The sequence below is a fragment of the Piliocolobus tephrosceles genome, chromosome 16 (assembly GCF_002776525.5).
Source record: "Piliocolobus tephrosceles isolate RC106 chromosome 16, ASM277652v3, whole genome shotgun sequence".
Taxonomy (NCBI): domain Eukaryota; kingdom Metazoa; phylum Chordata; class Mammalia; order Primates; family Cercopithecidae; genus Piliocolobus; species Piliocolobus tephrosceles.
Window position 1 is genome coordinate 3,106,920 of NC_045449.1, and position 144,179 is coordinate 3,251,098.

Genomic DNA, 144,179 nt, shown 5'->3' on the forward strand with positions numbered 1-144,179 from the left:
TTATGAGTATCTGTGGCTGGATGTGGTGACTCAAACTTGTAATCTTAGCACTGGGAGACTGAGGCGGGGATCACTTGAGCCCAGTTCAAAACCAGCCTGGGTAACATGGCAAAACCCCATCTCTACAAAAAATACAAAAATTCGTCAGGCACAGTGGTGTGCGCGTGTACTCCCAGCTACTCTGGAGGCTGAAATGAAAGGACCGTTTGAGCCCAGGAGGTGGAGGCTGCAGTGAGCCGTGATCACACTACTGCACTGCAGCCTGGGCTATAGAGTGAGAATCCATCTCAAAAAAACAACAAAACAAAAACAGACAAACAGAAACCGTTTATGAGTGTTTGTCATGTACATGGTAATGTTCTAAGAACTTAACAAGCCTGAAGTCTATCAGTCTTCACAATTCTATGAAGTAGATTTTTTTTTAATATACTTTAAATTCTGGGGTACATGTGCAGAATGTGCAGGTTTGTTACATAGGTATACACGTGCCATGGTACTTTGCTGCACCCATCAACCCATCATCTACATTAGGTATTTCTCTTAATGCTATCTCTCCCCTCTCCCATCATCGCCCAACAGACCCTGGTGTGTGATCTTCCCCTCCCTGTGTCCATGTGTTCTCATTGCTCAACTCCCACTTATGAGTGAGAACATGCGGTGTTGGTTTTCTGTCCTTGTGTTAATTGCTGAGAATGATGGTTTCCAGCTTCATCCATGTCCCTGCAAAGGAAAGGAACTCATCCTTTTTTATGGCTGCATAGTATTCCATTGTGTGTATGTGCCACATTTTCTTTATCCAGTCTGTCACTGATGGGCATTTGGGTTGGTTCCAAGTCTTTGCCATTGTGAACAGTGCCGTAAGAAACATATGTGTGCATGTGTCTTTATAGTAGAATAATTTATAATCCTTTGGGTATATACCCAGTAATGGGATTGCTGGGTCAAATGGTATTTCTAGTTCTAGATCGTTGAGGAATCACCACACTGTCTTCCACAATGGCTGAACTAATTTACACTCCCACCAACAGTGTAAAAGTGTTCCTGTTTCTCCACATCTTCTCCAGCATCTGTTGTTTCCTGACTTTCTAATGATCACCATTCTAACTAGCATAAGATGGTATCTCCTTGTGGTTTTGATTTATATTTCTCTAATGACCAGTGATGATGAGCTTTTTTTTTTTTTCATATGTTTATTGGCCACACAAATGTCTTCTTTTGAGAACTGTCTGTTCATATCCTTTGCCCACTTTTTGATGGGGTTGGTTTTTTTCTTGTAAATTTGTTTAAGTTATTTGTAGATTTTGGATATTAGCTCTTTGTCAGATGGATAGATTGCAAAACTTTTCTCCCATTCTGTAGGTTGCCTCTTCACTCTGATGATAGTTTCTTTTGCTGTGCAGAAGCTCTTTAATTAGATCCCATTTGTCAATTTTGGCTTTGGTTGCCATTGCTTTTGGTGTTTTAGACATGAAGTCTTTGCCTGGGCCTATGTCCTGGATGGTATTGCCTTGCTTTTCTTCTAGGATTTTCATGGTTTTAGGTCTTACATTTAAGTCTTTAATCCATCTTGTGGTAGGTAGAAGAATGGGCCCCAAAGATACGCCACCTAAACCCTGGAATCTACTTTATATGGTAAAGGAGACTTTAAAGTTTGAGATCTTGGGATGGGGACATCACTCACATAATGTACATTGTACTCGTTAAGTAATTTCTCACCCCCCACCCCCTCCCACCCCCCACCCCCTCACATTTCTGATACATGCATAGAGTGCAGAGCGGTCAAGTCAGGGCGTTTAGGCGTCCCATCACTCAAATAATGCACATTGTACTCATTAAGTAATTTATTCTCATCATCCACCCCCTCCCACCCACTCCCATTTCTGATTTTCCATTGTCTATCCTTCCCCTCTGCACCCATGTGTACACAGTATTGTGTCTGTTTCTCTGCTGAGATTTTCATTCCTTGAAACCATGTTTGTTTTAATTTTTTACCTAATTTGGGGTAATTATAACAGCCATTTAAAATTTCTGCCTGTTAGTGTCAACATCTAGTACATTTCAGAGTTGGACTTGCTGGATTTTCTTTTCTCTGGAGAATGTGTTGCATTTTCTTGATTCTTCATATTTTAGTTCTGGACTGTATCCTGGATATTACGAATACTCTGTTCTGGAGATTCTCGATTAGATTATTTATCATGTGTCATTTCCCATGTTTGATAGGTAATTCTCCTGGCGAGGCTTGAACTGTAAACTTGCTTCGTGGGTGGCAGCATTTGTCTCAGTTAAAATATTTTTACTTTTGCTGAATTTATGTTTTTCTATTATATATATAATACCAATATACTGTATATGTAATCGAACTTATATTTTATTGTATTGAGACAATTATTATCTACTAGGAAAAAATTAGAAGATACACAACAATAAACTCTAAATATATTAAATATTTGACTTAAAAAGAAATGTAAAAATACTAGAAAAACATCAGACACATATTTATACAGCATTTAGATGAAAAAGCTCTTTTTCCTAAGCATGACATAAAACAAAGAAGATAAAGTTCATAAAATATAAAATTAATTTGGGCAGCTGTTACTCTAAACAAAGTTAAAGACAAATGGGAAATTAGGAAATATGTTAGCAACATATATGGCAAAGAATTACCGTTTTAAAACAGAAAGCGTTCCTACCAATCATTTACAAAAAGATAAACTATCACCAAAAGGGCAAAAAAAAAAAAAAAAAAAAAAGAAAAAAAAAAGAAAAAGAAAAAGAAATTTGCAAAGAAGAAATACAAATAACAAATAAATACTGTTATGTGCAGTATAATGATGTTTTGGTCAATAAAGCCTGCATATATGGCAGTGGTCAGAGCAATAGGCTATTAACAGGCTATTTCATATAGCCCAGGTGTTTACTAGGCCATACCGCCAAGGTGTGTGCAAGTACACTCTTACACAGCTGGAAGCGATGTTCGCACAACACAATCACCTAACAATGCATTTCTCAGCATGTATCCCCGTCGTTAAGTGACACATGACTGTACATAAAAATGTATTCAACCACACCCATAATCAAAGAAATTCAAATTTAAAATAATATTTCATCTAATTTTCAAATATAAAAAGATATGTATATATATATAAAACATCCAGTGAGGTCAAAGATGTGAAGTGACAAGCATTCGCATACACTGCCAATCTGGATGTAAAATGCTGTACATTTTTTGGCAAATACAAAGGCAGAATACCTATTAAACTTGACCTTTGCATTTCTATTTCCCATAGTGAACATGTTCTTATACACAAACACACAAACTATGTTCATGAACTTAGCCACTGGAAATACTTTCAGATATTCAGATAGATATATAGATACTAATCTCAGTATTATTGGCAGCTGCAAAAACAGGAACTAAATTACATCAATAGGGGTGTGGTTAAATAGATTACAATTTTATATAAATGAAATATTATGCAGCCTTTAAAATGGATAAGACAGATTTTTAGGCTGACATGTAAGAATTATACTATGTAATATAGACAGAGAAAAGTAAGATTACAACACAGTATGGTTTTGAATGTGTGTGTGTTTTTGTGTGTGTGTGTGTGTGTGTGTGTGTTTGTGTGTGTTCATTTGTCTGGAAAGCTAACATGAAACTATTGACAGTAGTTACTTTTAAAGGTGAGATTAATGTGGGGATGGTGCAGAAGGGTGGTGATGTTCTGTACTGTTTGGACATTTACAACATGATGCATTACATATATAATAGAATTTTTAAGTAGCAAGGAGATTTCCAGTTTGGAATATAAAAGGGGAGAAAAATTCCAAAAGAAATGGAATCTCCCAAATTGATAAAGAAGCTGTATGATCCTGGAGGGTGAACAGGGACCTGGGAATCATGTCCTTGGCCATTCTCCATGATGTTGGACCCAGTTGCTCCAGTCTACCCTAGTGACAAGGCCAAGACAGAAATCTTTCCTTGAGGCTGGAAGTAAATAGCCAGCTGGACGAGATGCCAGAGGCATTTTTGGATCTTTGGAGATAAACAGCAGGCTCAGTTTTGCTGCAGGTGTTACATGTAGCAAAAGAAGTGATGGTGGAAGGTGTGGTAGCTCTCTCAGGGTAAACAGATCCAGTCTTTCTATTCATTCAAACTAAGAGACTCAGAGAACATTCGCAGAGGAAGAACCTTAATATAACCTAGTGCTTTCGGTCAAGAACAGGCCCAAAGGAACTAATCAACGTGTTGAAGATCAAGCACATCGTGAATGAGAGAAGGGATGAGATGGGAACCATATCCCAGGTCTTCCCCAACAGTCTTCTTGACCCTTGAAGGAGACTCACTCTTTGTGTCCCTGAAGTTTGTCTGATGACACAATAAGAATCAGAAAAAGACATCTTTTTCTTTTGTCTACTGACACTGTCAGCCAGCATGACTCAAAAGGTAGGGAGTGTAAGTCGGGCAGTTAGTCACAAATTTTGATGACATTTTAGATATGCAGCTGGAGAAAATACCCAGCACTCTTTTCTTCTGTGTTTTCTCATCTCGTAAACCTTCTTCCTGACATCCTAGGAGCACCTCTGTTTAGAGAAAGAGAAAACGAGTCCTCGGTGCACTTTTTTTGTACATTTAGCATAACTTAAAATATCAATCACTTCCTTCTTAGTAGAGAAGATGGACTACAACGGTGGCATCAGGGCTACTGGAATTGGTTGTTGCTGGACAACACAGAATGGGAAGCCCACATCTCTCATGTGTGACCCACTTATTTTATTCCCCCACTTTCTTCCTCTGATCTTTTAACAGTCTCAAAGCATCTTACCCCATTCCTCCATTCTTTCACATTTCCCATTCTGTGTACCCCATCTGCTCCTCTCTAATACGGCCATGCTTCCCTTTCAACCCCCACCACTTGCAATTCTCTCCCCGTTCTCCCTAATCCTCATCTTTCCATTTCGTTTTCCTACCAGCTCTCCTCCTCCAATCTTGTTTTGCTTCCCTCTTTTGTGTCCGTTCTGTTTATCTCTATCTTACCATGTCTGTTCAATCCCTCACCCCCATAAAATATTACGTAGAAGCCAAGTCACAGGTGCCAGTCAAAGGAAAGTTTTAGGGACATGCATTGGGAGCCAGCAGTGGCACAGGAGAGTTGCCAGGAGTGGGCAATGAGTCCCAAATGGGAGGCTGAAAAGATACAGCGAGATCATGGCTGGTTTAACATCGAGCACGTTGAGATGATGCTGTGGGTCAGAGCCACACTCCCCTACTGAGAAGGGACATTCAGGGCGACTCCTCACCATACAACTTGCATTTATAGTCATGGATTATCTCAGCAAGGAGGTTTGGAGACTAAGAGTAAGAGTTTTGGAGACATTTTCATTTTGAGGAGTCTTGGGTTTTTTGAAATACGTAAATAATGCTTAGATTATAAATTCTTATCTTTTCTAGATTATAAATTCTTATCTTCTCAAAAAATTTGAAACACATGGGGAAAAAAGATGAGCAAAATTCATTTTTGTATCATAAGATATACAATACGTATTGATGGAGTTTTAGCATTTAGAAACAAGTCTGCGAGCTGCACACAGGCATCAGGTGCTCCAGAATTACTAGAGAATACGTAACCATACAGCTTCCCCTCTGTCCCGTCTATGCTATGGGGTCCTTATTTAAAGGGAAGAGAAAGAGCTACTTTTTTGTTTTTGTTTCTTTTTATTTTATTTTTGCTTACAGAGTTCTGATGGGAGAAATCAAACAATCCTCATCTCTAGACCTATGTTTTATAAACAGACCAAGCATATCTGAACTTGAGGAAGAAATGTGACTTCTCGGGGGCAGTTTTCTGGGGTACTTCTGGCAACTCGGGCTGTAACTAACCAAAGAGTTGCTCCCTCTGGGACGTGAACCACGAGCATTCACAGCTTCCTGGGTTTCACCTCTAGCCAGAAAGGAGAGAACACGGTGCCTGAAGTTGAATTTGTGTAAGGGGCTGGTTTGGCAGATCCTATACATTCATTGCCTATAATTGGGCAGGGCTGCTTTAAGAAATGAAAACTATTATTCCCTACAAAAAGTCCTTCTTATGCCCATGGAAACAGAAACAAGTCTGAACCATTTTTTTTCCCTAGTTTCTGGCTCTAGACGATTTTTCCGTTAGTACAAAAGACGCAGGGAGAAAAGGTCAATTGAGACCTCCTCAAGCCAGTAACCGCCTCCCCGTGAGCATCCTCCAGAGGGCGCTCTGCACATCAGGGTTTCTGAGGCTGTAGATGATGGGGTTCAGCATGGGATTGATGACAGTGTTGAAAATTCCAACAGCTTTATCCTTGTCTGAAAGCTTGGTTGAACCTAGTCGCATATAGTTAAAGATACCTGAACCATAGAACATGGCCACCACAGTGAGGTGGGAGCCACACGTGGAGAAGGCTTTCTTCCTGCCCTCTGCAGAGCGAATTCGCAGGACTGCAGTGGCCACGTGGATATAGGAGATGACAATGAGAGCCATGGGGGTGCCTGCCATTATAAAACCCACAGCAAAAAGCAGCAGCTCATTGAGTTGGGTGCTGGAGCAGGAGAGCTGGAAGAGCTGTGGGAGGTCACAGTAGAAGTGATTGATCACATTGGGGCCACAGAAGTTGAGCACGGACATGGCCACAGTGTGGGTCAGTGCATTGGTGAAGGCACAAACCCAGGATGCAGCCACCAACATCCTCTGGACTGTCTCACTCATGCGGGTGCTGTAGGTGAGGGGCCGGCAGATGGCCAGGAATCGGTCATAGGCCATGGCGGTCAGCAGGAAGCAGTCCACTCCAACGAACAGATGGAAGAAGAAGAGTTGGGTAAGGCAGGCCCCATAGGGAACTGCACGCTTGTGGGACAGGAGACGACTCAATACTGAGGGAACAGTGACGCTGATGCACCCAACATCCAGCACTGATAGATTCCCCAGGAAGAAGTACATGGGGGTGTGGAGTTTCGGCTCCACCAAGATGGCTGCCAGGATGCTGAGGTTGCCCCCGACTGTGACCAGGTAGGCCAAGAGGAAGAGCACAAAGACAACTGGCTGCAGCCCTGGCGCCTCCACCAAGCCCAGCAGGATGAACGCAGCAATGGCTGTTCCATTGGCCCCAGATTCTGGCTGCATGAGTCCCTGCAAAGAAACATCCAAGGAGGAAAATAATCACTCCTCCCAATAATTTATTTATTCAGAAAAAAGAAACAGACCCCCTTCTACTTGCCCAGCCCTCTGCCACCTTCCCTCTGTACAAGTAAGGAATTTTGTGCTCCTCAGGCCACACTACACTTGTTTACTCTTTCACTACATTTACCTTTGTTTGCAGGTGTAAGCACAGGTAACATTACCACTCTGGACCTCCCTACTCCAACCCACCCCCCCGCTGCAAGAACCTATTTGTAAAGATTATGCAAGACAAACCCTTGGGAAAAATAAGCAAAAAGTGTACTTCCGGTTTGAACACGGCTGAGTACATCTAAAACGTTCTCTTCTCGGAATTTCTCTCTTTCCAAAACAAACAGAAAAAGAAACATACAGATGCTATCTTCAAAGAAACTAGTAAATGTCCACAACCCCAATCCATAAACTAGATTGGATGGATTCAAGAACAGTAAAGATCAAATAGGAGAGTGCCAAGAAGCAGAGAGAGGGAATCCATGACTGTAGAAGAGTTAAATGAGTATAATCCTCTTTAAAAAAAAAAAAAAGTTGGGTGGAGGGAGGCAGTCAATAAAAACAAAACCAAAGCTCTTGTTTGCAATAATGGGTATACGGTGTAAAGTATGGCACCATAATCCTCTATGATCCTGAATTGAACTCAAGAAGCAGAGAAAAGGCTAAATGAAGAACTAGGTACACAGGCTATAGATAAAGCATAAAACTGGAGGCAAAAGATAGAAAAAAAAACATCAGTTCTCACAGTTCTAGTTACCTGTCTGTATTCATTACATACAAGTAAAAGCTAAAATAATTTACCTCCGATTCTGAATCACAAGGTAGGTTACTGCGAGTCTGAATCATGTCTTAGCCTTGCAAGATACAAGTATCTTGTGAATATATAGTTTGGCAAAAACTCATTTCACTTAAGGATTAAAACAAACCTGCATAGCATATAAACAAGGATTTTACAAGAAAAAAGAGGTAAAGAAACAAGAAAGACAAATGGATGATAAAATTCACTCCATCAAAGAATGTTGCCATTGAACATATGAAAATTGTTACCTAGCAAAGACATGGAATCAACCCAAATGCCCATTAATGACAGACTGGATAAAGAAAATGTGGTATATGTACACCATGGAATACTATGCAACCATGAAAAAGAATGAGATCATGTCTTTTGCAGGGACATGGATGAAGCTGGAAGCCATTATCCTCAGCAAACTAATGCAGGAACAGGAAACCAAACACTGCATGTTCTCACTTATAAGTGGGAGCTGAGCAATGAGAACACATGGACACAGGGAGGGAAACAACACACACTGGGGCCTGTCACAGGAGGGTAGCCGGGGGGAGAGCATTAGGGAAAAGAGCTAATGCATTCTGGGCTTAATTCCTAGGTGATGGGTTGACAGGTGCAGCAAACCACCATGGCACATGTTTACCTATGTAACAAAGCTGCATGTCCTGCACATGTACCCTGGAACTTAAAAAAATTAAATAATAATAAAAAAGAAAATTGTTACCAAACATTTCAGCCTCTCCAAAAATTAAAAAAAAAAAAAAAAAAAAAAAAACTTAAGGAGGCATTTTCCGATATAAAATAAGAAAACAGAGTAAAAATATAAGAGCTGAGGGAAGAGATTTCAAGAAAGATAAGAAATATGAGCTGAAGGAAGAAAGAAAAGATGTTAAAGAAATGCAAAATCACTACACCCCAAAAAAATATTAGAAACAATACAATGAAAAACAATTAGACAGATGCAGAAACAGTATTTTAAAAGATGACAAGATTAAATGAGAAAAGAGAGAAAATAACAGATATGAGTAGAGACAAAGGAGATCCAATCTATGTACAATAGAATTACCAAAGGAGGAAATCAAAAAAGTGAAAAAGAACAATTATTTAAAACTCAATTTTAATTAAAAAATTACAGAAACACTTGAATTTACAATTCAAAAGTGCACACCTTGTCCCAGGAAACATTCATACAGAATGCCAGCATTGTTACATACCACTGGAATATCACTGAATATCAATGATTAGAAAAATGGATAGCCTAGTCAAAAACAAACAAACAAAATCCAGTCAATTCTAAAGGAAAGAAATTAAGATAGTATATCATTTCTCCAAAGTAGCAGTCAAAGCTGGAATGTAATGAAAAACATGCCTGCAGCCTCTGGGGAAAGAAAATATGATCCAAAATTGTTAAAACTATCTAGACCATTATTCAAATATAATATTCATATATAAAGTCAAGTTGGCAATCTGAGAATTCAAGGAAAGTTACAAACATTAGCCATTGTTGAAAAAAGCAGACTTCAGAGCTTTGTTTTGTTTTTTAACAGAAGCTTTTTTAAGAAATAGACTTCAGTCAACAAAAATAAAAATGGGAACTCTGCAGTCTATAAACTGATGGTTAATCTTAAATGTATTTAACTATAGGTCTAAGACTAAAACATTTGTGGAAATTATAAGTATGAAATAAAATGTAAATGTTTTTAAAATCTCAAAAAGTAAAATGTTTGTATTTAGCAGAAAAGGAGATAGGAGGAAGTATGTGTTGCCTTCCTCATCTTCTATAGCGGAATGTTAAAAGATATTATTTAAACCTGATAAATTACGTAATAAATGTAGAAGTACACAAACCAGTATAAAAGAAAGATTAATATAACAATCAAATAAATGACACAGTATAGGAGAAAGAGAAAAGGGAAAAGAAATGGGAATATGCTAATTTCACTGTGCTTATACCAGGGAATTAGTAGACACTGACTAGAAACAGAGTGTTAGAACTCTACACAAAGTTACAGTTATAAAAGTAACCCTAGAAAAAAATCTTCTAAAACATGAGAGGAAGCAAGCACACAAAACAAAGACAAATGTAGCCCTTACAGTGAAAGGGTATTTCAAAACAATAAAAGCAAACTGTATAACATAAAATAATAGAACAAAATTAATACCAAACACACTTACAATGATAAAGTCGAGTGGGCCAAGCTCATCTAGTAAGAGAAAATAATTTCAGGTTGGATCTAAAAAATACAACTGTAAGCTGATGCCAAAATATATAACCAAAACCAAGTTAATTAGAAAGGGCGAAAAGGTAAAGGAATACCAGCCAGATGTAAACAAAAATAAAGCAGGGATCATAATCTTAATATAAAATGTGTTTGAATTTTAAAATGTCAGTAAATGAGGAAAAGAAGAGCATTTTATAAGGGGTGCAAGAAGATGTAATAGGTACGAAAACGAATGTCCCAAGTATATAGCATTGATACGTAAAGCAAAAAGCACAGGATGTTCAAAGAGAAATAGTCAGAAACAGGTTAACAGTGGATTTCAGTGACTTTCCAGTCCATATAAATTTAAGTTGGCAGAATAAAGTAAGGCGATAAAAAACCTCAGTATTTTTCAAGAGGTAGAACCAATTGACATTGCACACCTTCCTTAAGTGCTCATGAAACATTCGCTGCCCAGAAAGAGCATATATAAAACCAGAAATTCAGCAAACTTCAAAAGAACAAATAATACAAACAATAATATATGATCAGAGCCCAACTGAAAGAAACATGATTTTAAAAATAAAATCCATTCTGTCCTTGATGGACATTTGGGTTGGTTCCAAGTCTTTGCTATTGTGAATAGTGCTGCAATAAACATATGTGTGAATGTGTCTTTATAGCAGCATGAATTATAATCCTTTGGGTATATATATATCCAGTAATGGTATCGCTGGGTCAAATGGTATTTCTAGTTCTAGATCCTTGAGGAATCGCCACACTGTCTTCCACAATGGTTGAACTAGTTTACAGTCCCACAAACAGTGTAAAAGTATTCTGTTTCTCCACATCCTCTCTAGCACCTGTTGTTTCCTGACTTTTTAATGACCGCCATTCTAACTGGTGTGAGATGGTATCTCATTGTGGTTTTGATTTGCATTTCTCTGATGGCTAGTGATGATGAGCATTTTTTCATGTGTCTGTTGGCTGCACAAACGTCTTCTTTTGAGAAGTGTCTCTTCATATCCTTTGCCCACTTTTTGCTGGGGTTGTTTTTTTCTTGTAATGTTTGATTAAGAAAATGTGGCACATATACACCATGGAATACTATGCAGCCATAGAAAAATGATGAGTTCATGTCCTTTGTAGGGACATGGATGCAGCTGGAACCCATCATTCTCAGCAAACTATCACAAGAACAGAAAACCAAACATCGCATGTTCTCACTCATAGGTGGGAACTGAACAATGAGAACACGTGGACACAGGAAGGGGAACATCACACACCGGGGCCTGTTGTGGGTGGGGAGACGGGGGAGGGATAGCATTAGGAGATTTACCTAATGGAAATGAGTTAATGGGTGCAGCACACCAACATGGCACATGTATACATATGTAACAAACCTGCACGTTGTACACATGTACCCTAGAACATAAAGTATAATAAATCAGAAAATAAATAAATAAAATAAAATCCAATATTTAAAGAAATCCTTAAGAAACAGTTGGACCAAACAGAAAATGAAAACAAAAACTAAAGACTATCTGAAGGAGAAGAAAAAGGAGATAATGAAAGCAGCACATTTTAAAAAATGGATTAAATCAGTGTTCAGAAAAGAATTCACAGCCTTAAATGAGTATACCAACAACAAAAAAAGAATTAAAGGATCCAATTAAGACATCAGAAAAGGAACCATAAGAAAAGTAATAATAAAAGCAAAATTTGAGTAGAAATACAGAGCTAATAAACAATTTCAATAAATCTTTTATGGATAGGAAAAGGGGTATATAAACTTGTTAAATTTTGTATTAATTCAATCAATAAAAAGAAAGAAAATACAACTATATAAAACAGTAATTTATAAAGGAAAATAACCACAGTTACATTAAAAGATTAAAAATTACTTACAAAGTCACTTTACCCCAATATATATTTTTTGAAAATTGGACATAATTGGTAAAATATGATTAAAAAGTCATGTGAAAAATTGATCAAGCTGAAAAAACTGAAACAAGCTAATTACTATGGGAAAAAGATACAGATAAGTTGTTCAAAAAGGGAATCCATTCCATTACACGACCACCAACATTCCCCCATCCCCACCAAAAAATGGAAAAATTGTGTTAAAATTTCAAGGAATCAGTTTTTCCAATGTTACTTGACTGTACTGGGATACTGAAGAAGGAAAGCTTTTCAAATTACGTTTATAGAAGGGGCATAACATCTATTCCCCAAATCAACAAAAACAGTACCCCCAAAAAAGGAATAAAAAGGCCGGGTGCAGTGGCTCACGCCTGTAATCCCAGCACTCAGGGAGGCTGAGGCAGGCGGATAATGAGGTCAGGAGTTTGAGACCAGCCTGGCCAACATAGTGAATCCCCATCTCTACTAAAACTACAAAAATTAGCTGGGCATGGTTGCAGGCGCCTGTGTTCCCAGCTACTTGGGAGGCTGAGGCAGGAGAATCGCTTGAACTCGGGAGGCAGAGGTTGCAGCAAGCCGAGATCCTGCCACTACACTCCAGCCCAGAGATAGTGCGAGGCTCCGGCTCAAAAACAAAAAAAAAAGGAATAACAAGAGAAAATAAAGAATAATATTGGTCAATCTTATTTATTAATATTAATACATAATACTGAATGAAATATTAGGGCACAGTAGCTGGAAATATGAGACAAAAATCATTCACCATCACCAGCTGGGTTTATTCCAGGAATGCAAAGGTATCTTAAAATTATTTAAAATGTTAGTACATTTAATTACATTAATAGATGAAAAGAAAAAACATTATTCTCTCTGTAGATTTGAAAAGGTGTTGGATAAAACATTTATCCATTATTTATGTTTTAACTTATTTAAAAATAGAAATAAATGATGTCTTCCAGCATTTTTTTTTTTTTTTTTTTTTTTTTGAGACAGAGTCTTACTCTGTCACCCAGGCTGGGGTGCAGTGGTGTCATCTCAACTCACTGCAGCCTCCACCTCCCAAGTTCAAGTGATTCTCCTGTCTCAGCCTCCCGAGTAGCTGGGATTACAGGCATGCACCACCACACCTGGCTAATTTTGTATTTTAGTAGAGACGGGGTTTCACCATGTTGGTCAGGCTGGTCTTGAACTCCTGACCTCGGTGATCCAGCTGCCTCAGCCTCCCAAAGTGCTGGAATGACAGGCATGAGCCACTGTGCCCAGCCCCAACTTTTAAAATATATTATAAAGCCCCAGCAATGTGAACACTTTGATACTGGCTCAAGACCAGCAAGCCAGAACAATGGAATGAATGAAAAGCCCAGGAACAGGCCTAAAATAATACAGGAGCCTAGTACATCATGTAAGTAGCACCTTACATGAATGGGAGATGTATTATTCAATAAATGCTATTGGGGTAATATCGCTATCTGGAAAAGGTAAGTTGTACTCATGCCTCATATATTTCTGCAAAAATAAATTCTAAATAGATCAAAGATTTAAATGTAAAAATTAAAGCATAAAGTTATTAGGAAAGAAATGAAGAATTTTAATAATGTAAGAATGACTAAGAATATAGAAAATACAAATAAAACATCAAAATTGATTAATTTAAAATTCTGGCAATTAATCTAAGCTGGAACTATATTTCCCAAATCCCATTCCCTATAAAGTTCCAGGTTAGGCTTGGCCACCGAGGGAATCTGGATGATAGCTGTAAGGAATAAGTGAAGTTGTTATGCTCTCTGCAGGGTTCCAGTTTATCCCCACTTTTTCTTGCTCTGTTTAGAGCTCCCCTTCCTGACTGCCATGCTGCTCAACAACAGCAACCGGATGCTTTGCTGTAAACTCACAGAAATGGTAGCCATGAAGAGCCAATAACTAACCTTCAGCTTTAAACATCTGCCGCCTTCGCCATTCCACCAGCTGGACTTACCTGCCTTCCTGGGAGCTCTACCTCCTGCACCCGCACCAGAGCTGGTTTGGGATTTTTCTCCGCTGCTTTTCAGATTGTTATTTTCCCAACTCCTTTTGCTTCAAAAGTAGTTTGAAGTTTAATTCCTACAGTAAATTTCAAAATGTTGTGTTGCTTTTTTCTTGGATTGAATTCCAATTAATATACTTAATTGATGTAAGCATAATCAAAAGACAACAAACTCGGAAAAAAATAGTTGCAACTGACACCAGAGACAATGGACCCATATTCCTAATACATAAACAGCTACCTCTCATATATATAAAGACCAACAACTCAATAGAAAAGTGGTAGAATGATTCAACATTTCACAGATAAAATATACAAATATCTCTTAAAACAAGAAATGAAGATTAAATTCAGTAGAGGAATGCAAATCAAACTACAACACAATACCATTTTTCTCCAATCAGATTGAAAAAGACCAAATGCTTTCTGATAAGTAAGGTTTAACTCTGCAGGCTGGCCTTCTGCAAAGTGCTATAGAAATTGTCTACACCAGCGGTCTTAAGTGACTGATCCTGATCCAGTGTTAAAGTAGGGCTCAGGCCATAGGTTCTGCCATGTTGCAGAGCTGCAGCTCCGGGCTTAGATGCAGCCCCCTGATTATGCCGGGTAGGGGCTGGTGTTAAAGATATTTCCCCAATCATGCAGCCCAAAGACAGTGGGGTCCAAAGACAGTGGGGTGATGTCGCAGAATGTGATGGGCATGGAGGACCTGCATTCTTGATACCACTCCTGTCCCCGTAAGTTTTCTCTCAATAAATGCTGTCCCAACATGTTTGGCGAACATATCATCCAACCATTCTCTCTTATTTGATGAGATGTGGGAAAACATGCCCCCTCAGAGATCATCAGTGGAATATAAGTTGCTCTAACTTTATCATATATTTGGCAATATATGATAAATTACAAATGTGTTTTTCCTTTTACCTGGTAATTCCACTTGTAGGGATTTATTCAATAGATAAATGATCACATATAAGAAATTACATATTATGAGGTTGTGGCAGGATGAGCCGCAGACAAAATTCCTCAGACACTGAGTTAAAGATGAAAGGGGTTTATTCGGCCGGGGGCATCGGCAAGACTCCTGTCTCAAGAGCCGAGCTCTCCAAGTAAGCAATTCCTGTCCCTTTAAGAGCTCACAACTCTAAGGGGGTGTGTGTGAGAGGGTCGTGATTGACTGAGCAAGCAGGGGGTACGTGACTGGGGGCTGCATGCACTGGTAATTAGAAAACAGAACAGGATAGGGATTTTCACAGTGCATTTCTACACAATGTCTGTAATCTATAGATAACAGAACTGATTAGGTCAGGGGTCGATCTTTAACTACCAGGCCCAGGGTGCAGCGCCGGGCTGTCTGCCTGTGGATTTCATTTCTGCCTTTTAGTTTTTACTTTTTCTTTCTTTGGAGGCAGAAATTGGGCATAAGACAACATGAGGGGTGGTCTCCTCCCTTCAGGTTATTTGTTGCAGAATTGTTTGTAATAACAAATAATTATAAATAACCTAACTATTCATCAGTCAGAAGTCTGGTTAAATTATTTATGGTACATCCTTAAAAAGGAATACAATGCAGCTATAGAAAAAAAGAAAGGTAGCTTTGTCTATGCTGATTTGAAAGACCTCAAAGCTACATTATTAAAACTAAAATACAACCTATAGAATGAATATCGTATGCTTTGATGTGCATTAGAAAGGAGGGAAAGACACGCACACACATACACGTATATACATGATCCAGCAATCTAATCTCTGGGTATATATCCAAGAGATTGAAGTCAGTAAGCTGAACAGACACTGCACTTCCATGTCCATTGCAGCATTATTCATAAAAATTAAGATACAGAAGCAACCGAGGTTTCCATCGTCAGATGAATGGATAAAGAAAATGTGACATATAGATATACAATGGAATACTGTTCAGCCTTAAAAAAGCAGGAAATTCTGTCATTTGGACAGCACGGATAAACCTGGAGGACATTATAGTAAGTGAAATAAGTCAGGCACAGAAAGACAAATACCACATGACCTCATGTATATGTGGAATGTAAAAAAGTCAAACTCATAGAAACAGAGAGTAGAATAGTGGTGATCAGAGGCCAGAGAAAGAGGATAGATGGGGAAAGGGAGGTGTCAAATGGTACAAAGTTTCAGACAGGAGGAGTAAGCTTCAGTGATCAAGTGTACAGAATGGTGACTGTAATAAATATTAATGCACTATATATTTCAAAATTGCTAAAACAATGTATTTTAAATGTTTTCCCACAAAAAAGTATGTGATAATAATGGATTTGTTAGTTAGCTTGATTTGATCATTCCACAGTATAAACATATATAAAAAATCACATTGTACTCCATAAATAAAATTATTTGTCAATTAAAAATAAAATGAAATGAATAATTATACTAGTAACAATCTCAAGCTCATAAAGCTGTTGAGAAAAGCTTTGTTTAAACTTTAATGACTAGAATGTTCTCATGCTATATAAAATTTCCTAGAGCTTGAGAAAGATATAAAAATCCCAATACTTTTTATGAAGTCAACATACATCTGATGCTAAAATCTCAAAATTTTAGGAAGAAAAAATATCACTAGAGAACAACACTAGTTATGACTATGAAAACAAAATGCTCATATAACTACAGAAAATGTTAACAATTAGAATATTTTTAAAAAATAACTCACCATTATTAACTTAGAGCTTTTGTAAGAAATTAGGGATAATTTAATACATCACTGTATTTACATAATACATCAAATCAATTAAAACATACATTTTATAGGTCACAATCCATTCTTTAAAAAAAACCTCACAGTTGTAGTTATCTAGGAATAGAAGGATACTATAATATCCTTCCAAATGGAGAATAACAGATTATCTTATGAAAGTCAGGCACAAGAGAGGGATTCTCACCAATATGTCTGTTTTTTATACCTGTCCTAGAATCAGTAGTAAAATTAATGTCAAGGAATAGAAAAATAAAGTTTGTATGTTGGAAAGAAAGAGAAAAGGGCTATTCATCTGTAAGAAAAGAGCTATTAAAATAAAAGTCACAAGATGAAAAGCAAATATACAAATATTTCTTTATATATCATCAGTATATAATGATGAAAACACAATAAAAAGTACTTCAAAAACACTTTTTTTTTTTTGAGATGGAGTCTCTCTCTGTTGGTAAGCTAGAGTGCAGTGGCACAATCTCGGCTCACTGCAACCTCCGCCTCCTGGGTTCAAGCCATTCTCCTGCCTCAGCCTCACTGCAACCTCCGCCTCCTGGGTTCCCGCCATTCTCCTGCCTCAGCCTCCGGAGTAGCTGGGACTACACGTGCCCGCCACCACACCCAGCTAATTTTTGTATTTTTAGTAGAGATGGAGTTTCACCATGTTTGCTAGGATGGTCTTGATCTCTTGACCTCGTGATCCACCCACCTCAGCCTCTCAAAGTGCTGGAATTACAGGCAAAAGCCACCGCGCCCAGCCCAAAAACACATTTTTAAAGTGAAATTCTTATGATATAAGGTTATATGATTAAAGCAGGATGCAGAATTATACAATATAATTTTATATTAACAAATGCACGCACATGCGCGCGTGCACACACACACACACACACGACTAGAAGGAAATGCCAAGCATTTATTAGTAGTTTGAGTAGTAATACAGGTGGTTTTTATTTTCCTCCTTCTACTCTTCTCTACTTTCCAAATTGTCTATAATTAATACCGAGGTATTCATCTCATAAGATGTACAGAAAGAACATGAGTCACGTAAAGCACATGTTATAGGCAGGATTTTAACCCAGGGAGTCAGACTCCAGAGCCTCTGCCCTTAACCACCACACATGATACCACCCTAGGTAACCCAAGGCATCTCAAGAATCATAAAGCCATGCCCTTCTCCTTCAATTCCCTCTGAATCTATTTGTGACCACTCCTAAGACTCAAAAACCCACTCCCACAGTCTCTACAGCTGAGGCCCTGTAGATCCCAAAGTCTTGCCTGGCAGCCTGCAGTAGCTCAAGTCCAAGCCAGTGCCTTGGGTGGGCCATGGCCACAGTCACCAGCTGCCCTGATTTCCCTTTTTTTAAACTCATGATTGCAAACGCTGTGACTTCCTACATCTCCATCTTTGCTTATGCTGTTTTCTCTATATAGAGTGTCCTTCCAGTGTCACATGGTTAAAGCCTTTAAGACTCCGGTCTAATGCTACCTTCCCCAGAAATACTTTCCTGATCTATGCCCGTATTAAAGTGAGATTTATGTCATCGGCTTTCCCAATGCCCTTTAATTACATTCTACATGGCACTTACCACTCACTGTACTTCCTAGCACAATCACGTAGCTGTGTAGCCTAGTTCCCCCAGTCCAATTTAAGGACAAGATTCATGTCTGATTCATCTTTAGGAACCATATGCATAAATCCATTTTATGTATGCACTGTTTCATAAATAAATGCATGATTGCTCTAGTTAACAAATAGGATTTCCGACAAATAGGATTTCTGATGCCATTACTACTGCCATCGTTGTGGCCAACAGTAATGAGGAAAGGATTTCTGGACAAGTTGGAATTTGCACTAGACTTTGAAGGACTGATAAAATTCGGAAGATGTTAAAAAGTCGAGGGAAAGGCACAAGGTTACTGCTGTAGGAATGATTCCTCTTTTTGTCTAGATGGGGTGTGCAGTTCTTGCAGCAATCCACACACTGACATACATCTTTTTATATAAACTTCACAAACTTTTTTACAATCAGAAGAAATATTCCTTACAAACAAGTAAGTCATGGCCAGAATGGTATGCTCCCCTAGTAGCTACCGTCTAGACCTCAACCAGCAAGAGAGAAAGCTTATGTAAGATCTCCCAAATCCGGGGTTGTCCACCATACTATCCGTCTAGGATGTCTGTGGCTGATGGGATCACAACAGTGATTGCTGATGAGGAGGCCCTTCTAGATTACCACTCTCAGGCCCATATGAGTCCCAGACTTCCTTCACTATGCTGTGACCCCTTCCTGCTCGAAGCTCCAACGTGTTCTTCACGCACCAGGGCTGATCTTGAGGGTCTGATCAGGCTGTCCTGTAAGGATTGGGTTCTGGGTGAAGAAGTTGAACACTGAATCTCCTTCTACTCATCCCTAATAGAATCTGAAAACAGCCTGTAGTCTCAGCTACTTGGGAGGTTGAGGCAGGAGAATCACTTGAACCCGGGAGGCACAGGTTGCAGTAAGCTAAGATTGCACCACTGCACTCCAGCCTGGGAGAGACAGCAAGACTCTGCATCAAAAAAACAAACAAAAGAAAAGAAGCCTCAACTCCTGGGTTATAGTCTCAGCTCTTCCACTCACTTGACATGTCATCCAAAGCAAGTCTCTTATTTCAGCTTTTGAGACTCTGATGACCACATCTGTAAAACCAGGAGGTTTGGCCCACTGAGTAAGAGCTAAAGTCTCTTCCCTGTTACCAGGGTTCAGAGGGAGGGTTATGACAGAACTCACCTTGTTACAGCACAGAGGCCAGCCAGGTTTTCTGGAAAGAGATGTGGAGGGGAAAAGAGGCCACATAAACTCAGTCAGTGCCTCCAAAAGCAAATAAGGAGCCATATATAAAGGAAATGAGATAAAGAGAGGCTGAGACCATCTCTGCCATGGTGATCTTCCACCACAGTATTATCCTTCGGGGATCCCAAAATGAGTCCCAAGAAAGGAGAGGAGAATGTGGGGAGAGCCAAGGACAGGAAAATAATACATGCCTAATAAGCCCTGCAGGGATGAAGCGGTGGGGCTTCACACCTCCGTGGTGATTTAGAATTTCTCCAATGTTGTCATCTCCATTCCCCATATTAATCTACGGGGATCACTAGGGGAGATATTATAACACCTCCATTTAACAGACAGGGACATAGAGGAGCTGCCCACTTTCCCAGAGTTACCAGGGAACTAGAGGTGGGGCTAGGACTGAATACGGGTCTCCATAAAGAGGGTTTTTTCTCTCCCAGATGTGAGGATTGCTTTGGCTATTCACGCTTTTTTGTTTGTTTGTTTCTGTACGAATTTTAGAATTTTTTTTCTAATTCTGTGAAGAATGGCATGGATAATTTGATAAATAGGGTTGAATCTGTAAATTGCTTTGGGTATTATGGCCTTTTATTTATTTATTTATTTTTTTGAGACACGGTCTCACTCTGTCACCCAGGCTGGAATGCAGTGGTGCCATCATGGCTTACCACAACCTCAATCTCCTGAGATCAAGTGATCCCCAATCAGGACCTGGGTGCAGAGACAGGCCAACTCCTAAACCTGAAGAGGAGGATGAAACTTGCCTTGGATCTGGACAACATAGGGAGACCTGATCTCTACAAAAATTACAAAAATTAGCCAGACATAGTGGCAAGAGCCTGCAGTCCCAGCTACTTGGGAGGCTGAGGTAGCACAATGGTGTGAACCCAGGAGGCGGAGCTTGCAGTGAGCTGAGATCACGCCACTGCACTCAAGCCTGGGTGACAGAGCGAGACTCCATCTCAAAAAAGAGACACAAAAAACCCTCCAAAAAATCAATGAATCCAGGAGCTGGTTTTTTGAACAGATCAACAAAATTGATACACTGCTAGCAAGACTAATAAAGAAGAAAAGAGAGAAGAATCAAATAGATGTAATAAAAAAAGATAAAGAGGATATCACCACTGACACCACAGAAATACAAACTACCATCAGAGAATACTATAAACATCTCTATGCAAATAAAATAGAAAACCTAGAAGAAATGGATAATTTCCTGGACACTTACACTCTCCCAAGACTAAACCAGGAAGAAGTTGAATCCCTAAATAGACCAATAGCAGGCTCTGAAATCGAGGCAATGATTAATAGCCTATCAACCAAAAATAGTCCAGGACCAGACGGATTCACAGCTGAATTCTACCAGAGGTACAAGGAGGAGTTGGTACCATTCCTTCTGAAACTATTCCAATCAATAGAAAAACAGGGAATCCTCCCTAACTCATTTTACAAGGCCAACATCATCCTGATACCAAAGCCTGAGAGAGATACAACAAAAAAAGAGAACTTCAGACCAATATCCCTGATGACCATCGATGCAAAAATCCTCAATAAAATACTGGCAAACCGAATCCAGCAGTACATCAAAAAGCTTATCCACCATGATCAAGTGGGCTTCATCCCTGGGATGCAAGGCTGGTTCAACATACACAAATCAATAAACGTAATCCATCACATAAACAGAACCAAAGACAAAAACCAAACGATTATCTCAATAGATGCAAAAAAGGCCTTTGACAAAATTCAACAGCCCTTCATGCTAAAAACGCTCAATAAATTCAGTATTGATGGAATATATCTCAAAATAATAAGAACTATTTATGACAAACCCAGAGCCAATATCATCCTGAATGGGCAAAAACTGGAAGCATTCCCTTTGAAAACTGGCACAAGACAGGGATGCTCTCTCTCACCACTCCTATTCAACACAGTGTTGGAAGTTCTGGCTGGGGCAATCAGGCAAGAGAAAGAAATAAAGAGTATTCAGTTAGGAAAAGAAGTCAAATTGTCCCTGTTTGCAGATGACATGATTGTATATTTAGAAAACCCCATTGTCTCAGTCCAAAATCTCCTTAAGCTGATAAGCAACTTCAGCAAAGTCTCAGGATACAAAATCAATGTGCAAAAATCACAAGCAGTCTTATACACCCGTAACAGACAAACAGAGAGCCAAGTCATGAATGAACTCCCATTCACAATAGCTTCAAAGAGAATAAAATACCTAGGAATCCAACTTACAAGAGATCTAAAGGACCTCTTCAAGGAGAACTACAAACCACTGCTCAGTGAAATAAAAGAGGACACAAACAAATGGAAGAACATTCCATGCTCATGGATAGGAAGAATCAATATTGTGAAAATGGCCATACTGCCCAAGGTAATTTATAGATTCAATGCCATCCCCATTAAGCTACCAATGACTTTCTTCACAGAATTGGAAAACACTGCGTTAAAGTTCATATGGAACCAAAATAGACCCTCATTACCAAGACAATCCTAAGACAAAAGAACAAAGCTGGAGGCATCATGCTACCTGACTTCAAACTATACTACAAGGCTAAAGTAACCAAAACAGTATGGTATTGGTACCAAAACAGAGATATAGACCAATGAACAGAACAGAGTCCTCAGAAATAATACCACACATCTACAGCCATCTGATCTTTGACAAACCTGACAAAAACAAGAAATGGGGAAAGGATTCCCTATTTAATAAATGGTGCTGGGAAAATTGGCTAGCCATAAGTAGAAAGCTGAAACTGGATCCTTTCCTTACTCCTTATACGAAAATTAATTCAAGATGGATTAGAGACTTAAATGTTAGACCTAAAACCATAAAAACCCTAGAAGAAAACCTAGGTAATACCATTCAGGACATAGGCATGGTCAAGGACTTCATGTGTAAAACACCAAAAGCAATGGCAACAAAAGCCAAAATTGACAAATGGGATCCAATTAAACTAAAGAGCTTCTGCACAGCAAAAGACAAATTTTTTAAAGAGAAATTTTCTTCTGACGAAATAAAGACAACCATTGAATTTGACATAACAGGGAAAAGCTTTCCTGACTTTGTGCATGAACTGCAATACCATTTCTCCTCAAAAAAAAAAAAAAAATTTTAAAAAAGGCTGGACACAGTGGCTCACGCCTGTAATCCCAGCACATTGGGAGGCTGAGGCGGATCATGAGGTCAGGAGATCGAGACCATCCTGGTTAACATGGTGAAACCCCGTCTCTACCAAAAATACAAAAAATTAGCCGGGCATGGTGGCGGGCACCTGTAGTGCCAGGTACTCTGGAGGCTGAGGCAGGAGAATGGCATGAACCTGGGAGGTGGAGCTTGCAGTGAGCCGAGATTGCCCCACTGCACTCCAGCCTGGGTGACAGAGCGAGACTCTGTCTCAAAAACAAACAAACAAACAAACAAACAAAACAAAAACAAAAAAACCCGAAACTAAAACCAAAGAAGTAACTCCTTCTTGCAAAAAAATTAGAAATAGAGCATTTAATTAGCAAAATCTGAGTATAACACTACAGATGGGGAAAGCCTACAATATCTAAAGACTTGGAAGAGCATTACAGAGAGGAGTGTAATAATAAATGAGTGATCACAAGGTGTGTCAAAGTGTTTGTCTCGCCTTAATTCATCTCCCAAAGTGAAGGGTTTTTAACTCTGCTATGCAAATATAAGTAATTCATGTTCTATGTAAATAATTTAAGTAAAAATCATATATTTGTTTAAAAAGAAGAATGAAGGTATTGACAAGAGAAGTTGTATACCACATATTCCTAAATGTAGAAAGTGATGTTGATGTAAACATGCGTGTGGGCTGAAAATCCTGGAGGAAAACCCATAAGCGGCACACGGTGATTCCCTCTGTGGAGGGGAATGGGACTGGGCAGGGCAGTGGAAAACGGGGAATGACTTCCAGTTTTTACTCCATTTACTCTGGTATTATTCAAAGTTTTTACTGAGTTCTGTAATCTTAAAAAATGTATTTTTAAAATTTCCACTTTTACTTTAGATACAGGAGATGTATGTGCAGATTTGTTACTTGGTAATACTGCACGATGCTGAGGTCTGGAGTCCAGATTCCATCACCTTGCTCAGGAGCATGGTACCCAATAGGCAGTTTTTTAATCCACACCTCCTCCCTCCTCTCTTTAGTAGTGCACAGCGTCTCTTGTTCCCATATTTATGTCCATGTGTACTCAACGTTTAGCTGTTACAATTAGAACATGTGGTATTTTATTTTCTGTTTCTGCATTAATTTGCTGAGGATAATGACCTCCAGCTGCATCCATGTTGTGGCAAAGGACATTATTTCATTCCTTTTTATGGCTGCATAGTATTCCATGGTATATATGTGCCATATTTTCCTTATCCAATTCACCATTGATGGGTACCTGGGTTGATTCCATGTCTTTGCTATTGTGAATAGCTCAGTAGTGAACATATAAGTGCTTCGGTCTTTGTGGTGGAATGACTTATTTTCCTTTGGGTATGTACCCAGTAATGGGACTGCTGGGTCAAATAATAGCTCTGTTTTAAGTTCTTTGAGATATCTCCAGACTGCTTTCCACAGTGGCTGCGCAAAGTTACATTCCCACCAACAACGTAGAAGTGTTCTCTTTTCTCTGCAGCCTTACCAGTATCTGTTGCTTGTTGACTTTTTAATAGTAGCCATTCTGACTGGTGTGAAGTGGTGTCTCATTGGGATTTTGATTTGCATTCCTCTGATGATTAGTGATGCTGAGCACTTTTTCATGGGTTGATTTGCATTCCTCTGATGATTAGTGATGCTGAGCACTTTTTCATGGGTTTGTTGGCCACTTGTATGTCTTCTTTTGACAAGTGTCTGTTCATGTCCTTTGCCCATTTTTCAATGAGATTATTTGATTTTTGCTTGTTGATGTGCTGACATTCCCTATAGGTTCTGGATATTAGGCCTTTGTCAGATGCACAGTTTGTGAATATTTTCTCCCAGTCCATAAGTTGTCTGTTTATTCTGCTGATGGTTTCTTTTGCTATGCAGCTCCTTAATTAGGTCCCACTTGTCAATAACTAACTAAATAGAACCTTTAAAGTGCTAATGGTGAAAATGTAGGGGGGTGGTAGTAAGGTAAGTCCACTACAGTGTTTTCTCTCCAGCCTTCAGAGTGTCCCCTGTCATCCTTACCTTTGAGGAAACTAGTGAGTTGGCCCATCTATCCAACACAAGCCCACCCTGTTCACTTGACCAAGATCCAGAGGCAGTCATCTTGTCCATCTCTCCTCATCTATGTGAAAAATCAAACCAAACAGCTCTTATTCTTAAGAGAATAGCCCTGGTGGACCTTCTTACCTCTTTCCATCTCCTGTCCCCGCAGACTGACATTTCACCCTCCACTCCACACCAACCCTCATCCTGCACCACCATCAACAACCCAACAACCTGTCCCCCCAGCACCCACTTCCCTGTTGCATACTTTTGAATCTTTATATGGAATTCCAGTCAAAGGTGGTAACTAATCTTGGTTGGGATGAATGTGTGATCTACGTAGATGTAAGTCCATGGATTCCTGACACTAAAAGAAACTTCTAGCAATATTTTTGCCCAGCCATCCTAACTGATAGCTCATATTCAAAGAAACATGTTTCAGACATTGTGAGTTCTCAAGACATCTGTGAACTATTGAGTACATCCACGATCCACCTGTCAAGCTCAGCAGATGTCATTTTACACACCATGGGCATCTACATATGTCTACTTGGAGATGATCTCACACACATCCCAACAATACCTCCTTCTCCCGCATCCATCCTACTATCTGTGTCCAGCCCAGAGAAAAGCTCTACTAGGACTCAGCAGAATTTTAACAGTAGTATATTTTATCTTATTATTTTATTAGCACATATTTGCAAAGCAACTTTAAAATCTATGTTCCCATTTGAATTTTTCGGTAGCACAGTTGAATGTAACCCACAGTGACAACTAGGGCCAGGATCAGAAAATAGGAAGGCCAGCTTTTATTACCCTCACTTCACAGATGACAGGTTAGGTGACTTGCTAGAGGCCACAGAGTTAGGCCCAGTAACTTTGCCTCCCTACCTGCATCCAGTTAATCACCAAAGAATTCAAAACCAGAGTGATCATGACTGTGGGTGCAATGGGTCTCAGAAATGCAAAAGGCAGTACAGTTGAAGGAAGATCAAAGTTTTAATTCAGTCTCTGCTATTTTTAGCCTACAGATCTGTTCAAGTCTTGATTCTTTATGTGCAAAATCAGTCAGTTCCAAGTATCTCAGGCTTTTTTCATTCACCTACTGCATAATAAATACTCAAGCCCATAGAGGATGCCAAAGACTGCAGGGATTAAGAGACTATGAGCTATTAAACGGACAGGCAATAAGGTTGAGTACAGGTGCATAAACCCAGAAACTATTTATGCACAGTGGATCTGATGGGCAGAAGCTCATTCTTGGGCTTCAGCAACTGGAGAGATGCCAGAATTGGAGGTGGTAACAGCCAGGAAGAGAAATGAAGGCCTGAGAAGTGGCAATAAGTGAAACAGAAGGAAGTGAGATTTAGAAAGAGTCTCGGAACATCAGCCAGAAAACATTTAACCTCTTTTTTAGAGTATGTTTGTAAAATCTTGGAGGGGAAAGATACCAGGGATCTGAAAGGGTTGCCTTTATTTGGTATTCACAGGCAGTTGTCCAGGCCAGAATGTAAGGACAAATAAATAGAAATCCAGCATCTTCTGCATGGCAGGCAGCAAGCTGGGAAGCTCATGCACCTTGTTGCATTAAGTCAACTTTGGTCAAGTGAACACAGCATTGGAGTGAGAAGCTGGGAGGCCTGGGTTCTGGGCTAACACTGCTCCTTGCTAGCTGTGTGACAGGGTAGATCATTTCCTCTCTGTGGGTCCCAGTTTTCCCATCTATACAATAGGAATGGGAATCATACCATGAACTTCAAGTGATTATTTTGGGGACTAAATGGATTGAGGTACAGAATTACTGAGTCAACAAGTATATTGTAGAACATGTTAAAATTTCATTGGGTTTTGAGATGAAGGAGTTATCCTATTTCTAGAGTTCTGCCCTCTCTCTAATAAAAGCCAGAGTAGGACTTTATCTCCCCAGGCCCAAAACTCTACCCCTCCTGGCCAGTGCTACGCCCTTTGTACCACACTAGCCCTCACTTTCCATGAATGAACCAGTGAAGAATTCAGGCCTGTAGAAGCCGCAGTGTCCCCCTGCTCTCTCCACACTGGTAGAGAGCATGATTAATCTCCTAGGATCCACACCACTTCAGTTTATTTTGGCATTTTAGTTAAGCAGCAACTCATTGATAAACTTTGCTAACTTCCCCAGTTCAACAGTGCCTGGGGAGACATCTATCCAGCAAGTCTTCAAAGAAAAGTTCCCACAGAGACAGCCAGGGCTACGATTGGAGAGTTAAGTGCTTACAAGTTCCACAAACAGAATTTCCTAATTAGCTCCCAAATGACAGTTCAGGATAATGCAGCCTAGGCCCTGAGGGAAGACTGGGAATCTCCTGATTGTCTTCTGTGTCTCTGCTAATAAGGCCAGAGGGAAGGGATGCACAGAAAGAGATTTATTTTCTTTTCAGTCCTTAGTCTGAAAGAAACTGGGACCTTGGAGAGTGGAGGAGGTCAATTAGTGATGGGGGAGTTCAGTATTTTCATCAGCAAGACTCATTAGCCAAGTTGTGACTAGCAGGAAGATGAGTTCAAAACGAGAATGCCTGGGCATGAGTCAGCCTCCCTGCAAATGCTAGCCTCCCCTTTATTTGCTTATTGTCTGCTTATTGATACTGCATTCCTCCAGCCTCCTTCACACCCCAGAACTTTCTTGTTCTTCCACTCTTCTTCCTACCCAGCACGGCCTGCTTACTTTTTAGTTCCATGTGAACAAATGCATCTGTTTCATTGTTTGCAAAGGCTACATCATTTGACAACTGCATTATCAACCCTCTATCTTCACCCTTCACCCGTTGTTTCCAGTTTTTCACTATTAAGAACCATAATTTGATGTGTTCTTTCCACAGCTATTTCCCTAAATGGACCACATGTATATTTTCAACACTTTTATGAATATTGACAAACTATCAGCTAGACAGATTGTACTACCAATTCAATGCGAGAGGGCCACTTTCCTAACCCTAACCAACCCTAACTACTGCCATTTTTAAACATCCTTACAATGTGATCAGTGAATCTCAATCTCTATTTCCTATTGTTGTTTTACTTTGCATTATTTTTATCGTGAGGTTGAGATTTTCTTCTTATATAAATGTACGTATTAAGTATTTGTATAGACGCTGCAAATATTTTCCTTATTAAATTTGTCTTACTCATGCTAAAGATGTTTTTGAGGTACAGACTTTTACGCAAACATATGAACATTTTACTTTATGACTTCTGTCTTTGCTGTTACACTTGAAACTATTTCCCCATCTCAAGTTTATATTGTCATCTATACTTTTTTTACTATTTCTATGATTTTATTTTTACATCTTATGTTTTATACTTTCATATTCAAAATTCATTTTAGTACATGTTGTGATAAAGGGATACAACTTTATTTTAACTCTACAGCTTGTGTCCAAAGATCCTTCCAATTTTTTTGAGACAGGGTCTCGCTCTGTCACCCAGGCTGGAGTGCAGTGATGCAATCTCGGCTCACTGCAACCTCCACCTCCCAGGTTCAAGCAATTCTCCTGCCTCAGCCTCCCAAGTAGCTGGGATTACAGGCGGGTGCCATCACACCTGGCTAATTTTTATATTTTTAGTAGCGATGGGGTTTCACCACGTTGGCCAGGCTGGTCTCAAACTCCTGACCTCAGGTGATCCACCCACCTCGGCCTCCCAAAGTGCTGGGATTACAGGAGTGAGCCACCTCACCCTGCCCCTTCTAAATGTTTTAAGTATCTATCAAATTTTAAATGTTTTTATATATATATATACACACATACACACACAGACACGCACCCACACATATATATGCACACTTGTATTTTCTTTTGAACTTTATATTCCATTACAGCAGTCTGTGTCAGTATACCACAATGTTTCAATAACTGTAGCTTTATTTATTTTTTCTGATCAAGCCTCTTTTTAAAAATTGAGGTATCACATCTCAGCCTTTTGGCTAAGATCCAGTGTAAAAATTGAGGTAAGATATACATGTAAAATTTACGATTTTTACTATTTTTTTTCTCTTCAACTTTCACTTTAAGCTCTGGGGTACATGTGCAGGATGTGCAGGTTTATTACATAGGTAGATGTGTGCCGTGGTGGTTTGCTGCACAGATCAACCCATCACCTAGGTATTAAGCCCAGCATCCATTAGCTGTTCTTCCTGATGCTCTCCCTTCCCCTACTCCCCCTGAAGGCTCTGGTGTGTGCTGGGAATTCCCCCAATGTGTCCAGGTGCTCTCATAGTTCATCTCCCACTTGTAAGTGAGAACATGAGGTGTTTGGTTTTTCTGTGCCTGCGTTAGTTTGCTAAGGATAATGGCTTCCAGCTCCATCCATGTCCCTGCAAAGGACAGGATCTCATTCCTTTTTATGCCTGTACAGTATATCATGGTGTATATGTACCACATTTTCTTTATCTAGTCTGCCATTGATGGGCATCTGGGTTGATTCCATGTCTTTGCTATTATGAATAGTGCTGCAATGAACATATGTGTGCATGTATCTTTATAATAGGATGATTTATATTCATTTGGGTATATACCCAGTAATGGGATTGCTGGGTCAAATGTAAAACCCAAAACTATAAACCCATAGAAGAAAATCTAGGCAATACCATTCAGAACATAGGCATTGGCAAAGATTGTTGCAGGAAGTCAAGAACCCCAAATGGAGGGACCAGCTGGAGCTGTGGCAAAGGAATATAAATTGTGAAGATTTAATTTAAATATGGACATTTATCAGTTTCCAAAATTAATACTTTTATAATTTCTTACGCCTGTCTTTACTGCAATCTCCAAACATAAGTTGTGAAGATTTCATGGACATTCATCAGTTCCCAAATAATACTCTTATAATTTCTTATGCCTGTCTTTAATCTATTAATTCTGTTATCTTTGTAAGCTGAAAATGTACATCACATTAGGATCACTATTGTACAAATTGATTGTAAAACATGTGTGTTTGAACTATATGAAATCAGTGCACCTTGAAAAGCACAGAATAACAGTGATTTTAGGGAACAAGGGAAGACAACCATAAGGTCTGACTGCCTCCAAGGTCGGGCAGAATACAGCCATATTTTTCTTCTTGCAGAGAGCCTATAAATGGACGTGCAAGTAGGACAGATATCGCTAAATTCTTCTCCTAGCAAGGAATATTAAATATTAAGACCCTAGGAAAAGAACTGCATTCCTGGGGGTAGGTCTATAAACAGCCGCTCTGGGAGTGTCTGTCTTATGCGGTTGAGATAAGGACTGAACTACGCCCTGGTCTCCTGCAATACCCTCAGGCTTCCTGGGATTGGGAAATTCCAGCCTGGTAATTTTCATCAGACTGGTTCTCTGCTCTCAAACCCTGTTTTCTGTTAAGATGTTTATCAAAACAATATGTGCACAGCTGAACATAGACCCTCATCAGTAATTCTAATTTTGCCTTTGCTTTGTGATCTTTGCTTTGCCCTTTGCCTTGTGATCTTTATTGGCCTCAGAAGCACATGATCTTTGTGACCTATTCCCTGTTTGTACACCTCCTCCCCTTGTGAAATTCTTAATAAAAACTTGCTGGTTTTGCGGCTCAGCTGGACATCACGGACCTACCAATATGTGATGTCATCCCCGGAGGCCCAGCTGTAAAATTCCTTTCTTTGTACTCTTTCTCTTTATTTCTCAGACTGGCCAACACTTAGGGAAAATAGAAGAACCTGTGCTGAAATACTGGGGGCAGGTTCCCCCATAAAAGATTTTATGACAAAAATGCCCAAAGCAATTGCAACAAAAGAAAAAATTGACAAATGGGAGACAATTAAACTAAAGAGCTTCCGCATAGCAAGATAAACTATCATCAGAGTGAATAGACAACCTACAGAATGGGAAAAAATTTAGCAGTCTATCCATCTGAAAAAGGTCTAATATCCAGAGTCTACAAGGAATTCAACAAATTCACACACACAAAAAAAACCCATTCAAAAGTGGGCAAAGGACATGAACAGACACTTCTCAAAATAAGAATTCATGCCACCAAAAACATATGAAAAAAAGCTCAACATCACTGATCATTAGAGAAATGTAAATCAAAACCACAATATGATACCATCTTAACCCAGTCAGAATGGCGATTACTAAAAAGTCAAGAAACAACAGATGCTGGCGAGGTTGCAAAGAAAAAGGAATGCGTTTACATTGTTAGTGGGAGTGTAAATTAGTTCAACCATTGTGGAAGACAGTGTGGCGATTCCTCACAGATCTAGAAGCAGAAATACCATCTTTACTATTGTTAAGTGTACAGTTCAGTGGTAACACTGATATTCTTTTGTTTTCTCTTCATCCCCTCTCTTCTACCTACCCTCCCTGGCCTCTGGTAACCACTATTCTACTATCGTCATGAAGGACACTATTATTAGCTTCCACATATGAATGAGAACATGCAACATTTGTCTTTCTTTGCTTGGCTAATTTCACCTGACATAATGACCCCCAGTTCCATCCATGTTGCTGCAAATGACAGAATTTCGTTCTTCTACATGGCTGAATAATATTCCACTGTAGATTTACAATACATATTCATGTCTCATTCTGGAAAGTGCCCTCATTATTCTCTTTCCTCCCAAATGTTTTTGACTGCTCTCACATGTTTTCTCTTCCAGATTGACTATAGAATTACTTTTGCTGATTGAGTTTTTCTACCATTGGGATTTTAAGCAGAACTGGGTTAAATTTATAGATTGAGTTCAGGAGAATTGACAGCTTTACAATATTAGATCTTTCCATATAGAGGCATACAATCATCTATCCATTTATTCAAGTGTTATTTCTAGAGAAGATGTCATAGGCTTTTAAAAATTAGAGTTTCTGCCTTTTTAATAAGTTTATTTCTAAATATGTAATACAGTTTTTAACTATTCTGAAGTGAATATTTTAATATGAGATGAATATTTTAGAGTTCTTATACAGATTGCTAAACTCTCTACTAATAGGAAGGTGACAGTTTGTCTCCATTAGAAATGACTTGTGTCCATCTCACTGTAACCTCACAAGTATTAACTAGTTTCATTCATTGCTAATTTGAGAGACAAAAGTATAACTTTACTTTGCCTTTTCTGCTTATGAGTGAAGCTATTTTCTCTGATCTGTTAAATATGTTTTCATTTATCTCTTTGTACATTGCCTTTATGTTTTTGGCTTATTTATCCACCAATATCTCAGTGTTTTCATATGCATTTCTTAGATCTTTACATGGTAAAAATATTAACCTTTTCATATTTTCTGCAAATATTTCTCTAAGCTTGTTTTTTGGCTTTTAACTTGGGTAACTTTTCCATAGGTTTTAAAAAATGTTTATGTAGTCAAATCTGTTGATATTTCTTTGTGCCTTCTTCCTTTGCTTGTATGCCTAGAATATTAATCAAGCCTTTATTTTGATACATTTTATAATATATGTATCCAAGAGGAATTTTTCCTATGAATAATCAATTACCTCAACACTATGCATTAAGTATTTTACTCCCTGCCCCACCTCCACTGATTTGTGATATTTAATTTATGCATATATTAAATTATTATAAGTTCAAAAATGTGTTTCTGGTCTGCATTTTCCATTCCATCAATTTTCTATTCCTAAATTAGTATGGCTCATACTGTTACACAATAACAATCACCCCCACATATTTCCAGTCATTTAGAGACCAGCAAGAGACTACACTTTACATACATTATCTCATTTAACTCTTAGAACAAAAGTCCCATGAGGCAAATGTTAGAATTTTCATTTTATAGATGAAAAAAGCCCCAGGAAGAAAAATTCTGACAGAGAACATATTCCAGCTTTGTCTTCATTTTTTTTCCCAGTTTGTTTAAGAGTATACCACCTGGCTTCTCTCAGTCCCAATTTTTCTTACTTAGTGCCCATGCAAACCTACTACCACCTCCTAATTTGGATTCAGCCAAACAGTTAACAAGATGCCAAAACATAACAAGTGCTAAAATGTCACTGCATCATTTCCACTCTGATTTACTCATGCAACTCCTTTCACAACTGGCAAATGCAAACTCACGGACCATTCCTGCCAGAACACACAGAGCCCTCCAGTGGAAGTTTCAGAAACTCTCCTTGCCAATGCTGGCTATCTTCATTCAACGTTTTGTGGCATGCCTGTGGAAATAATGACAGGCCACCAGCCCTGACATCAGCCAAGCATTCATTAGTCATCCAAAAACAACAGGTGATGTAGGCTAAAATTCTAAAACTGAACAACTCACAGTATAGTGCTTTTTAGTGATAACAATTCATTTTTTCCCTACTGTCTACATTTTAATCTGTACTTTGAAAAGTTATCTGGTTTGAAAAATCACAAAAGAAAACTGAAGAGAGGATAAATGGAAAGTGTTTTGCTGATATGAATGCCAAGAAAACAATAATTTTCATACATATTTTGACAAAATTTTAGAACTATATTCACATAAACTTCCTCTATCCGTAAGAAGTGTAACTAATGATAGATACAATAGTGGAAAAAACATTAAATAAAAGAATTTCAAATAAACTTAGATGTTATGTTCAGTGTACCTACTAAATCCATTAATGGTAGCCAACCAAGACAGATGTACAATTATTATTAATTGAAAATCTACTTCATGCTCTACAATAAATATTTGAATAAATATACAAAGAATATCAATTTGAAGATGTATCCAAATCTTACACTGTCAGGATGCCAGACACCATAATTTAGCTACACTCATACCTGAGATGTCCTCTTAAGTCTTTCCCCTCTAGACTAGACAGACTTCTCCACAAAATCAAGAAATTGGGTATCATTTTTTAAAAAAACTTCCCCAGAACCCAGCACACAAGATCACCATTAATGTTTTCTGAGTAAACAAACGCTGCATCCCTCCTCACTCCTATCTAACCTCAATTCACCTCCTCTTCAGAAAGACCAGTTCCTCCACCCCTTTGACTGTGTTCTCCATCTTATGGAAAATAATTATACAGACAACAAAAGATTCACCGTAGGTGACCTATGCACATGGGTTCCGATATCTGTGTCTAATTTCATACCTCTTTCTGCTTCAAACCCCAAATGGACATTTAGGTCCCAGGAAGCAAGGCCCACACTTTCTAATATGAAATTTTTTTTAACTTCATTTTTTTATTTTAGTAAAATATGCATAACATAAAATGTATCCTTTTACCATTTTAAGTGTACAGTTCATTACCATTAAGTACATTCACTTTTTTGTGCAACCTCACCGCTATCCTTCTCCGGAACTTTTTCATCTGCACTTTGTTTTTTTTATACTTACGTTCTAGGGTACATGTGCACAATGTGCAGGTTTGTTACATATGTATACATGTGCCGTGTTGGTTTGCTGCACCCATGAACCCATCATTTACATTAGGTATTTCTCCTAATGGTATCCCTCCCCCATGCCCCCACACTAAGACAGACCCCGGTGTGTGATGTTCCCCACCCTGTGTCCATGTGTTCTCATTGTTCAATTCCCACATGAGTGAGAACATGCAGTATTTGGTTTTCTGTCCTTGCAATATTTTGCTCAGAATGATGGCTTCCAGCTTCATCCATGTCCCTACAAAGAACATGAACTCATCTTTTTTACGGTTGCATAGTATATATGTGCCACATTTTCTATTATTATACTTTATGTTCTAGGGTACATGTGCACAACATGCAGGTTTGTTACATATGTATACATGTGCCATGATGGTGTGCTGCACACATTAACTCATCATTTACATTAGCTATATCTCCTAATACTATCCCTCCCCCCTTCCCCTACCCCAAAACAGGCCCCAGTGTGTGATGTTCCCCTTCCTGTGTCCAAGTGTTCTCATTGTTCAATTCCCACCTATGAGTGAGAACATGCAGTGTTTGGTTTTCTGTTCTTGCGATAGTTTGCTGAGAATGATAGTTTCCAGCTGCATCCATGTCCCTACAAAGGACATGAACTCATCCTTTTTTATGGCTGCATAGTATTCCATGATGTATATGTGCCACATTTTCTTAATCCAGTCTGTCACTGATAGACATTTGGGTTGGTTCCAAGTCTTTGCCATTGTGAATAGTGCCGCAATAAACATACGTGGGCACGTGTCTTTATAATAGCATGATTTATAATCCTTTGAGTATATACTCAGTGATGGGATTGCTGGGTCAAATGGTATTTCTAGTTCTAGATCCTTGAGGAATCACCACACTGTCTTCCACAATGGTTGAACTAGTTTACAGTCCCACCAACAATGTAAAAGTGTTCCTGTTTCTCCATATCCTCTCCAGCACCTGTTGTTTCCTGACTTTTTAATGATCGCCATTCTAACTGGTGTGAGATGGTATCTCACTGTGGTTTTGATTTGCATTTCTCTGATGGCCAGTGATGATGAGCATTTTTTCATGTGTCTGTTGGCTGCATAAATGTCTTCTTTTGAAAAGTGTCTGTTCATATGCTTTGCCCACTTTTTGATGGGGTTGATTTTTTTCTTGTAAATTTGTTTAAGTTCTTTGTAGATTCTGGATATTAGCTCTTTGTCAGATAGGTAGATGGCAAAAATTTTCTCCCATTCTGTAGGTTGCCTGTTCACTCTGATGGTAGTTTCTTTTGCTGTACAGAAGCTCTTGAGTTTAATTAGATCCCATTTGTCTATTTTGGCTTTTGTTGCCATTGCTTTTGGTGTTTTAGTCATGAAGTGCTTGCCCATGCCTATGTCATGAATGGTATTGTCTAGGTTTTCTTCTAGGGCTTTTATGGTTTTAGGCCTAACATTTAAGTCTTTAATCCATCTTGAATTAATTCTTGTATAAGGTGTAAGGAAGGGATCCAGTTTCAGCTTTCTACTTATGGCTAGCCAGTTTTCCCAGCACCATTTATTAAATAGGGAATCCTTTCCCCATTTCTTGTTTTTGTCAGGTTTATCAAAGATCAGATGGTTGTAGATGTGTGATTTCTGGGCCTCTGTTCTGTTCCATTGGTCTACATCTCTGTTTTGGTAACAGTACCGTGCTGTTTCAGTTACTGTAGCCTTGCAGTATAGTTTGAAGTCAGGTAGCATGATGCTTCCTGCTTTGTTCCTTTTGCTTAGGATTGTCATGGCAATGCAGGCTCCTTTTTGGTTCCACATGAACTTTAAAGTAGTTTTTTCCAATTCTGTGAAGAAAGTCATTGGTAGCATGATGGGGATGGCATTGAATCTATAAATTACCTTGGGCACTATGGCCATTTTCACGATATTGATTCTTCCTATCCATGAGCATGGAATGTTCTTACATTTGTTTGTGTCCTCTTTTATTTCATTGAGCAGTAGTTTGTAGTTCTCCTTGAAGAGATCTTTCACATCCCTTGTAAGTTGGATTCCTAAGTATTTTATTCTCTTTGTAGCAATTGTGAATGGGAGTTCACTCAGGATTTGGCTCTCTGTTTGTCTGTTATTGGTGTATAAGAATGCTTGTGATTTTTGCACATTGATTTTGTATCCTGAGACTTTGCTGAAGTTGCTAATCAGCTTAAGGAGCTTTTGGGCTGAGACAAAGGGGTTTTCTAAATATACAATCATGTCATCTGCAAACAGGGACAATTTGACTTCCTCTTTTCCTAACTGAATACCCTTTATTTATTTCTCTTGCCTCATTGCCCTGGCAAAAAACTTCTAACACTCTGTTCAATAGGAGTGGTGAGAGAGGGCATCCCTGTCTTGTGCTAGTTTTCAAAGGGAATGCTTCCAGTTTTTGCCCATTCATGATGATACTGGCTGTGTGTTTGTCATAAACATCTCTTATTATTTTGAGATACGTTCCATCAATAACTAGTTTATTGAGAGTTTTTAGCATTGAAGGGATGTTGAATTTTGTCAAAGGACTTTTCTGCATCTATTGAGATAATTATGTTGTTTCTGTTTTTGGTTCTGTTTATGTGATGGATTACGTTTATTGATTTGTGTATGTTGAACCAGCCTTGCATCCCAGGGATGAAGCCCACTTGATCATGGTGGATAAGCTTTTTGATGTGCTGCTGGATTCAGTTTGCCACTATTTTATTGAGGATTTTTGCATTGCTGTTCATCAGGGATATTGGTCTAAAATTCTCTTTTTTGTGTGTCTCTGCCAGGCTTTGGTATCAGGATGATGTTGGCCTCATAAAATGAGTTAGGGAGGATTCCCTCTTTTTCTATTTACTGGAATAGTTTCAGAAGGAATGGTACCAGCTCCTCTTTGTACCACTGGTAGAATTTCGCTGTGAATCCATCTGGTCCTGGACTTTGTTTTGGTTAGTAGTCTATTAATTATTGCCTTAATTTCAGAGCCTGTTATTGGTCTATTCAGAGATTCAACGTCTTCCTGGTTTAGTCTTGGGAAGGTGTATGTGTCCAGGAATTTACCCATTTCTTCTAGATTTTCTAGTTTATTTGCACAGAGGTGTTTATAGTATTCTCTGATGGTAGTCTGTATTTCTGTGGGATTGGTGGTGATATCCCCTTTATCGTTTTTTTTATTGCATCTATGTGATTCTTCTCTCCTCTTCTTTATTAGCCTTGCTAGCAGTCTATCAATTTTGTTGATCTTTTCAAAAAGCAGCTCCTGGATTCATTGATTTTTGAAGGGTTTTTTGTGTCTCTATCTCCTTCAGTTCTGCTCTGATCTTAGTTGTTTCTTGCCTTCTGCTAGTTTTTGAATTTGTTTGCTCTTGCTTCTCTAGTTCTTTTAATTGTGATGCCAGAGTGTAGATTTTAGATCTTTTTTTGCTTTCTCTTGTGGGCATTTAGTACTATAAATTTCCCTCTACACACTGCTTTAAATGTGTCCCAGAGATTCTGATACATTGTGTCTTTGTTCTCATTGGTTTCAAAGAACATCTTTATTTCTGCCTTAATTTCATGATTTACCCAGTAGTCATTCAGGAGCAGGTTGTTCAGTTTCCATGTAGTTGTGTGGTTTTGAATCAGTTTCTCAATCCTGAGTTCTAATTTGATTGCACTGTGGTCTGAGAGACAGTTTGTTGTGGTTTCTGTTCTTCTACATTTGCTGAGGAGTGCTTTACTTCCAACTATGTGGTCAATTTTGGAATAAGTGCAATGTGGTGCTGAGAAGAATGTATATTCTGTTGATTTGGAGTGGAGAATTCTGTAGATGTCTATTAGGTCTGCTTGGTGCAGGGCTGAGTTCAAGTCCTGGATATCCTTGCTAACCTTCTGTCTAATGTTGACAGTGGAGTGTTAAAGTCTCCCATTATTATTGTGTGGGATTCTAAGTCTCTTTCCATGTCTCTCAGGACTTGCTGTATGAATCTGGGTGCTCCTGTATTAGGTGCATATATATCTAGGACAGTTAGCTCTTCTTGTTGAATTGACTCCTTTACCATTATGTAATGGCCTTCTTTGTCTCTTTTGATCTTTGTTGGTTTAAAGTCTGTTTTATCAGAGACTAGGATTGCAACCCCTGCTTTTTTGTTTTTTTCTTTTCATTTGCTTGGTAGATCTTCTTCCATCCCTTTATTTTGAACCTGTGTGTGTCTCTGCAAGTGAGATGGGTCTCGTGAATACAGCACACTGATGGGTCTTGACTCTTTATCCAATTTGCCAGTCTATGGCTTTTAATTGAGGCATCTATCCCATTTACATTTAAAGTTAATAATGTTATGTGTGAATTTGATCCTGTCATTATGATGTTAGTTGGTTATTTTGCCCATTAGTTGATGCAGTTTCTTCCTAGCATCAATGGTCTTTACAATTTGGCATGTTTTTGCAGTGGCTGGTACCAGTTGTTCCTTTCCACGTTTAGTGCTTCCTTCAGGAAGTCTTGTAGGGCAGACCTGGTGGTGACAAAATCTATCAGCATTCACTTGTCTGGAAAGGATTTTATTTCTCCTTCACTTATGAAGCTTAGTTTGTCTAGATATGAAATTATGCGTTGAAAGTTCTTTTAGGGGCGGAGCAAGATGGCCGAATAGGAACAGCTTCAGTCTCCATCTCCCAGCGCGAGCGACACAGAAGACCGGCGATTTCTGCATTTTCAACTGAGGTACTGGGGTCATCTCACTCGGGAGTGCCGGACAATCGGTGCTGGTCAGCTGCTGCAGCCGGACCAGCGAGAGCTGAAGCAGGGCGAGGCATCGCCTCACCTGGGAAGCGCGAGGGGGAAGGGAGTCCCTTTTCCTAGCCAGGGGAACTGAGACACACAACACCTGGAAAATCGGGTAACTCCCACCCCAATACTGCGCTGTAACACCGGCACACCGGAGATTGTATCCCACACCTGGCCGGGAGGGTCCCACGCCCACGGAGCCTCTCTCCTTGCTAACACAGCAGTCTGCGGCAATCTAACCGCAAGGCAGCAGCGAGGCTGGGGGAGGGGCGCCCGCCATCGCTGAGGCTTAAGTAGGTAACTAAAGCTGCTGGGAAGCTGGAACTGGGTGGAGCTCACAGCAGCTCAAGGAAACCTGCCTGTCTCTGTAGACTGCGCCTCTGGGGACAGGGCTCAGCTAAAGGAGTAGAAGCCTGTGAAACGCGAACGACTCTGTCTGACAGCTTTGAAGAGAGCAGTGGATCTCCCAACACGGAGGTTGAGATCTGAGAAGGGACAGTCTGCCTGCTCAAGTGGGTCACTGACCCCTGAGTAGCCTAACTGGGAGACATCCCCCACTAGGGGCAGTCTGACACCCCACACCTCACAGGGTGGAGTACACCCCTGAGAGGAAGCTTCCAAAGCAAGAATCAGACAGGTGCACTCGCTGTTCAGCAATATTCTATCTTCTGCAACCTCTGCTGCTGATACCCAGGCAAACAGGGTCTGGAGTGGACCTCAAGCAATCTCCAACAGACCTATAGCTGAGGGTCCTGACAGTCAGAAGGAAACCTATCAAACAGGAAGGACACCTATATCAAAACCCCATCAGTACGTCACCATCATCAAAGACCAGTGACAGATAAAACCACAAAGATGGGGAAAAAGCAGGGCAGAAAAGCTGGAAATTCAAAAAATAAGAGCGCATCTCCTCCTGCAAAGGAGCACAGCCCATCGCCAGCAACGGATCAAAGCTGGTCAGAGAATGATTTTGATGAGATGAGAGAAGAAGGCTTCAGTCCATCAAACCTCTCAGAGCTAAAGGAGGAATTACGTACCCAGCGCAAAGAAACTAAAAATCTTGAAAAAAAAGTGGAAGAATTGACAGCTAGACTAATTAATGCAGAGAAGGTCATAAACGAAATGACAGAGGTGAAAACCATGACACGAGAAATACGTGACAAATGCACAAGCTTCAGTAACCGACTCGATCAACTGGAAGAAAGAGTATCAGCGATTGAGGATCAAATGAATGAAATGAAGCGAGAAGAGAAACCAAAAGAAAAAAGAAGAAAAAGAAATGAACAAAGCCTGCAAGAAGTATGGGATTATGTCAAAAGACCAAATCTACGTCTGATTGGGGTGCCTGAAAGTGAGGGGGAAAATGGAACCAAATTGGAAAACACTCTACAGGATATCATCCAGGAGAACTTCCCCAACCTAGCAGGCCAGGCCAACATTCAAATTCAGGAAATACAGAGAACGCCACAAAGATACTCCTCCAGAAGAGCAACTCCAAGACACATAATTGCCAGATTCACCAAAGTTGAAATGAAGGAAAAAATCTTAAGGGCAGCCAGAGAGAAAGGTCGGGTTACCCACAAAGGGAAGCCCATCAGACTGACAGCAGATCTCTCGGCAGAAACTCTACAAGCCAGAAGAGAGTGGGGGCCAATATTCAACGTTCTTAAAGAAAAGAATTTTAAACCCAGAATTTCATATCCAGCCAAACTAAGTTTCATAAGTGAAGGAGAAATAAAATTCTTTACAGATAAGCAAATGCTTAGAGATTTTGTCACCACCAGGCCTGCCTTACAAGAGACCCTGAAGGAAGCCCTAAACATGGAAAGGAACAACCGGTACCAGCCATTGCAAAAACATGCCAAAATGTAAAGACCATCGAGGCTAGGAAGAAACTGCATCAACTAATGAGCAAAATAACCAGTTAATATCATAATGGCAGGATCAAGTTCACACATAACAATATTAACCTTAAATGTAAATGGACTAAATGCTCCAATTAAAAGACACAGACTGGCAAACTGGATAAAGAGTCAAGACCCATCAGTCTGCTGTCTTCAGGAGACCCATCTCACATGCAGAGACATACATAGGCTCAAAATAAAAGGATGGAGGAAGATCTACCAAGCAAATGGAGAACAAAAAAAAGCAGGGGTTGCAATCCTAGTCTCTGATAAAACAGACTTTAAACCATCAAAGATCAAAAGAGACAAAGAAGGCCATTACATAATGGTAAAGGGATCAATCCAACAGGAAGAGCTAACTATCCTAAATATATATGCACCTAATACAGGAGCACCCAGATTCATAAAGCAAGTCCTTAGAGACTTACAAAGAGACTTAGACTCCCATACAATAATAATGGGAGACTTCAACACTCCACTGTCAACATTAGACAGATCAACGAGACAGAAAGTTAACAAGGATATCCAGGAATTGAACTCATCTCTGCACCAAGCGGACCTAATAGACATCTATAGAACTCTCCACCCCAAGTCAACAGAATATACATTCTTCTCAGCACCACATCACACTTATTCCAAAATTGACCACATAATTGGAAGTAAAGCACTCCTCAGCAAATGTAAAAGAACAGAAATTATAACAAACTGTCTCTCTGACCACAGTGCAATCAAACTAGAACTCAGGACTAAGAAATTCAATCAAAACCGCTCAACTACATGGAAACTGAACAACCTGCTCCTGAATGACTACTGGGTACATAACGAAATGAAAGCAGAAATAAAGATGTTCTTTGAATCCAATGAGAACAAAGATACAACATACCAGAATCTCTGGGACACATTTAAAGCAGTATGTAGAGGGAAATTTATAGCACTAAGTGCCCACAAGAGAAAGCAGGAAAGATCTAAAATTGACACTCTAACATCACAATTAAAAGAACTAGAGAGGCAAGAGCAAACACATTCAAAAGCTAGCAGAAGGCAAGAAATAACTAAGATCAGAGCAGAACTGAAGGAGATAGAGACACAAAAAACCCTCCAAAAAATCAATGAATCCAGGAGTTGGTTTTTTGAAAAGATCAACAAAATTGACAGACCGCTAGCAAGATTAATAAAGAAGAAAAGAGAGAGGAATCAAATAGACGCAATAAAAAATGATAAAGGGGATATCACCACCGACCCCACAGAAATACAAACTACCATCAGAGAATACTATAAACACCTCTACGCAAATCAACTAGAAAATCTAGAAGAAATGGATAATTTCCTGGACACGTACACTCTTCCAAGACTAAACCAGGAAGAAGTTGAATCCCTGAATAGACCAATAGCAGCCTCTGAAATTGAGGCAACAATTAATAGCCTACCCACCAAAAAAAGCCCAGGACCAGATGGATTCACAGCTGAATTCTACCAGAGGTACAAGGAGGAGCTGGTACCATTCCTTCTGAAACTATTCCAATCAATAGAAAAAGAGGGAATCCTCCCTAACTCATTTTATGAGGCCAGCATCATCCTGATACCAAAGCCTGGCAGAGACACAACAAAAAAAGAGAATTTTAGACCAATCTCCCTGATGAACATCGATGCAAAAATCCTCAATAAAATACTGGCAAACCGGATTCAGCAGCACATCAAAAAGCTTATCCACCATGATCAAGTGGGCTTCATCCCTGGGATGCAAGGCTGGTTCAACATTCGCAAATCAATCAACGTAATCCAGCATATCAACAGAACCAAAGACAAGAACCACATGATTATCTCAATAGATGCAGAAAAGGCTTTTGACAAAATTCAACAGCCCTTCATGCTAAAAACGCTCAACAAATTCGGTATTGATGGAACGTACCTCAAAATAATAAGAGCTATTTATGACAAACCCACAGCTAATATCATACTGAATGGGCAAAAACTGGAAAAGTTCCCTTTGAAAACTGGCACAAGACAGGGATGCCCTCTCTCACCACTCCTATTCAACATAGTGTTGGAAGTTCTGGCTAGGGCAATCAGGCAAGAGAAAGAAATCAAGGGTATTCAGTTAGGAAAAGAGGAAGTCAAATTGTCCCTGTTTGCAGATGACATGATTGTGTATTTAGAAAACCCCATCGTCTCAGCCCAAAATCTTCTTAAGCTGATAAGCAACTTCAGCAAAGTCTCAGGATACAAAATTAATGTGCAAAAATCACAAGCATTCTTATACACCAGTAACAGACAAGCAGAGAGCCAAATCAGGAATGAACTTCCATTCACAATTGCTTCAAAGAGAATCAAATACCTAGGAATCCAACTTACAAGGGATGTAAAGGACCTCTTCAAGGAGAACTACAAACCACTGCTCAGTGAAATCAAAGAGGACACAAACAAATGGAAGAACATACCATGCTCATGGATAGGAAGAATCAATATTGTGAAAATGGCCATACTGCCCAAGGTAATTTATAGATTCAATGCCATCCCCATCAAGCTACCAATGAGTTTCTTCACCGAATTGGAAAAAACTGCTTTAAAGTTCATATGGAACCAAAAAAGAGCCCGTATTGCCAAGACAATCCTAAGTCAAAAGGACAAAGCCGGAGGCGTCACGCTACCTGACTTCAAACTATACTACAAGGCTACAGTAACCAAAACAGCATGGTACTGGTACCAAAACAGAGATATAGACCAATGGAACAGAACGGAGCCTTCAGAAATAATGCCACACATCTACAACCATCTGATATTTGACAAACCTGAGAAAAACAAGAAATGGGGAAAGGATTCCCTATTTAATAAATGGTGCTGGGAAAATTGGCTAGCCATAAGTAGAAAGCTGAAACTGGATCCTTTCCTTACTCCTTATACGAAGATTAATTCAAGATGGATTAGAGACTTAAATGTTAGACCTAATACCATAAAAACCCTAGAAGAAAATCTAGGTAGTACCATTCAGGACATAGGCATGGGCAAGGACTTCATGTCTAAAACACCAAAAGCAACGGCAGCAAAAGCCAAAATTGACAAATGGGATCTCATTAAACTAAAGAGCTTCTGCACAGCAAAAGAAACTACCATCAGAGTGAACAGGCAACCTACAGAATGGGAGAAAATTTTTGCAATCTACTCATCTGACAAAGGGCTCATTTCCAGAATCTACAAAGAACTCAAACAAATATACAAGAAAAAAACAAACAACCCCATCCAAAAGTGGGGAAAGGATATGAACAGACATTTCTCAAAAGAAGACATTCATACAGCCAACAGACACATGAAAAAATGCTCATCATCACTGGCCATCAGAGAAATGCAAATCAAAACCACAATGAGATACCATCTCACACCAGTTAGAATGGCAATCATTAAAAAATCAGGAAACAATAGGTGTTGGAGAGGATGTGGAGAAATAGGAACACTTTTACACTGTTGGTGGGATTGTAAACTAGTTCAACCATTATGGAAAACAGTATGGCGATTCCTCAAGGATCTAGAACTAGATGTACCATATGACCCAGCCATCCCACTACTGGGTATATACCCAAAGGATTATAAATTATGCTACTACAAAGACACATGCACACGTATGTTTATTGCGGCACTATTCACAATAGCAAAGACTTGGAATCAACCCAAATGTCCATCAGTGACAGACTGGATTAAGAAAATGTGGCACATATACACCATGGAATACTATGCAGCCATAAAAAAGGATGAGTTTGCGTCCTTTGTAGAGACATGGATGCAGCTGGAAACCATCATTCTTAGCAAATTATCACAAGAAGAGAAAACCAAACACCGCATGTTCTCACTCATAGGTGGGAACTGAACAATGAGCTCACTTGGACTCGGGAAGGGGAACATCACACACTGGGGCCTATCATGGGGAGGGGGGAGGGGGGAGGGATTGCATTGGGGAGTTATACCTGATATAAATGATGAATTGATGGGTGCTGACGAGTTGATGGGTGCAGCACACCAACATGGCACATGTATACATATGTAACCTGCACGTTATGCACATGTACCCTAGAACTTAAAGTATAATAAAAAAAAAAAAGAAAGTTCTTTTAAGAATGTTGAGGCCAGGCATGGTGGCTCACGCCTGTAATCCCAGCACTTTGGGAGGCAAGGCAGGCAGATCAAGAGGTCAGGAGATTAAGACCATCCTGGCTAACACGGTGAAACTTCATCTCTACTAAAAATACAAAAAAAATTAGCCAAGTGTGGTGGCAAGCACCTGTAGTCCCAGCTACTCGGGAGGCTGATGCAGGAGAATGGCAGGAACCCAGGAGGCAGAGCTTGCAGTGCGCCAAGATCGCGCCACTGTACTCCAGCCTGGGTGACAGAGCGAGACTCCATCTCAAAGAAAAAAAAAGAAAAAAAAGAATGTTGAATATCAGCCCCCACTCTCTTCTGGCTTGTAGAGTTTCTGCCAAGAGATCCGCTGTTAGTCTGATGGGCTTCCCTTTGTAGATAACCCGACCTTTCTCTCTGGCTGCCCTTAACATTTTTTCCTTCATTTCAACTTTCATGAATCTGACAATTATGTGTCTTGGGGTTGCTCTTCTTGAGGAGTATCTTTGTGGTGTTCTCTGTATTTCCTGAACTTGAATGTTGGTCTGCCTTGCTAGTTTGGGGAAGTTCTCCTGGATACTACTCTGAAGAGTGTTTTCCAGCTTGGTTCCATTCTCCCCGTCACTTTCAGGTACATCAATCAAATGTAGATTTGGTCTTTTCACGTAGTCCCATATTTCTCAGAGGCTTTGTTCATTTCTTTTTACTCTTTTTTCTCTAAACTTCTCTTCTCACTTCATTTCATTCATTTGATCTTCAATCCCTGATACCCTTTCTTCCTCTTGATCAAATCATCTACTAAGGCTTGTGCATGCGTCACGTAGTTCTCATGTCATGGTTTTCAGCTCCATCAGGTCATTTAAGGTCTTCTCTACATTGTTTATTCTAGTTAGCCATTTGTCTGATCTTTTTTCAAGGTTTTTAGCTTCCTTGCAATGGGTTCAAACACCCTCATTTAACTCAGAGAAGTCTGTTATTACCAACTTTCTGAAGCCTACTTCTGTCAACTTGTCAAAGTCATTCTCCATCCAGCTATGTTCTGCTGCTGGTGAGGAGCTGCAATCCTTTGGAAGAGAAGGGGCACTCTGGTTTTCAGAATTTTCAGCTTTTCTGCTCTGATTTCTCCCCATCTTTGTGGTTTTACTTACCTCTGGTCTTTGATGACGGTGACCTACAGATGGGTTTTTGGTGTGGATGTCCTTTTTGTTGATGTTGATATTATTCCTTTCTGTTTGTTAGTTTTCCTTTTAACAGTCAGGTCTCTCAGCTGCAGGTCTATTGGAGTTTGCTGGAGGTCCACTCTAGACCCTGTTTGCCTGGGTATCAGCAGTGGAGGCTGCAGAACAGCAAATATTGCAGAACAACAAATATTGCTGCCTGATCCTTCCTCTGGAAGCTTCATCTCAGAGGGGCACCTGGCTGTATGAGGTGTCAGTCGGTCCCTACTGGGAGGTGTCTCCAAGTTAGGCTACATGGGGGTCAGGGACCCAGTTGAGGAAGCAGTCTGTCTGTTCTCAGAGCTCAAACACCATGCTGGGAGAACCACTGCTCTCTTCAGAGCTGTCAGATAGGGACGTTTAAATCTGCAGAAGTTTCTGCTGCCTTTTGTTCAGCTATGCCCTGCCCCAAGAGGTGGAGTCTACAGAGGCAGGTGGGCCTCACTGAGCTGTGGTGGGTTCCACCCAGTTAGAGCTTCCAGGCTGTTTTGTTTACTTACTCTAGCCTCAGCAGTGGTGGGCGCCCCTCCCCCAGCCAGGACTGCCACCTTGCAGTTCGATCTCAGACTGCTGCACTAGCAGTGAGCAAGTGGCGTGGGCATGGGACACACTGAGCCATGCACAGGATATAATCTCCTGGTGTGCCATTTGCTAAGACCATTGGAAAAGTGCAGTATTTAGGTGGCAGTGTCCTGATTTTCCCGGTACAGTCTGTCATGGCTTCCCTTGGTTAGGAAAGGGAAATCCCCCTTTCCTAGGGGTGAGGCGATGCCCCACCCTGCTTTGGCGCATCCTCCGTGGGCTGCACCCACTGTCCAATCAGTCCCAATGAGATGAACCAGGTACCTCAGTTGGAAATGCAGAAATCACCCGTCTTCTGCATCGATCATGCTGGAAGTTGCAGACCGGAGCTTTCCTATTTGGCCGTCTTGGAATGGACCTCCTTATATGAAATTCTAATGCAAACACAATAAGAAATTGACTCATTGGCCAACATAAACTCAGTATGCCCCATCCAATAACTCATTTTGGAGAATGCTGAGGTTTTATTGTGCTGCATCTTGCTTTCACTTACCGCCATGCATCCGTTTTGGGAAACAGAAAGAAACTAGAAACCATGACTTCTTTCCAACTTTCAAAGGCATTTCATGAAGAAAACTAAGCCACAAATTGAATAATTCATGTTCTGGGTGGGAAGTGGGGAAAAGAACAAGTTTGGAGGGAGTACACCCAGGAGTGATCAGCACTGTATTGGACAGGAGTGTTCATTAGATGAAAGCTTGCTTAGTGCCATATTGCCTGATGCCCATTTTTAACAGTAGTCTAGTTTTCATCAAGCCTCCACCCCTCCCTGACATAGCCCACATGCTTTGGCAGAAGGTAACTCCATCTCCCCCAGCCCCTTTGCCACATTATTTGTTCAAGTAACCTAGACTCAAGCCATCCAACACTTGAAACGCTGTCCCATCACCCTGGGCAACCTATGTCATCAAAGAAGCAGAAGGAGGGGTTTGTGATTTGACTTTGTCTAGGAATTTTTCTCATTTTAATCCATGACTTGCAATACATCTTAGTGTCATTTGCCTTGTTTTTATTTTTCCACTCAGTGATATACAGGAGTACCGTGTTGCCACATCAGTGCATATGCAGCGGGATATTCGGCTGCATGGCACTGCCCTCCTTTATGCAGCATGTATATAAATGACCCAAAGATGATGTCTGTGTATTGACCCCTAAGTGGCCTATTTCTTCACTGCAGGCTGAGACTTGTGAGCTGAAAAGCCTGTGGGCACCAAATTCAAATTTTTATCATCTAATTATTTTTAAATAAAAATACCCTGAAGAAGATTTTCAGCAACTTAGGGCCTTCCTGCTTTGCATGTCCTGTAAAAACTCACTCAGCATCTGCCAACCACAGATAAGACAGCCTTGTGGTTGTAAGACTCCAGGCCACTACTGTCCTTTGGAGCCTCTGACCCAGAGATTCCCCACCATACAGCTAGACAATATCATCTAGACACAAAAGTCCCTCCCTAATTCCCTTCTCTTCTGGGAGTTTTCTTGCCCTCCTCCAGGAAAACGATTTATTTGCCTGCAAATCTGACCACTTCCCTTAATAAAGTTTGTATGCACTACTGCCACTTATAGTCATATCCTTTTCCTTGACCATTCCCCAAATCCCTCAAACCCCCTACATAACCACACTCCGATATCACTTTGAGGAACTATGTCTTCAATCCTCTTTCAGTTTATCAGCTTTGGGTGGGGCTGCACACTAGATCTGGCTCAGCAGTATACCAAATCCTCCAGTTACAGCTTTAGGGAAGGGTATCCGACCCAAGTTGACCCAACCAGAGTGAAGCCTAGACCTCATGCTGAGCCATCTGGAGGGAATGTTCCCTGTTTCCCAAGAGGCTATAATGGGAAGAGCAGTAGCAGCCACCTTGCCTATCAGTTTGGAGGATCAAACAAAGTCTCTAGGAGTCACTTTTGCTCCATCTCTTACAACTGCCTTTCTCTGTGTTGGCCTCCCGGCCCCCCACCAGCTCCACAGAGCACACAGCCCTGGCCGCGCCTCCCCTGCTGCAGCTGGCATCCCCGCAGCGGCTGCTCCAGACGGGCCACCACTATCACTTCTGCATAAACTGTGGTTCCCACGTGCTTCCCACACGCCCAAACCCTCCCACTTTTCTTCTTGATTTAAATACCACTTCTCCCCGGAAGTTCTCCCTGAACACTCAGGCCACAGGTGCAGTTTTGTTTCAACTCCTAGGGCACTTACTGCCAAACACTGTAACTCACTGTGCCCAAGTCTTCTCTCCCCAATCTGTTAACTATGAAATGTCCATCCTCAAACTTTATCCCCTCAAACATGAACGGGTCATCAGTTTCCTCCTCTCAATTTATCAGGGAGAAAGCTGAGACTCACAGGGCAGAAATGCCTCAGCTAGGGTCAAAAACCAGTGGGGACTTGAATATCTCACTCATTCCACTTCTCTGACACCCCGTGGAGATCAACAAGGCTGGGACCCCATATTCTGAGTAAATGTTTTCAAGTGAATGAACAGTCAAGCTGGAGAAGTTCATTCCACAGGAAGCGACTATCAGTTCCACAAGAACGAAAAGGTATGCCCACGTGGAGAAAGGAAAGATGAGAGAACGAGACCTCAGGAGAAATTGGTCCAGCCTGGGAAGTTAGGTCGGCCCCTCCAGATCCAGGAGGGCTGCTTTGCTGAGGCCAAAAAGGACAGGACAGTCAAAAGGCTTCAGAACAAGGAACAGAAGTCATTTTGCTCCGGCACCAGCTGGACAAGGCTGAGATCCCCGTAACTCCAACCTGAGCAACGGAGTGACAAAGAGCACCGACCCTGAAGTCCACCAAGAGCAGCTCCACATGGGGTGTGAGGCTCAGCTGCTATGATCCCTGAACTACTGTCCTGGAGCGAATCTTTTGGCAATTCCAGCCCTTCCTCTCCCCGCTGCCCAGCTTCTGGGTGAGGTGGGACCTCAGGGCTGAGGCAAGCCGGGAGCTCAGGGAAGGGCACCCCCAGCTCCACTTCACTGCACACAGTGGAACTAGGAGAAGAGCTCTTCCCTGAGCAGAGGAATCACATGGTGAGGTCGCAGCTGCAGGGGTGATGGTTGTAGCTCAGGGTGGGAAAAACCAGGGAGAAGAGGCCAGGGTCAGTAACACACCCCATCCCTCACGTGCCATCCTGCTTAGAAGGGGGCAGGGGAGTGATGGCATCATCCTCTGAGCACAGTAGACCAGCACGGCCAGTCACCACACTGAAAGGCATCTACCTCAGTTCTGGGTTCCCACACACCTCGATGCCCCCTCTCCTACTCAGTTTTCTAGCACAAGAGGGCAGGGGAGGCTGCGCTGGCTGAGGACTGAGGAGTCGTCAAGGGACCAGTGGTTTCAGAGGCCACCATAACTCTCCACCGAATTTCCAAGCTAATCAATTAGTGGGTGGCCCCTCTCCTCCCAGACTATAGGCCACTCCTCCTGCCTTTGGCTGCTGAGGCCAATCTTCCTCTCCAGGGCGCACCTGCTGTAACTCCCCTTCTGCCTGAAGCAGATCAGCCTCTGTGGGTGAGCTGTGGAGGGCAGAGCTCGTTCATGCTCGCAGAGTTGCTGGGAGGAAGCAGAAGAATTGTGGCAGAAAGGGAAGGGGAGTAAATCAAGCGTCTGAGGGACAGCAGTACACGAGAATGACCTTCCAACACGTGGCCAGCAGCACGGGGAAGTGGATGAACCATAGGTGGGTTCGGAGCACAGCATCTGGACTCTGGCTCATCCCCGATCACTGAGCGACTGCAGACACGGTTCTCCGGGTGCTGCTTTTCCTGTCTATGACATGGGTGTTGGGTGGAATGATATCTAGGAATCATTGCCAGCTGCCTGATACCAAGACAGAATGGTGAGCTCTTTGACTTTGTCTTACTCATCTTTGAGTGCCTCCCCCACCAGTGCTCAAGTACTTGCCTGGCACGGAGTAGATACAACAGTTAAGATTTCTGAATACATTATTGAAGACAAATGAGTAAGAAGTTGGCAGAGGGAAGTAGAGGAGGAGACGAGGTCCTTGGAATAGATAAGGGCTCATCCAGGACTGACTGGGGTTGAAGGGAAAGTTACTGGGCACACCATCAAGAGAAGAATCTGGGCTGGCCAAGAAGAGACTGGATTTAAGGAATTGGAAAGAAACCCCCAGGCCTGAGCGCGTGGGGGCCAGTGATGGTTTCCCTGTTTACCACTGTCCACTCTCCACTCTGTTGAGGCAGGCGGACTTGAGGCAAGAGAGCAAGAGGAAGGAGGGAACCAGTATGTGGACGTTTGCATGTAGACTCACGTGTGTGCCTCAGTGTGTCTGGGGGTATCTGTTGAGGTTTCTATGTCTCTGGCATTTGTTTGGTGGCAGGGCGTCTTTGCTGGGTGCTGCGTGTGTATGTGGCATACATGACTCATGTTTTCCTCTAGTGCATGGATCTGTGTAGGTGTCTATGTCTGTAAGGGACTGAGTGTCTGTGTGTGCCCACGTTCATATACTCCTGTCCCGGTGGGTGTGCGTGTGTCTCTGGCACGTCTGTGTGTCTGGATATATCGGGATACATCCCTGTGTGTCTGTGTGCAAGCATGTGTCCCTGCGCACTTCCGTGTCTTGGGGCATCTGAACGTGTGCTCCAAAAGTGACCATTTCAGCATGGAGTTGAAGGCAGTGAGCTGCCTCAAACACAGGGGTTTTTTTTTTTTAACTCTTTATCCTAAGCATCCCTGCCTCATTTTGTGATCTTAAATAATCAATCCTTCCTGCTCAATTCAAAGCAGACACCTGCCTTACCTGGACCTCAGGAAAGGGTTACGTGTCCACAACAGCAGCTCAGCATCCAGGGAGCCCAGCCCTGTGCCACGTGTTTCAACAGGAGCTGACACAAACTCAGTCAACATATCTCCCTATGGCCTGAAGTCATCAGGAGATGAGGAAGGAAACCGACATTTATGAAGCACCCACTATTTGCAAAGTGTTTATAAGCAAACCGTGAGGATGGTATTTTTATCCTACTTTTGGAGAAAAAAAAAAAAATGAAGCTCAAAGAGGTTAAGAAGCTTCCTGGAGTTTCTCTTGTATTTCCCTTGTACATGGAAAGGAATTCTTTCCAGAATTCCCCCCCACTCCTACCTGCCCACTGAATGCCTTGTCCTTCAAGCTTGCCCTGCTCAAATGCCACCTCTTCTGTGGAGCCTTCCCTGACTTTGCCAGGAAAGTGAGGACAAAACCCTGTGCGGAGCCTGAGGTCAGATGAGGAAAGACAAACATTTGTCTTCAGAAGGCTTATCATCTGGCAGGGAAGATGAGCATTACAGAAAAAACAAAAACGAAAACAAAAAACAAAAAAAAAAGAAATCCTCAGTTTAGACCAGCAAATGAGAGCCAAGTTCCCAATGAGAGGTACAAGAAACAGGAGTGAAGTGTTCGTGTGGGCTGGGGAGTCAAGAAAGGAGGTGGGGTTTCTTGGAGGAAGTGGGGCTGGGTACTGGGATACGGTAGGAAGAGTATTTCAGGTAGGGAGGAGCATACAGGGAAGGCAGGTGAGAAGGTGGGGGCTGTACTGGAAAGCTTCAGGTGCGTGGCTGAGCCACCGGCACTCTATCTAACGGGCAATGGGATATTCGTATGAGTGCAAACGGCTCAGCCCTGCATCCAGGGGAAACTGGCAGGAAAGTAAAGCTGAGTGGGAAAAGCATGGCTCAGGAATTCCCAGAGCCCTTATAGCTGTGGCGTTCTCTATATACAGCTTCTGTCTCAGCCCACAGGAAACCCACTGAAGTCTCTGGGCTGAGATGGATGACAACGCATTTGCCTTCAAGACTGGGTACCTCTGGCTGGGAGGGAGACCAGTCAACAATTCCTGCAGCCAGTACTGAGTTCTGGCATGCTGCCCTTCAGGTGAGAGAACCCAACATTTCTCTGCTATCTTCTTTTCCTCATGTCCTATTTTCCTCCCTGACCCCACGTCCATCTACTCTGCCTTACAGCACTAGGGAAGAAGAGGCCACATTTTAGCTTTAACCAATCCACAAAACAGCTTCCTATACCTTCACATTCTCTTTCCCCTGCCTGAAATGCCCTTTCCACTTCCAAGCATCTGTATAACTGGTGATCTCCTACTCATTCGCAGCTCGAATTCCACTTATTCTTTGGAATCTTCTCCAAATCGTCTAGCAGAGGAAACCACTCCCTCTTTGTTCATGCAGTTAGTGTAGTGCTTTTTACATTGTGCCTAGATGAAGGTTAAGGACAATGACTGACCTTTCTCTAGAGCCCCAGGGCCCAACACAATGCCGGACTCAGAGCAGGCACTCAATAAAGGGGCACGAACTGTATGGCTGAGCTGTCACACGGCTAGAGCATTGTGTCCAACTCCTGTTAACGTGGACAAAGCAGAGAGTGACCAGAATGGAAAAGGACCTAAAAATATGGTTCTGTAAGAAAAGATCTAAGGTACCAGGGGTGTTTGGGTTGAAGAAAAGAGCCATAGAATAGATTCCTTTGGCCACTATGTGAAAAGCCACAGAGGAAGCAGGCTTGACATGTGTAGCTCTCAGGCCAAAATTGGAATCATTTGTACAGGAAAGTGGACTTCAGTTGAGATTAAGAAAAAGACTTAATTTAACTATAGTCCTCCAGCGCTGGACTGGCCTATCTCAAGAAGCCAACATGGAAGACAGAGAAGCCATTAGAAGCTGAGGAAGAAGGAACTAACATCTATTAGCATCCGTTCTCTGCTACATGCCTGTACATGTGTTGCCTCTTTAATCTTGACATCAACCATGTAAGAGAGGACTCAATATCCCCATTATTGATGAGGAGACTGAAGAGGACATGAAGTGGGTACACATTTCCACAGCCAATCAGGATGAAAATCCAGGTGGCTCTAAAGCTAGTGCTCTTTTCACTGCATCATACGACCTGCCTAAGAGGAGTTGGGGAGTGAGGGTTGGGAGTCAGCTGAGAAGAATCCTGTATCTGAAGAGAATGGATGGAGGGGTGCCAAGGTCCTGGCTCTCTGATGCTACTACTCTATATTGGGGCAAGTGGCGGGGTTGGAAGGGGCATAGCAGATGATTTCCCTGGGACACTGACCGGGTGACAACGATACAGAAGCAGCAAAATATAAAAAATGTTATATATCTGGTTACCCTAGGAAGCTGACAAACTCCAGTTTGCCCTGGAGTTTGTCCATCACCCTCTCTCCTTCACACTCCCTTCACCTCTGTTTTCACTCATTGCTCTTCCAAAAGCTTCACTCAACAAATATTTACTGAATAAACATTGCATACAGATCACTGGACAAGACAGTGAGATGCAGCTCCTTCCTGCAAGGAGCTTCCCTGCTAAGACCTGACTTAGTCCATCCTCCAGGATTTCACCAAAGCCTGGAGCTTTCCTGGCAAACGGTAGGTGTGCTAGATTGGTTGAACACTGCTAGAAACCTTGGAGCAATGGGAGAAAAGGATGTGGTGTTTTAAGGAAGAGATTAAATGGGGGACAAAATGAGTGCATTGTTTCTGAGATAACTGAAGTCACTTGGTTAACTGAGAAATTTAGAAGCGTTTTGTCCAGCTGATTTTGTGCACCGAGGACAGCAAGGACAAGCCTTTCCCAGTGTCATGTGTGGATGTTTTACTCTCTTCACTCCATACCTCCTCTGCCAACAACCCCACACAATCTCTTCATTCAGTCTGGAACGCCCTCCCTGTCCCACATAACATCATGTCTGTTTGGTGAACCTGATTCAATCTCCAAGACCCAGTTCAAGTCTCACCTATTCTTGGAATTCTTCCCAAATTTCTCTAGGAAGAATAATTTACTTCCACTTGGTTCATAAAATTAATAAAGTATTAAACATGCTGCAAGCTACTGCAGGTCAAACTGTTCGGGGGCAGAAACTAAGACTCATTCATCTTCCTGCTCTCTACAGTATGTATCTAGTACAAGGGTCAGCAAATTGTCCAAATCCAGACCACCAACTGTTTTGTTAATAAAGTTTTATTGGAACAGTACTGTGGCCATTTGTTTACTTTTTGTTGATGGATGCTTTTGCACTGCAACTTCAGAGCTGAGTTGTTGCAACAAGACTATATGGACCACAAGCCTAAAATATTAACTGTATGATTCTTTACCCAAAAAAAAAAAAAAAAAAAAAAACTTGTCAATTCCAGAACAACCATACAATGTGCGGTCAACAAATGAATGCTGAATGTAGTAAGGTGCTTTATGATAAAATTTCGACTGGTATTCAAATGGCCTGGGTCCGAATTCTGCTCCTAATTGTTTAAACAAATAATGATGATTAAGCAGATAGATGTTAGATAGATTACACAGATGATACACAGATCACATAGATAGTAGAGATAGATGGATAGAGGAGTTTAGATAGATAGATGATAGAGGAGTTTTGAGTGCTTATTATATGCCAGGCACTGTGCCAAGTATTATAAACATATTCACTGTATCTAACAACCAATTCCATGGATAGCTACTAGTATTTTCCTCATTAAAGAAGAAGAAAATGAGGCTCAGGGAGGTCACAACACCTTTGTGGTAGAGCCAGGATTCAAAGCAGGTCTGACCTACACCAAAGTTTGAGAGTTACCCACTATGCTAGAACACTCCTGAGATTCCGTTTCTTCATAAAATTAAGATTATCGGATGATCAAAGTGATTTTCAATCCATTTAGCAAGCAGAAATGTGTATCTTTATAAACATATATATTAAAATGTATTTCTGGAACCTCAACATGCAGGAAGTCTATCTGGAGTTCTAGAATTTCGGCCGGCTGCCTCCTCCCTCCCCTCGGCATTCCCACCTGTCAGTCCTCTCCACGGCTCCGACCAACCTCACATCTGCCCCCGTGTTCCTCCTCCTCGGCCTGGAGGACGGAACAGACGCCCACCCGCTGCTGTTCCTGCTGTTCCTTGGCATCTATCTGCTCAACGCCCTGAGCAACCTGGGCATAGTGGTGCTGGTGAGGTGCGACGGGGCCCTCCGCTCCCCCATGTATTACTTCTTGGGTCACCTGAGCCTCGTGGACGTCTGCTTTACCACCGTCACGGTCCCCGGGCTGCTGGCCGGCCTGCTCCACCCGGGCCAGGCCATATCCTTCCAGGCGTGCTTCGCCCAGATGTACTTCTTCGTGGCTCTGGGCATCACCGAGGGCTGCCTCCTGGCGGCCATGTCCTACGACCGCGCGACGGCGGTGTGCCGGCCCCTGCGCTACGGCGCGCTGGTGACGCCATGGCGCTGCGCCGCGCTGGTGCGTGCGTCGTGGGCCGTGGCGCACCTGCACGCTCTGCTGCACGCGCTGCTGCTCTCCGCGCTTTCCTACCCGCGCACCGCCCCCGTGCGCCACTTCTTTTGCGACATGGCGGTAATGCTGAGCGTGGCGACCTCGGACACGTCCGCCGCGGAGACGGCCATCTTTTCCGAGGGCCTGGCCGTGGTGTTGGCCCCGCTGCTCGTCGTGTTCTTCTCCTACGCGCGTATCCTGGTCGCGGTGCTCCGCTTGCGCTCGGCCGGCAGCCGACGCCGCGTCTTCTCCACCTGCGGGGCCCACCTGGTGGCGGTGGCTCTTTTCTTCGGCTCCGTCCTCTCCGTGTATTTCCGGCCGTCGTCTGCCTACTCGGCCCGCTACGACCGCCTGGCTGGTGTGGTCTACGCGGTCATCACGCCGACCTTGAACCCTTTCATCTACAGCCTTCGCAACAAAGAGGTCAAGAGCGCTCTGAAGAGGGTGCTCAGATGGAGGACTGCACCCCAAGAGGCCTGAGGGCGAATCTGGCTCAATGGCATTTTCATAATAACAGTTACAGAAAAAACCTTGTTTTTTTTGGCTTTCCAAAGCACTATCAATTTCGATGTACTCTGTCTTATTTGTTGTTAAATAAGAAATTAGACCAGAAGTAAATATGACAACGTGCTTACTGTAGTGATGGATACATAGTAGGTTAAATTCGTTTCTGTGTTGTCTGAATGTGTGAGATAGATTCTACTTTTAAATTTTGGGTAAATGAAAAGACAGCAAATGAAGGTAGGGAAATAGTTTGTGAAGAGGGAGAAGAAAGAATGTGCCTAGCAGGAACCCAGTGGTTGGACGGGAAGCTTGAGAAGCAATGGATGCTTTATTTTATTTTATTTTTATTTTTTTATTTTTTGAGATAATGTCTGGCTCTGATGCCCACACTGGAGTGCAGTGGCACGATCTCAGCTCACTACACCCTCCGCCTCCTGGATTCAAGCGATTCTCCCGCCTCAGTCTCCCAAATAGCCAGGATTACAGGCGCCTGCCACCACACCCGGCTAATGTTTTGTATTTTCTTTACTAGAGACGGGGTTTCACTATGTTGACCAGGCTGGTCTCGAACTCCTGGCCTCAAGTGATACCCCTGCCTGGGCCTTCCAAAGGGCTGGGATTACAGGTGTGAGCCTCCGCACCCAGCCCAGGGGAGGATCTTAAAGAGCTGTTGTTGGATGCCCCTGCAGACTCCTCCTGAAGAAACTTCAAGATCCAGTTATTTTTTACATGGCTTTTAAAAATTTAAATTCTGGCCGGGCGTGGTGGCTCAAGCCTGTAATCCCAGCACTTTGGGAGGCCGAGACGGGCGGATCACGAGGTCAGGAGATCAAGACCATCCTGGCTAACACGGTGAAACCCTGTCTCTACTAAAAAAAACAAAACAAAAAACTAGCCGGGCGAGGTGGCGGGCGCCTATAGTCCCAGCTGCTCTGGAGGCTGAGGCAAGAGAATGGTGTGAACCCAGGAGGTGGAGCTTGCAGTGAGCTGAGATCCGGCCACTGCACTCCAGCCTGGGCAACAGAGCGAGACTCTGTCTCAAAAAAAAAAAAAAAAAAATTTAAATTCTTTTCCTAGATACTATGTCAACCATTTTTATTGTTAAAATTCAGAGTTAAAGATACAGTTCTCCTTGACTACCACCCAAATCAACCTCCACTGCCATCCCAATTATCAGTTGAATCTCTCGCTCTTTCCTTCACTTTTGCTCTCTCGCTCTGATTTTGAAACATAGTGTCATTCTATTTATATATGTTCCGATTTTGAAACATAGTGTCATTCTATTTATATACTGATTTTGAAACATAGTGTCATTCTATTTATATATATTCTGATTTTGAAACATAGTGTCATTCTATTTATATAATTCTGCAGTTTCCTTTTTTTATGAAACAATACATCTAGAAGACCTCCTCTTACTACCACCAATAGAATGCCTTCATTCTTAACTTCATGCTATACAATCTTAGACTGGATCTTCCACAGTTTAATCAGTCCCTTATTGATAAATATTTATGTTTTTCTAATTTTTCACTATTGCAAGGTTGTAATGAAAATTCTTGCAATAAAAATAATAAAAGCTGGCCGGGCGTGGTGGCTCATGCCTGTAATCCCAGAACTTTGGGAGGCCGAGGCAGGTGGATCACCTGAGGTCAGAAGTTCAAGAGCAGCCTCGCCAACATGGTGAAACCCTGTCTCTACTAAAAATACAAAAATTAGCTGAGTGTGGTGAAGGACGTCTGTAATCCCAGCTACTGGGGAGGTTGAGGCAGGAAAATCGCTTCAACCCAGGAGGTGGTGGAGGTTGCAGTGAACCGAGATTGCACCGGTGCACTCCAGCCTGGGTGACAGAGCGAGAGTCTGTCTCAAAAAAATAATAATTAAAATTTAAAAGCTAACATTTAGTGAGAAACTGTTACACGGCAGACACTTTTAAAAATAATATAATCACAAAGGATGATATTTTAAATCTTTCTAGAACTTCTCAAGTAAATTTAAAAATCAGAATAAGACTTTTCTAACCAAAGACAAACTGCAAAAGCTAGCTCAATTATATATACAATGTCTGAATAGACCATTAAAATAAATATTTGAGAAGGGAAAATGAAGACAATATAAACCAAAAAAACATCTCTAATGAAAGTCTTGAGGCCAACAATAAGCATATGAAAACATATTCAACATTATTATTCATCAGGGAAATGCAAATTAAAATCATAATAAGATACTACTACATACCCATCAGAATATCAAATGTTAGAAACAACAGATTGAGAATATCAAAGGTTAGCAAGGATGTGGAGCAATTAACACCCTCATATATTGCTAGTAAGACTGTAAAAGAATAAAACTGCTTTGCAAACTGTTGGCAGTTCCCAACGTTTTAGTATTTACCCAGTCTACAGCACAGAAATTTTGCTCCTGAAGTACCCAAAATAAGTGAAAACAAATGTCCAGCAAAAGATGTATATAAGAATTTTCAAAGAGGCTTCAGTCATAGTAGCTAAAACCGAACAACCCAAATGCTCATCAGCAGAAGGAGTAAGTCAACTGCGGCATAATCATTTCAATGGTATACAATACAGCAGTGAAAAAGATTGAACTCTGATGATTCACACGACATGGATACATCTTTAAAACATGATGAGTAGAAGAATCTAAAAATATATATATATATTGTATGATTCCATCTATTCAAAGTTCATGAGCCGGCAAATTCACCTCCGGTGGCAGAAACCACAGTAGTCATTACCTCTGGATGTGGGTGGGGACTGACAAGGAGGAGGCACAGGGAAAATTTCTGAAGTGACATAAATCCTCTCTATCTTGATCTGTACAGTGGTCCCAAGGGTGTCAAATTCAGCAGGCTGTACACTTAATATTTGTGCACTATATTTAAATTATATTACAATGAAAAATTCTCGGGTGAGGAGGCTTTCTGGGTTTCTGAAAATTTCAAGGACCAAATACTCCCCTTTTCAGACTCTCAAGGAATAATCCCCAGGCTCTATGTAATGCATTCCAGAACCTAAAATTAAGTAAAATTAAAATAGCTACCTAATTTACTGAAGAAGAAAAATACAAGACATGAACAAAATTATAGACCAGTTCTGTCTGTGAAAATGGATATCAAAATGATGTCTGAAACACTAATAATCCCATCTTTTCATATTTGAAATCACGCTAATATGTTCAATTTAAAAATTTAGGATTACCTCATCAGAGGCAAAAAGGCTTCTTAAAAAATCAATACCAGGTTCTGATCAAAGCTCAGAATAAAATAAAAAGCGACTTCCTTAACAAACTGTATTAGAGTCAGCCAAGGCTGTACCTTATCCTCTCTCTGGATGAGAACATTCTTTAATTCTCTAAATGGCAATAAAATGGAAATTATAGGACCCCTAGACAATCCTATTAAAATATTTTGCTCTCTCTTTATTCTTTATCAACTCTAATACCAGGTATAATGTATACTGCTCCCAGCCAGGATTCTTCAACGCATCAAACAGCTCCAGTGCCTCTGAACTCAGCAGTGGATTACTTGCCCTGGACCTACCATCTAAGTCTCTGCTAGCAGCACTGAATGACTGCTGGCAATGGTACAGGTTGTTCTCCTATTTATTTATTTATTTATTTATTTATTTATTTATTTAGAGACAGGGTCTTGTTCTGTCACCCAGGCTGGAGTGCAATGATGCAATCTCAGCTCACCGCAACCTCCGCCTCTCAGGTTTGAGCGATTCTTCTGTCTCAGCCTCATGAGTAGCTGGAACTACAGGCGTGTACCACCACATTGGGCTAATTTTTATATATTTAGTAGAGACAGGGTTTCACCATGTTGGCCAGGCTGGTCTCGAACTCCTGGCCTCAGGTGATCCACCCGCCTTGGCCTCCCAAATTGCTGGAATTACAGGCATGAGCCACCACACCTGGCCTGTTCTATTTTTAACAGCTTCATTCAGGACAGGTCATAGGGACATCTAAACAGCCTTTCCTTTTATCTTGATTAGGACACTGATAGGATGAATCAGCAAGAAGTATTAATTCTTTTTTTTTTTTTTTTTTTTGAGATGGAGTCTCACTCTGTTGCCCAGGCTGGAGTGCAATGGCATGATCTCGGCTCACTGCAACCTCCACTTCCCGGATTCAAGCGATTCTCCTGCCTCAGCCTGCTGAGTAGCTGGGATTACAGGCATGCGCCACCACACCCAGCTAATTTTTGTATTTTTAGTAGAGATGGGGTTTCACCATGTTGGTCAGGATGGTCTCGATCTCTTGACCTCATGATCCACCTGCCTCGGCCTCCCAAAGTGCTGGGATTACGGGCGTGAGCCACTGCGTCTGGCCAAGCAAGCATTATTTCTAAACCAAAGAGACTTTGAACAGGGATTTGCAATTACTTCACAGTCTTCTACGTCATAAATATGAAGCCTATTTCTTGGAAGAGGTTTAGAGACAATGGTGTCCTTGCTTCAGCACAATAGTTGGTCAATTCTGACTAAACCACAATGCTAAAATTGGATGTCTCAGGCCCTAAGAAGGGCATTTTTCTGAGAATTTCCCAAAATGTATAATTTAAAAATTATCTTATAGTCAACATCACACGTAATAGTGAAAATTTTAAACTACGAAAAAATTTTGATGGGGGTGGAGTTGGTGAGATGTTGGTCAAAGGGTGCAAAATTTCAGATAGTATTCCTCCTATCTAGGAGGAATAAATTTAAAAGATTTATCACAACATGGTGACTGTAGTTAACAATATATTGTATTCTTGAAAAATACTAAGAGAGTAGATGTGCTCTCACCACAAAAAAAGATAACTATGTGAGGTAATGTATATGTTAATTCACTAGATTTGGTCATTCTGCAGTGTATACATACTTTAAAGTATCATATTGTACATGATCAATACATACAATTTTATCTCTCAATTTGAAAAAATAAAATAAATGCATCAGAAAAAATAATTTTGGAAGTAATCAAAATGGAGGACGTTAATTAAAAGCAGCATTGTCCACTAGTGATAAAATGTAAGTCACAAATGTGAGTCACATAAGTAATTTTAAATTTTCAATAAACACATTTTAAAAGGTAGAAAGAGCCAGGCACACGCCTGTAGTCCCAGCTGCTCAGAAGACTGAGGGGAGACGATTGCTTGACCCCAAGAGTTCAAAGCTATAGTGTGCTATGATCAGGTGTGTGAATAGCCACTGAACTCCAACCTTGGCAACATAGCAAGACACCATCTCTAAAAACATTAAATGGCTTTTTCCTTTTTAGAAGCAGATGAAATGAATGTTAATAACTTTATGTGGTATAAATACACCATGGAATATTACTCAGCCATAGAACAGAATGAAATAATGGCCACAGAAACTTGGCTGGAGCTGGAGGCCATTACTCTAAGTGAAGTAACTCAGGAATGGAAAAACAAATATTGTATGTTCTCACTTATAAGTGGGAGCTAAGCCATGAGGATGCAAAGGCATAAGATTAATAATGGACTCTGGGGACTCTGGGACAAAGGATGGGATGGGGGTTGTTAGCAATAAAAAGTAACTAGTTCCTCTTCAAAATTTATCTTTGTAAAGAACAATAAGTGTTAAAAACAGTAGTTCCTCTTAAAACTCCCTTCAAGTTTTCCTTGCTTGCTTTTTATGTTACATACCAATGAATCTTTTATTTTACTAATGACTTTTTGTTATACCCCAGATAGCTGTTGAAAATAGTAAGGAAATGAGTATATCCTATGTCCTTGTACTTTAACCAGGACCTAAATTGTTTGTTCTAGTCACCAGTCTGCCTAGACATTGCCCAGACATGTTCCAGCTTGCAGCCTGTTCCTCTTCCTTATTTGGAAATGTTTTTGTTATCCTAGCTTTCCATAAGCAACCCCCCTTCCTTTCTTGTTCCCCATTGTGCACCTTTACCTATTTAGGAAAGTCTTGCGTTTTTAGCCAATCAGGATCAGTCTAGATTGTGCGGTCCAGCTCCAGCCAATGTCCTCCAGATAGGACATAGCAGTAGGGACCCAGTGCATCAGGTATAAGAATCCCTGCTTTCCTTTGTTTGGTGTGCTCTCATGGCAATCTGGCTTGCAAGCAGCACCCTTCTGCAGAAGTAAAATTGCCTTGCTGAGAAATCCTTTGTTCAAGTGCTCCTGTTCTTTACGACTCCAAGCTTTCATTTCCAACAGGGTGAGGGATAAAAAAAACTACATATTGGGTACCGCGTACACTGCTTGGGTGACAGGTGCACCAAAATCTCAGAAATCACTAAAGAACCTATCCACGTAACCAAAAAACACCTATATCTCAAAAACTATTGAAATTTAAAATAATAATTTTTTTAAAAAATAACATTTTTAAGCCAATATATCAAAAAATCATTTCAACAAATAACCAATATTTAAAATTATTAATGCTATAGTGTACCTCTGTTTTTCTTGCTGTCTTCAATATCCAGTATGTTTTTATACTCACAGCATATCTCCGTTTGAACTAGCCTCTTTCAAGTGCTCAACAGCCGCATGTGGCTACTGTCTTACCCAGCACAGATGTCCAGCAGATCTAAGGCACAACTTCTCCATGGACTATTCTGTATCCAGTTAACATGAAATGTAGACATTTTAAAGGGAGTAGCAGGGCTGAAAAATGGAAACTAGTGGGCTGGTGGCTCACGCCCGTAGTGGTGGCTCCCAGCACTTTGGGAGGCCAAGGTGGGCAGGTCACCTGAGGTCAGGAGTTCAAGACCAGCTTGGCCAACACGGCAAAACTCTATCTCTACTAAAAACACAAAAATTAGCTGGGCATGGTGGTAGGTGTCTGTAATCCCAGCTACTTGGGAGGCTGAGGCATGAGAATCATTTGAACCCAGGAGGTGGAGGTTGCAGTGAGCCAAGATTGTGCCATTGCACTCCAGCCTGGGCAACAGAGCAGGAAAAACAGACTTTTTCATCTCCAAAAGAATAGAAAAGAAACTAGTGCCATTAGCATGCCAAGTTTTGAGAAATTTCTGGATCATATGAAGCCAATGCCAATCAGATTTAGGAAAAGTTAATCAGGGTAATTGGCTCTCACACAACACAAGCAAAGGAGAGGCCTAGAAAACAAATTACCCATTTTCCCCAGAAGCGCTAGAATACCCTCCAATCCAGAAAACAAAAATAGATGGTGTGGCCTGGGCCCTGGCTGGAGAAGAGGCCACTGGGCTGAGTGAATGTGACAAGCCCCCACCCCACTGCCTTCCTTCGAAGAACACGAGAAGTGTGGGTGACCCCGAGGCCCCGCCGGGCCCCAGACCCCACCCAGCAGCCCCACTGCCAAGCTGGCAGCTGCACTAGGCAGGTCACCCTGAAGACCCTCCAGCAGTGAACCTTCTGGATAGACATCGACCCCGAGGAGACGGTGAAAGCACTGAAAGAGAAGACTGAATCTGAAAAAGGGAAAGATGCCTTTCCTGTAGCAGGTCAAAATTAATTTAGGCAGGCAAAATGCTCAGTGATGATACTGCTCTCAGAGAATATAAAATTGATCCAAAAAACTTTGTGGTGATTATGATGACAAAACCCAAAGTGGTGTCAACACCAGCACCAGCTAAAACTTAGCAATCTACATCTGCCACCGCTATGCATTACTTACTTCTTCCACTGTGCACTACTTCCTCCGCTATGCACTACTTCCCCTGCTGTGCATTACTTCCCCCGCTGTGCACTACTTCCTACGCTGTGCACCACTTCCTTCGCTGTGCAGTACTTTCCCTGCTGTGCGCTACTTCCTCCGCCATGCGCTACTTCCTCCGCCGTGCAGTACTTGCCCCGCCGTGCAGTACTTCCTCCGCTGTGTGCCACTTCCTGCGCTATGCACCACTTCCTCAGCTGTGCATTATTTCTCCACTGTGCATTACCTCCTCCACAGCAACAACTGTGGCTCAGGTTCCACCCTGTCCCTGCTTTGGTTCCCAGTTCCACACCTGCGTCCATCACTCCAGCATCAGCGACAGCATCTTCTAAACCTGCACCTACTAAAGCAACTAAACAAGGGAAAGCTGCAGAAAAACCAGCAGAGAGGCCAGTGGCCGCTAGCCCAACATCCACTCATGGGACCTCGGAAGATTCTTCTCATCAAACCCTTCTGCAGATGCGACATGTGCACCTGTGACAGGTCAGTCTTAGGAGAATATGGTAACTGCAATCATGTCAATGGGCTATGAAGGAGAGCAAGTAATTGCAGCCCTGAGAGCCAGCTTCAACAACCCTGACAGAGCAGTGGAGAATCCCTGAAGATGGAGAAAGTCAGACTATGGTTGACCCCCCTCAAGCACCTAGTACTGGGACTCTTTAGTCTTCATCAGTGGCTGCAGTTGCAGCAACTATGACAGCTAGGACTACACCCCCCTGGAATTTTTACAGAATCAGCCTCAATTTCAACAGATGAGAAAAATTATTCAACAGAATCCTTCCCTGCCTCCAGCATGACAACAACAGGTAGGTCCAGAAAATCCTCAGTGACTGCAGTAAAATAGCCAACACCAGGAGCATTGTATTCAGATGTTAAAGGAACCAGTTCGAAAAGCTGGTGTTCAGCACTTTGGGAGGCTGAGGCCGGCAGATCACTTGAGGTCAGGAGTTCGAGACCAGCCTGGCCAACATGGTGAAACCCCGCCTCTACTAAAAAAAATACAAAAATTAGCCAACACCAGGAGCGTTTTATTCAGATGTTAAACGAACCAGTTCAAGAAGCTGGTGTTCACTTCTACACTGCTGGTGGGAATGTAAACTAGTACAGCTGCTATGGAAAACAGTATGGAGATTCCTTGAAGAACTAAAAGTAGATCTACCATTTGATCCAGCAGTCCCACTCCTGGGTATCTCACGCAGAGGAAAAGAAGTCATTATTCGAAAAAGATACTTGCACGTGCATGTTTATAGCAGCACAATTCACAATTGCAAAATCGTGGAATTTTGCACAGCCGTAAAAAGGAATGAATTAGTATTTGCAGTGACCTGGATGAGATTGGAGACTATTATTCTAAGGGAAATAACTCAGGAATGGAAAACCAAACATCGTATGTTCTCACTCATAAGTAGGAGCTAACCTATAAGGATGCAAAGGCATAAGAATGATACTATGGAATTTGGGGACTCAGGGGGAGGTTGGGGGGGTGAGGGATAAAAGACTACAAATAAGGTGCAGTGTATACTGCTTGGGTGATGAGTGCACCAAAATCTCACAAATTACCACTGAAGAACTTACTCATGTAACCAAGTATCACCTGTACCCCAATACCTTATGGAAAAATTAAAAAATTTTTTTAATAAAATTCTTTTCATTAAAAACAAAGAAGTCAATGTTCCAGGAGGAAGTGGTGGCAGTGGCAGTGGAGAAATTGCAGAACCTGCCTGCCGGAGTCACGTGAACTACATTCAGGTAATGCCTTGGGGAAAAGAAGCTAGAGAAAGGTTAAGGGCGTTAGGATTTCCTGAAGGATTTGTGATACAAGCATATTTTGCTTGTGAGAAGAATAAGAGTTTGGCGGCCAGTTTTCTTCTACAGTAGAACTTTGATGAAGACTGAAAGGGACTTTTCTGTATCTCACACTTCACACCAGTCAGTTACACTCACTTGTCCACTGGATTGTCTGGGATGAGTTGGGCTCATATCCACAATACTTGGTATAAGGAGGCAGATTGTTGAGGGTGCGGAAGGACGGATGTAGGATATTGGGCAGGGATAAATACACTGCATGTCTCTTCAGTTAGCAGATGCCGCAACTCCATGCAGGGTGTAAAATATTATACAACCAAACATCAGTTTTTGCAGGTCTTGATTTCTTCTGTAAAACAGCAGGTAATTTTTCCTAGGTTTCAGTCTTTTTAGTACCAGACCCAGAAATGTAGTGTAATGCCCTGCTTTATATGTCTTTTTTGTTGTTGTTTTTTGTTTTGTTTTGTTTTTTTTCTTTCTTTTTTTTTTTAATTATACTTTAAGTTCTAGGGTACATGTGCATAACGTGCAGGTTACATATGTATACATGTGCCATGTTGGTGTGCTGCACCCATCAACTCGTCAGCACCCATCTTAACATTGGTTTCAGAAAGAATCTTAGCTCTCTGGAATTTACAGTCTCTGTTTCATGACAACACTGAATAACGGCTTTGTGAAATTAAAAACAAAAAATTGTAGCAACTCTAAACAGAAATGCCAAATTATTGATAGTTAATTGTTGCCACTTCAAAAATGAGTATAAAATTAATGTGTAAGGAAGCCTATTCTTCCATGTTAACTACTTGGGGTGGGAGGGGAGAAAGCGAACGTTTTCTTAAAATAAAAATAATGACTGCTATTTTAAAATTTCTTGATCATTGAATGTGAGATCCTTCTAACATGATTTGAGAACCTGTATGAGTATAGGCAGAGTTATTTTTCTGTTTAAATTATTTTTTGTTTTGTTTTGGAGGAAAATTGGTAGCTGTCTAATTACTGTTTACTTCATTCTTATGTTGCAGTAAAAGTTTTTTTGGTTTTTGGTTTTTTTGGAGACAGAGTCTTGCTCTGTTCCCAGGCTGGAGTGTAATGGTGCAATCTCTGCCTCCTGGGTTCAAGTGATTCTCCTGCCTCAGCCTCAAAATTAACTTGTAGAAAGTTAGTAAACTTGATGCACTCTAACCAACCAAGGAATTAGTCAAAATTAAAAACTCAAAATTTAAAAGTCATAATATTAAAAATGGTATGTAAAATTTTATTTAACAATAATAAAGAAAAATATGCCTTATGGTAATAAATGCAGATAGCATTCTTTATCTTTTAATAACAAAGTTGAATTTAAGGCAAACGGCATTACAGAGACCAAAATTCACTGCTATAATAAAGGAGATAAGCTGGGCGCGGTGGCTCAAGCCTGTAATCCCAGCACTTTGGGAGGCCGAGGCGGGTGGATCACGAGGTCAGGAGATCAAGACTATCCTGGCTAACACAGTGAAACCCCGTCTCTACTAAAAATACAAAAAATTAGCCGGGAGTGGGGGCGGCACCTGTGGTCCTATCTACTCGGGAGGCTGAGGCAGGAGAATCGCTTGAACCTGGGAGGCAGAGGTTGCAGTGAGCTGAGATCACACCACTGCACTCCAGCCTGGGTGACAGAGCAAGACTCTGTCTCAAAAAATAAAAGTAAAAATAAAAAAACAAAGGAGATAAAAAGATTGTTTTAGGGTAAGGCAATGCATAATACCCTTGCCTTGTAACATATGTCATAACATATTTTATATGTTGAGCCCGGGAAGTGGAGGCTGCAGTGAGCCAAGATGATGTCATTGCACTCCAGCCTGGGTGACAGAGCGAGACTCATTTTTAAAAATAATAATAATAATAATAAAGAATACAAAAATTTTTGTGGAGATGGACAAGTTTATTCTCAAGTTCTCTTGAAAGACAAAATAGGTAAAATTTATAAGAAATATTTGAAAAATAGGAACCATAAATTGGTTGTTTGTCTACCAAGTATCAATATATACTTGAAAAAAACCAATAATTAAAACAGTATCTATTTATTCAGGAACAAGAATTTCAATTGAGTGGAAAGAACATTAAAAATAGTCCTGTGTTTGCGAGGATTTGTTTTGTGATTAAGAAAATCAATGGGAGAAAGGATATACTACTGGGGAAATTGACATGGGAAAATATTAAATGAAAATTTTACAGTACAAGTAAAATTATATTTTAGATGGTTTAAAAAGCTAAACTTAAATTACAATCTATAAAATACTCTAATATAAAATAATATTTATAATTTATGCAAAACGCAGAAGCTCTCTAAAAAGGTTGACATATTTGACCAGATAGAAATAGGAAAGTATTTTGGAACAAAAGATAACGGAAATTTGAAAAAGAAGTAACAGGCTATAACACATCTCATAAACACAAGATTGAAATTTAAAATATACAAAGAGCTCCTATAATCTAATAAAAATAAAACACACCTGAATAAAAGTGTACAAAGAATATTAACAGAACATTCATAAAGAATAAACAATATAAGAAGATGTTCAGCTTTAGTGTTAACCAGGAAAAAAACTTGAAAAAGCCTGGGCACGGTGACTCACACCTGTAATCCTAGTACTTTGGGAGGTCAAGGCAGGCAGATCACTTGTGGTCAGGAGTTCGAGACCAGCCTGGCCAACATGGTGAAACCCCGTGTCTACTAAAAACACAAAAATTAGCCAGACGTGGTGGCACATGCCTGTAATCCCAGCCACTTGGGAGGCTGAGGCAGGAGGATCACTTGAACCCAGGAGGCGGAGGTTGCAGTGAGCCAAGATCATGCCATTGTAGTCTAGCCTGGGTAACAGAGCAAGACTCAGTCTCATAAATAATAAATAAATAAATAATTCCACAAGCCAGGCATGGTGCCTCATGCCTGTAATCCCAGCACTTTGAATGGCCAAGGCGGGAGGATCACTTGAGGCCAGGAATTCAAGACCAGCCTGAGAAACATAGGGAGACCTCATCTCTACAAAAAAAAAAAATCTTAAAAATTAGCTGGGTATAGTGGTGCATGCCTGTAGTCCTCACTACTTGGGAGGCTGAAGCAGGAGAATCCCTTGAGTCCAGAAGGTGGAGGCTACAGTGAGCCATGATTGTGCCACTGCACTCCAGCCTGGGCAACAGAGTGAGACTCTGTCTGAAATAGAAAATAAAAATAAATAAAAAATTTTAGCTTTAAAAAAAAATCAAAATGATTCTACAGTCAAAGCAAAACTCTGAGTAATATAACAAAATCCTGTGATAATTTAAGAATGTGGGGCACAAAGATCATCTAAAACAATCATTCTTTTTTTTTTTTTTTTTTTTTTTTTTATGATGCGTCTCCCCCTGTCGCCCCGGCTGGGGTGCAGTGGCCGGATCTCAGCTCATGGCAAGCTCCGCCTCCTGGGTTTACGCCATTCTCCTGCCTCAGCCTCCCAAGTAGCTGGGACTACAGGTGCCCGCCACCTCGCCTGGCTAGTTTTTTGTATTTTTAGTAGAGACGGGTTTCACCGTGTTAGCCAGGATGGTCTCGATCTCCTGACCTCGTGATCCGCCCATCTCGGCCTCCCAAACAGCTGGGATTACAGGCTTGAGCCACCGCGCCCGGCCCAACAATCATTCTTAAACTATGTTTTTCCAGGATCACCTTGGGAAGACAAACAGGAAGTATTAGCCAGGTCACCAAGACCCCCTTCCCTAGTTCAACTACTCAGCTATACTTCATCTCCACTATATATTGAAAAATTATGTAAGATGCCATTTCAACAAAAGTATTTATGGTGAGGAGATAATCTAGAATAATATTCCAATATCAATGTCAATATTTTACTGGATAAACTATGTAATAGCTCCAAGTGTTATCATCAGAGAGATAAGAAAGTTTTCTTTTGATGAATGATTCTGCCCAGGGCTCCCTTCATGTCTCTGTTCCTCAGGCTGTAGATGAAGGGGTTCAGCATGGGGGTCACCACAGTGTACATCATAGCCATGACAGTCTCCTTTAGAGTAGAACTATTCGCTGATGGGCATAAGTAGAGGCCAATAACGGTCCCATAGAACAGTGACACCACAGAGAGGTGGGAGCCACAAGTAGAGAAGGCCTTGCAGATACCCTTAGACGAAGGGACCTTGAGGATGGAGGAGACAATCCGTGCATAGGACCCAAGGATGAGTAGGAATGGGATGACAAGAATCAGCCCTCCCATGATAAATATCACCAATTCATTAACTCGAGTGTCAGAGCAGGCCAGCTTCAGCAGAGCAGACATATCACAGAAAAAGTGGGGGATCACATTGTCTGCACAAAAACACAACCTGGCCATGAGTAAAGTGTGTAACATGGCATGGAAGGTGGTCAGCACCCAGGACAGCGCCACCAGGGAGAGACAGAGCGTGGGGCTCATGATGGCGGTGTAGTGCAGGGGGAAGCAGATGGCCACATAGCGGTCATAGGCCATGGCCACAAGCAGGAAGCTCTCCAGGTCTCCAAAAAACAGGAAGAAGTACATTTGGGTCAGGCAGTCCGCAAAGGGGATGGATGGGTCTTGGTTCTGCATGTTCTGTAACAACTTGGGAATGGTCACGGAAGAGAAGCAGAGGTCTGAGAAGGACAAGTGGCTGAGAAACAAATACATAGGCGTGTGGAGATGGGAGTCCAGTTGAATGAGGACAATGATGAGGAGGTTCCCCAGGAGGGTGGTAAGATACATGGCCAAGAACAGGGCATAGAACAGGTTTTGCTGCTCTGGCTGGATGGGCAGGCCCAGGAGCAGGAACTCTGAGATGCTGGTTTGATTTCGTCCCATCATGCTCTGTCTCCAGCATCTTTAAGGGAAAACAATACTGTCCTTTAAAAATGTGAATTTTAAAATGGAGATACTTGTGTGACACTTGGTCTGTTCGGCGTTTTGCAAAAATTCTTTATTTAACTGACATTACAATAATTATCTCTATACCACGAATATCTATAATAAGAATTGCTATAATCAGAAATGACTTATTTAACTTTGTCTTTTTTCTCTTCATTTATCTTTAACATGTAACAATATTCCATCCTTTCTAAAATACTCATCTATTTACTTCTGAAACATAAAATGTGTTGGTTTCTCTCTTACCTGCCTGGCCGGTAACTGCAGTTTGCTCTTCCTCTGTCAGTATCTTACATGTTGATATTCCTCAGGGAGTTTTCCAAACTTCATTTTTTTTATAATTCTGCATAATGCCCAATAAAAACATATCTACTCCAATGGCTTTAATTGCCATTTAAAACTCAGGTATAGACTGGGCACAGTAGCTCACACCTGTAATCCCAGCACTTTGGGAGGCCGAGGCACGTGAATCACCTGAGGCCAGGAGTTCAAGACCAGCCTGGCCAACATGGTGAAACTTCATCTCTACTAAAAATACAAAAATGAGCCTGGTGTGGTGGCGGGCACTTGTAATTCAGCTACTCAGGAGGCTGAGGCAGGAGAATTGCTTGAACCTGGGAGGTGGAGATTGCAGTGAGCTAAGTTCATGCCATTGCACTCCAACCTGGGTGACAGAGTAAGACTTCATCAAAAAAAAAAAAAAAAAAACAACAACAACAAACAACTCAGGTGTTCAGGTGTAGCATTCTCTAGTATACAGAACTTGGTATCCTGAGTCTCAGTGATTATCATCTCTTGCATGGATCACAGGCATCTTCAGCTTAACAGATCCTAAATGACATTCTGATCTCACCCTGCTCCTCTTCTAACTGCATCCTCCTCCACTCTCTCACGTTTAGTGAATGGAATCCAGGCTCAAGTCAGAGGCCTGGGGTTTCATTTCATTAATTCTTTTCTCTCACAGTCAATATCCAATCTAGCAAGTCCTATAGATCCTGCACTTCATCCTCTTTCTAATTCATCCACTCCTTATCCCAACTACCACTGCCCTAGACCAGGTGGAAATCTTACCTGGACTATTGAAACTGCTTCTCAATTCATCTTCCTGCCCCTGTGCTTTAACAACCTTCTCTTCCAACAATCTTCATTTACATTGTGGCATTCTGAGATGAAAATCTGATCATCCCTCTCTCCTGATTAAATATTAAATGGATTATCATTGTTCTTAAGATAAAGGCAAAATTCCTTTCAGGAGCACAAAGGATGTTTCATTACCTGACCCACACCTGCCTCCACAGCCTCATCTGGCCCCACAACCAAAGGATGTTTCATTACCTGACCCACACCTGCCTCCACAGCCTCATCTGGTCCCACAATGACTCTTGCATCCTCTTTTCAGCAATGCTGGACTTATAAGTCATAATTTCCTGCCTCCAGCCTTTCATACTTGCTGTTCCTCCTACCTAGCACCTATCCTCCCTATGCCCCATCTTCATCCGGCTCATTTTCACTTATCCTTCAGGTCTATTACATGTAAGTTGCTCAGCTAAACCTTCCCTATGTCTCTGTAAACCAGGTGAGACCTGCTTCTACGTTTCCGCAGCATCTCATACTCATCCGGTAGCACTCCATGCCTTTGATCCCCTGTTGATAGCTGACTTCCTTACCAGACTGTAAACGCTATGCATGAAAGGCCATGTCATAACCGTGGCAGGGCAGTCACAGCACTTGGCATGGTGCCTGGATAATGCAGATGTTTTCTAAATAGTTGTTAGCTGTTTCTCAGGCTGGAATGTGCATTCCTCCAACTTAAAAGTTAGCAAATGCCCACTAGAACAACTACTTCTACTAAATCCTCCTGGAATAAGAACTCATTACCTTTACCAATTTAACACTACATTTTGACACTCTATTGCTGACGTCACCAATGTAATTTTGTGCCTGGGGAAAATATTAGGGTATCTCAGATATACTACTCTTTTCACAAATACAAATGACCCAAACCAAACATTCTGGTGCTCAAATCTACTTCATGTCATTGAAATTGGTGTGGGAAAACAAATATGATCATAATTTTATAAATTTGGGGACAAACAGAAAGAAGAAGGATAATTTCTAACCTCAAGCCCTCCTTTGAGTTTGTCTTCAGGTATCCATATCCCATGTGATGGTTAATTTTTATTTTTTTTTAATTTTACTTAAAGTTCTGGGATACATGTGCAGAATTTGTAGATTTGTTAGATAGGTATACGTGGGCCATGGTGGTTTGCTGCACCCATCAACCCGACATCTAGGTTTTAAGCCCCACGTGGATTAGGTATTTGTCCTAATGGTCTCCCTCCCTTTGGCCCCCACCCCCCGACAGGCCCTGGTGTGTGATGTTCCCCTCCCTGTGTCCATGTATTCTCACTGTTCAACTCCCACTTATGAGTGAGAACATGAGGTTGTTTGGTTTTCTGTTCCTGTGTTAGTTTGCTGAGACTGATGGTTTCCAGCTTCACCCATGTCCCTGCAAAGGACATTAACTCATTCTTTTTTATGGCTGCATAGTATTCCATGGTGTATATGTGCCACACTTTCTTTATCCAGTCTATCACTTGGCTAGGCTCTGGTACCAAGTTTTGGTCAAATGCCAGTTCTAGATGTTGTGGTAAAGGTATATTGTAATATGATTGACATGTAAATCAGTAGACTTTCAGTAAAGCAGACTCCCCCTATTACGTGATAAGCCTCATAGAATTAGTTGAAGGCCTTAAGAGAAAAGACCACAGTCTCCTAAAGAAGAAAGAATTATGCCTTCAGATTGCTCAGACTCAAGACTGTAACTTCAACTCTTCCCTGGGTCTCCAGCCTACTTACCTGCCCTGTGGATTTCAGACTTACCCATGCTCACAATCTTGTGAGCCAATTTCTTAAAAGAATCTCCGTGTGTGTGTGTGTGTGTGTGTGTGTGTGTGTCTTGATAGATATAGATAGATAGATAGATAGATAGATAGATAGATAGATAGATGTAGAGAGAGAGAGATAATGATAGATACATGATAGATAAATAGATGGATAGATACATAGAGATAGATGATGATAGGTGACAGATGATAGATAGATAGATAGATAGATAGATAGATAGATAGATAGATAGATAGATAGATAGATAGATAGATAGACAGACTATGCTTATGGTTCTGACTTCTGGAGAACCACAAAATTATCTGTAAAGCTTCACAGATAATTTTAAAACAAAACAAGGCTTGAGAATGACTGCATTAAAGCATACCGCACAGAGCTGTCATTATACCAAAATGATAGGATCTTGTGAGGATATATTGCACAATAAGAAATACGTGTAAGTGCTATCATTACCAACGACTGTAACTGGAAAACATTAGTTAAAATACTTCTAGAATGTTGGAAAGTCGTGGGAGGCAAAGACATAGAAAAGAGAAAAGTTATTATGACTGAAAAAATATCCCACAGAACATCACACACCTGGGAAATCAAGACCCTCAGGCTGGAAGGACACCAAGAATCAGCTCATTCACCCTTCTGCCCAACTCACCCAACATCTGTCGGTAACTCCAGCGTCCTGACCTGAGATTCTGCTCCCTTTTATCCATTACGACACGTAAAGTAACAGTCTCTGTAGTCGTTCCCTGTGTATGGACCACTCCTTCTCACATCTCTTCTTCTACCCATCCCTGAGCCTCAGGGACCCTGCATCCCAGAGGAATCCAGATTCCAGAGTAACTCATTAAAGACAAAGTAATTACCCTGGACCTCGCTAGAATAAATTTGCTCAGATTCCTGCATCAGTGACTAATTACTGTACATGTCATCTGTCACTGTATTCAGTCACTGATCGCAACCAACTCTATTTAGGGGTATCATGAGGACGGAGCTTATGGATGGATGCTTAATCACTACCTGCTTAGGAAATGGATAGTAGCCCTGTGTGGCTGCAGCCTGAATGGCCTCAAATATCTTAGATGTACAACATGTACACAATAAGCTGACACAAAAAGACAATGGTCTTTTTTTTTTTTTTTTTTTTTTTTTTTTTTGATGAAGAAAGCAGTAACTTCATTTGATTGGAGATTTAGATTTTCTGGGTGTGTACCTCAGGTGATAAAAAGTGCTATACTGTTACCTTCTATATTTATTTATTTATTTATTTTATTTTTTATTATACTTTAAGTTCTAGGGTACATGTGCACAACGTGCAGGTTTGTTACATATGTATACACGTGCCATGTTGGTGTGCTACACCCATTAAGTCGTCATTTACACTAGGTGTATCTCCTAATGCTATCCCTCCCCACCCCCCCCACCCCACAACAGACCCCGCTGTGTGATGTTCCCCACCCTGTGTCCAAGTGATCTCATTGTTCAGTTCCCACCTATGAGTGAGAATATGCGATGTTTGGTTTTCTGTTCTTGTGATAGTTTGCTGAGAATGATGGTTTCCAGATGCATCCATGTCTCTACAAAGGAAGTGAATTGTGGAAGACAATGTGGCGATTCCTCAAGAGTCTAGAACTAGAAATACCATTTGACCCAGCCATCCCATTACTGGGTATATACCCAAAGGATTATAAATCATGCTGCCATAAAGACATGCACATGTATGTTTATTGTGGCACTATTCACAATAGCAAAGACTTGGAACCAACACGAATGTCCATGATACACAGACTGGATTAAGAAAACATGGCACATATACACCATGGGATACTATGCAGACAATGGTCTTTAAGCAGAGTAACCTCTATGAAAGATACAGGCTTTGTAAAGATATCCAGGTGGCAGTCTCTCATTAAAACAACTTCCCATAAAAATACCCCAGGATCATATTTCTGTGATGCAAACATAAGCAGATATATAGAAAGGAGACAAAAAGAAGAAAAAATGAGCTCTCTCCGGTCATGCTCAATTCTTCCTCAGGCCAAAATAGAAAAAGAAAACCAAATTCCCACCCGTTCAGTTACTTTTATCTCCTTATCTCTCTAGGAAAACTTGACAGCACTCATCACCACCATCATGCTAACCGCTCTCCATCTATGTCAGATTACCTCCTAATGCCATATTCTTCCCATCCCTACAATTGCTCACAAGGCCACAGTGGACATTTATATATTTTTCTTCCACTACCCATTCTATGTTCCCCTGTCTTTTGGCCATTATCAGCTGGGTGACATTCTCTACACAGTGGTAACAGTGCGAGCTTTCATCCCTAGGAAATCTGCATCCCATAAACCTTGCTTTCTCAAGTTGTTATAGTTTGTATTAACCTTTATTGATGGGCGTGGTAATACTAAGTGGCAACCAAATAATTCTCCAGGATTTTAGACATGGCTCTCTCTTCTCCACTTGTGTAGAACAACCAAGTTTTCCCCTGGTAATCAATATCCATCACACGAGGCAGAATGACAACCCTACTCTTTGTATATTGGCTTACATAAGTACCGAAAAATGACTGGGTGGTAGGTAGGCTTAACCGCCAATTCAGCAAAGCCATTGTTACATCCCTTGGTAGAAGAACGCATCCCTTGAGATCTATAGGAGACACTTAAATGATGCACTCTTTTAGGTTCTCTCAGCCTCGTCTGGTATTTCAGCCACAGCTGAAGGAACCAGTTCCGCGATGGCTTCAGCTAGCTTTAGTGGATGCAACTGAAAGCACCTCACCTCCTTGCTGCTACATATCCTCTTTGCCTCCTTCTCTGGGACTTGTACAACCCCACAGATGTCATGGGGAATCTTTAGCACTCACACAAATATGAAGGCCTGTGATCCACTTTGAACTCATTATTGTAGAGTGTTAGATGTAAATCGAGGTTCCATTTTATTCCTTTTGTATATGGAAACCCAACTTTTCCAGCACCATTTGTTGAAGACTCATCTTCACTGAATTGCCTCCATACCTTTGTCAAAAATCAGTGAATGATACATAAGTAGATCTATTTCTGGACTCCTTATGGTATTATATACCCTCAATACTGATCTATATTTCTATCCTTTGTCTACTACTACAGTTTCCTCATTATTGTAACTTACTAGTTAATTTGGAAACGAGACAATGTTAGTGCTTCCACGTTGTTCTCCTCTTTCAAAATTGATTTTGGGTGTATTTGTCTTTACACATAAATTTTATAATCAGATTGTCAAATCATGCACAACATTTTCTGTTAGAATTTTTATTAGAATTTTGTTAACGCTCCAGATCAGTTGCTGAAGAGCCAACATCTTAAGAGTGTTAAGTCTTCCAATCTGTAAAAATATTGTATCTACCCATTTCTTTTTATTTAAGTTCTGGAGTATGTGTACAGGATATGCAAGTTTGTTACATAGGTAAATGTGTGCCATGGTGGTTTGCTGCACATATCAACCCATCACCTAGGTATTAAGCCCAGCATGCATTAGCTATTTTTCCTGATGCTCTCCCTCCCCTCATCCCACCCCCAATAGGCCCCAATGTATGTTGTTCCCCTCCCTGTGTCCACATGTTTTCATTGTTCAGCTACCACTTACAAGTTAGAACATGCGGTGTTTGGTTTTCTGTTCCTGCGTTAGTTTGCTGAGCATAATGGCTTCCAGCTCCATCCATGTGCTGCAAATGACATGATCTCATTTCTTTTTTTCTTTTTTTTTTTTTTTTATCTCATTTCTTTTTATGGCTGCATAGTATTCCATGGTGTATATGTATCACATTTTTTTTATTCAGTCTATAATTGATGAGCATTTGGGTTGATTCCATGTCTTTGCTGTTGTGAATAGTGATGCAATGAACATACTCGCATTCGTGTATCTTTATAATAGAATGATTTATATTCCTTTAGGTATATACCCAGTAATGGGATTGCTGGGTTAAATGGTATTTCTGTTTTTAGGTCTTTGAGGAATTGCCACACTGTCTTCCACAATGGTTGAACTAATTTCATTCCCACCAACAGTGTAAAAGCATTCCTTTCACTCTGCAGCCTCGCCAGTATCTGTTGTTTCATGACTTTTTAATAATTGCCATTCTGACTGGTATGAGATGGTATCATATCATTGTGGTTTCAATTTGCTTTCTCTAATTATCAGCGATGTTGAACTTTTTTTCATATGTTTGTTGACCACATGTATGTCTTCTTTTGAGAAGTGTCTGTTCATATCCTTTGCCCACTTTTTAATGGGGTTTTTTTCTTGTAAATTTGTTTAAGTTCCTTGTAGACTCTAGATATTAGACTTTTGTCAGAAGGAGAGATTGCAAAAGTTTTCTCCCATTCTATAGGTTGTCTGTTCGCTCTGATGATAGTTTCTTTTGCTGTGCAAAAGCTTTTTAGTTTAATTAGATCCCATTTGCCATTTTTTGCTTTTGTTGCAATTGCTTTTGACATTTTCATCATGAAACCTTTGCCTGTGCCTATGTCCTAGATTTTCTTCTAGGGTTTTTATAGTTTTGGGTTTAAGACATCTTGAGTTAGTTTTTGTATAAGGTGTAAGGAAGGGATCCAGTTTCAATTTTCTGAATATAGCTGGCCAGTTGTCCCAACACCATTTATTAAATAAGGAATCCTTTCTCCATTGCTTGCTTTTGCCAAAATTTTTGAAAATCAGATGGTTGTAGGTGTGCAGTCTTATTCCTGAGTTCTCTATTCTGTTCTATTAGTCTGTGTGTCTGTTTTTGTACCAGTACCATGCTGTTTTGGTTGTTGCAGGCTTGTAGTACAGTTTGAGGTTGGGTATGTATCCATTTCTTAAGTCTTTGATTTCCATAACCAGTGTTGAAGTTTTCATGTCATAGATCTTACACATATTTTGTAAGAGTTATACTTATTTAATAATATGGTGCTATGTAAAGAGTACTTTTTTCAACTTCCACATGTTCACTGTTATTTGACATAAATATAATTTTAATATATTAATATCATGTATATATTTATATACAGAATTAAAACGTTTTAATATGTTGACCTTATACCCTATGGATTTACTAAACTTGATTACTAGTTCTAGAACCCTTTTTTAGATAATTTTAGGGATTCTGTATAAACATGAATAGAGATGGTTTAATTTCTTACTTTCCAATATGTATACATTTTAGTTCTTTTTATTGCCGTTTCTCACTCCTAGTACAATGTTTAAAAAGAGTAGCGAGTTCATGTTTGTATTTGGTATAAGGAAGGAGTCCAGTTTCAATCTTCTGCATATGGCTCTCTAGTTATCCCAGCACAATTTATTGAATAGGGAATCCTTTCCCCATTGCTTGTTTTTGTCAGGTTTCTATCTATCAAAGATCAGATAGTTGTAGGTATGTGGTCTTATTTCTGGGTTCTTTATTCTGTTCCATTGGTCTTTGTGTCTGTTTTTGTACCAGTGCCATGCTGTTTTCGTTACTATAGCCCTGTAGTATAGTTTGAATATAGTTTGAAGTCAGGTAGCATGATGTCTTCAGCTTTGTTCTTCTTGCTTAGGATTGCCTTGGCTATTCAGGCTGTTTTTTGACTCTGTATGAATTTTAAAATAGTTTTCTTTAATTCTATGAAGAATGTCAATGGTAGTTTAATAGGAATAACACTGAATCTATACATTGCTTTGGGCAGTAAGGGCATGTTAATGATATTGATTCTTCCTATCCATTAGCATGGAATGTTTTTCCATTTGAGTTGTCTCTGATTTCTTTGAGGAGTGTATCATAGTTACCCTTGTAGAGATCCTTCACCTCCCTAGTTAGCTGTATTCCTAGGTATATTGTTATTTTTGTGGCAATTACGAATGGGCATGCATTCCTGATTTGGCTCTCAGTTTGACTGTTGTTGGTGTATAGGAATGCTAGTGACTTTTGCACATTAATTTTGTATCCTGAGACTTTACTGAAGTTGTTTTTCAGATTAAGATGCTTGTGGACCAAGACTATGGAGTTTTCTAGATATAGGATCATGTAATCTGAAAACAGGAATGATTTAACTTCCTCTATTCTTATTTGAATGCCCTTTACTTCTTTCTCTTGCCTAATTACCCTGTACAGAACTTCCAATACTATGTTGAATAGCAGTGGTGAGAGACAGCATCGTGGTCTTGTGCCAGTTTTCAAAGGGAATGCTTCCAGCTTTTGCCCATTCAGTACGATGTTGGCTATGGGTTTGTGATAGATGGTTCTTATCATTTTCAGGTATGTTCCTTCAATACCTAGTTTATTGAGAGTTTTTAACATGAAGCGATGTTAAATTTTTTCAAAAGTCTTTTCTGCATCTATTGAGATAATCATGTAGTTTTTGTCTTTAGTTCTGTTTATGTGATTAATTACATTTACTGATTTATGTTTGTTGAGCCAACCCTGCATCCCAGGGATGAAGCATACTTAATCATAGTGGATAAGCTTTTTGATGTGCTGCCAGATTCAGTTTGCCAGAATTTTGTTGAGGATTTTTGCATTAATGTTCATCAAGGATATTGGCCTGAAATTTTCTTTTTCTGTTGTATCTCTGCCAAGTTTTGGTATCGGGATGATGTTAGCCTCATAAAACAAGTTAGGAAGGAGTCCCTCATCTTCAATTTTTTGGAACAGTGTCAGTAGGAATGATACCAGTTCTTCTTTGTACCTCTGGTAGAATTCAGCTATGAATCCATCAGGTCCAAGGCCTTTTTTTTTTTTTTTTTTTTTTTTTTTTGGTTGGTAGGCTATTTATTACTGACTCAATTTCAGAGCTCATTATTGGTCTGTTCAGGGCATCAATTTCTTCCTGTTTGTCTTGGACAGTTTGTCCAGGAATCTATCAATCTCTTCTAAGTTTTCTAGTTTGTTTGCACAGAGGTATTTGAAGAAATTTCTGATGGTTATTTTTATTTCTGTGGGGTCAGTGGTAATATTCCTTTTATCATTTCTAATTGTGTTTATTTGGATCTTCTCTCTTTTCTTATTAGGCCAGCCAGTGGCCTATCTTATTCATTTTTTAAAAAATCAACTCCTGTTTTTATTGATCTTTTGAATGGTTTTTGTGTTTCAATTTCCTTCAGTTCAACTCGGATTTTGGTAATTTCTTGTCTTCTCCCAGTTTGGGGGTTGATTCGTTCTTGCTTCTCTAATTCTTTCATTTGTGATGGTAGGTTGTTAATTTGAGATCTTTCTAACTTTTAGATGTGGGCATGTAGTGCTATGAATTTTCCTCTTAGCACCGTCTTCTTAGCTGTGTCCCAGAGATTCTGGTATGCTTTATCTTTTTTTTTTTTTTTTTTTTTGAGACTGAGTCTCGCTCTATCGCCCACCCTGGAGTGCAGTGGCACAATCTCGGCTCACAGCAATCTCTGCCTCCTGGGTTCAAGTGATTCTCCTGCCTCAGCCTCCTGAGTAGCTGGGAATATAGGTGCGCACCACGATGCCTGGCAACTTTTTTGAATTTTTAGTAGAGATGGGGTTTCATGTTGGCCAAGCTGGTCTCAAACTCCTGATCTTGTGATCCACTCACCTAGGCCTCCCAAAGTGCTGGAATTACAGGCATGAGATACCGTGCCTGGTTCCTGGGATATTTATCCACTGTCCCCATTCCCCATTATCAAGTTGCCCTCTGCATTTCTGAGCTCCACACGTGCTGAGACAGAGTAAGCTTCCCCACTGTTCGTGGCATCAGGGGATCCCAGGGAAGAGGCTACACTGTCAGCTTGCAGTGAAAGCCTGCAGGGAACTGTCCCCTCCAACCATGGCTGAAATCGGAAGCCAAGTATCTTGTCTCCTTTGTTCTCCAGATGTGAAGCAGAACATCTGATCCGTCTGCTACAATCGACTTTGTAGAAGTGTTGGGAAGACTGATAGACACTCCAGGCTTGTACAATTCTTAGTAAATTACCATGTAAATAACAAACACTCACAAATGTTCTCAGTCTGTATGTAGATGAATTGTTGAACTTCTATTAGCAGCTTAATGAATCCTACTTCATATAATGTTCAGACAGCAGTGCTCTGTAGGGGAGAATATGCTCATTTTACAGATGAGGAAACTGAGGCTCAAAAACTGACTTTGAAGCTTGTGCAGAGTCAAACCACTAATAATCAGAAGAACAGGTTTGTCTATTCCGCTTTTTCTACTGCACCAGCGTTCCCTGGTGGGAGAAGAGCCCTCTCTCTTAGGTGAGGGAATGTTGGCTGAGCATGTGTTAGTGGGAAGGGGAGTCAGAGGAACACACGCGTACACCTTCCCACAGCTTCTGTTCATTAACCTGCGACCTTCACCAGGCCTCTCAATTACTCAGGGCCTGGCTTAGAAAGTCACTTTGGTAGGCAGCCTCCCAGGGGACCTTCTAGCATCCTAGGGCTCGTCTCCCAGCACCTCCAGAATCATTATAGGATCCCCAAGACACAGTCCCAGTGGCCCCACTAACAAGGCCCCAAGAGAGAAAGCGCCACACTACTGAGGGCTCAACGGGAAGCTGGCTTTGAAGAAAGCTTTCCCCTCTTACCTCCCTTCTGGGGCCTGCTTTGGGCTTGTCTCTGCTCACATGCCCTGGTTGACATCTGGGAAAGAAAATTTCTCCTTAGAAAACCCATATAGAGTCCCCAGCTGCACCTCTCCATTCCTGGGGGACTTTGAGGACATGGGCAAGTCCTGTAGGCCTCAGTGACTCAGCATTAAGCAGAGCGGACATCATCTGCCGTAACGTCCTGCCCACAAAGCCGGGGCTCGAGGCAAAGCCTTCCTTGTGAGAAAGTCTAAATACCAGAAGGTGTGAGGCATCATTGCCCTGAGTACGAAGGGCCTGAGGTGTCTCCTTTTCCATGTCTGTCTCCCCATCCTTCTCTCTCCTAGGAGGGCCCGTTTCTGAGTGCCCCAGAGGACAGCGCTGTAGTGAAGACAGCCCTGTACAGAGAGGACAGCAGCTCGAGTCCTCTCATGTCTCAGACATAGCCCCGCACTCGCTCTCCGGGAGGATAACTGGGTCTGCGCGGCTCCTCCCCTTCTTTCCTGAGGAAACCTCAGTGGCTTCTGTGCCCATTCCAGGGTGAGTATTCGCATGAGTCCTTTCTCTGCTCCTGCAGAATAGAGAAGGGGCTTCTGTTGCCATCAGCTTAATAAACCTGGTGCGATGGGTGCCCCGAAAGGGAAAGCCATTTCGGGTAGGATCTGGGACTATAGCCCGGAGGTCCTGGGTTCTTTTGTGGTTTTTCCCCCCATGCTCTCCTCTCTCAGATGAAGCCTGTTAGCGTGAGTGTGAGGAGACGCTCAGACCAGTTCACTGCCCGCATCCACTGCTTCAGGCAGCCGGGAACCCTCACTCCAGCGAAGGCCTTGAGCCTTGTCCTGTTGGGCGCATGAGGGATGGGCTGGAGTTCCAGAGCAGGGGCTGTCACAGCTGGTAAGGGGAGCCTCGAGGGTGGTCGTGCAGGAGGGCTCCCCAGTGGGCCTCGTGGGGACCCTGTCAGACCCTCGGGGTGTCTCAGGGTGACCTGAGGTCATCCCAGAATCCCCCTGGTTTTAAGCAGTTGCATCTGCAGCTGTCTGAGGGTTGGCAGCAGCTGTTTAGTGGTTCTTCTACCCCGACCATGACTGACTCGTCTGGAAGGTGTGGCCCCTCCTGAGGGCCGTATTGTTTTGGGAGGTTTAAGTAAAAAGAAGCAGGTGGATTGGTCCATGACGTGCTTGTCCCATTAACACAAAGGAGTTCCTGCCACAACCTTGCACCCTGCACTTAACCTGTACCTACCCTAAAGCATATTAGGCCGGGAAAGTCTAGCCCAAATATTAACGTGTCCGGAAAGTCTTCCACAACAACTCTAGCTTATACTGATGCTTTCTCTGAAATTATATGAACATTAGAACAATTGATCATTCATTTCACAAATATTAAAGTATTGTGATGGTTATTGCTATTGAAAAGACTGAATCAAACATGTTTTATCCTTGAATTACTTATAGAGATGTAAGAAAGATATGTTCCATAGAGCAGTGACTGAACTAGAAGGTAAAGCATAGTAAGTTGCATGAAATAACATATGTGGGAGTTTAGGAGAGAAGCAGCAGGAGGGAGGAAAGACAGGGAAAGAGAGAAACACAGAGAGAGACAGGCAGGAGTGAGAGATGAGATGGGAATGTTTCAAGGAAAGATTAGTTCAGCAGGCAGCGTCTGGTGATAAGTCTTGAAATATTTGGGCAGTGGACTTGGAGGAAAACGATCGCAGGTAGAAAAAACAGTATGAGCAAGCGGCTGGAAAACTGCAGGGTCGCAATCGAATACTTGTGTTAAAATGGGGATAAATGGGGAGGAGCTAACTTTTCTTCAATAGAACATATGTACAGAGCTGTTACCTACCCACTGATTTGCCAATTTGCAAAGCATTTACAAATTACTAATTTCATCAAGATAATCATACCAGAAGATGATTTCTTCCCACTCCCAAGTCATGTGATCTTAGAATTTTAAGGACCTGGCCGGGCACCATGACTCACGCCTGTAATCCCAGCACTTTGGGAGGCCGAGGTGGGTGGATCGTGAGGTCAGGAGTTCGAGACCAGCCTGGCCAACATGGTGAAACCCCGTCTCTACTAAAAACACAAAAATTAGCCAGGCGTGGTGGTGGGTGCCTGTAGTCCCAGCTGCTCGGGAGACTGAGGCAGGAGAATCACTTGAACCCCAGAGGCGGAGGTTGCAGTGAGCCGAGATCATCAAAATCATGCCACTGCACTCCAGCCTGGCGACAGAGCAAGACTCAAAAAAAAAAAAAAAAAAGAAAGAAAGAAAAGAACTTTAAGGACCTCTTGGAGATCCCTGTATCCACGTTCTCATCCATGTGGCATCCCCTCTGCAGCTTCCCCATGGCCTGAGCGCGCACAGTGGAGACCTCATTTGGAAGGTTGGTCATTGAGATAGCCTCACGCTGGAGACATGCCCTTGCTGTAGAGGCTCCAATGAGATGCATGCTATCCACATGAAACTGCGGGTCAGTCTGTAGTCACTGCCTTGACTGTAAGCCTAGGTGGAGGAATCTTTGTGGAAGTGGCTGTGTGACCTGGAAGGGCTGGTGGCCTTTATGTTCTGTAAGGAGAAAAGCAATGAAACAAGAAGCCATCATCATGCCTCCCAGGCTGCAAATCTGTCGGAGTTCTCTGTCCTGGCTAGACATTGGAAACAGCTGGGAAGCTTTAATGACGCACCCATACCCAGGTGCCAACAACTAAACCAATTAAAATGGAGTTCTTGATGAAAGGCCTTGGCATCAGTATTTTCTTCCTAAAGCGTCCCAGGTGAGTCCAGTAATCTTGGGGACTGAGAATCTAATGTAACAGAAAGTCAGGAAATGTGATTGGAAATACTGACCAGCAAACCTTTGCAAGATATCTTAAATTTCCGTAACTTTTCTTGGTATCAACTTTTCGAATATTGACTCTTCTCCCTTCAGGATTATCAGTAATTATAACATAAGCAAGGACTGTGTCTTAATTTGAGGGAGTGACAAGAAAGAGCTAATAATTGGAAGTATCTGTCCAGGTACATTCTGAAACAGCCGTGATCAGGTGGGTGCTTTAAAAAAAATCCAGATGCCTGGGTCTTACCTTCAGAGATTCTGATTTAATTGGCCTGGGGGTATCGTCTGGGCATAAGGATTTTTTAAAGCTCCACATATTTCTACTGTGCAGCCAAGGGGAGAGTCACTGCAGTCACTTTCATAGAGCATCAGAGAGGAATGAATGTCAGGTGGATTTCCTATCGTCTTTACAAAGAAAGAAAAACACGATGCAGGAAGGTAGTGTGGATTCTCAGAAACGCCCTCAGGATTTTAAGAGTCACAAAACCCATCTGACTGTGCTTTGACAACTGGGGCAGCAATGGGATCAGAGACTACTGGACACATTCTTGGTAACTGGAGAAAAGACTCAAATCACCTCAGGATGTCAGAGAAAAGGCATTTACCGGTGAGCCAGGAGATAGCTCATCAGCAGAAATGGAATTTGGTTGACAGGGAGTAAAATAGCCTGGGAGAGCTGCTGTCTACACCCAGAACCCACCCAAGGCTCTTCTGTGGATAGCAACTACCACAGCATGCAAGGCAAGGGACTTTGAAATTTACAAGTCATAGCCATTGGGAAGGTGGGAATAGTTCGATCATTCATAAAAATGTATATTAATAATCATTATAAGAACAATATAGGTAATATGTTAAAATTTAAACTCTCCAATGAAAAAAAGCTAAAACTCATTCTGTTACTACCACTCTTTGAAAACCACTGCAGTAGCTCAGTTTCCTTCTGTTTATTATATGTGTACATAATAACAGTGAGATCAAATTTTAAGTGTACAGTTTTGCCTTTCCTTTTACTGATTGAATGTGTTACCACAAGAATTTGCTTGATTTTAAAGTCATTTTTGTTAATATGAACTTTTTAAAATTTTTTCTAGTTTATTATGGCATATATAAGAAAACTACATATTTTTGTATATTATTTTTATATTTACGTTTTATCTTGAAATGTTCCTGTACTTTCATATTTTTAAGAGTTTTCCAGCTGGGCTCAGTGGCTCACACCTGTAATCCCAGCACTTTGGTAGGCCAAGGCAGGTGGATCACCTGAGGTCAGGAGTTCGAGACCAGGCTGTCCAACATGGCGAAACCCTGTCTCTACTAAAAATACAAGAATTAGCCGGATGTGGTGGTGGGTGCCTGTAGTCCCAGCTACTCGGGAGGCTGAGGCAGGAGAATCGCTTGAACCTGGGAGGTGGAGGTTGCAGTGAGCCAAGATCGTGCCACTGCACTCCAGCCTGGGTAACAAAAGCGAAACTCCAACTCAAATAGTTCGTTTTATTTTATTTTTTATTTACTTATTTTTAAATTATTATTATTTGAGACAGTCTCACTCTGTCATCCAGGCTGGAGTGGAGGGGCACAATCTTGGCTCTCTACAGCCTCCAACTCCTAGGTTCAAGCAATTCTCATGCTTCAGCCTTATACCAAGTAGCTGGGATTACAGGCGCACACCATCACACCTGGCTAATTTTTGTATTTTTGATAGAGATGTGGTTTCACCATGTTGACCAGGCTGTTGTCAAACTTCTGACCTCGAGTGATCCACCTGCCTCAGCCTCCCAAAGTGCTGGGATTACAGACATGAGCCCCCGCACCCCGCCCTACTTAGTTTTATTTTAACATGTTAGGTAAATAGCTAACTATTCCTATGTTATTATAAGATTTCAAAAACCATAATGAATGTTTAATATAATCAAATGCCTTTTTAGCATCTATGGAAAGGATCACATAATCTCTCTTTACATCTATTAATATCATAAAACATATTAATACCTTTCCTAATTTTGAACTAACCTGGCATTCCTGACCAAATCCCAAATACTTATGGTTAATTATTTTGGTAAAATTACTGAAATAAATTTGTTAATCTTTTATGATTTTACATTTTCTTTTCTTTAATATAAAATTTTCTTTTCTTTTGAGCTAGTTACGCACACTTTGCAAAAAAAAAAAAAATAGAAGCTTTCTTCTTTTATATTCTTGAATAGTTTGATTGTCATTACAAACTTCCCTGTGGCACTTTATAGAGATGTTGCTTTTTATTAGTGGCAGCTGGAAACTAGCTCTTCCTCTACTCTTTCTCTAGTAGTCTATTTAGATTTTCTAACTGTTCTAGAATTATTTTAACAAATCATAACTTCATAGAAAACTTTTATAACTTGGAGTTCAGAAAAATAGAATTTTATAATTTTTATTGAACTATAATAGTTGTACATATTTCAGGAGTACACTGTGATGTGTGTATATATCTATAAAGCAATGTGTAAGGATCAAATCAGGGTAATTGGGATATCTATCACCTCAAACATTTATCTTTGTGTTGAGAACATTCCAATTCTTCTGGCTATTATGGAATATACAATAAATTATTGTTAACTACAGTCTCCATACTCTGCTATCAAATTCTAGAACTTGTTCCTTTTATTTAACTGTATTTTTGTACCCATTAACCAATTTCTCTTTATCACTCTTTCCCCTCACCCTTCCCAGCCTCCAATCACCACCATTCTATTCTCTACCAGAAGTTTTCAATTTTCTATTGGGCTATGTTTATTTTCTCCCTGTCAATTATTATTTTGCATGCTTATACTTTTTTGCTTTTACTCATGATTGATCCCTTAGTTAAGGTTTGTCAATTTCATTTTACCACAAATAACCTGTTCTCAATTTGTATTCGTTCTTTTGTTTGTCTATTTTCTAATTTAGTACTATGTAATTCCTTTAGATTTTCTTAAATTTCTTTTGTTATTCTAAATTCATGAGTAGGTTAAGCCTTTTCATTTCAATTTTTTGCTGATTAACATGAACATATCTTTTGACTTACAGTTGTAAGACTACTGAGGAAGTCAGCATACCTACACCATCTCTACATGTTCTTTCTTCTCTTATTAGATGTGTCATTTCTACAATGTCATTGTTTATACATTTATATTTTATTCTGAAACCACAATCCCCATATATGTCTTACAGTAAAAAATATTCAGTGCTTATTACCAGTTCTTTTGTTTTCTTTTTCCTTCCTCTTCTCTGTTGGTTGAAGTTTATCCTCTAGAAATTTATTCTGTTGGGCTCATAGAAAAACTATTCTTGGGTTTTTGAGTGTCCAAAAACTTTAGGCTGTTACTTGTATATTTGAGTTACAGTTTGTCTCAATAGAAAATTCTCTGGTTACATTTTCCTTCTATGAAGATTTTATAGGAAGTTTTCTATTCTTTTCTAGTCTTAAATACTTCTGTAGAGAAATTTGAGATAAGCGTCTTCTCGTTCCATTGTGACTTGATTTCTGCCAATATACCCAAAGGATTCACTATTTTTAAATTACAATAACCTTACTAGGACTGTCTCAGAATGGGACCTGTTTCTGTCTCCTGGTACATGTTGTGACTTTTCAGTCTCTAGAAGCCAGTCTTCGGTTATTTCTGGAAAGTTTTATTTTGTCTAATTGTTTGTTCCTCCATGCTCATTTTTTGCCTAAGTTCTGTTATCTCACATTTCATCTGCATCTGGTATCTTGAAACTCTACCCTGAGGTCTTGTATCTCTGTCTTGTGTTCTTGTTACATAGAGGTGAATGGTTTTTAACATGTTTTAAGCTCACACTTATTTTTTGTCTTTCAGTTATTCAGCAGCTCTATGCCACCATTTTTCTTCTGAGTGTTTGTAATCTAGCATTTGTTTGTCCTGGTTTCTCTCCTCTCCCCTCCCCATTTTTTCTTGAGTATCTTTAACTAAATCTTGTGCTGGTTCCCTTTTGAAGTCTAAATGAATTGAAAGGTGTCTGAGCCAGTTTTTCATGAGAGTTTTTTGTTGGGGACAGGTGCATGTCTTGATTCACGGTTGATTTTGAGTACCTTTTGCCTTGACTTCTCTACTGTCAATGCTGACACACAGCTGAGGAACTGCTGACAAGGCAGTTTTCTTGCTTTTACAGTCTCACTTAAACACTACACAATCAGCTTGCCTGGGTGGCTTCTCATTCAGTCCAGCCTCCTCTGCTTCTCAGATCCAAACTGAGACCAAAGAAAACCATGCCACCAACCATTTCCACTTTTATAAACAAGGGATTTTTAAGAATATTTTGGTGACCATTCCCCAAAGCAGTCACATCAACCATACTACTACAGCACTCTGATTTCTGAGATCTGATTTTCTTAACTGCTCCTGGCCCTGAATTTCACTGCCCCAGTTCAGGCAATCGTCATGCTTCCCTAGAAGTTAGAGTTATCAGACTCCAACCCCTTCCCATCTTCTGATTTCAGATACAAGGGTATGACATTTCTCTTAAGGAAACTCTAGCCCTACTTGTCTCTGGTCAATAAAGACACTGCTATTTTTTTGATCTAGAGTTTGACGTAATTCAATATGGCTTTCCAAGTACATGCCTTCTTCATTTGAAGACATAGTCTTAGAGTCATTGGTCAATCTACCACGACTGAAGGAAGGACAAGTAGAAGATCAGTGTCTGTGCAATGTAGAACCCTGACTGCACCTGGCAGGAACCAACCCACAGGCTGTGATTACAACTTTGGTTTTAGAGGGGAGTAGCAGACAATGTACACAGAAAAAATAATTTTAAATTGTTAGTCAAATTCCAGTGTAAGGATTTAAGTAACAATAATAACATTAGCAATTCATTGAACGAGGAGTGTTGAATTGACACTTCATAGTGTGGTCCCTCTCTGTGAAGAAACGTGCTCGGCTGATCTTTCCAACATTCAGAATCATGGGTATGTATCTTCTCTCTGATTCTTTTTTTTTTGAGATGGAGTCTCACTCTGTCGCCCAGGCTGGAGTGCAGTGGCTAGATCTCAGCTCACTGCAAGCTCCACCTCCTGGGTTCACGCCTGCCTCAGCCTCCCGAGTAGCTGGGACTACAGGCATCCGCCACCTCGCCCGGCTAGTTTTTTGCATTTTTTAGTAGAAACGGGGTTTCACCATGTTAGCCAGGATGGTCTCGATCTTCTGACCTCATGATCCACCCGTCTCAGCCTCCCAAAGTGCTGGGATTACAGGCTTGAGGCACCGCACTCGGCCTCTTCTCTCTGATTCTTGCCAGACCTTCACTTGATCATCGTTATTTCCAGAAGCCTTGAAACCTAGGCAACAGTTTCAATATTTTCTAGTTTCTCTGAAAATCTCATAAATTTTTCTATTTTGAAGTCTGCTTATTGGTCTCTGATTCTATGACACTGATTTTTTAGATTCCACATATAAGTAAAATTATAAAGTATTTGTCTTTCTGTGTCTAGTTTATTTCACTTAGCATAATGTCATCCAGTTTGTATGAAAGAATATATTTTAATATTCTCACCATAAAAATGAGTTGGTGATGGGATGGCTATGTTAATTACCTTGATTTAATCATTTTACAAAGTGTATACTGATCAATATCACACTGTACCCCATAAATATATGCAATTATTATTCATCAATTAAAAATAAATTATTAAAATGTAATCTGCTTATTAGTTTGGGTTGATCCCTCAGAGAAAAATGGGAAAATTCTATCTTTTTTTCTTCTTTTTTTTTTTTGAGATGGAGTCTCCCTCTGTCACCCAGGCTGGAGTGCAGTGGCGTGATCTTGGCTCACTGCAAGCTCTGCCTCCCAAATTCAGGCCATTCTCCTGCCTCAGCCTCCGAGTAGCTGGGACTACAGGCGCCCGCCACCTCGCCCGGCTAGTTTTTTTGTATTTTTTAGTAGAGACGGGGTTTCACTGCGTTAGCCAGGATGGTCTCGATCTCCTGACCTCATGATCCGCCCACCTCAGCCTCCCAAAATGCTGGGATTACAGGCATGAGCCACCGCGCCTGGTGAAAATTCTATCTCAGTCTCACTATATTCAAAAAGGAAGTCTCTTGCCTTTAAAAAAAAAAAAAAAATTATTGCGTATATTTAAGGTTCACCACATGAAGTTATGAGATACATGTAGACAGTAAAATGATTAGTATAGTGAAACAAATTCACGTATCTGTCATCTCACACAGTTACCCATTTTCCCCTCTCTGGCAAAAGCAACTATAATCTACTTATTTAGTAAAAATCTTGAATACAATACACTTTATTAACTATAATCCTCATGTTGTAAATTAGATCTTTTATCTTAGTTTATTTTCCCACGTATTCTGAGCTTTTCAGCTAGCAGAGGATGAGAGGGACAAGGTGGTGGTGGCCCTGGGCATCTCAACCACGAGCAAAGTAAAGGCATTGAGGTGATGGCGGAGGTCAACGAGTGAGGGACGGCCTGGGGACTCGCCATGGGACTTTGAACATAAATGGTTTAAAATGTTAGAGTGAACTGAGTGAACTGATACCTCCCCTGCTGGGACATGTCCTTATAGGAACTCATGGAGCCAGAAGCTGGGACCAACAGGACCGCTGTTGCTGAGTTCATTCTGCTGGGCCTGGTGCAAACAGAAGAGATGCAGTCTGTGGTCTTTGTGCTCTTCCTCTTTGCCTATCTGGTCACAGTTGGGGGCAATCTCAGCATCCTGGCAGCTGTCTTGGTGGAGCCCAAACTCCACACCCCCATGTACTTCTTCCTGGGGAACCTATCAGTGCTGGATGTCGGATGTATCACTGTCACTGTTCCTGCAATGTTGGGTCGTCTCTTGTCCCACAAGTGCACAATTTCCTATGATGCCTGCCTCTCCCAGCTCTTCTTCTTCCACCTTCTGGCTGGGGTGGACTGCTTCCTGCTGACCGCCATGGCCTATGACCGATTCCTGGCCATCTGCCGGCCCCTCACCTACAGCACCCGCATGAGTCAGACAGTCCAGAGGATGTTGGTGGCTGCGTCCTGGGCTTGTGCCTTCACCAACGCACTGACCCACACTATTGCCTTAACTACCCTCAACTTCTGTGGCCCCAATGTGATCAATCACTTCTACTGTGACCTTCCACAGCTCTTCCAGCTCTCCTGCTCCAGCACCCAACTCAATGAGCTGCTGCTCTTTGTAGCAGCAGCCTTCATGGCTGTGGTGCCCTTGGTCCTCATCAGCGTGTCCTATGCCCATGTGGTAGCTGCTGTGCTGCAAATCCGCTCTGCTGAGGGCAGAAAGAAGGCCTTCTCCACATGTGGCTCCCACCTCACTGTGGTGGGCATCTTCTATGGGACAGGTGTCTTCAGCTACATGAGGCTGGGTTCAGTGGAATCTTCAGACAAGGATAAGGGGGTTGGAGTTTTCATGACTGTGATCAACCCCATGCTGAACCCACTTATCTACAGCCTCAGAAATACTGATGTTCAGGACGCTCTGTGTCAGCTACTTGTGGGGAAGCAATCACTGACCTGAGAGATGACCTCCTTTCCTGCCTTTTCTGGACTGAGGAAAATTTCCCAAGAAGACAGTAACCAACGAACCTTGTTTATAACCATTATTTCTATCTCTTGATGCCTGAGGAGTGGTGTTATGTGTTTGGCCTGCAAGGAAACCCTACATAATTCATTCATTTATTCATTTGACAAATATTTATTAAATTACTTCTATGATCCAATCTTCTAGGGCACTGGGGAGCAAAATGGACAAAAGTCTCTGCACTCAAGCAAATCACATGCTATAAAGGTAGGCTAAATAAATAAATAAGCATCATATATAGTATACCACATGGTGATACACTCTATAGAAAAAAGCTAGTAAGACAGGAAGACATGAAGTTAGCTTCTGCCAACCAAGCCTCTTGGGCAAGTTGCTAACTTGTTTTGGGCTGTGCCCACTTTCTCAGTAGAGTTGAAACCTTGGCAGCACTTTATGCCTGGGCAGCAATGTCCTACAGGAAAGGGCCACTTAACCCCAGCCTAGGTAACCAAGAATATCACTGCAAAGTTTCCTTCCAGAGGGATGTGCGACTCCCTCCAGATCAGAGTATGGAAAGGTATTTTGAACCATGGGCCCAGTGCCAGGAATCATTTCATTCTGCTGTTCACCTTTTGCCTCCCATAAAATCAGTTCCCTCTCTTTATTTAGTACCACATGAGAATCCCATAGGATGATCAGGCAACAGGTGGGGTCTAGAGAAGGAAAGAGCTACTAAATAAAAACTATGTTCATACATACATGATAGACCTTAAGATCAAAAAAGGAATGTTCTATTTCCATCCCCTGTGGCATCTTTCTCTCTTATCTGATAAGTCATCTTCCTGACACATATAATACTTTTTGAAAGAGTAAGCATTTATGTTCCAACCAGGCCCTTGGAATTTTGTTGTAGAATACCCAATACAACATTCTCCTCCCAAGTCTTATTTTTCTATCCCAAACCTTCTAGCCTGAAAATACACATCCACAAATGCAGTCCCTGGGAATGATACCTCTTTCTAACTTTATTTTATTAACACATCAATACCATTGCAACCCAGAGCATTTCCTCATCTTGATGTCTATCCAGGCTTCAGCCCACTAATTCCTGATTCTCTCCAGCCTTCCTGGGAAGACTGTTTACCATGTCCTAGCAACTCTACTGTCCTTTTGCTGTGTCATCCCTAAAACTGTACAATGGTGCACCTGAACCTTGGCTTCTCTGTTATTTCCTCTTGGGGCTGACTGGAAGGATGGGCTGAGATAAGGATGTGAAGAAAATACATGAGAGTGGGAAGTAAAAGGATTGGAGCGGAACAATGAAGATAAAATGAGAATATTGAGAGGGATGGGACAGGATGATGAGCAAAAGTGGTGAGAAGGAAGGATGGAAGTAATGAAGGAGATGGAGCAATGAGAGAATGGGAAGAGAGACGTATGTCTCTTTCCTGATGCTCTTGGTTGTCAAGACATTTTAAGGTTAAAGAACTTGAGCTTCCCTTAAGGGCAAAGTTCTTGTGAATGAAAATCAGGGACACAGGTTGTAATCACATCATTCCTACTCATCCACTGCTCTGTGATCTTAGAAAGTTCCTTACCATGGTTGGGCTGGTGTCCACCTGTACGGTAAAGGACTGGGACAAGGCTTTCTATCCACAGTTCTTCACATTTAACGATCTCTGATCATAACAGTCTGAATGAACCTTTCCCTGGGTCTGAACACATCACAAAACATTTTGAGAGCATTACCACCACCATTTCCACCCCACCATCTACCCTGTGAGCATCTCACATTTGTCTCTGACCCCCAAAGATCCCAGGTCCTGGCACCTCCTGCTGGACATTCATCCTTTCCTGCATTCCACCTGTCCTCCAACACTAAGGGTTTCCTGAACAAGTGAGAAAGGTGTATTTCCCTTGGGAATTTCTCTCATTGTGCTCTTGAATGTAAATATACTTATTTTAAAATGCTTCAGAAATATTATACTTGACAGTGGAAACATTCAGACAGTATTATACTGTCAAGTGGGAAATAAACCTCACCAGAAACCTCATCAGAGTTAACTCCTCTTAAGAATTTAGTGGCCGGGCGCGGTGGCTCAAGCCTGTAATCCCAGCACTTTGGGAGGCCGAGACGGGCGGATCACGAGGTCAGGAGATCGAGACCATCCTGGCTAACACGGTGAAACCCCGTCTCTACTAAAAATACAAAAAAACTAGCTGGGCGAGGTGGCGGGCGCCTGTAGTCTCAGCTACTCGGGAGGCTGAGGCAGGAAAATGGTGTAAACCCGGGAGGCGGAGCTTGCAGTGAGCTGAGATCCGGCCACTGCACTCCAGTCCGGGCGACAGAGCAAGACTCCGCCTCAAAAAAAAAAAAAAGAATTTAGTGAGCGGGTGCAGTGGCTCATGCCTGTAATCCCAGCACTTTGGGAGGCCGAGGCGGGCAGATCACCTGAGGTCAGGAGTTCGAGACCAGCCTGGCCAACATGGTGAAACCCCGTCTCTACTAAAAATACAAAAATTAGCCGGGCGTGGTGGCGGGCACCTGTAATCCCAGCTACTCGGGAGGCTGAGGCAGGAGGATCGCTTGAACCTGGGAGGCGGAGGCTGCAGTGAGTTGAGATGGCGCCACTGCACTCCAGCCTGGGAGACAGGAGTGAAACTCCATCTCAAAAATAAATAAAATAAAATAAAATAAAATAAAATAAAATAAAATAAAATAAAATAAAACAAAAATAAAATAAAATAAAATAAAAAGAATTTGGTGTTTATTCCCCCACAGATTTCCTGTATCTATGATATGCCTATTTCACATCAATAGAAACATACTATTCTGTAGTCTGCTTTATATTTCTCCTAAATGTTATACAGTATAATCTTTTACATGAAAAATACTAAAATTTTGCTTTATCTTTTGTAATGATGACACAGTCTATCATTAAACATATAAACTATAATTTATTTAATCAAAATTCCACTGATATAACTTGGGTTGTTTCTAATTGTTTTGCAATAACAAATAATATTGTGACGATCCTTACAGGGGTATTTTTCAAAATTTATGTAATTATTTTCCCAGGATTAATTCCCATGAATAACTTTATCAGATTAAAGGAAATGCAAACAAATATAAATTTTAAGATACACATGCACAAACATATACACATCTTAATTTCTAAAACTTTTGGGCCAATTTATAGATTTGCTATGTTACGATAGTGTTTGTTTACCCACATCCCTCCCATCAATGGTTGTTATTAAAATTTTTTTCTCGATTTTTATAACCTGAAGGTTGAAAAATTGCAGTATTTTAATTTGAATTTTTAATTTCTTTTTTCATTACTTTCACTTTTATTTATTTAAGTAGGTGCCATTTATTGAATACTTACAAGGTGCTAGTAAGTGCTCTATCCACATTACATAAGACAATTCATTTAATCCTTAAAATCATTCTTTGAGCTATCATCCCTATTTTACAGACAAATTGAGGGATAAAAATGAATCCATATTCTCATTTTATATCAACCAAATATCTCAATAATTGCTCATCAGAGCTGATTAACAAATGATAATCAACATGTTCAATATTTGGTATTTCATTTACCTTACAGGGCATTCTCTTTTTTTTAACTTTTATTTTAAGTTCAGGAGTACATGTGCAGGTTTGTTATGTAGGTAAATTTGTATCATGGTGGTTTGTTGTACAGATTATTTTGTCACTCAGGTATTAAGCCCAGTACCCATTAGTTATTTTTCTTGATCCTCCCCCTCCTCCCAACCTCCACCCTCTGACAGGCTCCAGTGTGTGTTGTTCTATGTGTCCATGTGTTCTCATCATTTAGCTCCCACTTATAAGTGAGAACATGCAGTATTTGGTTTTCTGTTCCTGAGTTAGTTTGCTAAGGATAATGGCCTCCAAGCTCCATCCATGTTCCTGAGAAGGATATGATCTCATTCTTTTTATGGCTGCATAGTATTCCATGGTGTATGTGTACCCTATTTTCTTTATCCATTCTACCATTGTTGAGCATTTAGGTTCATAGCATGTCTTTGCTTTTGTGAATAGTGTTGCAATGAACATAAGGGTGCATGTGTCTTAATGATAGAACTATTTACATTACATTGGGTATATACCCTGTAATGGGACCGCTAAGTTGAATATTTCTGTTTTTAAGCCTTTAAGGAATTGCCACACTGTCTTCCACAATGGTTGAACTAATTTATGCTCCCACCAAGAGGGTATAAGCATTCCTTTTACTCTACAACCTCACCAGCATCTGTTATTTTTTGACTTTTTAATGATAGCCATTCTGACTGGAGAGAGAGTATCTCATTGTGGTTTTGATTTGCATTTCTCTGATGATCAGTGATATAAGCTTTTATTCATATGCCTGTTGGCTGCATGTATGTCTTTTTTTTGCAAAGTGTCCACTCGTGTTCTTTGCCCACTTTTTAATAGGGTTGTTTGTTTTTTACTTGTAAATCTACTTAAGTTCCTTATGGATTCTGGATATTAGATCTTTGTTAGATGTATAGTTTCCAAAAAGTTCTCCCATTCTGTAGGTTCTCTCTTCATTACATTGATAGTTTCTTTTGCTGTGCAGAAGCTCTTTAATTAGATCCCATTTATCAACTTTTGCTTTCATTGCAATTGCTTTTGGTGTCTTCATTATGAAATATTTTCCCATTCCTATGTCTGGAATGGTTTTGCCTAGGTTGTCTTCCAGGGTTTTTATGGTCTCAGGTTTTATATTTAAGTCTTTAATTCATTTTGAGTCGATTTTTGCATATAGCATAAGGAATGGGTCCAGTTTCAATCTTCTGCATATGGCTAGCCAGTTATCCCAGCACCATTTATTGAATAGGAAAGCCTTTCCCCATTGCTTTTTTTTTTGTCAGCTCTGTAGAAGATCAGATAGTTGTAGGTGTGCAGCCTTATTTCTGAGTTCTCTATTCTGTTCCATTGATCTATGTTTCTGTTCTTGATCCAGTACCATGCTGTTTTGGTTACTATAGCCCTGTAATTTAGTTTGAAATCAAGTAGCATGATGCCTCCAGCTTTGTTCTTTTTGCTTAGGATTAGACCTTTTGGCTATTGGGGCTCTTGTTTGGTTCCATATGAATTATAAAATCATTTTTTCTAGTTCTGTGAAAAATGTCATTTGTAGCTTAATAGGAATAGCATTGAGTCTATACATTGCTTTGAGCAGTATGGCCATTTTGACGATATTTATTCTTCCTATTTATAAGTATGGAATGTTTTTCCATTTGTTTGTGTCATCTCTGATTTCTTTGAGCAGTGTTTTATAGTTATCCTTACAGAGATCTTTCACCTCCCTGGTTAGCTCTATTCCTAGATATTTCTGTGTGTGTGGCAATTGTAAATGGGATTGCATTCCTGATTTTGCTTTCAGTTTGACTACTGTTAGTGTATCAAAGTGCTAATGAGTTTTGCACATTGATTTCATATCCTGAGCCTTTGCTGAAGTTGTTTATCAACTGAAGAAGCTTTTGGGCTGAGACTATGAGGTTTTCTAGATATAGAATCATGTCATCTGCAAAAAGGGATAGTTTGACTTCCTTTCTTCTTATTTGGATGCATTTTATTTCTTTCTCTTTCCTGATTGCTCTGGCCAGTACTTCCAATAGTATGTTGAATAGGCGTGGTGAGAGATGGCATCCTTGTCTTGTGGCAGTTTTCAAGACAAATGCTTTCAGTTTTTGACTATTCAATATGATGTTGGCTGTGGGTCTGTCATAGATGGCTCTTATTATTTTGAGGTATGTTCCTTCAATACCTAGTTCATTGAGAGTTTTTAACATGAAGGAATGTTGAATTTTATCCAAAGCTTTTTCTGTATCTATTGAGATAATCATGTAGTTTTTGTCTTCAGTTCTGTGTATGAGATGAATCACATTTATGGATTTGAGTATGCTGAACCAACCTTGCATTCCAGGGATAAAGTCTACTTGATCATACTGGATAAGCTTTTTGATGTGCTTCTGGATTTGATTTGCCAGTGTTTTGTTGAGGATTTTTGCATTGATGTTCAAGGTTATTGGCCTCACGTTTTCTTTTTTTGTTGTGTCTCTGCCAGGTTTTGGTATGAGGATGATGCTGGCTTCATATAATGAGTTAGGGAGGAGTCCCTCTTTCTCAATTTTTTGGAATAGTTTTAGCAGGAATGATACCAGCTCTCCTTTGTACACCTGAGAATGTAGAGAATTCAGCTGTGGATTCATCTGGTCCTGGGCTTTTTTTGGTTAGGAGCCTATTTATTACTCACTTAATTTCAGAGCTTGTTGTTGGTCTGTTCAGGGATTCAATTTCTTCCTGATTCAGTCTTAGGAGGGTGTATATGTTTCAGGAGTTTATTCATTTCTTCTAGATCTTCTCATTTATGTGCATAGAGGTGTTCAAAATATTCTCTGATAGTTGTTTGTATTTCTGTGGGGTCAATGGCAATATCCCCCTTGTTGTTTCTGATTGTGTTCTTTTGGATCTCCTCTCTTTTCTTCTTTGTCTAGCAAGCAGTCTTTATTAACTTTTTTCAAAAATCCAGCTCCTGGATTAACTGATTTTTTAAATTATTTTTTGTGTGTGTTTGAATCTCCTTCAGTTCAGCTCTGGTTTTGGTTATTTCTTGTCTTCTGTTAGCTTTGGGGTTGATGTGTTCTTTTTTTTTGAGACAGCAAGACTGGAGTGCAGTGGTGCATCTCGGCTCACTGCAAGCTCTGCCTCCCAGGTTCATGCCATTCTCCTGCCTCAGCCTCCCAAGTAGCTGGGACTACAGGCACCTGCCACCATGCCCAGCTAATTTTCTGTATTTTTAGTAGAGACGGGGTTTCACCATGTTAGCCAGATGGTCTTGATCTCCTGACCTCATGATCCGCCTGCCTCGGCCTCCCAAAGTGCTGGGATTACAGGCATGAGTCACCGCGCCTGGCCAGATGTGTTCTTGCTTCTCTCATTCTTTCAGTTGTAATATTAGGTTGTTCAAATGAGATTTTTCTAACTTCTTGATATGGGCATTTACTGCTATAAATTTCCCTCTTAGCACTGCCTTAGCAGTATTCCAGAGATTCTGATGTGTTGTATCTTTGTTCTCATTCACTTCAAAGAACTTCACAATTTTTGCCTTAATTTCATTATTTACTCAAAAGTCATTCAGGAGCAGGTTATTCCATTTCCATGTAATTGTACAGTTTTCAGTGAATTTCCTTGTCTTGATTTCTAATTTGATTGTGCCATGGTCTGAGAGATTGTCTGTTATGATTTCAAGTTCTTTTGCATTTGCTGAGGAATATTTTATTTCTGATTATGTGAACAATTTCACAGTATGTGTCATGTGGCAGTGAGAAGAATGTGTATTCTGTTATTTCAGTGGAGAGTTCTGCAGATATCTATCAGGTTTGTTTGATCCAGTACTGAGTTCAGGTCCTGAATATCTTTGCTAATTTTCTGTCTCCATGATCTGTCTAATATTGTCAGTGGGGTGTTAAAGTCTCCCACTATTATTGTGTGGGAGTCCACATCTCTTTGAAGGTAACTAAGAACTGTTTTCAGAATTGAGGTGCTCCTGTGTTGGTTGCGTATATATTTAGAATTTTAGGTCCTTTTGTTGAATTGAACCCTTTACCATTATGTAATGTCCTTCTTTGTCTTTCTTAATCTTTGTTGATTTAAAGTCTGTTTGGTCTAAAACTAGGATTGCAACCTCTGCTTTTTTCTGTTTTCCATTTCCTTGGTAGACTTTTCTCCATCTCTTTCTTTTGAGCCTATGGGTGTTATTGCATGTCAGATGGGTCTCTTGAAGGTAGCATACCCATAGGTCTTGGTTCTTTATCTAGCTTGCCACTCTGTGCCTTTTAGTTGGGGCATTTAGTCCATTTACATTCAAGGTTAGTATTGATATGTATGGATTTGGTTCTGTCATCATAATGTTGACTGATTAATTTGCCGACTTGTTTGTGTGGTTGCTTTATAGTGTCACTGGTCTGTGTATTTCAGTTTGTTTTTGTAGTGGCTGGTAATGGTTTTTCCTTTCCATATTCAGTGCTTTCTTCAGGAGCTCTTGCAAGGCAGGCCTTGTGGTGATGAATTCCCTTAGCATTTGCTTGTCTGAAAATGATCTTAATTTTCCTTTGCTTATGAAGCTTAGCTTGCCCAGATATGAAATTCTGGGTTGGAATTTCTTTTAAGAATGTTGAATATTGGCCCACAATCTTTTCTTGTTTGTAGGATTTCTGCTGAGAAGTCTGCTGTTAGTATAATGGGTTTCCCTTTGTAGATGACCTGACCTTTCTCTCCAGCTGTCTTCAACATTTTTTCTTTTATTTCCACCTTGGAGAATCTGATGATTCTGTGTCCTGGGAATGGTCTTCTTGTGACGTATCTTACTGGGGTTCTCTGCATTTCATGAATTTTAATGTTGGCCTTTCTAGCTAGGTTGGGGAAGTTCTCATGCATAATATCCTGAAATATGTTTTCCAAGTTGGTTCCATTCTCCTTGTCTCCTTCAGAGATACCCATGGTCACAGATTTGGTCTCTTTACATAATCTCATGTTTCTCAGAGGTTTTGCTTGTTCCTTTTCATTCTTTTTTCTCTATTCTTGTCTGGTTGTCTTATTTCAGGAAGTCAGTCTTGAAGCTCTGAGATTCTTTCGTCTGCTAGGTCTATTCTGATATTAATACTTGTGATTCCATTATGAAATTCTTGTAGTGTGTTTTTCAGCTCTATCAGGTTGGTTACATTCTTTTCTATACTGGTTATTTTGTCTTTTGGCTCCTGCATTGTTTTATCATGATTCTTAGCTTCTTTGGATTGGATTTGAATGTAATCCTGTAGCTCAGTGATCTTTATTCCTATCTATATTCTGAATTCTATTTCTGTCATTTCAGCCTGGTTCAGAACCCTTGCTGGAGAGATGGTGTGGTCTTTTAGAGGAAAGAAGACACTCTGGCTTTTTGAGTTGTCAGGGTTCTTGCACTTGTTCTTTCTCATCTTTGTGGGCTTATCTATGTTCAGTCTTTGAGGTTGCTGACCTTTGGATGGGCTTTTTTTTTTTTCCTTTAATCTTATTTGATAACCTTGAGGGTTTGATTGTGGGATAAGGTGGATTCAGCCAATTGGCTTTGTTTCTGGAAGATTTTAGGGGGCCAGGGCTCACTCCTAACTCCTGAACTGCATTCTCTAACTCTGGAGGACTTGTAATGAGCCTGACTTTGTTCTCTGGGTATTGAGGTTAGGAATCTACTGCACTGGGTGGACCAAGGTGTTCCCAGATCTCTGGTCACTACACTTCAATGGATGGTGTCATCTAAAGCATTTTTTAGTGCGGTGACAGCAGGATCCATCTTCTTTCTCATGTGCCAGCAGCAGCAGTAGTGACAGCATGGTGAGGTGCATGCTTGTTAGCTATGGCAGGGTGTTAGTGGATGCTGGGGTACCTGCCCCCACATGGGGGTTCACCACAGGGGAAGAGGCAATGCAGCTGAGGGGTGGGGAGGGAGCCCTGCTGGCAACTGTGTGTGTGGTCGTGCTGGTGTTGGTATTGGCCTCGGGGTGGGGCACTGGCAGGTGCAGGTCTCTGTGCCTTCTCTGTGCCCCACAAGAAGTGGTTGCTCAGGGCAGGGGAGGATCTACTATCTCTGCACCTAGTTTCACTCCCATGGCAGTGCTAGCACAGGGGCATGGTGCCAGCAAAGGCGGGGGTGGCTGGTTCTGTGCCTGCTAAGCTTCTGTCTGCAATGGCAGATGGCAAGGGGAAGGGGGATGGACTGCACTCCCGCCACAGCATTGGCAGTGTGAAGTGCACACACACTAGTGTGCTGACAGGCAAAGAAAGCAAAACCCACCTGCACAGACACACACCAGCAAAGCAGTATGTGGAGCTGCCATGAGCCTGAGGGGAGCTACAGTGTGGAGAGGGAGCATGCAGGCTGATGTGTGGCTGTGTGGGCTGCCCCATTGGTCAGGCAGAGTCCTCCAGTGCAGAAGCTATGATATAGGCCCCCAGGCCACTGGAGGCTGCCCTGCCAGCAGGCATGGCCAGACTGGGGCCCCAGGAGAGGCCAGCAGACCAAAGGGTGCTCAGGTTGTACCTGCCCCATCTAATGGGCAAGACCACCCTGCGGAATTCAGGATCAACAGTTCCCCCAGGGTGAAAGTCCCCCATGAGAGCAAGTCGAGCCTTGGGGAATGGCCATCCCCGGACATACTCTGCTACAGCCACTCCCGCACCAAACTCTCTAGGCTTCACATCAGCTGGCTTGCTGCCCCTACTACTTCTCCAAGCAGCTCTCCCTGCCAGCTTAAGTTCCATGGTGGTCACAGGGTCTCCTGCTGGGGTTCCAGAGGCCCATGTCAAGAGCAAGTTGCTCCTTGCTGGTTCAACTCCCGTTCCCTGGGAGCCACTGGGGGCCAAGAATGAGTCCAGGTACACAGTAGCCCCTTACAGGGTCCCCAGCTTTCTTCCCCTTCAGCCCAGCTTCTGTATCTTCCCTCCATCCACTGTGAAGATCTGTTAGGAGTACCCCAGTCATCTCCATCCCTCCGTGGCAGCTGTTCCACCTAGTTGCGTCTACTTGGCAATCTTTGGTGAATTTTTTATTTGAATTTTGATATCTTTGCCTTCTTTTCCATTGGATTATTTGTTCACTAATAATTGTTAGGAAATGTTAATATATTACCGATATCAGCCTTTTGTCACGTCACTTGCATTTTCTCCAACTTGCCATTTGTCTTTTGATTTGGTTTTTTTGCCAAATAAATGCATTGCATTTTTATGTAATCAAATCTGTTTGTCTTTTCTTATAATGCTTCTTGATTTTCTGTTTCACTTCGAATGCATATGATTTTTTCTCTCCGTGTCAGGCAAGATAAACTAGGTTATATTGCATTAAAACAGCTTCTAAAGTCTCAGGAGTTTACAATAGTCTGAAGATAAAGGGAAATAACCCCAAGTGTTTTTCCCACTCTCATACATCACTCAACAACACTTCTGACACCAGATGTGTGGGGACATATCCTCACACAGCAGGCAAGCAATTCTGCCGATTCCCCAGTGCTTCAGTGATACCTTCTTTATGGCTTTAGCAGCTCCAGGAATCACATGCAGACATTTCAAAGCCCAGCGAAGAAGAGGTATGCTTCCTCTCATGTTTTACTTTTTATTGGTTGTGAAAAGTTGATCTGACATACAAATTAGGTCATCCTTGTCATACCTGGCTAAATCGGGGTCAAGGGACTTGGGGTGGGAAAGCACGAGGATGGCAGGCCAGGTCTCACTAACGCAGGTCTCTGTAACAACGGTCTCAGCACTAACTGAGTGGTCAAGTTAAATATTAAGCTGATAAAGCCAGTGCTCTTATACAAAGGCTGAAATGTAACAGAAGCCTACCAAGAGTTTTTCCCATGCCTTTCCTGGGACTTGAAGCATGACAAGATAACGAAGAAATTCTTAACAGGACCCGTTTAGGAATAAACAAGGTTTATTGGGAGTCCAAAGAACCCCCCCAGACCTCCGCAAACAAGTTTATTGGGGGTCTGAAGGAACTCCCCAAACCGCCATGATTTAGCGGGAAACAAGATAAGGGTAATCACCTCATTGCACCTGGACCCATTTAGATTAAGCAAATTTACTGAGGCTCCAGAGGAAGGTCTTCAGGACTCAGGTCTCAGTTGTAGATTAGAAGAAATTAATCACGTATGTCTTTAGATGAATGGACACTTACATGTAGACAGCTTAGAAGATACAGAGCTCTGGAAAACTCTGTAATTTTGAGTTGGTCTGGCGATAATTTCCAGACCTTCTCCCTGTAACTGGCCACAGAAATAAAAACTCTCTTCTTTCCCAGCTCATCTACATCTCATTGTTGGGCCACGAGAATAAGCAGCCCGACTGTCACTTGTCCAGGAACAGGAGGGGCACACAGCACCTTGTCCAAGAATTAAATTTTCCACAAGCCCAGCTGCTTGAAACTGCCCATTGTAACCTGAAACCGGTTTTATCTAATAGCTACTGAAACAACCTGCTGTGACTCTAAGGCTAGTTTTATCCACTGCTATTACCCACCAATCAGAGCTTGCCAGCTCCCAAAAACTTACTAGTGCCAATGAACTGTCTTCCAAAACAATATATAACATCTCTTCTTTGTAAAAATCCTCCACTCTTCTCTTCACTCTTCGGGCATACTAGAGACCACGTACTCTTTATTTTTGCCCCAAATTGCAATTTTTACTTTTCAAATAAAATGTTAAATTTAGATATTCATCTCTACATTTTTATTTTGACTTCAACATACTCAGAAGCCCAACAGGAGATTTCCTCTTTGTGTCATTGGCCATGCTCACACCAATCTTGGCAATCTGGAATTGGCATCACCACCACTATATTGTTGCTACTATTATTTTGAATGGGTTGGTATCTATTAGATCCATTAAGTATAAGAAAAATAAAAACATTTTTATTTTACTTTCATTTATTATTTCTCAAATACTCTTTCTTTCCTTATGTAAATCCAAGTTTCTGACCTACACCATTTTCCTACTCTCTGAAGAACATCTTTTAACATTTCTTGCAAGGTGAGTCTACTGGCAACAAATTCCTTCAATTTTTGTTTGTCTGAGAAAGTCTGTTGTCTGTTTCTCTTTCTCTTTCAAATTATAGGAGACAGAATTTTAGCTTGGTTTTTTTTTTTTTTTTTTTCAATACTTGAAATATTTTATTCCACTCTTATCTTCCTTGCATGGTTCTTGTAAGAAAACTAATGTTGTTCTTATCCTTTTTCCTTTATAAGTAAGTTGAGTTCCCCATCCCAGGATTTGTTCAAGATTCTCCCTTGGTATTCCATTTTCTGCAAGTTGAATATATTATTCTTATATGTAGATTATTCGCTGTTTATCTTATTTGGTGTTCTCTGAGCTTCCAAGATGTTTGGTTTGGTGTCTGTCATTAATTTTAGAAAATTCTCAGTTATTATTATTTCAACTATTTCTTCTATTGATCTTTTTCTCTTTCTTCTCCTTTTGGTATTGCCACACACATTACACCTTTTGTAATTGCCCCCACGGTTCTCAAATATTCTGTTCCAGTTTTTTAATTCCGTTTTCTCTTTGCCTTTCAGTTTGGGAAGTTTCTATTTTCATATCTTCAAGGTTATAGTTTCTTTGTCCCATCTACTGATGAGTCCATCTAAGGCATTCTTTATTTCTGTTAGTGTTTTCTATTTCTAACATTTTCTTTTGGTTATCTCTTAGAGTTTTTATCTCTCTTTGTACAGTACTCATCTATTCCTCCATGCTGTCCACTTTTTCCCATTAGAGCCCTTAGCTTATTAATCATAGTCATTTTAAATTCCAAGTCTAATAATTCTCAAAATCTCTACCATATCTGAGACTGATTCTGGTGCTTGTTTTGTCTCTTCAGACTACGTATTTTCCCTTTTAGAATGCCTTGTAATTTTTTTGTTAAGTGCTGAACATGATGTGTGGGGTGAAAAGGACCAAGGTAAACAGCCCTTCAGTGTGAGATATTGTGCTTATCTGGTTAGGAGTCAGACTGTGTTTACTGTTTGCTGTAGCTGGAGCCATCAGAAGTTAAATTTCCTCAGATGTCTTTGTACTTATTTCCCCTGTTATCTTTGAGTTTTCCTAGAGATTTCTTCTTGAATAGGGTCTGGACATTCATGTCCTTTCCGTTGTAATACCCTGTCACTCAGTTGGCATTGTAACTGTGACGTCAAAAGGCCATTCCACCATTCTATCAATCCAGCTGCTTCAAGATGATAGGAAACATGGTAAGACCAGTGAATCCCGTTAGCACAAGTCCAATGCCACACTTCTTCAGCTGAAAAGTGAATGCCTTGGTCAGAAGCAATGCTATGTGGAATACCATGATGGTAGACAAAGCATTCTGTGAGTCCAAGAATGGCAGTCTTGGCAAAAGCATTGTGTGTAAGATAGTGAAACCCATATCTAGAATAAGTGTCTATTCTGGTGAGGACAAACTGCTGCCCTTTCCATAATGGAAGAGGTCCAATATAATTAACTTGCCACCAACTAGCTGGCTGATCACCCCAAGGAATGGTTCCATATCAAGGGTTCAGTGTTGGTCTCTGCTGGTGGCAAATTGGGCATTCAGCAGTGGCCGTAGCCAGGTCAGCCTTGGTGAGTGAAGTCCATGTTGCCGAGCCCGTGTTTAACCTCCATCCCTGCCACCATGGCCACTTTGTTCATGGGCCCATTGGGAGATGACAGGGGTGGCTGGGGAAAAAGGCTGAGTAATGTCCACAGAATGAGTCATCCTATTCACTTGATTATTAAAATCCTCCTCTGCTGAGGTCACCATTGGGTAAGCACTCACATGAGATATAAATATCTTTACAGCTTTTGACTGCTCAGAGAGGTCCATCCACATACCTCTTCCCCAAATTTCTTTGTCACCAATTTTCCAATCATGCTTCTTCCAAGTCCCTGACCATCCAGTCAAACCATTAGCTACAGCCCATGAATCAGTATATAATCGCACATCTGGCCATTTCTCCTTCTAAGCAAAGTGTACAACAAGATGTACTGCTCAAAGTTCTGCCCACTGGGAAGATTTCCCTTCACCACTGTTCTTCAGGGATGTCCCAGAAAGGGGCTATCGTGCTGCAGTTGTCCACTTTTGGGTGGTGCCTGCATATTGTACAGAACCATCTGTAAACCAGGCCCTTGCCTTCTCTTCCTCTGTCAACTGATCATAGAAAATTCCCCATGAGGCTATTGGTGCAGTCTTGGGGAAAGAAGGCAGATGGCAGGAGTGGGGACTGTAGGCATTTGAGCCACTTCCTCATGTAACTTACTTGTGCCTTCAGGACCTGCTTGAGCCCCATCACGTATATACCACTTCCATTTGATGATGGAATGTTGCTCTGCATGCCCCATGTTATGGCTGGATGGGTCAGAAAGCACCCAGTTCATGATAAACAGTTCAGGTCACATGGTGACGTGATGATCCATAGTCAAACGTTTAGTTTCTATCAAAGCCCAGTAACAGGCCAAGGGCTATTTTTCAAAAGGAGAGTAGCTATCTGTAGAAGATAGCAGGGCATTGCTCCAAAATCCTAGAGGCCTCCACTGTGATTCACCTACAGGCGCCTGCCAAAGGCTCCAAACAGTATCCCTATCTGCCACTGACATCTCATTGGATCTGCTGGGTCATATGGCCCAAGTGGCAGGGCAGCTTGGACAGCAGCCTGGACCTGTTGCAGAGCCTTCTCCTGTTCTGGACTACACTTAAAACTGGCAGCTTTCAGGTCACTCAATAAATGGGTCAGAGTAACACACCCAAATGAGGAATGTGCTGCCTCCAAAATCCAAATAGGCCCACTAGGCATTGTGCCTCTTTCTTGGTTGTAGGAGGGACAAAATGCAGCAACTTATCCTTCACCTTAGAAATAATATCTTGATAGGCCCCACACCACTGGACCCCTAGAAATTTTACAGAGGTAGAAGGTCCCTGAATGTTAATCAGATTTATTTCCCAACAACTCACTCACCAACAAGTCCAGTGTGTTTGCAACTTCTTGCTCACTGGATCCAATCAAATCAGCATAATGTCATCAATGTAATGGACCATTGTGATATCTTGTGGAAGGGAAAAGTAATGGAGATCTCTCCAAACAAGATTATGATGCAAAGCTGGAGGGTTGACATACACCTGAGGTAGGACAGTAAAGGTATATTGCTGACCTTGCCAACTGAAGACAAATTGCTTCTGGTGGGCTTTATGGACAGGAATGGGAATAAAAGCATTTGCCAAATCAATGACTACATACCAGGTATGTTAATTTGCTCAAGCAATGAAACCATATCTGGTACAACAGCTGCAACTGGAGTCCCCACTTGGTTAAGCTTATGATAATCTACTGTCATTCTCCAAGATCCATCTGTCTTCTGCAAGGCCAAATAGGAGAGCTGAATGGGGAAGTGGTGGGAATCACCATTCCTGCATTCTTCAAATCCTTGATCATTGCACTAATCTCCGCAATCCCTTCAGGGATGTGACATTGTTTTGTATTTACTATTTTTCTAGGTAGAGGCAGCTCTAATGGCTTCCATTTGGCCTTTCCCACCATAATAGCCCTCACCCTATCAGTCAAGGAGCCAATGTGAGGATCCTGACAACTGCTACGTATGTCTATGCCAATTATGCATTCTGGCACTGGGGAAATGACCACAGGATGAGAACGGGGACCCACTGTAAGTTGGACCTGAGCTAAAACTCTGTTAATTACCTGACCTCCATAAGCCCCTACTTTAACTGGAGCACCACAATGACGTTTTGGGTCCCTGGAATCAATGTCAGCTCAGAACCAGTGTCTAATAGTCCCTGAAAGATCTGATTATTCCCCTTTCCCCAGTGCACCGTTACCCTGGTAAAAGGATAGAGGTCTCCTTGGGGAAGAATGGGAGAAAGATTAACAGCATAAGTCATCAGTAGTCTAGTGGAGTCCTTCCTCAAGGGGACCCCACTTCCCCTTCATTCAAAGGGTTCTGGGTCTGTAAACTGGCTCAAGTCTGGATATTGACTGAGGGGCCATGATTCTCTGTTTTTATATATCAAATTAGTATTTTGTCCACTGGACCTGGAATTTTTTTGCTTATATAAATCAAGAAAGAATGCAGTAGGCTTCCTGTCAATTTCACTTCTAGGAACACCATGATTAATTAGCCAATGCCAGAGCTCTACATGAGTCAGACTATTCTGATTTCTGCTTTGCCTCTGCTGTCCATTATGGCGGCTACAGCCACCTTGTCTTTGATGGTTGAGTGCTGCCACTTGGCCCCTGCCACCTCAGGACCCAATTATTCCCATTGCTTTTAAATTTTGTAGTTGAGTGACTGCAGTTCCCACTGTAAGATCTGACATACAGAGAGGCGCAATCACAGAGCTCTTCACGGATGCAGGTGCTGCCCTCACAAATCTATTTCACAAAGTATTGATAAAGGGTATATCTTCTGGACCCTCCCAGCTGGGATGAGTGGGTCTAAAACGACTAATCCACTCCAGCATCCCAATCTCCCTAAGCCTTTGGATTCCTTCCTCTACATTAAACCAAGGGAGATCAGGCATTTTCAGCTCACTCACAGTGGGCTATCTTCTAATCCATATTTCAGCTAACCAAGCAAATAAGCTAGTAGAACCTTTTTAACTCCCCAAGCTACAATAATAAATGCAGAATTCCTGCTTAGGGGGCCCAAAGCAATAAATTCAGCCAGATACAACTTTATGCTCCTTCCAGCATTATCCTACATGTTTAATATCCATTCCCATGCCTGTTTAGATTTCTGCTCATTTAAATTAGAAAACTCAAGCAGTTCTTTTGGAGTATAGCATACTTCTTCATGGGTCACACTCTGAACCGCACATCTGGGGGCCTACTAGGACTTTAGTCTAGTTATAGGTCTAGAAGCAAACAGGAGTGTAGGGGGTGCATCCTGAGGAGGATAAACATTGCCTGGCAACTGCCTCGGAGAAGGCCATTGCTGTTGCCTTGGGCAGTGCAGGGTTATTGTCCTCAATCTCCACACATGCAGCCAGCAAACATATGAAAAAAACTCAACATCACTGATCATTACAGAAACACAAATCAAAACCACAATAAGATACTATCCTATGCCAGTCACAATGGTGATTATTAAAAAGTCAAGAAACGATGATGCTGGCGAAGCTGCAGAGAAATAGAAACACTTTTACACTGTTGGTGGGAATGTCAATTAGTTCAATCATTGTGGAAGACAGTATGGCAATTCCTCAAAGACGTAGAACCAGAAAAACCATTTGCCCCAGCAATCCCACTACTGGGTATATACCCAAAAGAATATAAATCATTCTGTTATAAAGGTACATGCACACATATGTCCACTGCAACACTATTCACAATAGCAAAGACATGGAATCAACCCAAATGCCCATCAATGTTAGACTGGATTAAAAAAATATGATACATGTACACCATGGAATACTATGCAGCCATAAAAAGAATTAGTTTTGTTTTTCTTTTTGAGACAAGAGTCTTACTGTGTCACCCAGGCTGCAGTGCAATGGCATGATCTCAGCTCACTGCAACCTCCACCTCCTGGGTTCAAGTGATTCTCCCGCCTTAGCCTCTCCACTAGCTGGGATTACAGGCACCCACCATCATGCCTGGCTAATTTTTGTAGTTTTGTAGAGATGGGGGTTTCACCATGTTGACCAGGCTGGTCTCGAACTCCTGACCTCAGGCCATTTGCCCACCTCGGCCTCCCAAAGTGCTGGGATTACAGGCGTGAGCCACTGGTGATCATGTCCTTTGCAGGGACATGGATGGGGCCAGAAGCCATTATGCTCAGCAAACTAATGCAGGAATAGAAAACCAAACACCACATGTTCTCACTTATAAGTGAGAGCTGAACACTGTGAACACATAGACACAGAGAGGGATACAACTGGAGCCTGTTGGGGTGGGGGGCAGTAGGAGGGAGAGCATCAAGAAAAATAGCTAATGCATTCTGGGCTTAATACCTAGGTGATGAGTTGATAGGTGGAGCAAATCACCAAGGTACACATTTACCTATGTAACAAACCTATACATCCTGCACATTTGCCCTGGAACTTAAAATAAAAGTAGAAACATAACATTCCAAAACCTACAGAATACAGCAAAAGCAGTATTAAGAGAGAAATTTATAGTTAACAAACTCCTACATCAAATAAAGCAAGATTTCAAATAAACAACCTAGCAATACACCTTAAGGAACTAGAAAAGTGAGAACAAATCAAACCCAAAGGTAGTAGAAGGAAAGAAATAATAATAAAGATCAAAGCAGAAATAAATAAAATTGAGACTAAAAATGTGAAATATTAATAAAATGAAAAGTTGATTTTTATGGAAAGTTTAACAAAATTGGCAAACCATTAGCTAAACTAATTAAGAAGACAGAAAACCCAAATAAAATCAGAAATGAAAAAGGAGACATTATAAGTGATACCACAGAAATACAAAGGATCATTAGAAAATATTGTGAACAACCATACACCAACAAATTAGAAAACCGATAAATTCCGGAACACAAACAGCCTATAAAGATTGAACCAAGAAGAGGACGGGCGTGATGGCTCACGCCTGTAATCCCAGCACTTTGGAAGGCCGAGGCAGGTGGATCACGAGGTCAGGAGATGGAGACCATCCTGGCTAACACAGTGAAACCCCGTCCCTACTAAAAATACAAAAAATTAGCTGGGTGTAGTAGCGGGCATCTGTAGTCCCAGCAACTCGGGAGACTGAGGTAGGAGAATGGCAGGAACCCGGGAGGCGGAGTTTGCAGTGAGCCAAGATCCCACCACTGCACTCCAGCCTGGACAACAGAGCGAGACTCTGTCTCAAAAAAAAAAAAAAAAAGATTGAACCAAGAAGAAAAAAACAAACCTGAACAGACCAATAATGAGTAATAAGATTAAATCTGTAAGTAAACATATGCCAACAACAACAACAAAAAGTCCAGTATCAAATAGTTTCACTGCTGAATTGTTAAAAACTTTAGAGAAAAAAAAAAAAAAAAGCCCTAATACCACTTCTTCTCAAGCTGTTTCAAAAAACTGAAGAGGAGGAAACTCTTCCAAACACATTCTACGAGGATAGTATTACCCTGATACCAAAACAAGACGAGAAAACAAAAATAGAAAACTACACGCCAATATCCCTAATGAACATAGATGCAAAAATTCTTCACAAAATACTAGCAAACAAAATCAAACAGCACATCAAAAAGATTATGCACTATGATCAAGTGGATTTATCTCAAGAATGCAAAGATGGCTCAACATATGGAAATCAATATATGAGATACATCACATTAACAGAATGAAGGACAAAACCCATATGATCATCTCAATAGACACAGAAAAGGCATTTGATAAAATTCAACATCACTTTATGAAAAAAATTCTCAATAAATTAGGTATAGAAGAAATGTACCTAAACACAATAAAGACCAAATACGGCAAACCCACAACTAACATCATGTTGAATGGAGAAAAGCTGAAAGCTTTTTCTCTAAGAACTGGAATAAGACAAGGATGTGTACTCTTGCCAGTCTTATTAAATATGCTACTGGGAATCCTATCAAGAGCAATTAGACAAGAGAAAAAATAGACAACATCCAAACCAAAAAGAAGGAAGTCAAATTGTCCTTTGCAGATGACATAATCCTATCTATACAGGAAGGGGAACATCACACACTGGGGCCTATTGTGGGGAGGGGAGAGTGGGGAGGGATAGCATTAGGAGATACACCTAATGTAAATGACGAGTTAATGGGTGCAGCACACCAACATGGCACATGTATACATATGTAACAAACCTACACGTTGTGCACATGTACCCTAGAATATAAATATTAAATTAAGCAAATTCAGTAAAGTTGCAGAATACAAAATCAACATACAAAAATCAGTAGCATTCCTATACACCAAAAACAAAGTAGCTGAAAATAAATCAAGAAAGCAATCCCACTACCTAGGAAAAAAATTTAACCAATGAGGTGAAAGGTATCTATAAGGAAAATTATATGAAAGAAAATGAAGAGGATGGAAAAAAAAAAAAAAAAAACCACGGAAAAACATTCCATGTTCATGGATTGGAAGAAATAATATCTTTAAAATGACCATACTACCCAAAGTGATCTACCAATTCCATGTAATTCCTATCAAATAGAAATGATATTCTTTCATGAAATAGAAAACAAAAATCCTAAAATTTATATGGAACCACAAACCACCCCAAATAGACAAACCAATCCTGAGCAAAAAGAACAAAACTCACTGCATCACACTACCTGACTTCAAACTACACCACACAACTATAGTAACCAAAACAGCATGGTACAGGTATAATAACAGACAGATAGACCAATGGAACACAATAGAGAATCCAGAAATAAATCCACGTATTTACAGCCAACTGATTTTCGACAAAAGCATCAAAAACATACACTGGGAAAGTCAGTCTCTTCAATAAATGGTTCTGTGAAAACTGAATGTCTACATGCAGAAGAATAAAACTAGGCCCCTATTTCTCACCATATACAAATTTTAACTCAAAATTGATTAAAGACTTAAATATAAGACCCAACACTATACAACTACTAGAAGACAACATAGGGAAAATGTTTCAGCACCTTACTCTGGTCAAAAATTTTATGGATAAGACCTCAAAAGCACAGCCAACAAAAGAAAAAACAGACAAACTGGATTACATCAAACTAAAAAGCTTCTGCACAGCAAAGAAAACCATCAACAGAATGAACAGAAAACCTGCAGAATGGGAGAAAAATCTTTGCAAGCTATTCATTTGATAAGGTTCTAATATCTAAAGTGTACAAGGAATTCAACTCAACAGCAAAAAATAATAATAATAATCTAAGTAAAAAATGGGCAAAGGATCTGAATAAATATTTCTCAAAAAAAAAAAAAAGACATACAAATGGCCAACAAGTGCATGAAAAAGTGCCCAACGTCACTAATTATCAGGGAAATTCAAATCAAATCCAAAATGAGACCTCATCTCACACCAATTAATGTGAGTCTTATCAAGAAGACTAAAAATAACAAATGTTGGCAAAGATGTGGAGAAGGGTAATTCTTATATACTGTTAGTGGTGGGAATGTAAATTAGTACAGCCATTGTGGAACACGGTATGGAAGTTCTCAAAAAAAGCTAAAAATAGAACTACCAAAAGATCCAGCAATCCCACTACTGGGTGTGTATGCAAAAGAAAGAAAATAGGTATGTCCAAGAGACATCTTCACTCCTAGGCACTATTTATGTCAGCCAACATATGGAATCAACCTAAGTGGCCATCAACAGATAATGAAAATATGGTGTATATATACACAGTGGAATACTAGTCAGTCATTAAAAAGTATAAAATCTTATCATTCATGGCAACATGGATGAGCCTGAAGGATATCTGTTAAATAAGTCAGGCACAGAAAAATAAATACCACATATTCTCACTCACGTGTGGAAGCTTAAAAAGTTGGCAGTATAGAAGTATACAGTAGAATATTGGCCACTAGAGGCTGAGAAGGGGAAGAAGTGGGGTTATAGAGGTTAGTTAATGGATTAAAAATTACAGGATAGGAGGAATAAGCTCTAGTGTTCCATAGCACTGTAGGACGACTCTGGTAAACAATTTTTTGCATTTTTCCAATAACTAGAAGAAAGAATGCTGAATGTTCTCAATACTAAGAAATGATAAATTTTGAGGTGATAGAAATGCTAATTTTCCTGATGTGATCATTGTACGTTGTATACATGTATCAAAATATCACACTGTACCCAATAAATATGTACAATTATGTGTTGATGTTTAAAACAATTTTAAAATAACTAATATAAATGAATGAGTGAACAAATGAGTGGGGTTCTTAAGCAGACTTTGGTTCCCTTCCCCATGCTTGAGAAGTCCTTTTAGGGCCTCAGGTATGACTTAGCTCTCAGATATAGATAAACTAAACTATGGTATCTAAGCAAATAGAAAGTTCATTTTAGGCTTGGGTCAGGTAAAAAGACATGCAGACATAAAAATTAAGAAGAAAACAAGGTTAGAAGACAGGCTGATGTGAACACTTGCTCAGGAAAATGAGTAAAAATTTTTTTTCAAAATTTGAAGTTTTGTTTGGCAAAGAAAGGGACTGAGATGTTTGGGTTTTATTATTGACATGAGAGGACAGACTATCATTTAATGCAGACCTGCAGGGTTTTTTTAATTACACATGATAAATTGGTGGTTTAACAATGAAGACAGAATTTTTAATTTAAAGATTTTAAATTTTAATTTAAATATTTTCAATCTTTAAAGATTTTCTTCACCTGGGATTAGCATAAAGGAAAATCTTCCTAGCAGGTTACTGAGAACACCTTCTTAGTTCAACTACATATCCCCCCACATTTTTTTTACTTACTCAGAAATTATGTAATATTACATTTAAACAAAAAGTTCCATGTGGAGAAAAAAAGAGATCTGCAATAATATTGAAATATTAATGTCCATGTATCTATTGGATAAAATCATGTAAGACTCTCAAGTATCACCATCATAGAAGGAAGGGATTTTGCCTTTTACAAATGACCCTTTCCAGGGCTCCCTTCATGTCTCTGTTCCTCAGGCTGTAGATGAAGGGGTTCAGCATGGGGGTCACCACAGTGTACATCATAGCCACGACAGTCTCCTTTAGAGTAGAACTATTTGCTGATGGGCATAAGTAGAGGCCAATAACGGTCCCATAGAACAGTGACACCACAGAGAGGTGGGAGCCACAAGTAGAGAAGGCCTTGCAGATACCCTTAGACGAAGGGACCTTGAGGATGGAGGAGACAATCCGTGCATAGGACCCAAGGATGAGTAGGAATGGGATGACAAGAATCAGCCCTCCCATGATAAATATCACCAATTCATTAACTCGAGTGTCAGAGCAGGCCAGCTTCAGCAGAGCAGACATATCACAGAAAAAGTGGGGGATCACATTGTCTGCACAAAAACACAACCTGGCCATGAGTAAAGTGTGTAACATGGCATGGAAGGTGGTCAGCACCCAGGACAGCGCCACCAGGGAGAGACAGAGCATGGGGCTCATGATGGCGGTGTAGTGCAGGGGGAAGCAGATGGCCACATAGCGGTCATAGGCCATGGCCACAAGCAGGAAGCTTTCTAGATCTGAAAAATACAAGAAGAAGTACATTTGGGTCAGGCAGTCTGCATAGGGGATGGATGGGTCGTGGTTCTGCATGTTCTGCAGCAATTTGGGCATTGTGACCGAGGAAAAGCAGAGGTCAGAGAAGGACAAGTTGCTGAGAAACAAATACATAGGCGTGTGGAGATGGGAGTCCAGTTGAATGAGGACAATGATGAGGAGGTTCCCCAGGAGGGTGGTAAGATACATGGCCAAGAACAGGGCATAGAACAGGTTTTGCTGCTCTGGCTGGATGGGCAGGCCCAGGAGCAGGAACTCTGAGATGCTGGTTTGATTTCGTCCCATCATGCTCTGTCTCCAGTATCTTTAAGAGAATATAATAGGATCCCTTAAAACCATCAATAAAAATAAATATATTCCTATGATACATCAATAGGTGTTCTTCAATCATTGATTTCACCATCATTTTCCCTGACAACAATCTGTATATTCAGAGATTTCTATAATTACCTCTATAATCAGAAATGTGCCACATCACAAAATCCACACTACTTTTCACACGATCTCACTTTTGATAACATGTAACAAGATTGACTCCTGCTTTCTTTCTAAAACACTCTTATCTATTAGCTTCTGTGCAATCACACTGGTTTCCTGACACATACTGGCCATTCCTTAACAACTGTTAATGGTTTCTTCTCTAACAGTATCTTATATATTGGTGTTTTCTGGGAATTTTTCCTAAATTCTGTTCTAATTCTACAGATCAAGCCCTTGAAAGAGTTCACCTGTCCCTGTGACACTGATTACCGTCTAAACTTCCTAAGTAAACCTTTCATCATTAGCACTGTATTACCAGTTGCTTCCTGATTATCTCCCCATGGATCGTGACCATACGCAGCTTAACAGATCCCAGATGAAACTCATCTCACCCTGCCACTCTCCCAATCCGCTCCTCCAGTCGCTCATATCGCAGTAAAAGGAATCCACACTCAAGTCAGAAACCTGGGAGTTTTCTTTCATACATTTATTTGTCTCAAGATCAACATCTAATCCTAGCAAGTCATATAGATTCTGTACTTCATTCTATTTCTAATTCAACCACTGCTTATCCCAATTGCCACAATCTGCAACAGGCTGATGTCTTTTCTTGTCTGGACTATTGGAATACTCTTACTTCATCTCCCTGCTGCTATGCTCACTAGCCTTCAATCCATTCACACTGTGGCATTCTAAGATAAAAATCTGATCATCATTCTCCTGCTCAGAGTCCTTATGGATTCTCATCATTCTTAAGATACAGGCAAAATTCCTTTAAAGGACGCAAACGATATTTCACTGTCTAACCCATGCCTACCTCCACAGCCTCATCTGGTCCCACAGTGACTCTTGCATCAGCATTCTCCAGCAATTCTGGACTTAGAAGTCATAATTTCTTGCCTCCAGACGTTCACACTTGCTGTTCCTTCTGTGTAACATCTTCTCTCTGCCTTTTGCTTGGCATACCCCTGCTTCTCCTTCAGGTTTATTACATGTTACTGGCTCAGCTCCATCTTCCTTGTCTGCCCAGACCAGGTAAGACCTGCTTCTATGTTTCCACAGCATCCTGTAGTCATCCAGCAGCATTCAATGACCTTGATTGCTTGTTTATAGCTGAGTTTCCTACCAAATTGTAAACTCCATACAGGTAAGGCCATAACTGCCTTTGTGACTGCAGTAAGGCCAGCACCTGGGATGGTGACTGGATATGGCCAATGTTTCATTAGTATTTGTTGGCTGTCCTTCAGGCTGAGACATACATTCCTCCAACTTTATTTTTTATTTTTTATTTTATTTTATTTGAAACAGAGTTTTGCTCTTGCTGCCCAGGCTGGAGCGCAATGGCACAATCTCGGCTCACTGCAACCTCCACCTCCCAGGTTCAAGCAATTCTCCTGTCTCAGCCTCCTGAGTAGCTGGGATCACAGGCATGCGCCACCATGCCCAGCTAATTTTTGTAGTTTTAGTAGAGCCTGGGTTTCTCTACGTTGGTCAGGCTGGTCTTGGACTCCCGACCTCAGGTGATCCACCTGCCTCGGCCTCCCAAAGTGCTGGGATTACAGGCGTGAGCCACCACACCTGGCCCCTCCAACTTTAAAGCAGTCAAATCCCATTGTAGTTAGAATAACTACTCCTATTAAATACTCCCAGAATTAAGAATTCACTAGCCTTAACCATTTAGTGCTAGTTTTGACACTGTATTACAAAATTCTGAGATAAACTTCAGACCTATGGAAAATGTTAGACCATCCAAGCACCCTACTCTTTATTTTAAAAAGACAGCCCATTATGCATGTTGACACTGTTATTTTGGTTTTGGTGTTGACGTCTACACGGTTCAGTTACACTGACATGAAAAAATGTATCTGAAAGTTTGTATAGTTTGGGGAGAAAGGGAACGAAGATATCCACCCTTGAGACCTCGCTGTACTTCCTCTCCAGATATCCATACCTCAAAACGCCTCTGAGCTAAGAAAGCTGAAGGGTATTAGGGTATATGAGAAGTTCCTTTCCTAGAGGGATGTAGCTGAGTCTAACTGCTGGGATTTTCACCCTGCTGCTGCTGTGTAATCTAGCCACATTAACAGTTTTTCACATTTGGACGGGACATACTGCGCTAGTACTGGAGGGAAATGGCATCAAGCGAAGTTTCACATGCCTGTTTTCTCAGAAGTCTGCCTCCTTGGGAAATGAGTGGGACCAATCTCTGGTGTCAAGGGTCTTATTAGAAATTCCAAACCAGAGAGACATCACTTGTGAATGCTGCCACTGATCGGGAATATACATTTCAGCTGCTCCCTCAATAATGCCTCTCATCTTCTTCACCTGGTAAATCTATACTTCTCAGTCTGGACTGAAAATAAGAATCACAAAGGTCACTGCTTCTAAAACTTTAATTGACATACAAACCACCTGGTGGTCCTGTTCAATGCTGATTTTGATTCAATAGGTCTGGTGTAGGGCCTAATAGTCTACATTTCGAAAGTTAAAATTTTACATTTGGTGATGCCAATTCTGCTGTTCTGTGGACCACACTGAGTGGTAAGGACATATAATACATTTTTAAAAAACAGATTATGGCACCATCCCCCAATAAATGTAATTAGAATCTCTGGAGGGGGCCTTAAGTAAGCTCCTTAAGTAATTCAAATATATGGCCGAGGGCTTGAAATCTCTGTATTAAATGCCTATCTCATATGTCATTATGTTGAAATCTACAACCATGAGAGAGGACATTGCATAGTATTAATGGACACTGTCATTAATAAAAAGATATTAAGTTATGAACATTAAATCAAAAAATTTCTGGAATGTAGAAAACTCTTGAAAGGCAGAGAGGTGGAGAAAAGGAAAGTTATGTCTCAAAAACTATCCTATAGAACATCATACAACTGGGGAAATCAAGACCCTCAGGCTGTAGGGATACTAAGGTACCAGCTTATTCACTCTCCTGCCCAACTTACTGTGTCTGAGGTTAACTCCAGGGCCCTGATCCAAAATCCTCCTCCCCTTTATTGGTTGCAACAGCCTTTGTAGTCGTCACCTATGTCTGTACCCACTCTTTGACATCTCCTTTTCTACCTACCCCTGGCCCTAGGGGACTGTGCATCCCGGAGGAGCCTAGATCCTGGAGGACCTCATTAAAAACAAAGTAATTACACAGGACCTCTCTAGAACAAATCATCGTAGAGTCCTGCAACAGTGACTGATTACAGCTGCTGATCACACCTTACAGTGACTGATTACAGCTGCTGATCCCTTTGGGGGATCACGAGAATGGAGAGCAGCTCAGGGATGGGTGCTTAATCACTGCCTGCTTAGGGAATGGAGAGCATGCCTGTGAGGTTTGGGCCTACATCTTGAGAAGTGAAGAAAAAATGGTTGGAGAAGTCACAGAAGCAAGCAGGGACCAGGCCGTAAATGTCCTAAAATATCTTAAGGGTGTAAGAGTTTAGGTTTTATCCTGTAGATAACAACAAGCCATCAGTGGTCTTCAAATAGAGGACCACTATGGAAAGACATATGCTTTGGAAGTATTTCCAGGTGGCAGAATCTCTCACTATAACCCAACTCCCTGTAAATAGGCCCTAGGAGAGAGAAAAATGGTAACCAACAAGGATCAGACTTCCATGACCCAACCATATACAGATATAGCAAAAGGGCAGGAGTAAGAGAAAAGATGAACTCTCCTGGATCACATTCAATTCTTCCTCAGGCAAATATGGAAAAGTAAATCCACATTTGCAGCCCTTTGAGGTACTTCTAGCTCCTTACCTCTCTAGGAAGACCTTAATAACCAGACACCATCATTATCTCAACCACTCTTCATGTGTCATATTACCTCCTCGTACTAGCTTTTCCTTACCCTACAACTTATCACAAGACCACAACTGTCATTTACAACTCCTTCTTCCGCAACTATTCCATGTACCCTTTTACATAACTTCAGCTAGATTCAACCCACATTCCTTGTGAGTCTGAATCCTCAGTGTTACTGTTTTTCTTGGGTTGCTATAATAGTGTTCCATTAACTTTTACTAAGTGACAGCCAAAAGAATCCCCTGCATATCAGATATGGTCTTCCCTTTCCTCATTATGCAGAGAAACGCAATTTTCCATTGTTAACTGGGATTGAAATACCACGGGCAGTACAGTAAACTCCTTTTTTGCCTACTGATTCAGTAACATAAAGAACCAAAATTGCCAAACGGCAGTCTTAACTTTCAGTAGAATGGAACCATGGAAGCACTTCAGGTAAAACATTCCTTCCTTAAGAATTGTATCAGACACTTCTTGTCCACCACTTCAAATCCTCTCAGCCATCTTCTCTTATTCCAGCCACGGTGGCAATAACCAATTCTGCGCAGACTTTGACCAGCTTCACATAGATTCGGTCTGACAGTATTACCTCAGGCCTATTCCATCTGCTTCTTGTGCCCTGCCATAAGGTTTCTCTGATTCCATGGAGTGGAAAATCATGGAAAAACAGCCCAATGCTTACACATACACAACCAGAAAGTACAAGGGCATTGTTGCCGTGTTGGTCAACCCTTAAATACAGGTGCTGGGAGCTTATGCATATATGCCCTAGTCCCTCCTGATGGTCGCCAACTCAATAAGCCATCCTAGTCACTGGACTCCCTTCTTCCCTATGTAACACCCCCTCTATTCCTTACTTCTTCGCATGAGGTAAAATTCTCAAATAAACTACTTACAAATAAGACTTTTTGGAAAGTAAGGTCTGTTAATCAACAGAGCCCAAAACTGTGGGGGTAGGGAGCAAAAGTTCCGTGGGTACGTTAGTTGCTCTAATAATGAGGAAGTCAGCCCTGCTACCACTCCTTGATTTCCAGACTCGTGAATCATGGTTATGGGAGAAACATGATGATATATGGGCTCCTGGTTCAAAGCACACCAACATTTCTGGTACCCCTAATTTTTGTTACTTTGTGAGCTACTTTGTCTCTAGAATTTACAACAATGCCTGGCACAAAGCAGATTTTCATTATATATTTGAAGTAATTAAATGAATCGCACAGACTAGCAGTTCCAGAATAATGCTTAATAATAGTACTGACAGTGGGCACACTTGTCCTTTTCCTGATAATGCAAATACCTCTAAAATACCTCTAATATTTCCCCCTTAAGCCCAATACTGGTTTTTGAGCTAACTCAGATGTATTATTATTCCATATTAAATAAGCATCATCTATTCCTGTTATAGTGAGCATTTTTATCTAGGATGGTTGTGGATTTTAGCAAATATATCATTTTAATAAAAACCTTAAAATTACACTGCAAAAACTCCACGTTTAAAAGAAGTCAAATACTTTAATTCAACAAGTGAAATACAAGAAAACAGTAGCTATAAAACTATGGAGATGGTAAATTAAGTAATAACAGAAAACTGCTATAATTTATGCTATTTAAACTTCCTTTTATCACTATTTAAGTTTCATTCATCACATTAATATAATACCGCATCTCAACATCTGCAATTTTGACAAATGCCTGGAATGATTTTTGTTCAGAAACAGATGCCGGTCTGACAGAAACACATTTGAAAATGTTCTTTTTCTGGTCATAGTTGCCAACACATCTATGAACTCGGCCTCTAATCAGTCTTGGAAGTTCACGATCCTGTTTTTTAAAAAATAAATATCAAAAAATTAGTTATTACTTCATCTGAATTTCAATTTTTTAAATATTTATATTATCAACTAAACGTGTCATCTCAAAATGCTGTAAAAATTCCTTCACGTGAGTCAGGGCCCCACTGCTAACAAGACAATGATAGTTATTCACATGGTGCCCTGTAACAGATGAAAGACCCTCAATTGGTAGGGCTTTTACAAGCTAGCAAGTTGTTGCTCATTCAAAGACTGAATGACACATGAAATTACCCACTCTTTTATCAGATTCCCAGGGTTCTACTTTCAGTAGGCAGCAGACTGGGTGATTCAAAACAGCTCATCAGATGACAATTAGGATAGCCGGATGAAATGTTTTGTTAAAAATCTCCTCGTAAGCATCAGAGAGATATCAAGACAGTGAGGAATTACAGAGAACCCCCAGCCCTCATCTAGGATAGTATGGGAGTCTCAGATGAAACCTGATTTAGCGGGTACTGTCTCCCTGAGATGTCTGCAAATTACAGAAAGGCAGTTCAGAGTCTAAGAAACTGAGCAGAGCTTTCACAGACTTGTATAGTTGGGAAACAAATGGAATCTTAGGCCCCCATGGAAAAGAGATTCTAGTAACCACTCCCACTCCGACCTGAAGCTTAAGTTGGGACCCAAAAGTTCGATGCCTTTAGAGACATGTAAATCAGAAAAAGATCAGCAATCTCCAAATCCTCTCAATTATGAATAAAATTAAAGCAGTCTGAAATTGCTTTCACTAAATAGTCACAAAAAGCACTAATTATAAGGGGAAAGACTAATGATTGATAAAAGGATTATATGAAAATGAAAAACTTCTGTTTATCAAAAGCCATCATTAAGTGGGAAAAAGCAAACCATGGATATGAGAAAATATTTGCAATGCACATAATGGACAGAAAACTGATTCCCAGAATAGTTTTTAATTCCTAGAATCAGTAAGAAAAAGACAAATAACTCGAGAAGAAAACAGCAAGATGCCTGAACAGACTTTACAAAAAAGATATCTAAATAGCGTATGAAAAGGTACTCAACCTCATTACTCACCAGGGAATTGTAAAGAAATGACATAACACTAAATTGACTCACCAGAACGGTTATAATAAAAAAGATGGACAATACTAAGTGTTGGTAAGAATGCAGAGCAACCACAACTCTCCTACACTGCCTGTGAGTACTTAAATTGACACAATCCTTTGAAAAATTATTTGGCAATAACTAATGTATTTGAATATACACATGCTCTATGACCCAGCAATTTTACTTCTGGGTATATATCAAACAGAAATACATGCAAATGCATAAGAGACATAGATAAGAATGTTCATAGAACATTATGCATAACAGCCAAAAATCCAGAAACCCAAATGCCCAACAGTGAAACAGAAAACTGTGGTATATTCATGCAACACAATGTTATACAAAGCAATGTAAATGAGTGAGCTACAGCTACATACAACAATATAGATGAATCTTACATTCTGTCAAATAAAGGAAATCACATATTTAAAAAGACATAGTGTGTGATACTGTTTTGATAAAGTTCAAAAACAGGCAGAATTAATTGATGACATTAAAAGTCAGGTTAGTGGTTACTTGCAAGTAGAAGACAAGAGGCAGTGAATGGGAAGAAGCACAAAGGTATTTGGGGGGTGGTGGCAATGTTCTATTTCTTAACCTGGGTGGCATTCACTTTGTGATACTTCATCAAACTATATGGTTATGATTTTACACTTTTCTGTACATGACAATAACAAAGTTTTTTAAAAAAAACATCAGACTAGATAAAAATAATATACATTCAAGATATTACAGGAATTGACAATTTTCTTGATCACCTACTATGTGTCATGCACTGTATATTCATGTTTCATCATTTAATCTCCTTAACCATCTTTCAAAGTAGGAATTTGTCTCCCCATTTTATAGATTTTTTAAAAAAATCTGAAGTTCAAGTAATTTAAGCAGCTTACTTAAGTCATAAAACTAGAAAATGTTGGAGTAAATGCTGGAATCCAAGTCTGATTTCAGAATTGAGGACAGTGTCAGAATTAAGGTCAAACTTTACAAAGTTTATGTAGCTCTTATACAGCCTCAATGTATGTAGGTCTATAGCCTCCTTTGCAATCTCCAGACTTCTTTGTCACCAAGCCTCTTCCTTATATCCCAGCCCACTATGCTTTCCCCCAATTTCAGAAGCACTACCCTTACCCCCATCAGTTCCTAACTCTTCACTTTGGTAATTATAACTACTTTCAGTTCCCTGAACAAGTGAAGCTCTCTCTTAGCTTCAAGTCTATGCATATGCTGCTCCCTCACCTTAGACTATATCCTTCTTTCCATCGCCAACACATTTTGGCTTAGTTGATTCTTATTAGTCCTTAAAGATCTAGGGTAAGTTACCACCTTCTTTGAAAATCTTTCCCTGATCTGCCCCTTCCTTCTTACCTACTTCTCTAGCACCCTGCACATACACAGCTCCACCATGCCATTCACCATACCACAGTGTAACATTTCTGTACCATTCTACTTGGGATTACAAACTCCTTGAGAGAAAGAGCCATTTACCATTTATATTCCACTTTATATCCCTCACACCCAGCACAGTACCTGGCACATAGTAGACTCTTCATAGTATACAAATAAACAACTTTCATATCAGAACTAAAACTAAACGAAGTGTTAAAAGTACTAAATTGTTAACAGAATTCCTGGTTCAACTGAATTATAGCCTGCATGTTTATATTCTGTTGACATAGCTTTGCAAAGAATACTTTAAAAATACTCACAATTTCGTAGAAGACACAAGGCAGAGTATTTTTCCCATCCCTCATAAGAAAAGTCTTCGAATAATATGGGCCAGGTGTAACAGCTGAATCAAGAACAGCTAAGCAATATTGAAATGGGAGAAAAAATAAATGTTGGTAAGCTGCAAATAAAATTTAACAAAGGGAAGCTGATGTTTAAATAACTATCCATATCAACCTCTCATAGTTCTATTTATACAGTAATAAAGAAGACATTTTAAGAAGATATTTCTCAAGCAGTTTTACAGGTAGGAAAACAAAACTTCTGACTCTCTCCAACTTAGGAACAGATTATATGCCAAGCTCATACAACTGATAATAAATGACCATCTGAAACTTTTTCCTTAGAATGTATAGTATAGAGTGGGTAAATCCCCAGAACAGTCTACAACATTACAATAATAAAATGGGCATGTGTAGCAAATAAGCATCATAATTTAATGAAAAAAGAAACATTGAATTAGAATCAGGAGTCATGCATTCAAGTCCCAGGTACCTCAACTTACTAATATTTTGTGACTTTGAGCAAACTGGGTTTTTATTTTTATTATATACGTTTAAGGTATACAGCATATTTTCATATACATACAACATACTTTTATAAACATATAGTGAAATCATTTCTACAGCAAGTTAACGTATCCATCACCTTCCATAGTTACCCTTTTTGTGTGTGATAAAGCACCTACAATCTACTCTTAGCAAACTTTTAATATACAATAATATTAACCACAGACCTCCTCTGTGCATTAAGTCTCTAGACTTATTCGTCCTCCATAATTGCAAGTTTGTACCCTATGACCTACATCTCCCTATTCCCTCCTTGAATAAATTGTTTAACCACTTTCAAATCTGTTTCTTCCCCTATAAAATGCAAATTGCAATTCATGTTTATCTCAAGAAACTATTATCAAGTGACAGCATTATCCATTTATTTAATAATCATCTACTGAGTACTGGTAGTGGGCATTTATTTTGAGGCTGGCCTCCATTTCTGCTAAAAAGACCCAGATTATCCTTTAGGAAAATTCCATTTTTAGCCATATTATTTGGATAGGATTCGTCCCCATCCCCAGATCCAGGAGTGAACTGTGACTGACTGAATCCAATCAGCATATTTTATTGCTTAACTATGTAGTTCAGGATTTCTGCAATGGGCATGTCACCCAGTCAGAAATGGTTATATGGAAAGACTCATTTGTTAGTTTTTAGGAAAGAGCAATGAGAAGAAAAATCTAAGAATATGACAGTGTGGTATAAGAATGTAGAGTCTACAGAAATTTAATAAACAACTTGCTACCATAAGGGGAGACTCAGAAGCTTCTGTAGAGACTATAGTGTGGAGCCTTAAGATGAAGCCAACACTGACAGGCCTGAAGGACGCAGAGAAATCACTGTGTCATCTCTTGAGCAGCTAGATCAAGCTTTGCCTAAAGTCAGAAACCCAGCCACCTTTCAGTTGTGTGAATAATTCTCTATTAGTATTTAAAAATCCACTAAAGTTGTTTTTTTTTTTTTTTTTTTTGCATGGGGGTGGTTGCAACTGAAAGGGACTTCCTATATACTGTGCAGTGTGCTAGACACTAAAGTGCAGTAAAATGAAGTATCTACCTTTGACAAGTTTAGAGTCTAGCCTAGGAGCTCAGGATTATTATAGCACTATGAAAGCTCACCATCACATATAAAAGCATGGACCCCCTTCATTTCTTGACAAGAATGTCTACTGGTGTTTATACCGAGTATTGTGATATTCTTAAAAGGATATTCTGGAGTGAACCTGAACAATTCACCAAAGAGAACCTGGGGAAATGAATGGAATCAGCACGTCCTTTTAATAGGCACCAGTTATTTTTAATATTTATATTCTGTAACTGAGGTAAGAGCCAAAGGCATCCTTTACACAGGAAAAAGCAATTTAGTGGGAAGTTCAACAGGGTTTAAGATCTTTGAAATAAGATGTTCTACCTCTGACAGTATTCTAGCTCTGACAGAAAACTGACATGAAATAGAATACCATCTGCTATTGCAGTTACATGGCTACTGGTAAGAACTGAACAAAATAAGAGCTAAGTCAAGCTTTAACATAGAGTAGTAACAGCCATGCCAACCAGCTAAGAGATATGCTTCAAGCAACATGAGTAGGACTTCATGAAGAATCCCTGAAGTATATGGCAGTTCCAGAGGCCACAGGCATGGAAACCTCCAAAAAGCCAAAAATGAAAACTGAACAAAACCAGCCCAGCCAACACCTTGATTTTAGCAGTGTGATACCGAGTATAGAACGCAGTCAAGCCCACATGGACTTCTCATCTACAAAACTTGAGTTAAGAAGTGGGTGTGGTTGTTAGCTGCTAAGTTTCCATTACTTTGTTACGCAGCAATTGAAAATGCATACAGTGTGCTTTACTCAAAAAGTCTGAGTCTCTACTGAATCCAATGTCACTTCATATAATAAAACTTCTTCCTTAATGGTAACAAGAGAGAAACTGGAATCATTTTTAGGTGAAAGTTAAACATGTGAAATGAGTGCACTGATGGAAATCTACATCTATATACACACACATTTATATTTACATTCATTTCTATATATATATGTGTGTGTATATATATGTAACAGGACAAAAGGAAAAGGAGGAGGCTGTATCAGGTTCCTATTGCTGCTTACAAATTACCACAAATTTAGTGGTTGGCTTAAAACAACACAAAAGCATTATCTTAATAGTTATGGAGGTCAGAAGTCTATATAATGAGTCAGCAAAGCTGTGTTCCTCTTGGAGGCTCTAGAGTAGAATCTACTTCCTTAACTTTTCCAGCTTCTCGAAGATGCCTGCATTCTTTGCCTCATGGCCCCTCCCTCCATCTTCAAAGTCAGCAAGGTAGCATCTTTCAATGCTTTCCTTGTATAAGGGACCCTTATGATTACATTGAACCCACCCAAATAATACAAGATAATCCTCCCATTTCAAGATCACTAACTTAATTACATCTGCAAAGTCTCTTTGGCCATATAAGGTAGCATTCACAGGTTTTGGTAATTAGAATGTAGACATTTTTAGGGAGCATTATTCTATCTACCACAGGGACTATTATTGGAACTTCAGTTCTTTGAATACACTTGAGGGAGTAGTAAAAATCAGACTTTTATTTGGAAGAAAAAGGACTAATCAGACATTAAAACTTGTTGTCCAAAGAGTATTACTCAAGTATTTCTGAAATATTTTACCTACCTAATACTTCAAAAAGTAGTACAGTTTTCTGTGCATGTTCACACCAATACTTCATGCTTTCAATAACTGCAGAAATAATTCTTAAAGAATTAGCTTTTTCCTTAAACTGTAACTGAAACAATGAGGTTTCCTTTTGAAAAAATAAGATACATAGCATTAGAAAAATATTTTTTTTCATCATACTCATTTACCTTCTATGTAAAAATTCTAAGTCCTTACAATGGACAAGTGTGTAAAAAGAACTACTGAAAATTTTAGTATAGCTACTTCCCTTAAATAAGGCCATCATTACTATATCACCGATGGAGAGAAACCAGGGTGCACTTAGAGACAATTAATCAAGAGGAGAATCATTTATACAGGTATTCATTCACTCATTCATTCATGGAATATTTTAAAGCATCATATGCCAGATCCTGTGGCAAATATAGGTAAGGCCATTCCTTTCCCTAATGCATTCACACTCTAGGGCTTCTAGGGAAGAAGCCAGACATATTCATTCATTCATTTGTTTCAAAAGTGTTTACTGGGCACCTACCAAATGCCAAACATAGCTATTAAGGAAACATTCATGGACAAAACAGTCAAGATATCTGCTCTTAAAGATTTTACAGTCTAGTAGAGGATTCATAAAATAAACAAACATATAACAGAATGTCAGGAAATGTACTTTTTTTTAAGGAAAAAACACACAAAGTAAACGGAAAGAAAGAGAGATGGGGGTTATTATTTTAAGTGAGTTGTTGAATGAGGACAGTGGGAACAGCAAGTATAAAAGCCCCGAGATGGAAATGTTCTTAGCATTTTTGAAGATCAACTAAGAATACAGTGTGTCAAAATACTAATTTTCAAAGGCAGGGGAACACTTTCCTTTGTGAGGGTGAGGGTTGTGAAGAGCATATGATGGGATTTTTTTTCAAAACACAAGTAGTTTCTTCCCTCTTCCCCTCCTAACCAAGATTCTAACATGCCTCCTGTTGATGATTATGGCCACAGTAAACCACGGTTACTAAGGTGATTATGTCGTACAATTTTGAGTACAAGGAAACATAAGATTGAGGACCACTATGAAACATGCTTTATTAATCTTATTTTCAACAAAAAATAAAACATGCAAAAACAAATTTTACCCCGATGGCTTACTGAAAAGATTGCTTTTTCAGACATATGGGCAGAACAAAAACTAACAACTGTAAGAAGTTGTTACCATTCTTAGGTTGAAAGGACAAGAGGAGAAAATAAAAGTATCAAGCCCAGGAAAGCTATACTCATGAAGGGGCTACATCATGCAGTGACACAGCCACTGCTGGTGATATAACATTTAAGACAGGAAAAAGTGAGAAAACCCAACTTTTCCTCCCACCCTGTGACTGGTACCAGTGACTCCTGCTGGCTGACCTCTAGCAAAAGCCAGGAAGTAAACAATCTCAGGATGATGCACTACGTAGGACAATTCAGCCTTCCAAAACACAGAGAAGGGCAGGTGAAGAATCAAGTGGGCCAAGGGGCCAGGGAGCAGAGATGAGGAATAACCAGCACACATAATATATAAATAACATTCACAAAGAACAATTAGAGCACTGAGCGTAGCGAGGAAGTAAGTTGAGACACAGGTATAGGGAAGAATATAAACCAAAGCACAGAGTGTATGCTATGTTTAGAGAGCTGTGACGAGTCTAAAGTGGCTAAAGCATTGGACAATTAGTAGACTATGAAATATGAGGCTACAAAGGTAAAACAGTGTAAGATCATAAAGCAAAGGTCATAATAAGTTGATCACAAAGAAAACTACGGCCTGCAGTGCAAATCTAACCTGCCATCTGTTTGTGTAAACGTTTGTTGGAGGACAGCCGTGCCCATTCATTTATGTATTGTTTATGGCTGCTTCCAAGTTACAGTGGCAGAGTTGAGTAGTACTGTTGAGTAGCTGTAACAGAGACAGTATGACCCATAAAGCCAAAAATAATATCTGGCCCTTTATAGAAAATGTTTGCTGACCTCTGTTGAAAAATACTTAGAATGACATATGAAGACCCTGGGTAACTTCACAAACAATGGATAAACTGTCATTATCCTTAAAATGAGTGTAAAGTGAAAGTCAGAATTGAGTAGAAAACTCTAAAGTTTTAAAGGAAAAGGAGCAGCCATTCACACCCCTAAGAAAATATTTCGGAAACTAACATTCATCCACTTCAATGGAACTTAATATTTATGCCAATCAAGTAATGTATGTCATGGAATTTATTTCAGGTGCTCTTATCTCTGTAATTTTCTAAATATTTACCTCATATTTTTTAAAATGTAAACAAGTCATTAATTGATATTTAAACATTTACCTTCAGAGTGTTGTCTTCTGGAATATCATCCAACATTTGTTTCTTATATTGATTTTGTTGAAAATTGGGCTTAAATGTCTGCAATGCACTGTTTTTGTCTAGCCCTCTCATTGTGGAGCCAGATATTTTTGATGAAGGTGTTTGTCTGAGTAGCTCAGTTTCTTTGTTGCGAGGTAAGTTAGGAGGTTCGGGTATTCCCAATTGTTTTTGTTGTTGAGCGCCCGAACTCATTGGACAAGAATTTTTTCCATCATTTGCCACTAAGTTTGTTCGTTTACATTGAGGCTTAAAATCATTTTTATTCCAAGTTTTCAAGCTGGTATTTTTGTTGTCATCTCTGTAGCTGTAATAGTGCAAAAAAAAAAAAAAGAAAAAAAAAAGCATTTGTTTCTATATGGTTTCTTAATTACAAAAAAAATTAATAATGAAAAATTCATTTATATGGCAATTTATGATTCAGAAAGCACTTTGTTACTAACTACTTAGAAATTCCAAATACATCACAACAACCCTACAATGTATTATTACCCTCTTTCCAGATGAGAAGACTGATCCTTAATGAGGAATTAACTTGTCCAAAGTCATACAGGAAATTACTCACAAGTCTAGAACCGAGGAAATACAAGATCCTCCCAACTCGGAGTCTAGTACTACAAAGTATATTTTTAAATGATAGCATCCTTCATATGATAGTAGTTGTATCCAAGTGGTAAGATTTTGAAGGCATTTGCATGTTTCTTTATATATTCAATTTTAAAATTTTCTACAAAGTAAAATTTTAAGAAGTTAAACTGTGGCTTAGCAATGATTTTAAATCACAAGGAGAATACATATAAGCAGGAGAGATAGCTATTAATATTTGATTCAAAATTTTGTGGTTTTAATGCATACCTTAAAAGCCCTATAATGAATCTGGTACAGCATTTGCCAGCAACATTAAGTGTGTTATATCAGTTGACCAGAACATTATGCTAGATGCTAATAAGGCCAAAATCAAAAGCATAATTTCTGAACAGCCTAGTTAGGAGTTCCACAGGAAACAAACTAGCCCAAGTCACAAATCACAAATTCTTTATTTATTTTTCTTTTTTCTCAGAAACAGGGTCTCACTCTGTCACCCAGGCTGGAGTGTAATGGTGAGAACACAGCTCACTCTAGCATCAATCTCCCAAGCTCAAGTGATCCTCCCACCTCAGCCTCCTAAGTAGCTGGAACTACAGGTGAGTGCCACTATGCCCAGCTAATTTTTGTTATTTTTTGTAGAGACAAGGTTTCACCATGTCGCCTAAGCTGGCCACAAACTCATGGGCTCAAGTGATCCACCTCCTTGGCCTCCCAAAGTGCTGGGACTAGAGGCATAAGCCACCATTCCCAGCCCACAAATTCTTAATTCTCAGGAATTTTCCTGGAAATACCACAAGCATCACAAGAGGGCAACCAATACAACCCATCCCTTTTTTCGGTAAATAATCCAAAAAGAGGTCTACTGACCAGGAACAAATCCAAGTTTTATGAGGCCTGAAGCTTGTATAATTTGGGAAATACTGTTAATTGGGTACAAAGTTAGTATAAAATAGTATATACTATTAGTATAAAATAATGAGAAAAGCAAGCACAATTACAACTTAAATTATAAACACCACAAACACACGATACCCAGAAAAAAAAATTAGAATTATTAACTGCCTGATACTCCTTTATAGAAATTTTTTCCTACACTGAACACTTCTTCATACGACAATAATTTTGTAATTTTTTTGAACTCAGGCCAGTCTCAAACCCATGGGCACAAGTGATTCTCCTGCCTCAACCTCAAGAGTAGTTGGCACTACAGGTCCATCAGACGCAACAATTTTGTAATTTTATTTTCAATAAAGAGAACAGAAACACAATTTTGTCTTTCCTTTCTCCCATGGTTACAGAAATTACTTTTATTATTCATAGTCTAGAAAAATTTATTTCAGCTTTACAACTCTCTATTGCTAACAGCACATTTGTAGTAATGCCAAAGATCACTGATCACACATCATCACAACAGATATGATAATAATGAAAAAGTTTGAAATACTGCAAGAAATACCAAAATGTGACATAGAAACATGAAGTGAGCACATGCTGTTGGAAAAATGGCACCAATAGACTTGCTCAATGCAGGGTTACCACAAACCTTCGACTTGTAAAGAATGCAGTATCTGTGAAGTACAATAAAGCAAAGTGCAATATATGAGGTATACCTATATGAAGAGTGGCTGAGTGGATTAAGGATCCAACTATATGCTGTCTACAATGAACTCAGTTTAGATTCAAAGACACAAAAAAGCTGAGAATAAAGGGATGGAAAAAGATATTCCATGCAAATGGCAACGAAAAGAAAACAGGGCTGGTTAAGTTTATGTCAGACAAAATACACTTCAAGTTAAAAGTTCTCTCTAAAAACAAAGAAGGTCATTATATAATGATAAATGAGTAAATTCAATAGCAAGATATAAAAATTGTGAATATAAATACATCCAATATCAGAGCACCTAAATATATAAAGCAAATATTGACAAATCTAAAAGGAAAAATTGACAGCAACATAACAAAAAGAAAGCTCAATACTCCACTTTTAATAATAAATAAATCATCCAGACAGAAAAATCAATAAACAGTGAACTTGAACAACACTATGGATCAAATGGACCCAAAAGACATATATAGAATTTGCCAACCAACAGCAGAAGACTACACATTCTTCTCAAGCACAGATGGAACTTTCTCAAGGATAACTCACATGTTAGCTCACAAAATCAGACTTAACACATTTAAGAAGATCAAAATCATACCGAGTATCTTTTCTGACCATAATGGTATAAAACTAGAAATCAATAACCTAGAAAATGGAAAATGGAAAAACTAGCCGGGCTTGGTGGCTTATGCCTGTAATCCCAACACTTTGGGAGGCCAAGGCAGAGAGATCACAAGGCCAAGAGATCGAGACCATCCTGGCTAACACAGTGAAATCCCGTCTCTACTAAAAATGCAAAAATTAGCTGGGTGTGGAGGCACGCACCCGTAGTCCCAGCTACTTGGGAGGCTGAGGCAGGAGAATCACTTGAACCTAGGAGGCGGAGACTGCAGTGAGCCAAGATCACGCCACTGAACTCCAGCCTGGGTGACAGAGCGAGACTCCATCTCAATTTAAAAAGAAAAGAAAATGGAAAAATTCACAACAACACACTCTTGAACAACCATTGATCAAAGAGAGAATTAAAAAAGGAAATTTTAAAATTATCCTGAGACAGAAACAAAGCATAATATACCAAAACGTATGGGAAAGCAAAAGCAGTACTAAGGGCAGTTTATAGCAATAAATGTGTAAGTGGAAATAAAAAGATCTCAAATAAGCATCCTAACTTCACACTTAAAGGAATTGGAAAAAGCATAACAAACTAAGCCCAAAATAAGCATATAAAGAAAACAATAAGACTAGAGTAGAAATAAATAAAATAGAGAATTAAAAAAAAAAAAAACAAAACTGGCACCAGGCGAGGTGGCTCACACCTGTAATCCCAGCACTTTGGGAGGCTGAGGCAGGCAGATCACAAGGCCAAGAGATCGAGACCATCCTGGCCAACATGGTGAAACCCCATCTCTACTAAAAATATAAAAATTAGCTGGGCATGGTGGCACAGGCCTGTAGTCCCAGCTACTCAGGAGGCTGAGACAGCAGAATTGCCTGAACCCGGGAGACGGAGGTTGCAGTGAGCCGAGATCGTGCCACTGCACTCCAGCCTGGCAACAGAATGAGACTCCATCTCAAAAAGAAAAAAAAGAAAGAAAAAGAAAAACTAAGAGCTTATTTTTTTGAAAAGATCCAGTCGACAGCCCCTTACATAGACTAAAAAAAGAAAAGATTTACATAAATGAAAGAGGAGACACAAAATGGATTTCTCAGAAATAAAAAAGATAATAAGGGACTATTATGATTACATGACAACAAATTGGATAACACAGAAGAAATGGATAAACACCTAGAAATAAGCAACTTACCAAGATTGAATCAAGAAGAGGTAGAAAGCCTAAACAGACCAATAATAAGGATATTAAAGAAGTAATCAAAAACCTCTCAACAAAGAAAAACCCAGGACCAGATGACTTCACAGTGAATTCTATCAAACATTCAAAGAGAAAGTAACACCAATCTTCTTAAATTCCTTCATAAAACAAGAGGCAATACTTTCAAATTCATTTTATGAGACTAGCATCGCTCATATAAAAATCAAACAAAGACACTGCTAGAAAACTGCAGGCCAGTATCACTAAAGAACATAGATGCAAAAATCCTCAATAAAATACTAGCAAGGCAAATTCAACAGCACATCAAAAAATCACCTATCAAGAACTCTGTTCACTACATGGGTGAGGTGATAGGATCCATACTTCAAACCTTAGCATCACACACTATTCCCATGTAACAAATCCTATGTACCCCTTATATTTAAAGTGAAAGTTGAAATCTTTTTTAAAAAAATTATACACCATGACCAACTGGGATTTATTTCTGGGATGCAAGGTTGCTTTAACATACGCAAAACAATCAATGTTATACACCACAGTAGCAGAATTAAAGATAAAAATAGATGCAGAAAAAGCATCTGACAAAGTTCAACATCCATTCAGTTTACTCTAAAAAATATAGGTATAGAAGGAACATACTCCAACACAATAAAGGTCATCTGCAAAACTCCCACAGCTAACATCATAATGGGGGAAACTGAAAGGTTTTTTTTAAAGATCCAGTACAAGGCAAGGATGCCCACTCTTACCACTTCTATTCAAACATAGTTACAGGCTGGGCATTCTAAATCTGAAAATCCAAAACTCAAAATGCTCCAAAATCTGAAACTTTTTAAGCAACAACATGATGCTCAATTGAAATGATCATTAAAGCATTTCAGATTTTGAATTTTCAGATTTAGCATACTCAACTGGTAGGTATTCTGCAAATATTCCAAACCCCAAAAAAATCTTAAACATTTCTGATCCCAAATATTTCAGATAAGGAATACTCAACTAGTCTTGGAAGTCCTAGCCAATCAATTAGCCAAGAAAAGGAAATAAAAGGAGTGCACATTGGAAAGGATGAAGTAAATGTCTCTGTTTGCAGATGACATGATCCTGTATGTAGAAAACACTAAAAACTCCATTAAAAAACTGTTAGAACTAAAAAAAATGAATTCAGTAAAGTTGCAGGATACAAAATCAACATACAAAAATCAGGAGCATTTCTTTACACCAACTATAGATATCCCAAAAGGAAACCAAGAGAATGATCCCATTTACAATAACACCAAAAAGAATACAACACTTAGGAATACATAACCAAGGTAGAAAAACGTCTATACACTAAAAAGTATAAAACACTGATTAAAAAAAAAAAAAAACCCTGAAGACAAAATAAATGAAAAATCCTGTGTCATGGAATTGAAGAATTGATACCATTAAATGTCTAAACTACCCAAAGTGATCTACAAACTCAATACAATCCCTATCAAAATTTCAACCATATTTTTCACAGAAACAGAAAAAAAATCCTAAAATTCATATGGACCCACAAAAGACTCTGAATAGCCAAAACAATCTTGAGAAAGAACAAAGCTGCATCCATCATACTTTCTGATTTCAAGTTATACCAAAAAGCTATAGTAATCAAAACAATGTGGTACTGGTATTAAAATAGGCACACAGACCAACAGAACAGAGAGTCCAGAAATAAACCCATACATTTACATTTAATTGATTTTCAACAAAAGTGAGAAGAACACACAATGGGATAAAAGTCTCTGCCATAAATAGTATTGGAACAACTGGATATCCAGATGCAGAAGAATGGAACTGAACCCTTACCTTACACCATATACAAAAATCAACTCAACATGGATTGAAGACTTAAACCAAGTAGGAACTGAAACCATAAAACTCTTAGAAAAAAATGTAGGGAACAAACTCCTTGACATTGGTCTTGCAAATGAGTTCTTTTAATATGACACAAAAGCACAGTCAACAAAAGCAAAAATAAATATTTGAGAACTACATCAAACTAAAAAGCTTCTGCACAGTAAAGGAAATAATCAACAGAGTGAAAAAGCAATCTATAGCATGGGAGGAAATGTTGGCAAACTATACAACTGATAAGTAGTTAACATCCAAAATATTTAAGGAATTCACAGAACTCAGTAACAAAAAACAACACAATTTAAAGATGGGCAAAGAACCTAAATAGACATTTTTCTAAAGAAGACACTCAGATGACCAATAGGTACATAAAAAGGTGCTCAACATCAGTAATCATCAGGAAAATGCAAATCAAAACTACAATGATATATTATCAATTCACACTTGTTAGGATAGCTGTCATCAAAAATTCAAAAGATAACAAGTGTTGGCAAGGGTGCAGATAAAAGGCAATCCTTGTACACTCTTGGTGGAAATGTAACTTGGTAGAGCCATTATGAAAAACAGTATGGAAGTTCCTCAAAAAAATAAAAAACAGAACTACTATATAATCTAACAATCCCACTTCTGGAGACATATCCAAAGGAAATGAAATTAGTATCTCAAAGAGATATCTCCATTTCCAGATTCATTGCAGTATTATTCACAATAGCCAAAAGGGCCAGGCACGGTGGCTCACACCTGTAATTCCAGCACTTTGGGAGGCTGAGGCAGGTGGATCACATGAGGTGAGGAGTTCGAGACCAGCCTGGCCAACATGGTGAAACCCCTTCTCTACTAAAATACAAAATTAGCCAGGCATAGTGGCACATGCCTATAATCCCAGCTACTTGAGAGGCTGAGGCAGAAGAATCACTTGATCCCAGGAGGCGGAGGTTTCAGTAGCCGAGATCACACCATTGCACTCACATTGTCTTGTTGCCATTGCATGGGCAACAAGAGCGAAACTTTGCCCAAAAAAAAAAAAAAAAAAAAAAAAACAAAACAAAACAAAAAAAAAAACTTCCAAGATATGTAAACAATGTAAGTGACAGATAAATGTACTAAAAAATGTATCATAAAGAGATAACGGAATACTATTCAGACATTAAAAAGAAGTAAATCCTGCCATTTGTGACAACATGGATGAACCCAGAGGATGTTATGCTAAGTGAAATAAGTCAGACACAGAAAGAAAAACACTATATGTGCTTGCTTATATGTGGGATCTTTACAAACCAAACTCATAGAAGCAGAGTAGGATAGTGGTTACCAGGGGTGAAGAGGCGGGAGAAATAAGGTGCTATCAGTCAAAGGGTACAAAGTTTCAGTTACATAGAATGAGTAAATTCTAGAGACCTAATAGATAGAGCACAAGGACTACAGTTAATAATACTGTGTTATACAGATGAAAATCGCTTAGAAGGTAGATCTTAAGTGTTCTCACTATAAGAAAAAAATGGTAATTATGTGAAGAGATGGATATATTAATTAGCCTGACTGAAATCATGTCACTATGTATATGCACATTAAAATATCAGGTTGTACACCTTAAATATATATAATTTTAATTAAAAAAAAAAACAAACACTTTTTTTGAAACAGGTTCTCACTTTGTCACCCAGGCTGGAGGGCAGTGGCAGGATCTCAGCTCACTGCAACCTCTGCCTCCCAGGTTCCAGTGATTCTCCTGCCTCAGCCTCCCAAGTAGCTGGGATTACAGGCATGTGCCACCACACCTGGCTAATTTTTGCACCTTTTTGGTAGAGACGGGGTTTCACCACGTTGGCCAGGCTGGTCTCAAACTCCCAACTTCAAGTGATCCATTCGCCTCTGACTCCCAAATTGCTGGGATTATAGGTGTGAGCCACCGCTTCCGGCCCTAATTAAAATTTTTTTAAGATAACAATAGAAACACAATATTCAACTGCAGTCAGAACTGTAACAAGGATGAGATTGTCAAGAGAGTGTTCCAGACGCAAACAGAGTCCAAAAGGAAATATTCCTCATATCTTTGGCCATCCTGAGCAAGTTGAAGGAGACCTAAAAGTTTAAAAATTTAGTTATATAGATACTGGGGGCCTGCCACCTCCTTTTATGAATTACTGACTTAAGTTATATACTATTTTAGATTATTAAACTTTTACAATAGATCTGTGTAACAAGAATGGTTGAAAGACATGATGTGTAATAAAACAATTCTGGGTGTATCAGAGCAATGGGCATTCTAAGTATTCCACACGTAAGCATGTTAGATAAATTCATATATTTGTAAAATCCTTAATCAAGGGTTTTCGTGGTAGTGATAGACAAGACAGCACAAAGTTACATAAATACATCAGAACTGTATGTTTTATGCACAATATATATTGAGTACTGAAGGAACCTCAGATATCATCTAGTTCAACTTTTTTCCCATGGATAAAGACGTAAGACTCAAAAAAAGTGAAATGGTTTGGTTTTTTCTGTTCAAAAATAAATTAATGGTTAACTCTGGATCAGAGCAACTATGAATAATTTTCTTTTTCCTTTTTTCTAGAATTATTCTATTATTTTCATAATGAGAATAGTAAGTTATTTCAGAAAAAAAAAATCCTTATCTTCTGTTAAAATTTATGCATTTACCTGAACCTGTTTGCCAGGTTGTGTTCAGTTCTCAGTTTCTATAGCCTTCATCTCACTGAGCACAATAGTGTATACCTGTAATCCCAGTACTTTGGGAGGCTGAGGTGAGGGAATCACTTGAGCCCAGTAGTTCAAGACCAGCCTAGGCAACATAGCAAGACCTCGTCTCTACTAAAAATTTAAAAATTAGCCAGGCATGGTGGTACAAACCTATAGTCAGTCCCAGCTACTCAGGAGGCTGAGGTGGGAGGATTGTTTAAGCCCAGGAGTTCAAGGTTGCAATAAGCTATGATCATGCCATTGCACTCCAGCCTGGGCAACATGGCAAGATCCAGTCTCAAAAAAAAAAGATTAAAAATGTTAAAAGTCCTCATATCACCTCAACCCCTCAACTGAGATGTCTTAACTACTAAGTAAGTACAAGCTCAATATCTCCTCAGAGTCTAAAGCCTATTGTAGGAGCTTTGGCAAAGAAACTTATCCTTACTAATCTTACTAATTGTTCATATCCTAATTCTGGTGAATGAAATATATATTGATAATGTGTCTAATAACACAGTATCTATAAGAATAGGAGTGTACTTTGCTCTTGAAAACTCCATGTCACAAGAAAGTCTAGACTAGGCTGCCAGAAACAACATAGGATGGCCAGTTAAACCTGAATTTCAAATAAGTAACACATTTTTGGTATAAGTATGTCCCAAATATTGGCGGTGACACATACTAAAAAATTCCTGATTACTTGAAATTCAGATTTAACTGGGCATCCTTTATTTTTATTTGCTAAATCTGGCAACTCTACCTGGACTCTAAACCTGAGGATTAGACCTTTAACTGGTTCCAAAAATCTTCAGCAGATTACCAACTACCTGCATGGATTTTTAAATGTTCTCTACTCCTGGATTTCCTGTTGTATCCCAACAGTCTGACAGATCATGTATTAATTCAAATCGTAATATCCAATACTGGCTGCCTGTCCAGATTACAATCTGTTACCTAATTCTCTGTCTAATGCTTGTCAGAATGGATTTTCTTCTAGCACCTGCAGTTGGAACAATGTCTCTAAGAACCATCCCAAACCACTGAACAGGCCTAGTTTTAAGGCCTTGTTATGAAGAAACCAATGGACTGGTCCTGGGAAAACTAGCATGAATAATAAAATCAAAACTAATTTTTAAATAAAGACTTATTTCAATGTATTTATCAACAACTATATAAAAGGCTTCCCCTTTTAAAAAAATGCAATATCTTTATATAATAAAAATGAGAATAGTATTAACTTCAAAAGGTTGTTGTAAGGATTATTGAAATAACATATCAAAGCCCTTAACAGTCAGTGATTTGGTGTTGTTTTCCCAGCACTTTATTTCCAAAATTATTTCCTTCAATATTGCCATTTATCCAAGGCTACTAAAATACAACCAGGAAAAATCCATGTTCTTTTTCTATCAATTTTTTCATACTATTTAAACATTAAACTTTGGTCCTTATGGCAAGAACCCTCACCATCTTTGTGACTATCTTCTTCATTTCTTGAGCCCCTACTATTGCAGATGCATATGCATCTCAGCCTCCATTTTTCCTTCTCCTTCCATTCTGTTTACCTTGAAGCTGAGTGTCTTACAGGTAAGACTGAGCACTCTAATTGGTTCTCAATTCCTAAATATAACCAATACTAAGATATGATTCCTGTCTATCTATTGTCAATTAAATCATTAATAACCCATAAGCAAAATCATAAATTTATAGCAATGAATATTATCAGAAATTTCATTATCACATTAAGAATCTTTTGAAGCATAATCACTGTGAAATTTTCGTATTTTTTAAGTTTTACATGCATGTTCTCTTAGTTCTTTCATAAAACATAATTAATACTGCCATAGTTATTATTTATAGAAATTTCCTAAATGTAATTCTGTCTGAGAAACAAAGAAGAAGTGAAGGAGGAGGGAAGGATGAAGACGACGACAGGAAAATGAGAAGGAATAGAAGAAGAAGGAAATTTTAAGTAGACTCACCTCCAACCACCCTGGCTTCTTTCAGTATTTGATTGAATAGAGTTAAAGATAGACTCTTGACTTCTCAGAGGACGAGAAACTGAATGTGGTATTTGCCTTTCAAGAGAATACGTCTTGTTAAATATTAATAGTTTGCTTTCAAATTGAGAAATTAAGATATACATAGAAGAATAACACCAGTCAGTAACAGACACACATCCAATGGTTTATATTTCTCCACATACCCAGTGTCCACTGTTTTCATTACAGGAGCCAACTCTGCATTCATAGCTTCCCAGGCCCAATCTCAAAAGATATAAGTAACATAGATAAAAGTAAGATAGGTAGTATTTTTCAAAACGATAACTTCATACTTATTTAATTTTGGGGGTTTAAAAACTTGAAGAAGAAAACAACTTGAATATATGGACTTCTTCGATAATACTTTGTTGGAAAACCTGTCACAGCCTGCTTTATTTATTTTTATAGATGTCTTTCTTATTCATTGTATTTTAAGCAAAGATAATTTAATCTGTACCTTTTCTACAATCAGTTCTAGTATAGTATCTTTAACTTTGTAACATGAATTTCATCTAATCCAATGTTTATTGAACTTTTTAAATCCCACCCACAGAAAGAAATACATCGTAACTCAGAACATGTATATGCATGACGTATGTGTGAGATACAGACAAACAGAGAGATAGAGAAAGGAGGAAAAAGAATATAAAACTTCACCATCAAGTCTTATCCTTAATATGTGTGATACACTCTGACACAGTCATGTCTCACTTAATGACAGGGATACATTCTAAGAAATGCCTTGTGAGGTGATTTTGTTGTGCAAACATCATAGAGTGTACTTACACAAAGCTGGAGAGTACAGCTTGCTGCACACCTAGGCTACATGTTACAGCCTATTGCTCCTAGGCTACAAACTTGTGCAACGTGTTACTGTACTCAATGCTATAGGCAATCGTAACATAATAGTATTTGTACATCTAAACATATCTAAACATAGAAAAGGTACAGTAAAAATATAAAAGATAAAAACCAATACACCTAAGAGGGCACTTACCATAAATGGAGCTTGAAAGTTGCTCTGGGTGAGTTAGTGATTAAGTGGTGAGTGAATATGAAGGCCTAGGACATTACTGTACACTACTATAGACTAAACAAACCATACATTTAGGCTACTATATATATATTAAATTGTAGCCTACCGTAGCCGATTTTATAAATTACATTTATAAAAAAAAAAACTGTGCTATGACATTATGACAGCTATGTTATGTCACTAGGAAATAGAAATGTTTCAGCTCCATTATATTTGTAGTGGCACCACCATCACACAGGTGGTGTGACTGACCAAAACATTGTTATGCAGTGCATGGCTGTTATTTTCTATTCTACTCTATTTTATTCTCTTCTTTCTTTTTTCAAAGATCGATTATATCCCAGACCAACTAATGAATCAAGACAAAAATTTTTTAAAAACCACTGATGAGGCCCTATCTCTTACACAATACAGGAAAATCACTATTTCTGACAAATGGTAACCCTGGTCAGAGCTTGAAGTACTTCAGGAGGACACACATTTGCTTACGGAGTAGCTCAGTTTTTCAAGGTCAACATTCATGCCACTTATAAAAATATTTTAAATTATGGAATATTTTTTAAATGGTGGAGTATGACCAGATAAATGCCCAGTTGTGCATATCCATGTCAATTTATCATTTTTATACACAAAAATTGGAAACATATGAACTTCATACCTAAAATTCTTCAAATATATCTTTTATATATTTTGTTTTCTTTAAACAAAATAATTACAGATTTAGAAGTATATTAAAGTCTATGGGAGCACACTAGATGAAATTAACAATACAAGTATTGCCATGTAAGAGATATTTTTAAATTCTAGCTGTATAAGATCCTACTAATGATTTTTAAAATGTGCCCCCAAAATGTAAATGTATATAACCAGCATGTACCACGTATATTTCAGAATGTCTGCCTGCCCATTCCTTTTGCAGAGGAAAGTAAAAAGTCAACAACAACCATTAAGACCTCCCAGCACCCACCAAACCTCAGCTAACTGGTTCAGGGATAAATTACAATTTTCTATAATCCTAGTTTGCATTTCCTGAAAATTTTTACCTTATTAATTTTCTTACCTGTAGGTAGAGGAGGAAAATCATAATTGTCAGAAGGGGTACTGATACCTGGATCGTCTTTAAGTGGATTAGAAGTTAATGGCTGTCTGTTCCTCTTTTTCTGATTGAACAATGGAACAGGCAAACAGCCTAAATTGAATGTACCAATAAATTAGTACATAATAGACAAATAAGCAGATCTAGTTGTAAAATAATTACTAGTCTATAATAATACACACTTTAAATGTATCTACTTCTATATGCTAATATACTTATAGATTTCTATAACCTTGGATTGACTTTTCCATTCTTTTTAAGATCCTGAATAGCCTAATTTGTTTCTTCAAAAACTTTTTCTTATTCTACCCTAACAGTTTTAATTCCT

At 40.1% G+C, this 144,179-nt stretch overlaps 6 protein-coding genes and 1 pseudogene across 7 annotated transcripts in view; 3 read left to right on the forward strand and 4 right to left on the reverse strand.

Moving 5' to 3' along the window:
* Window positions 1-6,200: 6,200 nt before the first annotated feature.
* On the reverse strand, window positions 6,201-55,872 carry LOC111521367 (olfactory receptor 3A1). The gene is made up of 2 exons (XM_023184744.1): window positions 55,791-55,872; window positions 6,201-7,154 (listed from the first exon to the last, which is right to left on the reverse strand). The coding sequence occupies exon 2, from the start codon at window positions 7,146-7,148 to the stop codon at window positions 6,201-6,203; it is 948 nt and encodes a 315-aa protein (XP_023040512.1). The 5' UTR covers window positions 7,149-7,154; window positions 55,791-55,872.
* LOC111521275 (olfactory receptor 1L4-like) lies at window positions 49,265-56,540 on the forward strand. Its single transcript, XM_023184564.1, has 2 exons — window positions 49,265-49,330; window positions 55,539-56,540. The coding sequence occupies exons 1-2, from the start codon at window positions 49,265-49,267 to the stop codon at window positions 56,538-56,540; spliced, it is 1,068 nt and encodes a 355-aa protein (XP_023040332.1).
* Window positions 56,541-63,913: 7,373 nt separating this feature from the next.
* On the forward strand, window positions 63,914-66,139 carry LOC111521233 (annotated as a pseudogene).
* A 3,768-nt stretch (window positions 66,140-69,907) lies between these two features.
* On the reverse strand, window positions 69,908-70,896 carry LOC111521386 (olfactory receptor 1E1). Its single transcript, XM_023184781.1, has one exon. The coding sequence runs from the start codon at window positions 70,894-70,896 to the stop codon at window positions 69,952-69,954; it is 945 nt and encodes a 314-aa protein (XP_023040549.1). The 3' UTR covers window positions 69,908-69,951.
* Window positions 70,897-91,773: 20,877 nt separating this feature from the next.
* On the forward strand, window positions 91,774-92,739 carry LOC111521232 (olfactory receptor 3A2). The gene is given in 1 exon segment (XM_023184477.1): window positions 91,774-92,739. A coding segment is annotated over 1 exon segment (966 nt).
* Window positions 92,740-115,870: 23,131 nt separating this feature from the next.
* Window positions 115,871-116,846, reverse strand: LOC111521369 (olfactory receptor 1E2). The gene has a single exon (XM_023184747.1). The coding sequence runs from the start codon at window positions 116,813-116,815 to the stop codon at window positions 115,871-115,873; it is 945 nt and encodes a 314-aa protein (XP_023040515.1). The 5' UTR covers window positions 116,816-116,846.
* Window positions 116,847-122,312: 5,466 nt separating this feature from the next.
* The window catches only part of SPATA22 (spermatogenesis associated 22), a 25,477-nt gene continuing 3,610 nt past the window's right edge, over window positions 122,313-144,179 (reverse strand). Inside the window, exons 3-9 of one of the 2 annotated variants that reach the window (XM_023184644.1) lie at window positions 143,816-143,944; window positions 141,884-141,944; window positions 141,660-141,755; window positions 131,038-131,380; window positions 128,702-128,831; window positions 125,457-125,554; window positions 122,313-122,647 (exon numbers count right to left, since the gene is read on the reverse strand). In XM_023184644.1, the coding sequence (XP_023040412.1) occupies window positions 122,456-122,647; window positions 125,457-125,554; window positions 128,702-128,831; window positions 131,038-131,380; window positions 141,660-141,755; window positions 141,884-141,944; window positions 143,816-143,944 (1,049 nt within the window). In that variant the 3' untranslated portion in view covers window positions 122,313-122,455. The remainder of the gene's footprint in view (window positions 122,648-125,456; window positions 125,555-128,701; window positions 128,832-131,037; window positions 131,381-141,659; window positions 141,756-141,883; window positions 141,945-143,815; window positions 143,945-144,179) is intronic. The other variant, XM_023184646.1, reaches the window with a different exon arrangement.

What these genes read in the sequence shown, in the direction of transcription:
- LOC111521367 (XM_023184744.1), bottom strand. Translation starts at nt 7,148, where the DNA reads ATGCAGCCAGAATCTGGGGCCAATGGAACAGCCATTGCTGCGTTCATC.
- LOC111521275 (XM_023184564.1), top strand. Translation starts at nt 49,265, where the DNA reads ATGAACAGTCAAGCTGGAGAAGTTCATTCCACAGGAAGCGACTATCAG. An exon ending in AGTTCCACAAGAACGAAAAG is followed by an intron (nt 49,331 to 55,538) that starts GTATGCCCACGT and finishes CTGGAGTTCTAG; the next exon opens with AATTTCGGCCGGCTGCCTCC.
- LOC111521386 (XM_023184781.1), bottom strand. Translation starts at nt 70,896, where the DNA reads ATGATGGGACGAAATCAAACCAGCATCTCAGAGTTCCTGCTCCTGGGC.
- LOC111521369 (XM_023184747.1), bottom strand. Translation starts at nt 116,815, where the DNA reads ATGATGGGACGAAATCAAACCAGCATCTCAGAGTTCCTGCTCCTGGGC.